General features: G+C 42.6%; 3 protein-coding genes and 1 pseudogene across 4 annotated transcripts; 3 read left to right on the top strand and 1 right to left on the bottom strand.

Annotated features, from left to right (window-relative positions):
* The first annotated feature begins 25,447 nt into the window (after positions 1 to 25,447).
* LOC123460783 (protein tyrosine phosphatase type IVA 2-like) lies at positions 25,448 to 26,317 on the top strand. The gene has a single exon (XM_045150096.1). It carries the CDS (start codon positions 25,622 to 25,624, stop codon positions 26,123 to 26,125), a length of 504 nt encoding a protein of 167 aa, XP_045006031.1. The 5' UTR covers positions 25,448 to 25,621; the 3' UTR covers positions 26,126 to 26,317.
* Positions 26,318 to 36,585: 10,268 nt separating this feature from the next.
* Positions 36,586 to 39,048, top strand: LOC101614974 (exostosin-1-like). The gene is given in 3 exon segments (XM_045150036.1): positions 36,586 to 36,993; positions 36,995 to 38,834; positions 38,836 to 39,048. Coding segments are annotated over 3 exon segments (2,217 nt in total). The 5' UTR covers positions 36,586 to 36,829.
* Positions 39,049 to 44,163: 5,115 nt separating this feature from the next.
* Positions 44,164 to 130,287, bottom strand: Ak4 (adenylate kinase 4). Of its 2 annotated transcripts, none has more exons than XM_045149405.1 (5): positions 130,083 to 130,287; positions 86,696 to 86,812; positions 59,974 to 60,146; positions 49,337 to 49,455; positions 44,164 to 45,366 (listed from the first exon to the last, which is right to left on the bottom strand). In XM_045149405.1, exons 1-5 carry the CDS (start codon positions 130,225 to 130,227, stop codon positions 45,252 to 45,254), a joined length of 669 nt encoding a protein of 222 aa, XP_045005340.1. In that variant the 5' UTR covers positions 130,228 to 130,287; the 3' UTR covers positions 44,164 to 45,251. The 2 variants fall into 2 exon arrangements, with proteins under 2 accessions (XP_045005340.1, XP_045005338.1); XM_045149403.1 differs by having other exon boundaries at positions 86,696 to 86,815; positions 130,083 to 130,286.
* On the top strand, positions 51,839 to 52,503 carry LOC101614687 (annotated as a pseudogene).
* Positions 130,288 to 144,179: the final 13,892 nt, after the last annotated feature.

The raw sequence follows: 144,179 nt of genomic DNA, 5'->3' as shown, positions 1-144,179 counted from the left end.
TCCCAGTAGGTGGCACAAGCATCTGCAGTTGGATTTCAGTGGCTGAGGCCCTGGCGTGCCAGCTCTCTTTCTCTGAAATAAATTTTTTTTTAAATGTTAAAAAGTCATTCATAAAGGTTATACTTCTTGGGCTGGGAAGATGGTTTAGTGGTTAAAGGTGCTTGCTTGCAAAACCTGATGACCAAGGTTCAGTTTCCCAGTACCCAAGTAAAGCCAGATGCCCAAAGTGGCACACGTATCTGGAAGTTTGTGTGCAGCAGCAAGTGGCCCTGGTGCACCCTTAGTCCCTCCTGCTCTCTTTCTCTCTCTCTCTGTTTGCATGTGTGTATTTATTCTTTTTCTCCCCTTACAGATAAATAAAAATATTCTTAAAAGGTTTTACTTCTTTTCTATGCATATGTGTGCACATGTTCATGTATATGTACATGCAAGTGGAGGCCAGAGCACAGCCTCTGTTGTTCCTCAGGAGTACCACCCATCTTTTGTTTTGTTTTGTTTTGTTTGTAGGTAGGGTCTCGCTCTGTCCAGGATGACCTGGAATTAACTCTGTAGTTTCAGGGTGGCCTTGAACTCATGGCGATCCTCCTATCTCTGCCTCCGGAGTGCTGGGATGAAAGGCATGCACCACCACACCCGGCTCCATCCATCTTTTTTTAAAAAATGTTTTTTTATTTAATTTTTTAAGAGAGAGAGGGGGGCACATAGAAAGAGAGAGAGAGAGAGAGAGTAAGAATGGGTGCATCAGGGCCTCCAGCCATTGCAAACTAACTCCACACACATGTGCCACCTTGTGCATCTGGCTTATATGGGTCCTGAGGAATTGAACCTGGGTCCTTTGGCTTTACAGAAAACTGCCTTAACTGCTAAGCCATCTCTGTAGCCCACCATCCACCTTTTTTTTTTTTTTTTTTTTTTGCCTGTGTATGTATATATGGTGTCCATGTTCATGTGTCTGGGCAGACGTGTGTGAGTGGGCGTGCGCTTGTATGTGCATGCATATAGAGTCCAGAGGTTAATGTCTTCCTTTTATTAACTGATGCAGACCCTCTCACTTGAATCTAGAGCTCTCTGACTCAGCTAGTCTAGCTAGTCAGCTTGCCTGGGGATAGCCTGTCTTTGCCTCCTGAGTACTAGAATTACAGATGGGCTCCTATGCCCAGCAAGCATTTACATGGGGCTTGGGATTCCAACTCTGGTCTTTATGCTTGTGCAGTGAGCACATTATTCACTGGTCCATCATCCTAGTGCCTGTCCGCCTTTTTTGAGATAGGTCTCTCATTAGCCTGGAGTCACCCTATTTAGATGTTAACAGACCAAAGTGGCAAGATAAAGATTATATCCATTTAACATATTACTAAATGGTGAAAACCTGGAAGCTTTTCAACTAAAATCAGGAACAAAATAAGGGTTTCCACTGTCCCCACTTTTATTTAATATAGTTCTGGAAGTCTTAGCCATAGCAATAAGGCAAGAGGCACACATAAAAGGGATACAAATTGGAAAGGAAGAGATCAAGTTATCATTATTTGCAGATGACATGATTCTATATATAAAGGACCCTAAAGACTCTACTAGCAAACTGTTAGAGCTGATCAAAACCTACAGCCATGTAGCAGGATACAAAATAAATACACAGAAGTCAGTAGCCTTCATGTATGCTAACAACAAACACACAGAGGATGAAATCAGAGAATCACTCTCATTCACAATTGCATCAAAGAAAAAAAAAAGAAAGTACCTTGGAATAAACATAACCAAGGAAATGAAGAATTTCTACAATGAGAACTTTAAAACACTCAAGCAAGAAATTGCAGAAGACACTAGAAAGTGGAGAAACATGCCCTGTTCCTGGATTGGAAGAATCAATATTGTGAAAATGGCAATCCTACCAAAAGCAATCTATACATTTAATGCAATCCCCATCAAAATTCCAAAGGCATTCTTCATGAAAATCAAAAAAACAATACAAAAATTCATTTGGAATCACAAAAACCTCGAATATCTAAAATAATACCGAGCAACAAAAATAAGACTCGTGGTATCACCATACCTGATTTTAACCTATACTACAGAGCCATTGTAACAAAAACAGTGTGGTATTGGCACAAAAGCAGACATGTAGATCAGTGGAACAGAATAGAGGACCCAGATGTAAGTCCAGGTAGCTATAGCCACCTGATATTCAATAAAAATGCTCAAAATACTCATTGGAGAAAAAACAGCCTCTTCAGCAAATGGTGCTGGGAAAACTGGATATATATCTGTAGAAGGATGAAAATAGATCCTTCTATCTCGCCATGCACAAGAATTAAGTCCAAATGGATTAAAGACTTTAATATCAGACCTGAAACTCTGAAACTGCTAGAGGAAAAAGTAGGGGAAACTCTTCAACATATTGGTCTTGGCAAAGACCTTCTGAATACAACCCCAATTGCTCAGGCAATAAAACCACAGAGTAATCACTGGGACCTCATGAAATTATAAGATTTTGCACTGCAAAGGACACTGTGAATAAAGCAAAGAGGCAACCTACAGCATGGGAAAAAATCTTCGCCAGCTATATATCTGATAGAGGATTAATATCTAGGATATACAAAGAACTTAAAAAGTTAACTAATAAGGACCGGGTGTGGTGGCGCACGCCTTTAATCCCAGCACTGGGAGGCAGAGGTAGGAGGATTGCTGTGAGTTCGAGGCCACCCTGAGACTACATAGTCTACATAGTGAATTCCAGGTCAGCCTGGGCTAGAGTGAGACCCTATCTCAAAAAACCAAAAAAAAAAAGTTAACTAATAAGGAATCAAACAAGCCAATCCAAAAATGGGCTTTGGAGCTAAATAGAGAATTCTAAAAGGAAGAAATACGAATGGCATATAAGCATCTAAAAAATGTTCTACGTCACTAGTCATCAGGGAAATGCAGATTAAAACTACATTGAGATTCCATCTCACTCCTGTCAGATTGGCTACCACCATGAAAACAAATGATCATAAATGCTGGCAGGGATGTGGAAAAAGAGGAACTCTTCTACACTGTTGGTGGGAATGCAATCTGGTCCAGCTATTGTGGAAATCAGTGTGGAGGTTCCTAAAACAGCTAAAGATTGATCTACCATATGACCCAGCTATAGCACTCCTAGGCATGTATCCTAAGGACTCATCTCATTTCCTTAGAAGTACATGCTCAACCATGTTTATTGCTGCTCAATTTATAATAGCAGGGAAATGGAACAAGCCTAGATGTCCCTCAACAGATGAGTGGATAATGAAGATGTGGCACATTTATACAATGGAGTTCTACTCAGTGGTAAAGAAAAATGAAGTTGTGAAATTTTCAGAAAGATGGATGGATCTGGAAAGGATTACACTATGTGACGTAACCCAGGCCCAGAAAGCCAAGCGCCGCATGTTCTCCCTCATATGTGGATCCTAGCTACAGATGATTGGGCTTCTGCATGAGAAGGAAAAATCTCAGTAGCAGAGATCAGGAAGTTAAAAAGGAGATATAAAGGGAAGAGAAAGGAAGGGAGGAGGGTACTTAATAGGTTGGAATTGTATATTTGTAAGCACAATATTTGAGATGGGGAGGAGATATGATGGAGAATGAAATTTCCAAGGGGAAAGTAGGGAGGAGGGAGAGTACTACCATAGGATATATTTTATAGTCATAGAAAATGTTAATAAAAGTTGAGAAAAAAATAAAAATAAAATAAAATAAAAATATATCCATTTACTTTCCTACTCCTTGACAGCTTTGGTGACAAACAAAAATTCTAGACAATCAAGTGCCAATGCCCTTCAGCTTCTGAAGAGTGGTAACAAAGGCCAGAGTCAGGAGCATTGGGAAAACAGAGACAACACAGAGCCTGGAGGCACACTGAACAGTCCAGATGGTGAAATGTGGATTAGAACCTCATTTGACAAGTTCATTTCTTGTTGATCATATCCACAGTGAGGAGGAAGTGACAGAGACCATCCCTGTTACCTTCAAACCTCTAGTTCAGGTGTGCAGCATTGTGGATGGGGTTCACACATGTCAGTCACCATCTGTTCCCATGCACATGATAGAATTGCAGTTTCTGCTTCACACTGCTTTCACCAGAAGCATGAACACTTAGATACCTTTCTAGACCTTTCTGGTATCTTTGCATACATGAATAACTGTGCAAAAGATATGGGGCCTGGTCTTGGTATTGCATACCTGTAGTTCCAGAATTTGTGAAGCTGATGCAGGAGGATCATGAGTCTGAGGCCAGCCTGAACTTTGTCTCAAAACACCATAAAAAGGGTATATCATAGAATTCTTAGAAATGTTAAACCAAATGCTTCCCTTACTGCAACTTTTCAATTATGACAGCTTGGTTCCTTTTTGCCCACTGCCACAAGGAAAGAAAGAAGGAGGAGGAACAAGCTGTGAGGGTCTTCCTCTGGCTTTGGTTTCCAGACTATAAAACCCTTGGGATAAAGGTGAATGTAGATACAGTCTTTAGAGAAAGAAACAAAACCAGTAGAGGATTTAAGGACAAAAGGGATCTGTAGTCATCACTTTTCCTACCCTTGACTTCCTTGGGAAATGAGGAGCCAGGTGGCTGAGGACTGTAGAGGGAGGGGCTGGAAAGGTATTATACTTAACATGGTAATAGACTTGACTTCCTGCAGAACATACAAAATGGCCACAGCTTGTTATATAACCATGATTCAGCACCCCTTATGCCAATGAAATTATTGTATGGAGTGTGACGGCACACATACTCTGTAACTGGAATATAAGCACTCTAACTGGAATAAAGTACTCCAGCCTGCTCTGCATTGCAACTGGTGTCTATGAATGCCTGCTCTACAAGCCTTCTTTCAGCTGGGCTCATGTCCTCCATGAATTCCCCTGGAGCCACTCTCTACAAATAGTATGGAAAAATACTATGGACACGCTGAAACAGGTCAGTAAATGGGCCACCTACCTGGACTTGGTACAGGTGATCCAGGAGGTGGGCATGTGGCAGATGAAATTTTGGCTGAATTAGAGGAGCCCAAATAAGGAGATGTTTACCTCTCAGATGAAGGATATGATTTTGGTGTCTCAGCCCCCTGGGGCATTTGCATTGCTTGCAACTTGGCTAGCTCCATACACTGACCAACCTGTTCATGTGGGCCATGGCACCAGCCCACCTGGGAGATGTTGAAATTTGGTGACAAGGCAAGCAGGTGCAGCCAACAAAACTGTGTGCCCCACAACCACAAAAGGGGAAGAAAAATGGGACACCAGTAACTAGTTTCCCCAAGGCATGGGAAGGTGAACAGACTAGTGACTTGTAGGCAGTTGTGATTCAACCTATTGGCCACTGGACTCAGTCAGACCAAATTGGATGGCCTGCCCTTGAATATGGTATTGGCCATATGGAAGAAATTGTCCCCAAACAGCAGTGTACCCCATTGCCCACATCTCTTCAAACACAAGGGATAAGTCTGACTATATCCCCAACTAGGGCGTTGGCCAAGGTGTCCACACTATGGGGAATTTGGACTACTGGAGGCTTCATGTGGAATTGACTATTTAGTCCCACAGATTGCCCAAAGGGTAGCAGTGCTTGTTGACACTGGCATGAATACTACCCTTATCTTTGAAAATCCTTCCAAGTTTAGCACCCTGGTAGTCAACATAAAAAAATAAGCAGGCGGGGGGACTTCCAGTTAAGATGGCAGCATAGGTACTGTGCCAAAGCAGCCTAGGGGAGAAAAAAGACCAAAAGAACTCGGAAAAATACACACTTTTACTAAAAAGTGAGGTGTATAGGAAATTGAAGCAGCAGCAGAGAAGTAGAAGAGATCCAGAGCATCCAGAGACTGCACAGGCCAGCAAAAGCAGCCCTGGCAGCTCCGCCAACCGCAGCAGCAGCACACCAGAAAGCCACTAGACTCAGCTCCAGCCACAGGAAAAGCCAGGTGCGGGAGCTTCTACACACACCAGAGCTCTCTGCAACTCAGGAAACGTGAAGGGAGAGCGGCAGTGAGCAACGGAGGAGCAGACCACGAGGTAGAAGAACACGTGGAGCAGCGAGAGATCCAGAGCAGCTGCGGCTCCCTCTCCTCCCCCACCGCCTGTGCCCAGCTCCAGCGAATAGAGCAGCGGTCCAGGACCCGGCCACACCAACTTGAGCCAACAGTGGGACCCAAGCAGGAGCAGAGTCCGGCAGCAATATCAGTGACTCCGGCACTGGTCACAGCGGCCCCAGCAGCGGCAGATCCAGTAGCGGCAGCAGCGGTACACCCAGCAGCAGCAGATTAAGAGGCAGCAGCAGCAGATCCACCAGCAGCAGCCTCAGTGGCAGCAGCAGCAGTGGGCCCAGCAGAGGCAGCTTCAGCAGCAGCGGCTACAGACCCAGCAGAGGCAGCTTTAGCAGCAGCAGTTCCAGCAGCACGGGTACTGGTCTGCAGGGCCACACTTGCCAGGCTCAGTTTGCCCCACAGGAAAAGCCAGTGTCCAGGTCCAGAAATCAGAACAGCATCCCGACAACTAAGGCAGCAACTTGACTGAGACCAAAATCATCCAAGGTAACTGGGATTGCACCAGCGAAGGGTCTCACTTGGTCACAAGCTGAATTGGATCCCTCAACAGAAGAGAAATCTTAACCACTTTGTTGACAGAGGATCTGGTTGTTATAATAACTACTCTGGCATACATACTTGGGGCTGTTTTTGATTGAATGTGTATAGTGTTTAGTTAACTTTTAGAATATACCTGTATTTTATTCCACTCAGCCTACTTGAATACTCCCATAAACAGGGAAACTCAACCCCTAGGAGCACCTCTGTAGATACTCTGAGAGTCATAAGAGCCACACGTAACACTTTAAGCTCCTACCCTGAAAATATATAACATCAAATCAATTGACACAGCTAAGAATACCCAGCTAGCTAGAAAATCCAAGCATTAATTTAATCCAAGATGCAAAAATATATACATTATAACACAAGAAACACTAAAAAGCAAGACAATATAAATCCACCTAAAAGTATTAATGAATCAGAAATGACCCCCATGAACGAGTTAGAGAAAATGTCTGAGAAAGATTTCAAAAGAATGATTGTAAATATGTTCAAAGAAGTCAGAGAACAAATCAAAGGAGCCAAAGAGGAACTCAAACAGGAAATCAAAGGAATCAAAGAAGACGCAGGACACCAATTTTATGAAATAAAGAAGGCAATACAAGACATAAATAAGGAAATAGAAATAATAAAGAAAAAGCAGTCAGAATTACTAGCAATGAAGAACACAGTTAATGAAATAAAAAACTCTGTAGAAAATCTCACCAGTAGAATGGATGAAGGAGAGGACAGAATATCTAAGCTAGGAGACCAGGTGGCAGATCTAATACAGTCCAACAAAGAGAAAGACAAATTTATAGAAAAGTATGAGTGGGAATTTCAAGATATTCAGGACACTATGAAAAGATCAAATATAAGAATTCAGGGCATAGTAGAAGGAGAAGAATTCCACTCCAAAGGCATAGTAGGCATCTTCAACAAATACATAGAAGAAAATTTCCCCAAACTGGGAAAGAGGTGCCAATACAGATACAGGAAGCATTTAGAACCCCAGCCAGACAAAACCTGAAAAGAACCTCTCCTTGCCATATTATAATCAAACTTCCAAATACACAAACCAAAGAAAAAACATTGAAAGCAGTTAGAGAGAAAAATCAAGTTACCTACAAAAGCAAGCCCATCAGGATTACAGCAAATTATTCAAAACAAAATTTTAAAAGCCAGAAGGGCTTGGAGTGATATATTCCAGGTTCTGAAAGATAACAACTGTCAACCAAGGTTACTTTATCCTGCAAACCTATCCATTCAAATACACGGACAAATAAGGACATTCCATGACAAAAGCAAGTCAAAGGAGTATTTGAAGACAAAACCAGCTCTACAGAAAATAGTTGATAGAATCCTCCATGCTGAAGAAAAGGAAAACACACATATAAGAAACCTAGAAAAAACAAGCAATACTCAAATACTAGCTAACACAAGAGAGCACAGGTATTACCAGAACCACACACACACACACAAAATGGCAAACATAAATACACACCTTTCAATAATATCTCTTAATATCAATGGCCTCAATGCCCCAACGAAAAGAAATAGGTTTGCAGACTGGGTTAAAAAGCAGGATCCTACAATTTGTTAACTGCAAGAAAATCACCTTTCTACAAAGGATGGACATTCTCTTAGGGTGCAAGGTTGGAAGACAGTGTTTCAAGAAAATGGGCCAAGAAAACAAGCAGGGGATGCTATCCTTATACTTATAAGGTAGACTTTAGTCCAATGTTAGTCAAGAAAGATAAGGAAGGTCACTTTATATTGATTAAGAGCACACTCCAACAGGAGGACATTACAACCCTAAATATTTATGCACCTAACATGGGGGCTCCAAAATTCATCAATAAAAACCACTATTAGAACTAAGGTCACTGACAACAGTAAACACAGTGGTAGTGGGTGATTTAAACACCCTACTCTTATCAATTGACAGGTCATCCGGGGAAAAAAATAAACAGAGAGGCATCTGGACTAAATAAGGTCATAAAAGGAATGGACCTAACAGATATATACATGAGATTTCATCCAATGGCTGCACAATATACATTCTTATCAGCAGCACATGGAGCATTCTCTAAAATAGACCATATATTCGGACATAAAGCAAATCTTAACAAATTCAGGAAAATTGAAATAATTCCTTGCATTCTATCTGACCACAATGGAATTAAACTACAAATCCGTGGCAAGAAAGACTATAGAACATACACAAAATCATGGAAACTAAACAATACACTACTAAATGAGGAATGGGTCAATGAAGAAATCAAAAAATTTATAGAGTCAAATGATAATGAGAACATAACATATCAAAATCTCTGGGACACTATAAAGGCAGTTCAAAGAGGTAAATTTATAGCCTTAAGTGCCTATATTAAGATATTAGAAAGGTCTCCAGTGAATGACCTAATGCTTCATCTGAAAGCCTTGGAAAAAGAAGAACAAGGCAAACCAAAAATCAGTAGGTGGGAAGAAATAATAAAGATTAGGGCAGATATTCATGAAATAGAAACAAACAAACAAAAAAAAACAATCCAAAGCATTAATGAAACAAAGAGTTGGTTCTTTGAAAGGATAAACAAGATTGATAAACCCTTAGCAAATCTAACCAAAAGAAAGAGAGAAGAGACACCAATTAATAAAATCAGAGATGAACAAGGTAACATCACAACAGATTCCAGAGAAATTCAAAAAATCACAGGGACATACTATAAAAGCATATACTTCACAAAGTATGAAAATCTGAAAGAAATGGATGTTTTCCTTGATCTATATGACCTACCTAAATTAAATCAAAATGTGATTAATCACTTAAATAGACCTATAACAAACATGGAGATCCGAACAGTTATCAATAATCTCCCAACTAAAAAAAGCCCAGGCCCAGGTGGATTCACTTCTGAATTTTACCAGACCTTTAAGGAAGAGCTAACACCAATGCTTCTTAAGCTTTTCTAGGAAATAGAAAAAGAAGGAATACTTACCAAACTCCTTCTATGAGGCCAGCATCACCCTGATACCAAAACCAGGCAAAGATAGAACAAAAAAAGAAAATTACAGACCAATCTCCCTCATGAACATACATGCAAAATTTCTTAACAAAATTTGGCAAACAGAATACAAGAGTATATCAAAAAGATCATTCACCCTGACCAAGTAGGCTATATCCCAGAGATGCAGAGATGGTTCAATATACGCAAATCTATAACTGTAATACTTTATATAAACGGGTTGTAGGACAAAAATCACATGATCATCTCATTGGACGCAGAGAAAGCATTTGACAAAATCCAACATCCTTTCATGATAAAAGTCCCACAGAGCCTGGGAATAGAAGGAACATATCTCAATATAATAAAAGCTATTTATGACAAGCCTACAGCCAACATATTACTAAATGGGGAAAAACTGGAAGCTTTTCCACTCAAATCAGGAACAAGACAAGGGTGTCCACTGTCCCCACTTTTATTTAATATAGTTCTGGAAGTCTTAGCCATAGCAATGAGGCAAGAGACACACATAAAAGGGAAACAAATTGGAAAGGAAGAGATCAAGTTATCATTATATGCAAATGACATGATTCTATACATAAAGGACCCTAAAGACTCTACTAGCAAACTGTTAGAGCTGATCCAAACCTACAGGCATGTTGCAGGATACAAAATAAATACACAGAAGTCAGTAGCCTTCATATATGCTAACAACAAACACACAGAGGATGAAATCAGAGAATCACTCCCATTCACAACTGCATCAAAAAAAAAAAAAAAAGAAAGTACCTTAGAATAAACCTAACCAAGGAAGTAAAGAATCTCTACAATGAGAACCTTAAAACACTCAAGCAAGAAATTTCAGAAGACACTAGAAAGTGGAGAAACATCCCCTGTTCCTGGATTGGAAGAATCAATATTGTGAAAATGGCAATCCTACCAAAAGCAATCTACACATTTAATGCAATACCTATCAAAATTCCAGGCTTTCTTCATGGAAATAGAAAAAACAATCCAAAAATTCATTTGGAATCACAAAAACCTCGAATATCTAAAATAATACTGAGCAACAAAAATAAGGCTCGTGGTATCACCATACCTGATTTTAACCTATACTACAGAGCCATAGTAACAAAAACAGCATGGTACTGGCACAAAAACAGACATGTAGATCAGTGGAACAGAATAGAGGACCCAGATGTAAGTCCAGGTAGCTATAGCCACCTGATATTTGATAAAAATGCCAAAAATACTCATTGGAGAAAAGACAGCCTGTTTAGCAAATGGTGTTGGGAAAACTGGATATATATCTGTAGAAGGATGAAAATAGATTCTTCTTTCTCGCCATGCACAAGAATTATGTCCAAATGGATTAAAGACCTTAACATCAGACCTGAAACTCTGAAACTGCTAGAGGAAAAAGTAGGGGAAACTCTTCAACATATTGGTATTGGCAAAGACTTTCTGAATACAACCCCAGTTGCTCAGGCAATAAAACCACAGATTAATCACTGGGACCTCATGAAATTAAAAAGATTTTGCACTGCTAAGGACATGGTGAAAAAAGCAAAGAGGCAACCTACAGAATGGGAAAAAATCTTCGCCAGCTATATATCTGATAGAGGATTAATATCTAGGACATATAAAGAATTCAAAAAGTTAAATAATAAGGAATCAAACAAGCCAATCAAAAAATGGACTATGGAGCTAAATAGAGCATTCTCAAAGGAAGAAATACGAATGGCATATAAGCATCTAAAAAAATGTTCTACGTCACTAGTCATCAGGGAAATGCAGATTAAAACTACATTGAGATTCCATCTCACTCCTGTTAGATTGGCCACCATCGTGAAAAGAATAAATCATAAATGTTGGCAGGGTTGTGGAAAAAGAGGAACCCTTCTACATTGCTGGTGGGAATGCAATCTTGTCCAGCTATTGTGGAAATCAGTGTGGAGGTTCCTAAAACAGCTAAAGATTGATCTACCATATGACCCAGCTGTAGCACTCCTAGGCATATATCCGAAGAAATCTCCTCATTTACTTAGAAGTACGTGCTCAACCATGTTTATTGCTGCTCAATTTATAATAGCAGGGAAATGGAACCAGCCTAGATGTCCCTCAACTGATGAGTGGATAATGAAGATGTGGCACATTTATACAATGGAGTTCTACTCAGTGGTAAAGAAAAATGAAGTTATGAAATTTGCAGAAAAATGGAGGGACCTGGAAAGGATTATACTAAGTGAGGTAACCCAGGCCCAGAATGCCAAGCACCACATGTTCTCTCTCATATGTTTAAAAGTTAACACTGTGAGAGGGGACTTTTGCCTTCATATAGGAAGTATGAAAATGGTAGCGCAGGGGCACACACACCATGCCCCAGTACAATGACTGCAGGCCTCCTGAGTAGTGACTATGAAGCAACATTGATTGGCAGGAGAACATACAGAGTTTGGGGCTACCATTCTGAAATGGAAGAAGCAGGTATTATCCAGTTGGCCTGTAGCCCATATCACTCCCTGATATTTCCTGTCTGGGAGCCTGATAGTTCCTGGAGAATGACTGGACTATTGAGAACTGAATAAAGCTGTCACTACACACCACAGTATGGACCATCATGAGCATCATGGACTGCTTGACCCATGAATTAGAAATGTACCATTACAATCCTGGACATATGAAATGAGCTCTGGAACCCATCTCTGCCTGGCAAGTAGACAATGTCAGTCCCCTGCCCTCTGTTACTGCTTTGAGATATCTCTTTATAGCAGTAGGCAAAACCACAGGATTAGGCTTTGCTAATCCAGTCATTACCCCTTCTCAGCCTACAACCATCTGGGCCTTACAGGAACTGGTGTTCCATTATCCGATGCCTATGGAGATCCAAAGAGACTGAGACTCGGCCTTTGATTGTCAGGACACCCAATCTTGGGCCAAGAAACAGGGCATCCAATGGATGATACTTATGCCCTATGAACCACAGGTGGCAGGTTTGATGGGGAGATTAAATGGTCTCCTGAAAATGAAACTACATGCTCTGGCACCCATAGGGCAAGATAGGCAGAAAATATTACCTATGGCAATACAGTTATTAAATGAAACCCCAGAAAGATGGAAGGAGTACCCTGGATAGGATGCTATTGGGTAGTATCTGTCAGGTCTTTTTGAAATCAACTGAGGAAGCTACTAGTCAGGTAAGACACAGCCAGTTAATATTATTAGTCCCTACAGCAATGAGTCTGGGTAAATGACTAACATGGATTGGGTGAGGGACTCAGGCCATATTACCTGTACTATGAGCAGTTTTATTAGCACCATGGGTAGGAGAGGCAGGACTAGACCATAATATATTCTTATTCCCTACATGACTGATATAAGTAGTTGCAGAATTACCAGTGATCAGTTCTGCTGTTCTAACACACAGTGTGGTGGTTCGTGCTGGGCTGACATCTACCCTACCCATACAAGGAGAGAAAGTATGGTATCATTGGCTGGACAAGCAACTATTACATCACAACACAAACAGGTGGCATGCATATTGCCTGTCAGCAAAGATTTACCTTTAATAGTATTCTTAACTACTCTCTCTTTCTGACCTAACTCTGTAGTCTCTTGGGATCACATTTTCACACAGGTCCACAATGTGACTTGATGCTAAATCTGTATGGAGCTGCCCCCCAATGTAGCAGGAGAACTACCATGGAATATAGCCCAGCAACTTCTGACAACTGGAATGCTTTGCAGTGATGGAAGGCGAATCATTCATCTGGTTTGGGATAAGACCAACAGAGGAGGCAGAGAAAAGTCCTCTTAAGGAATAATCATGACAATACCCTCACCATTTGTTGAACCATATGGTATACAACAGGTGGGGATGGATGGAAAGTCTATGTGTATGATTAGCAGACATGGTCCCCATGTGTATTGAGTAAAAACAAATATCTCAAGGGAAGATAGGCTGGATTCCCCACCACCATACTCAGTTATATATTCTAATACAGAATAGAAAAATCAGTGGTGGGATTGGCTGCTCATTTACAGGCACTGAACCCACTGACATTCTTCCCCAGGAAGATTTGGAAGTGGATAGGATGATATACTTGGGAACATCCATACACACCTGGAAAAATCCTAGCCACTCGCTCACCCTGGCTATATAGCTGGTATAACTTATTGCTGGCACCAAAGCCACCACCAAGCTGCTCATGCCAACTGGTGGTTGTTATTTTTTTAATCTAATGACTGTATTTGATCTCTGGGGCAGGTACAATAGCTGTAAAATTATAAGAAGAAGCCCTTGCCCAACATGTCCCAACCCTTGAACATAACCAGGCATGTACTTGATGCACTGTTAGGTAAGACTGCCCAGATGAGGAAGGTGGTGTTACAGCATAGGATGGGCCTCAGGCTTACTCATCACTGCCCTGTTACAGGCAGAATTCTGCATGTATATGCCATAGCATGCACAGGGATGGATGGATATGGAGAGTGATTCATAGCAGAGTCTTATGGAAGACCCCTTCATCCCTTGGTGGGCATCTTTAGGAGTTACCGGGCAGTGGACTCTCATAAGCTTACCTTTAGTTGCAGGTATCTTGGTATATTTCTGTTCTTTATATTGTTGCTGTGGTTCATGGGCACAAAGCTCTGTTCTCTGGGAAAAAGAGGGTATGCTTGCCAGGTGCCCCAAGCCTAGAGGTGGGATGTAGAGGCATATACCTAACATGGTAACAGGCTTGACTTCTAGCCGAGCATTAAAATGGTGGCAGCTTGTTAGATAACCATGATTCAGCACCTCTTATGCTGATGGGATCATTGTATGCAGTGGGCCTGTGTGTGCACTCCACATGTAAGCACTCCACGACAGGAATAAAGTGTTCTGCAGTGCAACTGTGTCTGTGAATGTCTGCTCCACAAACCTTCTTCCAGCTGGGCTCACCCCTCCCTGAATTCCCTGGAGCTGCCCACTCCTAACAGGGGCACAGCAGCCTGTGCTCTGCCTGAATCCTGAAAAGTTCCCAATAGGCAGTCTCCAACAATGGAGTACTCTGTAGGAATCAGGGGTAAAAAATAAATAAATTCTGGACCTGGATTTAGTGCTCCGAACAAGTGAGAAGAGTCACTGGACTGAAAGACCAGGGATACCAGTGTGGACTGACTGCCAAAAATAACATAAGAAGGTAGACATCTTGGCAAATGCCTGTGCTGACAGATGTATTCAGAAATTAAATGAAATCCAGGTACATGATGCACACCAGTAATCCCAGCAGTCAGGAGGACCATGAGCTCCAGGCTGGGAGAAGCTACAGAATAAAATACATTAGGTGGGTTGGCCACTGTTGCAGTCAGGTTCGCATTGCTGGCATAAATCACCTGATCAAGAGCAGCTTTTTGGGGAAAAGTGGGTTTATTTTGGCTTACAGACTCTAGGGGAAACTTCATGATAGCACAAAAACAATGGCATAAGCAGAGGGTGGACATCACCCCCTGGCCACATAAGGTAGAGAGTAGCAACAGGTGAGTGTGCCAAACACTGTCAAGGGGACACTGGCTATATACCCCTAACCCCTCCCCAAACAATACACTGCTTCCAGGAGATGTTAATTCCCAAATTTTCATCAGCTGGGAACCTAGTATTCAGAATACCTAAGTTTATAGGGAACACACGAATCAAACCAGCACATTCCACCCCTGGTCCCCATAAACTGATAACCACACATGATGTAAAATGCAATGCATTCATCCAACTTTAAAAGTCCCCCATAGCTTGTATCAACACTAATGATGCTCAAACATCCACATAATCTGAAGTCTTTTAACTGTGCCATAATACCAAAAAAAGTCCACCCAGAAAAAGACTTCCGGTTAAGATGGAGGCGTAGGTACCACGCCAAAGCAGCCTAGGGGGGAAAAAGACCAAAAAAACTCAGCAAAATACACACTTTAACTAAAAAGTGAGGTGTATAGGAAATTGAGGCGGCAGCGGAGAAGTGGAAGAGTTATAGAGCATCCAGAGCCTGCACAGGCGGAAAAGCGGCACGGCAGCTCGGCCAACCGCCACAGCCGCGGTGCAGCAGAAAGCCGCCAGACTCTCGGCTCGAGCCACAGGAAAAGCCAGGTGTGGGATTTTCCCCTCACACCGTGCTCTCCGCAACTCGGGAAACGTGAGGGGAGAGTGGCAGCGAGCAGCGGAGGAGAAGACCGCGAGGTAGAAGAACACGTGGATCAGCGAGAGATCCAGAGCAGCCGCGGCTCCCTCCCCTCCCCCAACGCCTGAACCCAGCTCTAGCGAACACAGCAGCGGCCCGGGACCCGGCCACGCCAACTTGGGCTGACAGCGGGACCCAAGCAGGAGCAGATTTCGGCAGCAACTTCAGCGGCTCCAGCACCGGTACCAGCGGCCCCAGCAGCAGCGGACCCAGGAGCAGCAGCGGCGGCAGATCCCGCAGCAGTGGCTTCGGGGGGAGCAGTGGCGGTGGACACGGCAGCGGCAGCTTCAGCAGCGGTGGTGGCTCCGGTGGTGGCAGCTACGGCAGCAGCAGAGGCAGCAGCAGCGACTCGGTTTGCCCCGTAGGAAAAGCAAGTGCCCAGCTCCAGAAATCAGAACAGCAGCCAGACGACCCAGGCAGCAACTTGACTGAGACCAAAATAACCCAAGGTAACTGGGATTGCACCAGGGAAGGGTCTCACTTGGTCACAAGCTGACTTGGATCCCTCAACAGACCAGAAATCTAAACCTCTTTGTTGATAGAGGATCTGGTCATTATAATAACTACTCTTGCATACATACTCGGGGCTGTTTTTGATTGAATGTGTACAGTGTTTAGTTAAATTTTAGAATCTACCTGTATTTTATTCCACTCAGCCTGCTTGAATACTCCTAAAGCAGGGAAACTCAACCCCTAAGAACATCTTTGTAGATACTCTGAGAGTCTTAAGAGCCACACCTAATACCTTAAGGTCCTACCCTGAAAATATATTACATCAAATCAATTGATACAGCTAAGAATACACAGCTAGCTAGAAAATCCAAGCATTAACTTAATCCAAGATGCAAAAATATATACATTATAACACAAGAAACACTAAAAAGCAAGACGATATAAATCCACCTAAAAGTATTAATGCATCAGAAATGTCCTCCAGTGAGAAAGAATTAGAGGAAATGCCTGAGAAAGAGTTCAAAAGAATAATTATAAATATGTTCAAAGAGGTCAAAGAACACATGAAAACAATCAAAGAAGAAATCAAAGAGGAAATCAAAGGAATCACAGAAGAGGCAGGACACCAATTTAATGAAATAAAAGAAGGCAATACAAGACATAAATAGGGCAATAGAAATAATAAAAAAAAAAACAGTCAGAATTACTAGCAATGAAGAACACAGTTAATGAAATAAAAAACTCTGTAGAAAATTTCACCAGTAGGATGGATGAGGGAGAGGACAGAATATCTAAGCTAGAAGACCAGGTGGCAGACCTAATGCAGTCCAACAAAGAGAAAGACAAACTTATAGAAAAGTATGAGTGGGAATTTCAAGATATTTGGGACACTATGAAAAGATCCAATATAAGAATTCAGGGCATAGTAGAAGGAGAAGAACTCCACTCCAGAGGCATAGTAGGCATCTTCAACAAAATCATAGAGGAAAATTTCCCCCAAATTGGGAAAGAGGTGCCAATACAGATACAGGAAGCCTTTAGAACCCCAGCCAGACAAAACCCAGAAAGAACCTCTCCTCACCATATTATAATCAAACTTCCAAACACACAAACCAAAGAAAAAATATTGAAAGCAGTTAGAGAGAAAAATCAAGTTACCTACAAAAGCAAGCCCATCAGGATTACAGCAGATTATTCAACACAAACTTTTAAAGCCAGAAGGGCTTGGAGTGATATATTCCAAGTTCTGAAAGATAACAACTGTCAACCAAGGTTACTTTATCCTGCAAAGTTATCCATTCAAATAGATGGAGAAATAAAGACATTCCATGACAAAAGCAGGTTAAAGGAGTATTTGAAGACAAAACCAGCTCTACAGAAAATACTTGATAGAATCCTCCATGCTGAACAAAAGGAAAAGCACACATATAAGGAACCTAGAAAAAACAAGCTATACTCAAATACCAGTTAACAGAAGAGAGCACAGGTAGAACCAGTAACACACACACACACACACACACACACACACACACACACACACAAATGGCAAACATAAATACACACCTTTCAATAATATCTCTTAATATCAACGGTCTCAATGCCCCATCGAAAAGACATAGATTTGCAGACTGGGTTAAAAAGCAGGATCCTACAATTTGTTGTCTCCAAGAAACTCACCTTTCTACAAAGGATAGACATTATCTTAGGGTGAAAGGTTGGAAGACGGTGTTTCAAGCAAATGGGCCTAGAAAACAAGCAGGGGTTGCTATCCTAATATCAGACAGGGTAGACTTTAGTCCGACGTTAGTCAAGAAAGATAAGGAAGGTCACTTTATATTGATTAAGAGCACACTCCAACAGGAGGACATTACAATCCTAAACATATATGCACCTAACATGGGGGCTCCCAAATTCGTCAAACAAACACTATTAGAACTAAGGTCACAGATAACACCAAACACAGTGGTGGTGGGTGACTTTAACACCCCACTCTCATCAATTGACAGGTCATCCAGGGAAAGAATAAACAGAGAGGCATCTGGACTAAATGAGGTCATAGAAGGAATGGACCTAACAGATATATCCAGGACATTTCATCCAAAGGCTGCAGAATATACATTCTTTTCAGCAGCACATGGAACATTCTCTAAAATAGACCATATATAGTAGGACACAAAGCAAATCTTAACAAATTCAGGAAAATTGAAATAATTCCTTGCATTCTATCTGACGACAATGGAAATAAACTACAAATCAGTAGCAAGAAAGGCTATAGAGCATACACAAAATCATGGAAACTAAACAATACACTACTAAATGATGAGTGGGTCAATGAAGAAATCAAAAAAAAATCAAAAAATTTATAGAGTCAAATGATAATGAGAACACAACATACCAAAATCTCTGGGACACAATGAAGGCAGTTCTAAGAGGTAAAATTATAGCCTTAAGTGCCTATATTAAGAAATTAGAAAGGTCGCAAGTAAACGACCTAATGCTTCACCTTAAAGCCTTGGAAAAAGAAGAACAAGGCAAACCAAAAATTAGTAGACGGGAAGAAATAATAAAGATTAGGGCAGAAATTAATGAGATAGAAACAAAAAGAACAATCCAAAGAATTAATGAAACAAAGAGTTGGTTCTTTGAAAGGATAAACAAGATTGATAAACCCTTAGCAAATCTGACCAAAAGAAAGAGAGAAGAGACACCAATTAATAAAATCAGAGATGAACAAGGTAACATCACAACAGATTCCAGAGAAATTCAAAAAATCATAGGGACATACTACAAAAGCATATACTCCACAAAGTATGAAAATCTGAAAGAAATGGATGATTTAGTTGATCTATATGACCTACCTAAATTAAATCAAAATGAGATTAATCACTTAAATAGACCTATAACAAACATGGAGATCCGAACAGTTATCAATAATCTCCCAACTAAAAAAAGCCCAGGCCCGGATGGATTCACTGCTGAATTTTACCAGACTTTTAAGGAAGAGCTAACACCAATGCTTCTTAAGCTTTTCCAGGAAATAGAAAAAGAAGGAATTCTACCAGACTCCTTCTATGAGGCCAGCATCACCCTGATACCAAAACCAGGCAAAGATAGAAAAAAAAAGAAAATTACAGACCAATCTCCCTCATGAACATAGATGCAAAAATTCTCAACAAAATATTGGCAAACAGAATACAAGAGTATATCAAAAAGATCATTCACCCTGACCAAGTAGGCTTTATCCCAGAGATGCAGGGATGGTTCAACATACGCAAATCTATAAATGTAATACATTACATAAACGGCTTGAAGGACAAAAATCACATGATCATCTCATTAGATGCAGAGAAAGCATTTGACAAAATCCAACATCCCTTCATGATAAAAGTCCTACAGAGACTGGGAATAGAAGGAACATATCTCAATATAATAAAGGCTATTTATGACAAGCCTACAGCCAACATATTACTAAATGGGGAAAAACTGGAAGCTTTTCCACTAAAATCAGGAACAAGACAAGGGTGTCCACTGTCCCCACTTCTATTTAATATAGTTTTGGAAGTCTTGGCCATAGCAATAAGGCAAGAGACACACATAAAAGGGATACAAATTGGAAAGGAAGAAATCAAGTTATCATTATTTGCAGATGACATGATTCTATACATAAAGGACCCTAAAGAGTCTACTAGCAAGCTGTTAGAGCTGATCAAAACCTACAGCAATGTAGCAGGATACAAAATAAATACACAGAAATCAGTAGCCTTCATATATGCTAACAACAAATACACAGAGGATGAAATCAGAGAATCACTCCCATTCACAATTGCATCAAAAAAAATAAAATACTTTGGAATAAACCTAACCAAGGAAGTAAAGAATCTATACAATGAGAACTTTAAAACACTCAAGCGAGAAATTGCAGAAGACACTAGAAAGTGGAGAAACATCCCTTGTTCCTGGATTGGAAGAATCAATATCGTGAAAATGTCAATCTTACCTAAAGCAATCTACACATTTAATGCAATCCCTATCAAAATTCCAAAGGCTTTCTTCATGGAAATAGAAAAAACAATCCAAAACTTCATTTGGAATCACAAAAAAACCTCGAATATCTAAAATAATACTGAGCAACAAAAAAGAGGCTGGTGGTATCACCATACCTGATTTTACCCTATACTACAGAGCCATAGTAACAAAAACAGCATGGTACTGGCACAAAAACAGACATGTAGATCAGTGGAACAGAATAGAGGACCCAGATGTAAGCCCAAGTAGCTATAGCCACCTGATATTCGATAAAAATGCCAAAAATACTCATTGGAGAAGAGACAGCCTCTTCAGCAAATGGTGCTTTGAAAACTGGATAAATATCTGCAGAAGGATGAAAATAGATTCTTCTCTCTCGCCATGCACAAGAATTAAGTCCAAATGGATTAAAGACCTTAACATCAGACCGGAAACTTTGAAACTGCTAGAGGAAAAAGTAGGGGAAACCCTTCAACATATTGGTCTTGGCAAAGACTTTCTGAATACAACCCCAATTGTTCAGGCAATAAAACCACAGATTAACCACTGGGACCTAATGAAATTACAAAGATTTTGCACCGCAAAGGACACAGTGAAAAAAGCAAAGAGGCAACCTACAGAATGGGAAAAAATCTTCGCCAGCTATATATCTGATAGAGGATTAATATCTAGGATATACAAAGAACTCAAAAAGTTAAATAATAAGGAATCAAACAAGCCAATCAAAAAATGGGCTATGGAGCTAAATAGAGAGTTCTCAAAGGAAGAAATACGAATGGCATATAAGCATCTTAAAAAATGTTCTACGTCACTAGTCATCAGGGAAATGCAGATTAAAACTACATTGAGATTCCATCTCACTCCTGTCAGATTGGCCACCATCATGAAAACAAATGATCATAAATGTTGGCGGGGATGTGGAAAAAAAGGAACCCTTCTGCACTGCTGGTGGGAATGCAATCTGGTCCAGCCATTGTGGAAAACAGTGTGGAGGTTCCTAAAGCAGCTAGAGATTGATCTACCATATGACCCAGCTATAGCGCTCCTAGGCATATATCCAAAGGACTCATCTCATTTCCTTAGAAGTACATGCTCAACCATGTTTATTGCTGCTCAATTTATAATAGCTGGGAAATGGAACCAGCCTAGATGTCCCTCAACAGATGAGTGGATAATGAAGATGTGGTACATTTATACAATGGAGTTCTACTCAGCGGTAAAGAAAAATGAAGTTATGAAATTTGCAGAAAAATGGATGGATCTGGAAAGTATTATAGTAAGTCAGGTAACCCAGGCCCAGAAAGCCAAGCGCCACATGTTCTCTCTCATATGTGGATCCTAGCTACAGATGACTGGGCTTCTGCGTGAGAATGAAAATACTTAGTAGCAGAGGCCAGTAAGTTGAAAAGGAGACATAAAGGGTGGAGAAAGGAAGGGAGGAGGCTACTTAATAGGTTGATATTGTATATATGTAATTACAATGATTGTAATGGGGAGGTAATATGATGGAGAATGGAATTTCAAACGGGAAAGTGTGGGGGTGGGGAAGGAGGGAATTACCATGGGATATATTTTATAATCATGGAAAATGTTAATAAAAATTAAAAAAAAAAAAAAAGTCCACCCAAAAAACCATAATGGCACAGAACAAACATTCACACTGCAAAAGATGACATTGGGCATAGTAAAGAAATATTCAACCAATACAAGATTTAAAGCAACCAGGGCAAACAGCAAGCTTTATAGCTCCAAGCCTAACAACTCTAGTCAATGACAAGTCTCCAAGTCCGATAATTTCAACCTGCAACAAGTCTCTGGAGTTCCAATTCTGCCACTACAGCTAGGCTGCTCACAGTGCTAGAAAACTTCACCTGGGGCCGGCAGCTTTCCATAGCAGCCGTCTCGTGGTCCCAGCATCTCCACTGTGTCTCCACTGCAACCCATGGTTCATCCTCACAGCTCCATCAGGTCTCCATGCAGGTATCCAGCAAACCTGCTTCACACTGGCTATGGCCGTTTCCAAAACACAAGACCGTGTTGCAATTTCAATGGCCCTCTCTTTCCTGCATTTCTTATATTCCATAATACCAGGTGAGGTGCCAGTTTGTTAATCCAGGGGGAATAAAACAGACTTTGAAGAACAGAACACTCCTTCAGCATTCAGGCTCTTTCAAAAGACTGCATTTTTTTCTGTTATCCCAGTATAGGTCAGCTGGCCCAATCTCAGTGGTTGTAATCTCTCATACAATTGCAGCTAAACGGGCAGAAATTTTGGCCCAAAGATTTCATTTTTTCTGTGCCATGTCCCTCTGCTCACATCAGTCTGTCTCTACACAAAGCAATGCTGCACAAGTTCTCAGGACATGAGCATGACAGCAAGCCTCTCACACAACCTGCTTCTACCCAGTCCAGGCGAAGGTCTTCCTCACCTTCACCAGCCAAACCTCACAGTCCATAGTTCATACTGCTTTCAGGTCTTTCAATTCTGTACTTACAGAACTGCAAGGTGTCTCCTAGGCCAAGGTTTCAAATCCTCCTACATTCCTCTTGAAAATCAACACCAAAAGGCCAAAGTCAACTGCCTAGCAGCCATTGCCCCACTCTTGGTACCAACATTACTGTTGCAGTCAGGTTCACATTGCTGGCAGTAATCACTCAACCAAGAGCAGCTATGGGGGAAAAGGGGGGTTATTTTGGCTTACAGACTCGAGGGGAAGCTCCATCATGGCAGGGAAAAACAATGGCATGAGCAGAGGATGGACATCACCCCCTGGCCAACATAAAGTAGACAACAGGAGAATGTGCCAAACACTGGAAAGGAGCAACTGGTTATAATACCTATAAGCCCACCCCCAACAACACACTGCCTCCAGGAGGTGTTAATTCCCAAATCACCATCAGCTGTAAACCTAGCCTTCAGAACACCCAAGTTTATGGGGGACACCTGAATCAAAGCACCACAACCACTATCCATAGTTTCCAGTTCCTTGGAATTGGAATAAAGAAATGAGAAAATCCAAGTATATTGAAATTGGACTTAGGACTGATACACTGGCAATTCAAAACATAAATTAGGGCTGGAGAGATGGGCTAAAGTGTTTGCCTGCAAAGCCTAATGACCCAGGTTTGATTCCCCAGTACCTATGTAAAGCCATGTAAACATCTGGAGTTCATTTGCAGCAGCAGGAGGCCCTGGTGTGCCCATTTTTTCTGTCTGTCTCTCTTCTCTCTATCCCTCTTCTAGCAAATAAATTAAAATAAAATTTAAAAAACATAAATTAGGGTCCTGGAGAGATGGCTTAGTAATTAAGGCACTTGCCTGCAAAGCCTAAGGACCCATGTTCTATTCTCCAGAACCCAGATGCACAAAGGTGAAGCAAACACAAGGTTGCATATGCCCACTAGGTGGTGCAAGTGTCTGGAGTTTGATTTCAGTGGCTGATGCCATGGTTCACCAATTGTATCTCTCTAAAAAAAAAAAAAAAAAAAAAAAAAAGGCGTGGTGGTACATGCCTTTAATCCCAGCACTGGGGAGGCAGAGGTATGAGAATCACTGTGAGTTCATTCAAAGCCACCCTGAGAACACATAGTGAATTCCAGGTCAGCCTGGGCTAGAGTAAAATCCTACCTCAGAAAAACAAAAATTAAAAAACTAAAAAAAAAAAAAAAAATGAGGGTTAGAGATGGCTTGGTAGTTAAGGCACTTGCTTATAATGTTTATGGCTTTTATATATTCATCTGATTCAATATTTTGGTTAAATATAACAAAACTACAAAAACAAGGTAAGTTGACAATGAATCATGTTTGAAACTAAGTCCTGCTTGCAACATTAATGCGGCATTGAGTGCTAAGATGAAGGTTCATTTAGGTCTGCCCCATTTCTCTCTAACTAGACTATTGGGACTCCTAGTTCACGTGGCCTGGTGAAAGGCCACTTGGTCTTTCTTTGGTGAGGTGTCCTTAGTGTATCAAGCCCACCAGTGTTCTTTTTCATTACTTGGCAACAACCTAATAAATACCACATGGTATTAACTGTATTAGAAATACAAATATAAACTCAAGCAATGAAACTGTGGAGCAGTGTTAATTATAAAATGCAAATTATCCAAAATATGCTGATATTAACTTGTTTTCTAGAATATAATTTAAATATAAACACAAAGTATACTCTTGTAAATAATTGTTAAGTGCCCTTTTAGGGGATAGACCTCTTTCTGTTCCTCATTTGAAAAATAAACTGTTTATCTATTCCTAATCATCAAAATAATGTTGAAAAATATAGTAAAATTCCACACTAAAGTTTGTACACAAACTGTTTATAGCAATATCACTCATAACCCCTACAAATAGAAATAGCTAAAGGATCTACTGATTAATGAATGATTAATTGAACTGTGGTATAAATATACCATGGGTGGTGGTGGTGGTGGCGGCGGCGGCGCGATCCGGCCAGGCTGTAACCGTCGTCCGCCCGCGAGCGGCGGGAGCGGCAGCGGCACCCGGCTCCGGCGCGAGACGACGCCAGCAGGCAGCGGCGGCAGCAGGGCCGGCGGCGGCAGGAGGAAAATACACAGTAGCGTGGGCCTCAGCAGGAGCAGCAAGACGGACTCGTGGACACGCGCCGTCGCCGTCGCCGTCGCCGCCGGGCCGGGCCGGGTGTCGCTGCCGCCGCCGCCGCCGCCGAGGTGACTGAGGAGAGAGGCGCCTTCCCTCGCTCCCGCCTCCGCCGGACTTCAATGCCCAGTTCGCAGCTCGCCAGCGTTTTTCGTTGGAATATACGTTGTACATTTATGGCGATTCTGAGCGTGAGGGCAGACTTCTGCCAGGCTCAGCACAGTGTTTTTGCTGACAAGTGAGCTTGGAGGTTCTATGTGCCATAATTATAATTAACATTGCCTTGAAGACTCTGGACACCAAGACTGGCCTCAGAAATAGTTGGCTTTTTTTTTTTATTGCAAGCATATTTCTTTTAATAACTCCAGTAAAATTAAGCATCAAGTAAAGAAAAGTGGAAAACAATCTACACTTTTAACTTGTCTCACTAGTGCCTAAATGTAGTAAAGGCTGCTTAAGTCTTGTATGTAGTTGGATTTTTTTTGCAGTCTGAAGGGATCCATCTGCAGACATTGAGGCCCAAGTGGATTCTAAATACTATCTTGAAGAGTGAAGCTTCCTAAAGAATAAACAAGTTGAGTAGAGAAAATAGTGATCGATAATAGGCATTTTAGTGGTCTTTTTAATGTTTTCTGCTGTGAAACATTTGAAGATTTATTGATTTTTAAAAAAATTTTTATTTTCCCCACTACACTCACACACGCACGCTCACACTTTTTATTTGCCATAATGAACCGTCCAGCCCCTGTGGAGATCTCTTATGAGAACATGCGTTTTCTGATAACTCACAACCCTACCAATGCTACTCTCAACAAGTTCACAGAGGAACTTAGGAAGTATGGAGTGACAACTGTGGTTCGAGTTTGTGATGCTACTTATGATAAAGCTCCAGTTGAAAAGGAAGGAATCCACGTTCTAGATTGGCCATTTGATGATGGAGCTCCACCCCCTAGTCAGATTGTAGATGATTGGCTGAACCTGTTAAAATCCAAATTTCGTGAAGAGCCAGGTTGCTGTGTTGCAGTGCATTGTGTTGCTGGCTTAGGAAGGGCTCCTGTGCTGGTTGCGCTTGCTTTGATTGAATGCGGAATGAAGTATGAAGATGCAGTTCAGTTTATAAGACAAAAAAGAAGGGGAGCATTCAATTCCAAACACCTGCTTTACTTGGAGAAATACCGACCTAAGATGCGATTACGCTTCAGAGATACCAATGGGCATTGCTGTGTTCAGTAGAACTATAAAGGAAGGCTTACTTGATTGTGGCATTTAGAGGGAACTCTTGGTACCTGGAAATGTGAATCTGAAATCTTACCTGTGTCATCAAAGTAGTGATGGATTCAGTACTCCTCAACTCCTAATGATTGGGGAAAAGCTAATGATAAATCCCTCTAAAACATGAATAAAATCTTTAAGAAAAGGAGAAAAAAAAATATATACCATATGTTGCAGTCCGGTTCGCATTGCTGGTAGAAATCACCCAACCAAGAGCAGTTTCTGGGAAAAAGAGATTTATTTTGGCTTACAGGCTCGAGGGGAAGCTCCACGATGGCAGGGGAAAACGATGGCATGAGCAGAGGGTGGACATCACCCCTGGCCAACAGAAGATGGACCACAGCAACAGGAGGGTGTGCCAAACACTGGCATGGGGAAACTGGCTATAAAGCCCTTAAGCCCGCCCCCAACAATACACTCCTTCCAGGAGGCATTAATTCCCAAATATCCATCAGCTGGGAACCTAGCATTCAGAATACCTAAGTTTATGGGGGACACCTGAATCAAACCACCACATTCTGCCCCTGGCCCCCATAAACTGATATCCATACATGATGTAAAATACAATGCATTCAGTCTGACTTTAAAAGTCCCCATAGTTTTTATCAATTCCAATGATGTTCATACATCCCCATAGTTCATGATCTTTTAACTGAGCCGAAATACCAAAAAATAACCTCAAAAAACCCATAATGGCACAGAATAAATACTCACACTGCAATAGATGGCATTGGGCATAGCAAAGAAACATTCAACCAATACAAGATTTAAAACAACCAGGGCAAATATCAAACTCTGTAGCTTCAAGTCCAGCAACTCTAGCCAGTGACAAATCTTCAAGTCCAATAATTCTAACAGCAACAAGTCTCTGGCATTCCAATTCCGCCCCTCCAGCTAGGCTACTCACAGTCCTGGGAAACTTCATCGGGGCCAGCAGCTCCTCGGCAGCCATCTCATGGTCCCGGCATCTCCACTGGGTCTCCACTGCAAGCCACGGTTCATCCTCATGGCCCCACAGGGTCTCTATGCAGGCAACCAGCAAACCCGCTTCACATTGCCCATGGCCATTTCCAAAACACAAGACCGTGTTGCAAACTCAATGACCCACTTTCCAGCATTTCTTATACTCCACAATACCAGGTAGGGTGCCAATTTGTTAATCCAGGGGGGATTAAAGCAGACTTTGAAGAACAGGACACTCCTTGAGCACTCAGACCCCTTCAAAACAGTTGACATTCTTCTTGTTGCCCCAGCGCAGGTCAGCTAGCCCAGTCTCAAAGGTTGTAAGCTCTCAGTTGCAGCTGAACGGGCAGCAGTTCACCCAAAGATTTTTCTTTCTGTGCCATATCCCTCTGCACACACCAGTTCATTTCTACGCAAAGCAACCCTGCACAACTTCTCAGACATGGGCACAAGAGCAAGCTTCTCACACAAACTGCTAGCCCAGTCCAGGCACAGCTCTTTCTCACCCTCATAAGCCAAACCTCACAGTCCATAGTTCTTACTACATTCAGGTCTTAGAGCTCAGACCAGAATAGTCCATTAAGCTGTACTTACAGCACTGCAAGGCATCTCTTAGGCCAAGGTTTCAACTGCTTCCACTTTCCTCTTGAAAATCAGCTCCAAAAGGCCAAAGCCACACAGTCAGGTGTCTAGCAGCAACCCCACTCCTTGGTACCACTTTACTGTTGCAGTCCGGTTCGCATTGCTGGTAGAAATCACCCAACCAAGAGCAGCTTCTGGGAAAAAGAGATTTATTTTGGCTTACAGGCTCGAGGGGAAGCTCCACGATGGCAGGGGAAAACGATGGCATGAGCAGAGGGTGGACATCACCCCCTGGCCAACAGAAGATGGACCACAGCAACAGGAGGGTGTGCCTAACACTGGCATGGGGAAACTGGCTATAAAGCCCTTAAGCCCGCCCCCAACAATACACTCCTTCCAGGAGGCATTAATTCCCAAATATCCATCAGCTGGGAACCTAGCATTCAGAATACCTAAGTTTATGGGGGACACCTGAATCAAACCACCACACCATATTATTTATAAATGAAAAGTGTGTCATGCAGCCCAGGCTGGTCTTGAACTTGCTGTGAGGATGACAGTGACCTTCTGATTCTCGTGCCTCCTTCTCGTCTTCTGAATGCTGGGATTGCATGTGTGCACTACCATGCCTAGGTTATGTAGTGCTGGGGATGGATCAAGTCCAGGGCTTTGTGCATGGTGGGCAAACAATCTGTCTACTGAGCTACAGCCATTTACTTAATGGCAAAAATGCCATTGTAGGGGCTGGGTGAACAGCTCAGTGGGTAAGAGCACTTCCTGGGCCAGCATGAAGACCTGAGCTCTGTCTCTAGCACACCCATGTAATAATCCATGCTTAGCCACACATGCCTATAACCCCAGCTCTGAGGGAGGTGGAAACAGAAGGATTTGTGAGGCTCATAGCCAGCCAATCTAGCCACAAAACCAAAAGCTCCAGACATTTTCTTGAGAGACTGTCTCGAGGAAATCTGGTGGGAGATAGACCTCTATCTGCACACTCACATGTAGGGTGGACAATACTGTATACTTGTCTGGGAGTAAGGAATTTCCTTGGATTCAGGTTTGTGATTAAAATTACAGTATTGGTAAGCCAAGATATTTGGTTGCCCAATGTGGTAGTTAGAATATATGGTTCCATAGACTCAGGTGTTTTATTAAAATTAAGCTTGTTATTTTTAAAGGTCACATGTGCTGGGCATGTTAGTGCATGCCTGTAATCTTAGCACTCAGGAGCAGAGATAGGAGGTTCTGAGTCCAGCCTGGCATACATTCTGAGTTCCAGGATAGACTGGGCTAAACAGTGAATTCTGGGCTGGAGAGATGGCTCAGCATTAAAGGTGCAAAGCCTGTTGGCCTGAGTTCAATTCCATGTAAAGTCAGATACACAAGTGATGTATGTATCTGAAATCTGCTTACAGTGGCCAAAGGCTCTGACATGCCTATTCTTTCTACCACCCAAGTAAAAAAAAAAAATAAATAAATAATAAAATAAAATTGAGCTTGCAACATGAGAGCCTAGAAGGCAAATCCCAGCTACAGGGTGGGCATGTCACTGGGGGTGAACCTTGGAGGCCAACTCTAGGGTGTGTTTGGGGGTGAATCTTAAGTCCATCCTTAAGACATGCGAAGAGAACAGTGTAAGCTCTGGTGGTTTGTGCTTGCGGCTGCTGGTGTTTGCTTGCTGCAGTCGTTTCTGCTTGGATCTATGGGATTAAGCAGATTTCTCTGCCATTCATGGAGTTTCTCCTGGATTTTATATGCCTGTGAAACAAAACAAAACAACAACAAAAAACCTCCCTCCCATAAGCTATGTCTGGTTGGATATTTGTCCCAGCAACAAACTGCTAACTGCAACCCCTGAGTCATGGTATCTGCAGCTTTCAAAAGTTTGGGCCAAAAGAGTAAAGAAAAGTAAATGTGGCAAGAAAAAGAGGAGGAAAAGGATGAAGAAGAGAAAGAAGAAATTAGTTACTATCTCAGCCACAGATATATTCTTTTAAATTTTGTGGAGATGAAAAGTCTAAATACTAACTTGGAGAGAAATTTTTTAAGTTTTAAAAAGTTTTGGGCTGGAGAGGTAGCTTAGCAGTTAAGGCACTAGCCTGCAAAGCCAAAGGACCCAGGTTCCATTTCCTAGGACCCACATAAGCCAGATGCACAAGGTGGTGCATGCATCTGGAGTTTGTTTGCAATGGCTGTAGGCCCTGTCATGCCCATTCTCTCTCTCTTTCTCTCTCTCTCTCTCTCTCTCTCTTTCCTCCTCCTTCTCTCTCTTGGTCTGTCTCAATCTTAAATAAATAATGAACAAACAAACAAATAAATACTAGTATTGATTGAGTTGTCTTGTTTTGTTTGTGGTACTAGGTACTGAATCCAGCTTATCTGCATGACTGGCAAGTGCTCCCCAACCGAGTTATCACCACCAAACCTTCATTTCAATTTTATCTTGAGACAAGATCTGACTAAGGTATATAAGCTAATCTCATATTCACTATGTAGTCCAGGCAGGTCTTGAACTTTCAGTCCTCCTGCATACACGTCCTAACCCTAGTAGCCAAGATTAATGGAGTGCACCACCATACCATCTTGTTTGTGCCTTTATTAATCTCTCAAAAACATGATTTATGGTTCCTGTATCTAGAAAAATATAATGTATGCATGTCTTAAAACTGTTCATCCCTTATGAGGAAACATAGCAAAAAGGAATATAATTTATGATACAAAAACAGAACAGACTCAAATTTCATCTTATTTGGGACATTTGTTTTACCCAATTAGTCAAATAACAAGGCTTTATTATTAGTTCATGGACTTGTAAAATTTGTATATGTTTTTTCAGGATAGAGAAAAGCTATTTATGGTAATGCTCTAAATAAACCAAAGTATTTGTAAATTCAAAAACATGCCAACACTTTTAAGTTTGGTGCTGGGCAGATTTTTGCATTGATACATAGATATTTACATTTGTCACAACCTCATTTTCGATGGTATAAGCTATGTGAAGTGTGCTTCTCCAACAGCCAGCAGTGGGGATGGTGAGAACTCGACAGCAAGCAGGGTGAATGGTATGAACTATATGAAGTGTACTTCTGTGAAAGCCAACAGTGTTGATGGTGTGAACTATATGAAGTGTGCTTCTTTGGCAGGCGGCAGTGTCGATGGTATGGACACATAAAGTGTTCTTTTTTGAAAGCCATCAGTGTGAGTGGTTTGAGTTGTGAAGTGTGCTTCTTCAACAGACTGCACTTTGGATGGTATGAAGTGTGTACTTTGGGGCCTTGATGCCACTTTCATGTTAGAATGTCCACCTTTGCTATCTTTCTGTTTGCATTTTCCTTATTTCACATATCTTCAGAACTTTTAGGTATGCTTATTGTATAGCTTTAGATTTTGTTTTAGAAGCCGCCCTGAAAAACTTTCTTCTTCAAATACTGATAGAGGTGATATACTTGGTCTTTTATATAGTTTCATTTTATGTTGATTGAATTTTTGCATTTATATATGTTTTACCTAGCTCCCTTTCAATTTGTCTTGACATTTAGAAAAGTTACTTCTATTAATACTCTGTTCTGTTGTTTCTAAGCTTCTTCTAATTGGTTTGCCAGTTGTAAATGATATACCTCTATTTCTACTTACCACCTACATAGCAATTGGTTGTTCTGCTCTCATTTCTCCTCTTTCTCCATTTTTTCTTTTTTGTAATTCTTATGAGAGAGAAGGTGAGAGAAAGACAGAGAGAGAAAATTGGCTCACCAGGGCCTCCAGCCACTGTATTGAAACTCCAGATGCATGCATCACCTTGTGTACATGTGCAACCTTGCACACTTGTGTCATCTTGTTCATCTGGCCTACAAGGGACCTGGAGAGTCTAACATGGGTTCTTAAGATTCACAGGCAAGTGCCTTAACCACTAAGCCATCTCTCTAGCCCTCTCCTACATTTTTCTATCATGTTATTTCTATTTTTAGACATGCATTCACATACCATTCCACTCCTCTATGACTACTTTCATTTTGATGTCTTTAATCCAATAAACGACACATATGCCAAAGCTCATTATCATTTATCTTGATGAGACTTTTCACAGGTTCAAAGTATACTTTTTTTTCTTTTTTTTTTTTTTTTTTTTTTGGTTTTTCGAGGTAGGGTCTCACTCTGGTCCAGGCTGACGTGGAATTAATTCTGTCATCTCAGGGTGGCCTTGAACTCATGGCAATCCTCCTACCTCTGCCTCCCAAGTGCTGGGATTAAAAGCGTGCGCCACCACGCCCAGCTGTACTTTTTTTTTTTCTTTTTTTGAGTTAGGGTTTCACTCTAGCCTAGGCTGACCTGGAATTCACTATGTAGCTTCAGGCTGGACTCTAACTCACAGCGATACTTCTACTCCAGCACTTGGGAGGCTGAAGTAGTTTTAAACCTATCATAAAATCTACTGGATTATGGATTTGACTGTTGATCTCAATTTATTGTTTTACCGGTGGCAAATTCAACTATAAATGCGACCGAGCTTCATCTTCTATAATATTATTTTCTTCCTGAGCTTTTCACCACCTTCTCATTTCATTTTAATCCCATGAGGAGCTGTCAATTTCCTTGTCTCTGGCTCTTTTATATATGCTATTGTATCTGCACTCTCTTACATACGCTACAAATTATGTCCTAGCATCATGGTCTCCTCTTTGTCAGATGTGGTCAGCTCTCATTCCCCATGCTTGCTCTGCTCCCACTTTTGCTCTGCATTCACTCTCTGACCTGTGGTTTTATTTCCACATCAGTCATTGCTTGCTAATTCTACCTGAATCATGTTAGAGTGTTATACTAGTTTCCTCTGCTTTGAGGTAGAGTCCTGGCTGTTTTATCAGCTGAATAATTTACATTCCCAATTTATTTCCTTTAAAAATAATTTTGTGCCGGGCATGGTGGTGCACGTCTTTAATCCCAACACTTGGGAAGCAGAGGTAGGAGTATCGCCATGAGTTCGAGGCCACCCTGAGACTACATAGTTAATTCCAGGTTAGCCTGGACCAGAGTGAGACCCTACCTTGTAAAACCAAAAATAATAATAATAATTTTGTGGGCTGGAGAGATGTTTAGCACTTAAGGCACTTGCCTGAGACGCCTAAGGACCCAGGTTTGATTCCCCAGGACCCACATAAGCCAGATGCACTAGGTGGCACATGCATCTGGAGTTTGTTTGTAGTGGCTGGAGGCCCTGGCGTGCCCATTCTCTCTCTCTTTCTCAAATAAATAAATAAAATTTTAAAATATTTATAAAAAATACATTTCTTGCTGGGTGTGGTTGACACATGCCTTTAATACCAGCACATAGGAGGCAGAGGTAGGTAGGAAGAGTGCCTTGAGTTCAAGGCCAGCCTGAGATTACAGAGTGAATTCCTAGTCAGTCTAGGCTAGAGTGAGACCCTACCTTGAAAACTCCCCCCCACCACAAAAACATTTCTTTTTTTTTTTAAGTTTTTTTTTATTTTTTTTTTTTGAGAACAACAGACACAGAGAGAAAGACAGATAGAGGGAGAGGGAGAGAATGGGCGCGCCAGGGTTTCCAGCCTCTGCAAAGGAACTCCAGACACGTGCGCCCCCTTGTGCATCTGGCTAACGTGGGACCTGGGGAACCGAGCCTCGAACCAGGGTCCTTAGGCTTCACAGGCAAGCGCTTAACCGCTAAGCCATCTCTCCAGCCCTACAAAAACATTTCTTGATAAACTGTTTTAAGTGTAGTATTAGGGAGAATTAAGTAATTAAGTATATCTTAGATTTCATGGAACCTGTTTTTCTGCAAATATTTTTATTTATAAGAGAGTGCATGCCAGGTCCTCTTGCTAGTGCAAACTCCAGATACATACTACTTTGTACATCTGGTTTTACATGGGTGTGGGTATTGGGAATTGAACCCTAGCCAAGCAGGCTTTGCAATCAAACATCTTTACCCACTGAACCATCTCCCCAGCGTGGGAACCTGTTTCTGTAGGTTTCTTTTCCCAAATAAATCCTGCCTAATTCTTCACTAAGGCTTTATACCTGGCTCTACTGATTACAGGTATTTACTTTCCCTCAAATAAGAGCTTGTAGTGTTCTATTTTCTGTTTTTGTTCATTCCTATTGTTTTTGGAATTTATGTTTGATTTTGTTTTTTTCGAGGCAGGGTTTCATTCTAGTTCAGGCTGACCTGGAATTCACTATGCAGTCTCAGGGTAGCCTTGAACTCACAGTGATCCTCCTACCTCTGCCTCCCAAGTGCTGGGATTATGGTTTTTGGAATTTTACAGGAAGATTCAGATTTAAGCAACTGTTTATCTTCAGAGTCACCACTGTCTAACCTAAATTTGTGGGCAAGACGTTCATGACACTACATAATAGGCATATTTTATTTACTTCATATTACAAAACAGAAATTTTTATACAAATAAAATAGAAAACATGGTTCTTTCAGGTCTCTAAGCAACTTCAGTTAGTCCCCCACCACTAACTGACCATGTTGGCGTAATAAAGGGCTCCATATTATGGCAGGTGAGATGATCAGTGGGGTGTTCTGCTATCTGTCTGCCCAGAGCCATTTGTCTAAGTTAGTCAGCATGGTTTAATGTAAAGATGACAATCAGTTGATCCAGAATGGTGATGACATTCAGGCAGCCTGGGAAAACCATAGCTGCTCTAGCTTTACCCTGCCTGGATTTGAACCACTTTTTATCCTTGACTACTTGTCAGGCATGGTGGTTTGGATCAGATGTCCCCTATAAACTCATGTGCTCTAAATGCTCAGTCCCCAGCAGGTAGCAATTTGGAAAGTGGAGCCTTGATGGAGGTGTGTTGTTGGGGGAAGACTTAGCAGTGTTATAGCCAGCTCCCTCTTGCCAGAGTTCAGCTCAGTCTCCTGCTGTTATTTCCACCTAATGTGGCAGAAATAATGTCCAGCCTTTGTTCATGTCATGCTTTCCCTGCCACCATAAATCTGTGTAACTCTCTGAGGTGGTTTGAGTTAGGTGTCCCCCATAAATTTAGGTGTTCTGAATGCAAGGTCCTCAGCTGGTAGCAATTTGGGAATTGCAGCCTCCTGGAGGTAGTGTATTGTTGGGGGTGGGATTATGGGTGTTATAGCCAGCTTTCTCTTGCCAGTGTTTGGCACAGTCTCCTGTTGCTATTGCCCACCAGATGTTGGCCAGGAGGTGATGTCCACCCCCATGCTCATGCCATCATTTCCCCCTGTCATCATAGAATGTCCCTCTGGAGTCTCGAAGCCAAAATAAACCTTTTTCTCCCAACAATGTGCTCTTGGTCAAGTGTTTTCTGACAGCAATGTAGATTTTATTGCAAGTTAAATTGGTACTGAGAAGTGGGATCATTACTGTTAGATGCATAACTGTATGTCTTTTGGCATTTTAGAGCTGATTTTTCAGAGGAATGTGGAAGGATTTGAAATTTTAGCCTAAGAGATGCGTTGCAATGTTTGCTGTAAGTATAGACTGATGGACCATTCTGGTCAGAGCTGAAAGACCTGAATGCAGTAAGAACTATGGACTGTGAGGTTTTGTTTATGAGGGTGAGAAAGGGCTTTGCCTGGACTGGGCTAGAAGCAGTTTGTGTGAGAGGCTTGCTGTTATGTCCATGTCTTGAGAACTTGTGCAGAATTGCATTGCATAGAAATGAATTGGTGTGAGCAGAGGGATATGGCACATTAAAAAATGAAATCTTAGCCAGGTGTGGTGGTACACGCCTTTAATCCCAGCACTCGGGAGGCAGAGGTAGGAGGATCACCATGAGTTTGAGGCCACCCTGAGATTACATAGTGAATTCCTGGTAAGCCTCGGCCAGAGTGAGACCCTACCTCAAAAAAAAAAAGAAATCTTTGGGCTATAACTTCTGCCTGTACAACTGCAATTGTGTGAGTGATTACAACCACTGAGATTGGGCCATCTGATCTGTATTGGGACAACAGGAAGAATGCCAGTCTTTTAAAAGGACCAGGGTGGGAGAGATGGCTTAGCAGTTAAGGCACATGCCTGCGAAGCCTAAGGACCCAGGTTCAATTCTCCAGGTCCCATGTAAGCCAGGTGCACATGGTGGCTCATGCATCTGGAGTTCATTTACAGTGGCTGGAGGCCCTGGCATGCCCATTCTCTCCTTCTCTGTCTCAAACAAACAAACAAATATTTTTTTAAAAAAGGACCTGAATGCTGAATGAGTGTCCCATTCTTCAAAGTCAGCTTTATTCCCCTCTGGGTTAACAAACTGGCAGTCCTCCTGGTACTATGGAGTTTACCAAATGCAAGAAAGAGGATCATTAAATTTGCAACAGTTTTGTGTTTTGGAAATGGTCATGGGCAGTATGAAGCAGGTTTGTTGGATTACCTGCTTGGAGTTCCTATAGAGCCATTAGGATGAACTGTGGGCTGCGGCAGAGACCCAATGGAGATGACAGGACTATGGGATGGCTGCCAAAGGACAGGGGCTGGCACTGGATTAAGTTTTCTAGTACTGTGAGCAGCCTAGCTGGAGGAGAGGAATTGGAACTCCAGAGACTGGTCATGGTTACAATTATCAGATTGGAGACTTGTCACTGACTAGTGTTGTTGGTCATGGAGCTACAGTTTGATGTGTGCTCTGCTTAAATCTTGTCCTGGTTGAGTATTTCTTTTCTATACCCAGGGCCGTCTTCTGCAGTGTGAAGATTCTGTGCCATTATGGGTTTTGGGGGGATCTTTTCTTTTCTTTTTTTGGTATTGTGGCTCAGTTGAAAGACTTATATTTGAATCTCGTTGAGATTGATGATAAAAACTATGGGGGGTCAGCGCTGTGTGTCGGGAATGGAATGTATTACAGTCTGCTGCTCGCTCGTCCTGGGTATGAACCCTTTGGCCCCGCTCGCTCTCTTCGCGTGCATCGTGCAACCCCGAAGATGAAAGACCGACGGGGAGAAAGTTAAAGAAATCACCCACATGCGCTGGATCAGTCCACGGCTTGGGGAAAGGCGTCCAGAGAAGGTGGGAGCGGAGAGTTTGAAGTCTTTACCGGCGGGAAGATGGCGGACTGGGGCTGAAAGTGTGGATTGGGAAACTTGGGTGATTCTTGTGTTTATTTACAATCCTCTTGACCCAGGCAGGACACATGCAGGCCAAAAAACGCTATTTCATCCTGCTCTCTGCCGGCTCTTGTCTCGCCCTTTTGTTTTATTTCGGAGGCGTGCAGTTTAGGGCATCGAGGAGCCACAGCCGGAGAGCAGAGCACAGTGGTCGCAATGGCTTGCACCAGCCCAGTCCGGATCATTTCTGGCCCCTTCTTCCCTTGGGATCCATTGGAGAACGAGGATTCCGGTGTGCACGTTTCCCCTCGGCAGAAGCGAGACGCCAACTCGAGCATCTACAAAGGCAAGAAGTGCCGCATGGAGTCCTGCTTCGATTTCACCCTTTGCAAGAAAAATGCCTTCAAGGTCTACGTCTACCCGCAGCAAAAGGGGGAGAAGATCGCTGAAAGTTACCAAAACATTCTAGCGGCCATCGAGGGCTCCAGGTTCTACACCTCGGACCCCAGCCAGGCGTGCCTCTTTGTCCTGAGTCTGGATACCTTAGATAGAGACCAGTTGTCACCTCAGTATGTGCACAACTTGAGATCCAAAGTGCAGAGTCTTCACTTGTGGAACAATGGTAGGAATCATTTAATTTTCAATTTATATTCCAGCACTTGGCCTGACTACACCAAGGACATGGGGTTTGACATCGGCCAGGCGATGTTGGCCAAGGCCAGCATCAGTACTGAAAACTTCCGACCCAACTTTGATGTTTCTATTCCCCTCTTTTCTAAGGAACACCCCAGGACAGGAGGAGAGAGGGGTTTTTTAAAGTTTAACACCATCCCTCCTCTCAGGAAGTACATGCTGGTGTTCAAAAGGAAGAGGTATCTGACAGGGATAGGGTCAGACACCAGGAATGCCTTATATCACGTTCATAATGGGGAGGACGTCTTGCTCCTCACCACCTGCAAGCAAGGTAAAGACTGGCAAAAGCACAAGGATTCTCGCTGTGGCAGAGTCAACACGGAGTACGAGAAGTATGATTATCAGGAAATGCTGCACAATGCCACTTTCTGTCTGGTTCCTTGTGGTTGCAGGCTTTGGTCCTTCAGATTTCTGGAGGCTTTGCAGACTGCCTGTGTTCCTGTGATGCTCAGCAATGGATGGGAGTTACCATTCTCTGAAGTGATTAACTGGAACCAAGCTGCCGTCATTGGCGACAACAGATTGTTATTACAGATCCCTTCTACAATCAGGTTTATTCATCAGGATAAAATCCTAGCACTTAGACAGCAGACACAGTTCTTGTGGGAGGCTTATTTTTCTTCAGTTGAGAAGATTGTATTAACTACACTAGAGATTATTCAGGACAGAATATTCAAGCACATATCACGTAACAGTTTAATATGGAACAAACATCCTGGAGGGTTGTTTGTCCTGCCACAGTATTCATCTTATCTGGGAGATTTTCCTTATTACTACGCTAATTTAGGTTTAAAGCCCCCTTCCAAATTCACTGCTGTCATCCACGCAGTGACCCCCCTGGTCTCTCAGTCCCAGCCAGTGTTGAAGCTTCTCGTGGCTGCAGCCAAGTCCCAGTACTGTGCCCAGATCACAGTTCTATGGAATTGTGACAAGCCCCTACCAGCCAAACACCGCTGGCTTGCCACTACTGTGCCTGTTATCGTCATTGAAGGAGAAAGCAAGGTGATGAGCAGCCGGTTTCTGCCCTATGACAACATCATCACAGATGCTGTGCTCAGCCTTGACGAGGACACTGTGCTTTCAACAACCGAGGTGGATTTTGCCTTCACCGTGTGGCAGAGCTTCTCCGAGAGGATTGTGGGGTACCCAGCACGTAGCCATTTCTAGGATAACTCCAAGGAGCGATGGGGGTACACATCCAAGTGGACAAACGACTACTCCATGGTGTTGACAGGGGCTGCTATTTACCACAAATACTATCACTACCTGTACTCCCATTACCTGCCAGCCAGCCTGAAAAATATGGTGGACCAACTGGCCAATTGTGAGGACATTCTCATGAATTTCCTGGTGTCTGCTGTGACAAAATTGCCTCCAATCAAAGTGACCCAGAAAAGAACAGTATAAGGAGACAATGATGGGACAGACTTCCCGGGCTTCTCATTGTGCCGACCCTGACCACTTCGCCCAGCGACACAGCTGCATGAATACGTTTGCCAGCTGGTTTGGCTACATGCTGCTGATCCACTCTCAGATGAGGCTTGACCCCGTTCTCTTTAAAGACCAGGTCTCAATTTTGAGGAAGAAATACCGAGACATCTAACGACTTTGAGGAACCCGGCCGAGTGGGGGAGGGGAGGCCAGAAGGGACTGGAGTCGAGCTGCTCTCTTCCCGGTGCAGATCTGCTCATCAGTGGAGCTAGGTTGTGCCAAGTATCCAAATGAACTTAGGTGAGCAAATGATGAAAGTGTTTTTCAATGGCCAATGAGAACTTGACTCCTGGCTCCTGGGACTGCACCAGACTGTTCCACTCACCTCACTGGCTTCTGTGTCCCAAGACTAGGATGTGTACAGTTTAATTATGGAACATTAAATAATTATTTTTGAAATGAAAAAAAAAAAAAACTATGGGGACTTTTAAGGTTGGATTTAATAGGGCTGGAGAGATGGCTGAACAGTTAATGTGCCTGTGAAGCTCAAGGACCCAAGTATCCCAGGGCCCTTGTAAACCAGATGCATAGGGTGGTCATGTGTCTAGAGTTCATTTGTAGTGGTTGGAGACCCTGATGTGCCCATTCCCTCCTCACCCCCAAATAAATGAAGTTGGATCGGATGCACTGTATTTTACATCATCTATGGTTATCAGTTTTATGGGGGTCAGGTTCAGGTGTCCCCCATAAACTTATGTGTTCTGAATGCTAGGTCCTCAGCTGGTGGCAATTTGGGAATTGAAGACTCCTTAGGCAGTGTATTATTGGGGGCAGGCCTATGGGTGTTACAGCCAGCTTTCTCTAGACAGTTATTGGCACACTTTCCTGTTGTTGTTGTCCTGATGTTGGCCAGGAGGTGGAATCCTCTACCATCTGCTTATGCCATCATTTTCCCCTGCCATCATGCCTCAAGTCTATAAGCCAAAATAAACCTTTTATTTCCCCAGGAGCTGCTCTTGGTCAGGTGTTTTCTGCCAGCAATGCAAACCTGACTGAACACCCACCCCTCAAAATTTTTATGTATTTGCAAGCAGAAAGAGGAGAGTGAGAGAGAATGGGGATGCCAAGGTCTGCAAATTCCAGATGCATGTGCTACTTTGTGTATTTGGCTTTACGTGGGTACTTGGGAATAGAGCTCGATTAGGTTTTGCAGGCAAGCATCTTAAGTGTTAAACCATCTCCCCAGCCCACTTCCTACCTTTTTTTAAAGCAGGGTCTCTGAACAGCGCCCCCCTTCCGCAGAGCTCCTGAATTTGGCTAGATTAGCTAGCCAGCAGGCCAAGAACTGATTCTCCTACCGCTGCCTGCCAGTGCTGAGATTATAGTGCACGCAACCCCAGCTGAAGAATTCAAACTCTACTCCTTGTGCTCATGCCACAGGAACCTCAACCACAGAGCCGTCTCTCAGGCCCACACTCACCTACTTTTTTGCTCTCAGTCATCCCTTGAGACCCAGCTGAAGAAACCCTGTGGCCCTGCCAGCCCCACTCCAGAGGAGAGGAATAGCCAGTCTCTCACAGCTTTGGTTCAGGTGTGGCACAATTAACTGACACCAGATCTCATTTCAATGGTCATGTGTGGAGCCAATGGAGCAGGGATGCAAAAATCCTCCCAAAATGAGGGTGTCTTGTTCATCAGACATCTACTGCATTGCCAACATATCCAGACCTCCTTTCCTTTCCTTCATAGGCTTGTTTTGCTTAGGCTCTTGCCAGTTGGCCCTGGCTAGGTTCAACTAACTGGAGGACCTGCCGAGGAGAGGAGCATGCAGAGACTAGGGCCTGTTCGTCTTTCAGGTTTCTTCTGTGTAAGCAGTATTTCTTCCATAGCCCCCTGCTCCCACCAGACTACCTTGTTGGAGCTTCTTTTTAAAAATTTGAGAGAGAGTGAGTTTTTGTGTGTGTGTGCATACTAAGGCCTCTAGATGCTGCAAATGAACTTCAGATGTGTGCTCTATTTTGTGCATCTGGCTTTATGTGGGTATTGGGGAACCAAACCTGGGTCATTAGCCTTAACTGCTTAACCATCTCTCCAACCCCCTGCTTCCACCAGACAACCCTGCCGGAGTTTCTGTTTCTGCTGAGTAATGCTAGAGGCTTGGAGTCCTATGCTATAGTTGACCTCCTAAACTGTATCTTACAAGCATGTGCCCTAGGGAAACTCTGCTCCTTTGAATGGCTTTAGAAAAGAAACCTTATATTGACACTGTGCTTCCTACAGAGAGGAATTCATGTTCATGCCAACACTGGGACCTGTCCTCTTTGGGCAATGCGTAGCCTCTCTCCCTCATGCACACACAACACAAATGATCCCACTGAGGGAACGTCCTGAAGTGTACAGATACTGACATTTATATTGGCAGGAATTGTGCAGATAAGGGATGGCATTTATAGACAATTTTAATGTTTCAACAGGAACAAGAAGCAGGTTTTCTTTAATAGCTGAAATATGGCTTCATGATTTCCCAGCACCTGGGACTTGTCCCTTCATCTGGAAACTGGGATGGGTCAGCTATTACAGACCACATTCTCACAGAGCACCATTACTGGCTTCTTCTGGACACCAAACAGACTGGAGAGTGGATAAGTGAAAGTAACTCATACTTCACACAGGAGTCCATGGACAAACTGCCTGTCTGTAGGTCAGATACAGCATGAACACACAGACGACACAGGGCCTCTGTAGACTAACTACCACCACAACCCCTGAAGGCTACTTCCTGTCTTGGCACCAGAGTACAGCAAGCAGAGTGCAGGTAGCAGCAACAGCAGATTTGCCTGCTTGTGAGATGGGGGTGCTCTCCAGGGAAAGGCACAAAAAAGGCCCTTTGTTATTTCCTGGTGAATCCCTATGATTACCTGAAAACATATGTTTAAATAAATGAGATTATTTCAGTTTAATATACAAGACAACAAGATAATTGAGATCTTGTTTGCACTGGTGTTGACAATTAATTAGACACATGAAGAACATACCAAGAGTGCAAATAATACATTTAGAAAGACACAGTCTGATTTAAGCTTGGGTTCTGGAAAACTAAATTTTATTTTTGAGTTTGCTCAGCATCTAAGATTATCCCATCACAACATTTTACATCACAAGGAAGCTAGCCAAATCTATGAGATCCCACTCACCCTTGGTCCCTCTTTCCTTTGTTCTCTACCAGAGAGGTGACTTGGGTGGCATTAGAGCTTATTTTGAGCTTGACTGGGGGCTAGGAGAGGTGCGGCAGATGAGATAGGAAATAAGTCTCCCCTAGTCAGTGCCATGACTGCTAGAAACAAAGCAGGAGGCAGGCAATGCTGTGAATCTGGCACTCAGAATTGGAATGTGTACTCTGGGCCCAGGAACAATGTTACAAGAGTCAAGAGTTACTGTATTTGGAGCTGAGCATGGTGGTGCACGCCTTTAATCCCAGGACTCAGAAGGCAGAGGTAGGAGGATGGCTGTGAGTTCTAGGCCACCCTGAAAATACAGAGTGAATTCCAGGTCAGCCTGTGCTAGGGTAAGACCCTACCTCAACCCCCCCCCCTCCACACACACACAAAAGAAGAGTTACTATATTTGGTGCTCAATCACCATTTCTTCATTTGCTAGCAAATGCTCCCCTAGCATTTACCTAAGCAGAGCAGGAAAGGCAGAGATCCTCATCCAGTCACCTCAGTGAAGTCTGAGATACTTGTTACGAAGCCAGAGCAGGCCTAAGTAGTTGAAGGCCCTAGGTTGCAAGATATATAGGCAACGCCCAGTAAAAGGCTTGAGGTCTGAGGCAAGAAAACCTGGGTCTGAGTCACTGGTAGCAGGAACCTGGTAAGATACTTTACATCCTGGATACACCTTCTTTGCTCATGAAACAAGGGGTACCATCTCCCTTAGCATGCTAATGACATTCACTGAGATGTTCATCAAGGTCTGAACAGGGCACATTTCACTTAGTAGGCCTTCAATAAAGGTACCTATCTTAAGCTTGTCATAGTCTTTGAGGAATAAACAGCAGTTTCCCAAGTCATAACCAGGTGGAGAAGGGGAAACAAAATGAGTGGAGAGCTGGGTATAATCACAGAATGTAAAGTCAGGCTGAAATGTTAGAACTCTTCTCAGTGTGTAAATGTGAAGAAACTGCATTGTTAGAAGGGAAAAACAAGATGCTCCTATAATTTTACTTCTGTCAAGATGTTTTCAAGGTAGCTTTATTTTCACAAAATCATTGAGAAAAACAGAAGAGTTTGTTGAAGAAAACCAGGAATAAATGAATGAATGAATGTATATAATTTAGGCCATTGGACACAAAAGCAACACAGTCCTTCAAAGGCCACCAATGGTGTTTATCCCTTGCTGGTCTTGACTGTGCTTGCAGGTACCCTGCCACAGAGCGAGCACGCTGAGGTGACCCGGCACTGGCTACAGTCCATGAAGCTGGACGAGGAGGGAAGGTGCAGAAAGAGTACCCAGGCAGCAATGTGGACAGTTCTCCTTCTTCTCTGTATAATTCTACAGGGAAGATGAAGAAATGAGACATTTTTCCACTTTGCAAAAGCACACACTCTTCTTTTGAACTATCCATTAATACCTTTAACTCTCTTCTGGGATATAGAAACAATGTGATGGCAATAGTATTCTAAATTGTGCGATTTGCCCCACATATGACTTGTTTTTCTGTATACTTGTTCCCCAGGAAGCCAGCTTTATCTACATGTCTGGGTTTCATCTGATCTCCACCCACAGTATCTAAATGCAATCTTCCAAAGCACTTTGCATCTGTAGCATGATTACTGACATTCAGACTGGAGCTGGTACATGCTATAGGAACTTAAGCAGCCAACAATCATGTTTTCTGTGACCAAGGAAGCCAAGGAACTTTCCCACCAAGGGACAAGCAGGACTCGAGAGTCTGAGCAGTATTGTAAAGAAGACAGCCTCCCTGGCAGAGAGAATATGCATGGCAGTGAATAAACCAGTATTCACAGATACTTGCAGGATCTGGATGATGTGTGGTGGTATCACTGAGGTGCTGAAAGAGCCCCTCCCCCACAGTGTGAAGAGTTACAGGAACTCACTGACAGAAATTAAGAATGCTCCTTCAGGACAGGCATGCTGCATAAGGAGGGATACAAATTTTTAAGGCAATAGGAAGAAATTCATTGTTCTTCCCAAGGATAGCAAGAATTATACAAGGTGGACACAAGTCTGGAACCAGGAAGACCTTTTCACAAATGATTTACTGATATGCAATAAATAATGAAATACTAGGATCTTTATTTCTGGACTTCATGGCCACCCATAGACTGTTTGGAAACAGAAGGAAAAAAAAAAAAAAGAAGATTTTGTCTTTCAGTCATGTACTCAGTGTAGGCACACCTAGTGTAGCAGTCTTTCCACTCCAGGCTCTGCTCCCTTCATTATCATCTGCTTGGGTTTCTCATGAGAGAAAAACACTTGTCAGCATTAATATCTAGCAGCATGTACAAAATTTAGCAATTCCATGTGCCTTTTTACTACTTCTATATATAAGACATGAATCTACTGTTGCCACACATTTCTAATTCCCAAAGACCTTTGGGGAATCTCTTTTTTTTTTTTCATAATAAAACATACAGAGTGGGCCCCAGAGTCAGAGCAGCTGTTTAAAGAAAGCCCATTAGCCCAGCTTAGGTCCTATGCTTGAAGGCAGTCACTCCAGTCCTCCAGCTCTCAATTCATAGGAAGAGGTTACAGGGATAAATGCAGTAACTATTAGTGTTACTAAATAGCAAGAAAGCAAACAAATATGACAAAATACAATCCACAAAAACCAGGATGTCTAAGAGGGACACATGATTCCTACTAGGAAAAAGAAATGTGGACACAATCACTGAAGAGAAGTAACCACTGAGTACAATTAGCATAAATTCAATTGTCACAAACAGACATGGCAGAGAACCAGGACAAAGCCAAGACCTTGAGTCCTTGGCATTCTTGGGCTTACCATATCAGTGCTGTGGTTCAACACCCTCTGGACAGTACGGAGAACCATAGATCCCCACCATGGCATGCAAGGGCAACAATAGCAACATTCCTGTCAACCCCCAGCTAGGGGTTAGGTTAGACACCATTGGAAATCCAGCCTGTACTAGTTTTGTCTGAAGGGCATAATACATGTGCAGAGTCCCCTTCTCCAGGGCAGAAGACAGCTTCTTCATGAACTCTTGTCTCCTCACTATAACCTTATAATTTAAACTAGGAAAAATACTGCAATCTCAGCTGGCTTCTGATTTGCACATTGCCCCAACACTACACACATGACTGAATGAATGACCATGTTTGCTTGGTTCCTCTGAGAGCAGCTCAGTATGCTTCTTTGGACTGAATAGGTGTAATCTTGTTTGAGAAAAGTGTGTAAACGTAAGGCCATATTTTGTTAGTTTCGGTCCCAGAAAACTGGTGGAGTACTCCTCGGCTCCTGAAAAACAGTCCAAATACAAAGGCATTTTAGATTTCTTTTCCACATGGCTTTGTTTGATTCAGGTGTCCCTCATAAACTTAGGAGTTCTGAATGCTAAGTTCCCAGCTGATAGAGATTTGGGAATTAATGCCTCCTGGAGGGGAGTGTATTGTTGGGGATGGGCTTAGGGGTATTACAGCCAGTTTCCCCATGCCAGTGTTTGGCACACTCTCCTGTTGCTATTGTCTACCTTATGTTGGCCAGGGGGTGATGTCCACCCTCTGCTCAAGCCATCGTTTCCCCCTGCCATCATGGAGCTTCCCCTCAAGTCTGTAAGGCAAAATCACCCTTTTTTTCCCCAAAGCTGCTTTTGTTCAGGTGATTTCTGCCAGCAATGCAAACCTGACTGCAACAGTAAAGTTGATGCCAGAGTAGGGTTGCTGCTAGACACCTGACTATGTGGCTTTGGCCTTTTGGAGCTAATTTTCAAGAGGAATGTAGAAGGATTTGAAATCTTGGCCTAAGAGACAACTTGCAGTGCTGTAAGTACAGTTTGATGGATTATTCTGGTCATAGCTGCAAGACCTGAATGTAAGAAAAATTATGGAATGTGAGGTTTGGCTTATAAGGGTGAGAAAGCTTTGCCTGGACTGGGCTAGAAGCAGTTTGTGTGAGAGGCTTGCTGTTAAACCCCATCTTGAGAATTTGTACAGGGTTGCATTGCATAGAAATGGACTGACATGAGCAGAGGGATAGGACACAGAAAGAAAAAAAGAAATTTGGGGGCCCAAACTTCTGCCATTCAGCTGCAATTATATGAGAGATTTCAACCTTTCGGATTGGGCCAGATGCCCTCTAATTGAGATGGCAGAAAGAATGCAGTCTTTTGGGACCTGAATGCTGAAGGAGGGTCCTGTTCTTCAAAGTCTGCTTTATCTCCCCCTCACCCGTCCCTATTAACAAATTGGCACCTCACCTGCTATTATGGACTATAAGAAATGCAGGAAAGAGAGGGTCATTGAATTTGTAACACAGTCTTGTGTTTTGGAAACCACCATGAGCAGTGTTGCAGTCAGGTTTGCATTGCTGGTAGAATCACCCAACCAAGAGCAGCTTGTGGGAAAAGAGGTTTATTTTGGCTTACAGGCTTGCAGGAAAGATCCATGATGGCAGGGAAAATGATGGCATGCACAGAGAGTGACATCACCCCCTGGCCAACATAAGGTGTACCATAGCAACAGGAGAGTGCCAAACACTGGCATGGGGAAACGGGCTATAACACCCATAAGCGTGCCCCCAACAATACACTCCCTCCAGGAGACATTAATTCCCCAATCTCCATCAACTGGGAACCTAGCATTCAGAACACCTAGGTTTATGGGGGATACCAGAGTCAAACCACTACAGGCAGTGTGTAGCAAGTTTGCTAGATTGGATTGTCTGCATGGAGACATGAAGGAGCCATGAGGATGGACTCTGTTGCAGTGAAGACCCAGTAGAAATGCCGAAATGCCAGCCCCACAGGAAGTTTTCCAGGACTGTGAGTAGCCTAGTTGGAGGGGCAGAATTGGAATTCCAGAGACTTGTCAGTGGTTAGTATTATTGGACTTAGAGACTTGTCATGTTGGGCTTGGGGCTACAAAGCCTGATGTTTGAGCTGGTTGTTTTAAATCTTCTATTGGTTGAATGTTTCTTTGATATGCCATCTTTTGCAGTGTGAGTGTTTATTCTGTGTCATTATGGGCTTTTGGGGGGGATTTTTTTTTTTTTTTTTTTGTATTATGACTCAGTTAAAAGACCATGGTTTAAAAAAAAAAAAAAAAGACCATGGTTTAGCTGGGCATGGTGGCACATGTCTTTAACCCCAGCACTTGGGAGACAGAGGTAGGAGGACTGCTGTGAGATTGAGGACACCCTGAGAAGACAGAGTGAATTCCAGGTCAGCCTGGGCTAGAGTAAGACCCACCCTACCTCGAGAAGAAAAAAAAAAAAAAAGGTTTATGGGGATATTTGAACATCATTAGGATTGATAAAAACTATGGGGACTCTTAAAATTGGACTGAATGCATTGTATTTTATATTATGTATGGATATCAGTTTATGGGATCCAGGGGTAGAATGTGGTCATTTGACTCAGGTGTCCCCATAAACTTAGGTGTTCTGAATACTAGGTTCGCAGCTGATGAAGATTTGGGAACTAAAGCCTCCTGGAGGCAGTGTATTGTTGGGGGCGGGCTTATGGCTATTATAGCCAGTTTCTCCTTTCCAGTGTTTGGCACACTCTCCTGTCTCTGTTGTCTGTCCCCCCTCTGTTCATGCCATCATTTTCCCTTGCCATCATGGAGCTTCCCCTTGAGTCTGTAAACCAAAATAAACCCTTTTTTCCCAAAAGCTGCTCTTGATTGGGTGATTTCTGCCAGAAATGCGGACCTGACTGCAACAAAGGCACTAGGACAGAAGAAGAGACACAGTGTAACGCAGGCACAACCTCCTGATACTCCAACAGCCCCCAGCTTACTCATATGAGTGAGTGCTTCCACTAGGTAGATTTGGCATGCTTACTATGATACTCTATGTGACCTTTCCTTTAAGAAGAATATACATCAGAGGCAATACCAAATTCTACTTTCCCAAAAATAAATCATGAGCTAGCACTTATATATAGAACACAGAGCACACTGTCATAAGACGGTCAGAAAGCTGGGGCTAACCTAAAGACAGGTTTATGCTCAAGAAAGTGCTGCTCTCTCTCACCTTTGGTTTCAGATGTTTCTTTTCACAGCTGTTGGTGACTACCTAACTAGAAGACCCAAGTGACTGCTGAGTGTTCAGCATTAAAGCTAAATGAGACATCTATAACAAAGCTGGCTAAATCGAGGATCACCAAGAGTTCAAGGTCACCTGAGACCACATAGTAAATTCCAAGTCAGCATGAGCTAGAACAAGACCCTACCTCGAATAAAACAAATAAAATTGCTAAATTGGAGTGAGAGAGTTCTAAGATGTCACAAGTCACTGGATTGACTGCTATCACCATATGGCTCTGTTTGGCTTGTGTGTTACTTAAAACTTCATATTTAATTAAGAATATTAAAACTATCAGGTATGGTGGCACATGCCTTTAATCCCAGTGCTTGGGAAGCAAAGGTAGGAGGATTGCTGTGAGTTCAAGGCCAACATAGTGAGTTCCAGGTTAACTGAGACTCCTCCAGCTGGATTTGTTTCTCCTGATCAAAAGTTCTTTGCCACAAGGCCTATGACCCCTGTGTGTTATTGGTTATGATTGGCCAGATCAGCCAAGGAGCTATCCATTAAAACACACACATACACACTTCATTCTTTCTTCTTTGACAGTGCTGGGGATTGCCACCAGAGCCTCATGCATGCTAACCGAGTGCTCTACCATTAAGTTACATCCTTAGCCCTAATGCATTTCTAATATCTGCTTGACCTTTTTAATTACTTGAATTTATAATCTCATTTATGGTTTTAAACTTTGTATTACTAAACTCCCTATAGACACATCCAAGCCCAATCTATTCAAGTCACTTATTTACAATGGAAGAATGTTAAAAATACAGTCTGTTAAGTGAGCCAATTAAACAGGAAAATGAAAGGGCTCAGGTGAAGCTCAATGGTGAGGCACTTGCCCATATGCACGAGGCCCTAGCTTTAGTCTCTAATACTGCCTGCCCCTACCACCTGAAAGAAAAAAAGAAAGAAAGAAAGAAAGCCAGCCAGCCTGGATAAAGTTATAAAGTTATACAGGCATAAGTAGGTTCATGTCCTTGTGCTTTCCCAGTTCCTGGATAAGCATACTAGACTTTCTATTTCATGTGCAATTTCAACATGTTATCCCCTTTTGGGGAGGCAATGGACCTTTACAGTTCATCTAGTCAGAAGAAACACTACTTCAGCCCAGTTCCCTTGCCAGCAGACACCATATTTTCTAGCATGTGCGCTGACATGAGCACAATGATGCACTCACTTGTACAGGTCAATAACTGGCTTGGCCGCATCTTTGTACCGTCTTAGCCTGGCAGCAACAGCTTCGGGTTTATCATCCTCTTTCTGGACTAGTGGCTCTCCAGTGATGTCATCAATTCCCTACAAACATCAGACAAGTCAGTTAGAATGGCCAACTACTGAGCTTTTCCAAAGTTAAAACTTTTCCTGTGTAAAACAGTCTTTACTCCGGGCATGGTGGCACACATCTTTAATCCCAGCACTTGGGAGGCAGAGGTAAGAGAATCACTGTTAGTCCAAGGCCAGCCTGGAACTACAGAGTGAGTTCCACCTCAGCCTCAGCTAGAGTGAGACCCTACCTTGAGAAAAAACCAAAACAAAAAAACACGTGTGTTCAATTTGGATTCTAACCACAGGACAAGTGGGCCTGACCTTCAGAGTACTGACCTTACTTCTTGAGAACACTTGATCTTAATATTAACCTCTCACAAAAATGTCCCAGGGCTACTGATAAACTGCTTTCCATTCAGGCTAAGTCCTTGGACACCTTTCCCATCAACATACCTTTCTCACTGACCTTCTAAATATTCCTCAAATTGCCATGCTTCCTAAAATCTGAGCAGTTAATATGTCTTATTAAAGAATGAAATTATATGATGGAGAATGGAATTTCAAAGGGGAAAGTCGGGGGGGGGGAGGGAATTACCATGGGATATTTTTTTTATAATCATGGAAAATGCTAATAAAAATTAAAAAAAAAGGAAGAAAAAAATGAAATTGTTCATTCTTGGTATTTTATAATGGCCTCAAGAAGCATCTTCACTTACATATGCAAAGTGGACACATCAGAATTTTGCCTCCATGTCCACAGCTCTTCTCACCAGGACAGGGTCACAGGAAAGCAGGCTAGGGCTACTCAAATGGATAATCAGAAACCTGCTATAACTTTGAAAATACTAAATATCCCATTGCTACTCAGGGACTTGGGGATAATGGATGGGAAGGACATATCGTTCTGACAAGATTCCACAGTTATCGGAGATGGAAGGAGGCGCTACATTACCTCCATTCCTTCCCCTGGTCTTCATTTCATGGATGGCTGCAATGTTCTGAGTTTATCTCAAAGCACCAATAAGCATGGCACAGCTTCCAAGAGCAGCAGAATGACACTAGGATGGACATGGCCACTCTCCTGGGGAGCTGTCCCAGTGGCTGGTAGGGTCAGCCGACTATTGTCTGAGGAAGGAGCACTGCAACTGAATGTGTTCTCTTAGGAGAAATGGGCTTTAGAAAGGAGCACTCTAGTGAAGCTTTGCAGATTCTGTAAAACATGTTCTACCAGCAAATACTGACAAAGCCAAGATGTAAAGCATTTGTGATAGGCTTCCATTTCACTGTCTGTGTTCTCTGAACTCCCTTTTTATTTCCTACCATCTTAGTTCCCTGCTGTTACTTCCTGAGCCACTTCAGTGGTTTAGTGCCACATCCCTATAGATCCAGCTATGCAGAAGTCTGGGGCCAGCCTGGCCAAAAAATATAGGAAGCTAGGCCTCTAGAATGAATAAGTATGAATGAATGAATGAATGAACAAAAACAGGGGCCTAATAAAAGGAACTACATTTATTTAAGAAATTTTCCAAAGGAAACTAGTAATTAATGCAAGTGAACAAACCTTGAAAGGACATTACTGACACACTGACAGAATGTCCTAACACAAGACAGGTGTAGGGAAGTCCTTGAAGTAAGTTCTATAATAATTACTGTCTCTATCTACATTCAAGTATAACCAACTTTTCCATGAAGATTTTATCCAGCAAGACACTATACCACTCTGTCCACTGTATTATGAATAACTTCAATCTGGTTTCATCATGGAATCAGATAAAGGATTTAACAGAAAGATTAACTGGAGAAAATCTGAAACAGGCATGGCGATAGACACCTGTAATGCCTCAGCACTGAAGAGGCCAAGGACTGAGTTCGAGACCAGCCTGGGCAAGGGAAGAGGAGGGGAAAGGGAAGATAAAGGCAAGCAGGAAATGCAAAAGGAAAAAGGAGATTATCAGGGACTGGAGGTATACATCACTGGGAACCGATCCTCAGTAGTGAAGAGGGGTAGGAGGAACTATAATGACATTTCATCCTTTTTACTAACTCTATATTCTAAGATGATGTGGACATTCTACAATTTATTTAACCAGACCCTACAGATGAAGATTCATTTTTGTTTATTGTTTCGATTATCACAAACACTGAAATAAGCATCATCATTTCTATAGGCTATTTTCTCAATGGTGAGTTGAATTAAGATTAAAACTTGGGTGCCGGGCATGGTGGCACACATCTTTAATCCCAGCACTCGGGAGGCAGAGGTAGGAGGATCACCGTGAGTTCAAGGCCACCCTGAGACTACATAGTTAATTCCAGGTCAGCCTGGACCAGGGTGAGACCCTACCTCGAAAAACCGAAAAAAAAAAAAAAAGATTAAAAAAAAAGATTAAAACTTGGGAGCCAGCACCGAGCAATGAGCATCTCTCGGGACAACTGGCACAAGCGCCGCAAGACAAGGGCAAGAGAAAGCCCTACCACGAGAAGGGGAAGTGTGAGCTGGGTCGTCCTGCTGCCAACACTGAGACTGGCCCATGTCACAGACACACAGTCCGTGTTTGAGGAGGCAATAAGAAGTACTGGGTCCTGAGACTGGATGTGGGGAACTCCTCCTGGGGCTCTGAGTACTCACAAAACGAGGATAATTGATGTCGTCTACAATGCATCCAACAATGAGCTGGTCCGCACCAAGACCCTGGTGAAGAACTGCGTTATGCTCACTGACAGCACACCGTCCGGACAGTGGTGTGTACCAGTCCCACTACACACTGCCCCGGGGCCACAAGAAGGGGGGCCAAGCTGACTCCTGAGGATGAAAAGATTTTTAACAAAAAATGATCAAAGAAAATTCAAAAGAAATACAATGAAAGGAAAAAGAATGCCAAATCAGCCCTCTTCTAGAGGAACAGTTTCAGCAGGGCAAGCTTCTGGCCTGCATTGCATCAAGACCTGGCCAGTGTGGCAGAGCAAATGGCTATGTGCTAGAGGGCAAGGAGCTGGAGTTCTGTCTGAGGAAGATCAAAGCCTGGAAAGGGAAATAAAACCATCCTTAGTCCATGTAATAAAGGTGTTTATTGTTTATGTTTAAAAAAAGAAAAAGAAAAAACTTGAGCTGGGGAATGGCTCAGTAGCTAAAAATGCTTGCTTACAAAGCCAGTTGGCCTGGGTTGAATTTCTAAGCACTCAAAATAAGCCAAAGTGATGCATGTATCTGTGATCCCAACAAGCCTATGACAATGGGAGGTGGAGCCAGGAGAATTTGAAGTTTGTGGGCCAGCTAGTCTGGCAGTTCCTTTGCAGCAGCAAAAGACCATGTCTCAAAGAAGGTAGAGCACAGACACCTCAAAGTTGTCCTGTAGCCTCGATATACAAACTGTGGCTTGTATGCTCACACAGAGGTAATTAAAAGTTGCATGGAGTTAGAGATGGCTCAGCAGTTAGAAGCACTTGTTTGCAAAGCCCGATGGCCTGATGTTGTTAAGTTCAATTCCCCAGTACCCACCTAAGGTGGCGCATGCATCTGGAATTCATTTGCAGCGCAGGAAGCCCTGGCATGGCCATATACACCACTATCTGTTTCTCTGTCTCTTAAATAAATACATTATTAATTTTAAAAAATAAGATATTTTAGTTCTTTTAGATGTTCACTACTTATGTGGCTTTAAAATGAAGGCTATTAATATTTTATCAAACAAAAGTGAGAGGGCCATTTTTCCCTGATTCAAATCAGCAATGTTTCATATTGTTAAATTTTTCATGTGCAATGAATCCAAAATGACATTCTATTTTTTTACTTAAATTTTATTTTTTTAAATATTTATTTAAAAGACAGAGAAACAGAGAGAAAGAAGAAGACAAAGAGAGAGAATGAGTATGGGTCTACTACCACCATTGTAAACACATATGTGCCACACGGAAGCACCTTTAACTGCTGAGCCATCTCTACAGCTCTTATTTTTTATTTTTTTTATTTTTTGGTTTTTAGAGGTAGAGTCTTGCTCTAGCCCAGGCTGACCTGGAATTTACTATGCAGTCTCAGGCTAGTCTTGAACTCATGGCAATCCTACCCCTGCCTCTCAAGTGTTGGGATGAAAGGCATGTGCCACTATGCCCAGCCAGCCTCTTTAAAAAAAGATCATATATATATATTTGCAAGGGGAGAAAGAATGGATATGCCAGGGCCTCCTGCCACTGCAAACCAACTCCAAATACATGTGCCCTTTGTGCATCTGGCTATCTGTGCATACTGGGGAATCTAACCCAGACTGTCAGGATTTGCAAGCAAACACCTTTAACTGCTGAGCCATCTCTCCAGTCCCCAATTTCTCTTTTTTGATTAATACTGAATTTACACAATTTTGGTGTATTTTTTAGCACATAAGTCAGGGCAGGAATTAATGAAATAGGACCCAACAAAAAAATTCAAAGCATTTCCACTAAATCAGGAATAAGACAAGGGTGTCTACTCTCTCCACTTATTCAATGTAGTACTGGAAGTCTTAGCTATAGCAATAAGGAAAGAGAAGCAAATGAGCCAGGCGTGGTGGTGCATCCCTTTAATCCCAGCACTCAGGAAGCAGAGGTAGGAGGATCGCCGAGAGACTACATAGTGAATTCCAGGTCAGCCTGAGCCAGAGTGAGACCCTACCTCAAAAACAAAAACAAAAACAAAAAAAAAAAAAAAAAAGAGAAGAGAGAGAGAGAAGCAAATGAAGGGGAACAACTAGAAAATGAAAAAAAATATTGTTATTTGCAGATAATGTGATTCTATACATAAGAGACCCTCAAGACTCCAGCAGAAAATTATTATACGATAAGCACTTTCAGCAAAGTGGCAGGGCATAAAATCAGTAGCTCCTTACTATTCTAATAACAAGTGTGCTAAGGATGAAATAAAACACTCTCACTTACAATTGCCTCAAAGAAATTTAAAATGCCTTAGAATAAACCTAGCCAACAAGTGAAATGCCTCTACAATGAAAATTTTAAAACACTCAAAGGTGAAAGGGAACACAACAAGAAATGGAAAAACATCCCATGCTTATGGATTCAAAGAATCAATATTGTGAAGATATTTATATTACCAAAAGCACTCTATAGATTTAATGCAATCCCAATCAAAGTTCCAATACCAATCTTCACTGAAACAGAAAAGCAATCTAAAATCCATTTGGAAGTGCAAAAGATCTAGGATAGCCAAAGAAATCCTGAATAACAAAAATAAGACTGGCAGTATCATTGTATCTGATTTTAAGATATATTACAAAGCATGGTAACAAAAAACATCATGGTACCAAAACAAAGATATGTAGATCAATGGAACAGAACAGAGGATCCAGATTGAATCCATGCAGCTACATCCATCTGATTTTTGACAAAAATCCCAAAAGTACTCATTGAAGAAATGACAGCCTCTTTAGCATGGTGCTAGAAAAACTGTGTGTGAGTTTCCTTCTCTCTCTCCATGCACAAGAATCAAATCCAGGGGTGGAAGAGATAGCTCAGCATTTAAAGATGCAGCAATGAAAGCCAGATGCACAAAGTGGCACATGCATCTGGAGTTCATTTGCAGTGGCAAGAAGCCCTGGTATGCTCGCACTTGCTCAATGGCCCGCCCTTCCTCCTCTCTAATAAATAAAAACATTAAAAAAATAAAAATAAAAAGAGGTCCCCCCCCCCCCCCCGCCCCGGCGCTCCCGGGGGCTCACTGCGCGCCTCGGGCGCTTCGCAGCCGGTCTCCTCCCCTCTCCACGCCACCCCGGCGGAGGGGGCACCGCAGCGCCGCGTCCAGCGCCCTCCGGGGGACCCTCGGCCACCCCCGGCGCGGCTGCTCCTGCCCGAGCCACCTCGCAGCCCGCCGGCCGCACGCGTCCTCCCCGGAGCCGGGCCTAGGGCGGGCGGGCTGGGCTCGGCCGAGGACCCATGGCCGCGGCCGGCTGGCAGGACGGCTCTGGCCAGGAGAAGTACCGGCTGGTGGTGGTGGGCGGTGGCAGCGTGGGCAAGTCTGCGCTCACCATCCAGTTCATCCAGTCCTATTTTGTAACGGATTATGATCCAACCATTGAAGACTCCTACACAAAGCAATGTGTGATAGACGGCCGAGCAGCCCGGCTGGACAGTCACACAGGAAGGACAGCAGCTAGCGCGGCAGCTCAAAGTCACATACATGGAGGCGTCAGCAAAGATCAGGATGAATGTAGATCAAGCTTTCCATGAACTTGTCCGGGTTATAAGGAAATTTCAAGAGCAAGAATGTCCTCCTTCACCAGAACCAGCTCGGAAAGAGAAAGACAAGAAAGGCTGCCACTGTGTCATTTTCTGAAAGTCACCTGAGCACCAGCTGCCAGCTGCCAGGAAGCCCTTGTCCCGTCTCCTGTGCTTTATGTCACGTGGTACCTTGCTAGCCTTAGACCAATGATCACCGTGTCAGCCTTACACCAAGAAGCTGGCTAATTCTTTCTGTGGAGCTAATGCAATGGTCCTTTCCAAACTGGTAACGGAAACACTAAGGCTGCTTCAGAGATTGTCTGGTTCTTTTAAATTACATGTCTTCATCACAAGACACAGCCTTCTCTTAAGGGCTTACATTTTAATAGGGACGAAGCAGCTTTGGAACCTAAGAAAGCTGTTTGCTAAGCTGAAGTCATAGTTGTGAAGTAATTTTTAACTTCTGGAATCATTGCCTACTGTTACTCTAAGTAGAAACATAGGGATTTTTTCTTTTTAAATGTGAATTTTGCCTATCTTTAAAACTTTTGATGTCAACTTTTTGTTAACCTTAAATACACTGAACAGAATCTACAAAAGTGAGACATCTCAGACCTTTTTTGATGCTACGACTTTTGTTTTCCCGTGGCCAAAATACCAAAATGCCCGTTGTACTTTGGATTAAAAACTGCTTGTCAAGTCTTGTTGTTAAGCCTCCTTTTGAAGATGATAATTCTGGACCTCGGTGTTTCAGTGAACTTGGTTTCTTAGTTTAACTATATTTCACAGTGATGCTAAGGATAAGAATGAATAATTCCTGTCTGTCTTTCTCTTCAAGTATTTCTGGTTAAGGGATTCAAAACAAACTAAAACAGTTTTTGTTTGATGTAATATAAAATATGGAATTGATCTTTCCAGAGTCAGATGATTAATGTTTTGCTATATACTTTTATACGTTATTTTCTTATCAAACTAGTTAACAAGTATTTTTATATGTTTGTAAGCAAATATGCTTTCACAGTATACCTTGTGTATATGTAAAGATAAGTATTTAATTCTCACTGTTCACTTTTAACTGACAGAAAAGAAAAGAGAAAGTGGAAACTACAAAAACAATAAAAATAAATAAAAATAAAAAGAATCAGGGCCAGGCGTGGTGGCGCATGCCTTTAATCCCAGCCTGGACTAGTGTGAGACCCTACCTCAAAAACCAGAGGGGTTAAAAAAAAAAGAATCAGGGCTGGAGAGATGGCTTAGCGGTTAAATGCTTGCATGTGAAGCCTAAGGACCCCAGTTTGAGGCTCAATTCCCCAGGACCTGAAACTACTAGAGGAAAAGGTTGGGAAAGTACTTCAACATATAGGACTTTCTGAATAGAACTCCAGTCACTCAGGAAATAAGGCCACTAATCAACCAATGTGATCACATGAAATTAAACAGGTTTTGCACATTGAAGGACCCTTTTAATGAAGCAGCCTACAGAATGAAAGAAAACCATTGTCAGCTACACATCTGACAGAGGATTAATATTTAAGATATAAGATGAACTCAAAAAACTAGATAATAGGGCTGGATAAATGGCTTAGTAGTTAAGGCACTTGCCTGCAAAGCATAACAAACTAGGTTCAATTCCCTAAAGCCAGATGCACAAAGAGGTGCATGCATCTGAAGTTTGCAGTGGCTACAGGCCCTGGCATACCCATTCTGTCTGTCTCTCTTCTCTGTTATCTCTCTCTGCTTGCAGATAAATAGAAAAAATAATAATAACAAATCCAACAACCCAATCAAAAGTGGGCTTAAAAACTTAATAAAGGGCTGGAGAGATGGCTTAATGGTTAAGGCACTTGCCTGCAAAGCCAAAGGACCTCGATTCGATTCCCCAGGACCCACGTAAGCCATATGCACAAGACGGCACATGCGTCTGTAGTTCATTTGCAATGGCTAAAGGCCCTGGTGTGCCCATTCTCATTCTCTCTCTCTCTCTCAATAAACAAACAAACAAGCAATTAAAAAAGAGTCAGGGGCAGGAGAGATGGCTTACTGGTTAAGGCACTTGCCTGCAAAGCCAAAGGACCCAGGTTCAATTACCCAAACCCACATAAGCCAGATGAACAAGAGGGCACATGTACCTGGAGTTTGTCTGCAGTGGCTAGAGGCCCTGATGCACCCATTCTCTCTCTCTCTCTCTCTCTCTCTCTCTCTTTATTTGTCTCATTCTTTCTCTCATTCTCAAATAAATAATTGTTTTTTTGTGTGTTTTTTTTTTTAAGTCAGTAGGAGAGACCAAGAGACTAGAAAGGAGGCACATAAGTAGAGGAGCAGAATGCTGGGGTGTGAAGGTCTAAATGGGGCCAGGGGAAGGAGTTGCCAAACTAAACATGTCAGGAATAAGCCATATGGTGGTACACACCTTTAATCCCAGCACATAGGAGGCAGAGGTATGAGGATTACTATGAGTGAGTTCAAGGCCAGCCTGAGATTACACAATGAATTCCAGGCCAGCCTGGGCTAGAGTGAAACCCTAACTCAAGAACAAAAAAAAAAAAAAAAAAAAAAAAAGGGGCTGGAGAGATGGCTTAGTGGTTAAGGTGTTTGCCTGTGAAGCCAAAGGACCCAGGTTCAATTCCCAGGACCCACATAAGAAGCCAGATGCACAATAGGCACATGAGTCTGAAGTTCATTTGCAGTGGCTGGAGGCCCTTGCATGCCCATTCTCTATTTGTCTCTCTTATATCTCTGTCTGCTTGCAAGTGAATAAAATAAAATAATAAAAATATTAAAAAAAAAAAAACAGGGTTAGAGAGATGGAATGGTTAAGGCGCTTGCCTGCGGAGCCTAAGAACCCAGGTTTGATTCTCCAGGTCCCATAAAAGCCAGATGCACATGGTGGTGCCTGTGTCTGGAGTTAGTTTGTAGTGGCTAGAGGCACTGACATGCCCATTCTCTCAAAAAAAAAAAAAACAAAAAAAAACAGGCTGGAGAGATGGAAGAAGTCATCAGTAGCCTTAACCAGCGCTGGTTCCTACAAGCTACACAACTAACAGCCTGACAAGATGTGCCACTAGTGCAATAGTGGCATGTCAAATGGGGGAGGGGATAACCAGCTACTCTTTGATTGGATCTGAGGACCCTCCACAGGAGGAAATTCATACCTAATGAAAACCTAGTCAAAAGCCTATGGGTGGAAAGGTCATAAGCCCGAGGGGTAAGCTACTACTGTTGTTTGGCTAAACAGATATTTTTCCCACCAAGCTGCCTCTAAATATTTATGTTTATGCCCATATATTAGTGCTCCTTTCTCTTTTTGGTTAGAAGAGCTTCTCGTTTTCAGATGGTGGTCACCATCAGAAAGACTCTAAAGTGCTGAGAAGTGCATTGCAGTGTTAATCACTGAGATATTTCTAATACACCCTCCTAAGTTCAAGGAACATTACAGAAGAGTTAGCAGGAAGAATGTTAAGAGCCAGAGGATGGAGAGAAATATTCTAGAACACTGTCTTCCAGACACAAAGTGGTGGTTGCTTTCATGACCACACAGCAGCTATTGCTATCTGTACAAAATCTGGGCATAGTGGCACATGCCTTTAGTTCCAGAACTCATGAGGTAGAGACAGAAGGATCGCCTTGAGTTAAGAGGCCACCCTGAGACTACATAGTGAATTCCAGGTCAGACTAGGCTAGGGACCCTACCTCGAAAAACCAAAACCTGCATCATAACGTTGAGCTCAATGTGTTATCATGGATGATGGAAGAGAGGGGGGAAAAAATCAATGGACGAAGGACTAGCTGTAAGGAAGAAGGGGTCCAGTGTAATAGGACGGGTGAGGGACAACAAAAGAAAGGAATGGGAGGGGATTATGATCAAAATGTATCATGCATATGTATTAAAATTGTCACTAAAATTGTAAAAGGGCTATTAATAGTTTATGAGGCTATACATGGTAGCACACACCTTTAATCCCAGAACTTGGGAGGCAGAGGTAGGAGGCTCACTGGGAGTACAAGGCCACCCTGAGACGACATAGTGAATTCCAGGTCAGCCTGGGCTAGAGTGAGACCCTACCTCAAAAAACAAACAAACAAAAAAGTTTATGAAAGAAAAATGTGAGGATCATTTTTCAGCTATGTTGCATCTTGTTCAATTTTTCAAAGTCTAATGGATCCCAAACAACATCCTAGTTTTGACTCAGATTCCCTTCTTGGTTACTAATGAATTTAAACTATGTTTATGTGCTTTTGAACCATGCAGATTAGTTTTCTAAATAGCCTACTTACATCCTCTACTCACTTTTCACCTGAAAATGTCTGCCTCTTTCCAAAAGCACTTTGTATATGTACTCTTACCTGCACCTGAGGTGGATTGAAGTCCAGGTTATACACCCTCCCACTAGAAGGGTGAATCCAACGTCGGCTGAGGCGATCTTTCAGTGTTTCAAATGGAATGTTCAAACTGATCACTAGATCCAGATCACAAATTCTGTCCAGGGCTTCAGCCTGTACTAATGTCCTTGGAAAGCCTAAGCATCAAAACATATGAAGTATCAACTATAAGTCATCACCCAGTGAGTTCTTGAAAAACTTTCAGTGACAGAATAATCAAACTAAGAATTTATATCTACCTCTGTAAATTCAAAAGTGTTTTTTCTATTAAGAGTAGTGTCTGTACTTGGATTAAGGTAAGGCATCATGTGAGTAAAGGAGAGTGTGCATTGAGCTAAAACCACTAACCTGGCCTGGATGCCCATCCCAGCTTTTTGCCTAACTCGGGTAAGCCACACCATTTTTCCTCTTCTATTAAAAGACAAGATCCTATCAGAATCCTTTTAGCTCTTTAATGTGTGAGTATGCTATTCTTAGATTACCAAAATAATTATAATGGCATCCTTGAAAGCTCTTTTTACCTGCATCAGCACTTTTAAGCAAGGTAGGCAATTTAATGTCCAGCATGGTGGCTATACCAAACATTTCCATATTGTTTACCTGAAATATGCCAAGACTGTATTCCCACATGCCTAGAATTCCAACACTTGAGAGGCTGAGGCAAGATCATGAGCTCCAGGCAAGTTTGGGCAACGTAGCAAGCCTCAAAAAGCAAAACATCACTGTGTACCTTAAATATATATACAATTTTGAAATTTAAAAAAAACTAAAGTCTGATTTCAAAATGTGCTACGTCCACGGCGACCTCGCCTGTGTAGCAAGCAGAGATGCTTCTGCACTGGAAGAGAGCTGAGGACAGAGGGCCAGCACTCTTTGGAGGGATGCCCCCGGTGACCCCTTGGCAGTCAGTTACTGTAATGGTTCCTGCTGCCCATGAAGTCACGACGACCTAATTGCTGGCGCCAATGAGCTGTTTCTGCCTTCTGTTTCTTTCCTGCTTTCTTCTGGTTGTTTGTCAAAGAACAGCTAGTTTCTACGCTACGCTTACTATTAATCATGCACGCAATCAGAGTACAAAAAACAATTTGAGTATTGAATGTGCCCCTCCTATGATTAGGACAATGGAGGAAATGTATAACTCTACTAGGAATAAAAAATTAACTCTAGGACAGTTTTTAGATGGTGTAGAGTAGAAACAGCTTATGATGTTTTAGAACAATACTGATCCTGAGAAAGTGAAAGTAGAAATGTTAATCGGTAATGTTCATAAGAAACATGACAATTCTACAGAAAAGGAGTTACAAAACTTAGACATTTCCACCAGAATGCTTCCTGGGGGTTATGTTCAGTACTTGATCAAGGGCTGATATTAGACTCCCAGAGCTGGGAACTACCTAGATCCACTCCCCTATGAGGGAGGATATGATGAATTCGGTAATAGATGAATGAATTATGAAGGAAAAAGGAGGCTATGGCATTCTCTTCCATTTATGAAATGCTTAGCAAGGACACGTAAGCCTTGGTGCTTATACTCTAGACAAGAAAGAAAAGAATTCCTGGAAAACATTAAACCAGCCTTAAAATATTGGTGGTCTTTTGGATAGAAACACTTTTATAATGAATATGAGGATTATATAAATAATCTAATAAGTGGAAAGAGATGGCTCTCTGCTCGGTTTATAAAAAATAAATAACCTATTGTTCACCTTACATCCCTTACCCCAAGCTTCTATTCATGTAAAGCTGTGGTCAATGATGTAAGACGTCCTTCTTAAAAAATGGGTACATTCCTGCCTGATAAATATTACATGTATGCTTACAATAAAACAATACTTAAGATTGTTTAGATTAATGATTTCTGAGATCACTTGTTGGCTTGCTAAGTTTCCTTGTTCAATCTGTATAAAACCTTCATAAAACCTTCAGTAAATTGCAGCAGCATATTCAACTTAGAGTGTGTCTGTCTGTCATTTCCTCGCCGAATCCCGAGTTCTCCTTGAGCCTTCGCCCTTGTTCTCCCTCGGTCCTGATCTCCCCGAGAGTCAGTCCGCGGCAAAAATGAACTACTTGGATGGCGCAAAGTGTATAAATTCATCTTTCTTGAACAAAATATAAATCTGGGCTCATGAACATCACTTCTTCAAACTCCCAGTAAAGTGTGCCATGAGCCTGCTCAGTCTTGTTCTCACACACTCACACAGCGCAGTACTCACTCAAAACTCACAGGTTTGACCTGTTTCCAATGGAATTCAAGGCTTGACTGGGATGGTACCAAAATAGTACCTTTCACCCTAAATAAATCATTCCAGTTGTTTGCTTAGGCAAAAACCTTTGTGTAGCTAAAAATCACTATTTTTATTAAAGATCCTTACATGCTAGATAATGATAGTAGAGAAGCAGATGAACAGAACATACAGTAAGATATCCAACATCTAGAACAGAAATTTTTTTATTTTTTATTTTTTGGTTTTTCGAGGTAGGGTCTCACTCTAGCTCAGGCTGACCTGGAATTCACTATGGAGTCTCAGGGTGGCCTCGAACTCTCGGTGATCCTCCTACCTCTGCCTCCCAAGTGCTGGGATTAAAGGCATGCGCCACCACGCCCAGCTAGAACAGAAATTTTTAATATTTTATTTTTATCTATTTATTTGAGAGACAGAAAGGCATATAGAGACAGAGAGAGAATGGCTGCATCAGGGCCTCCAGCCAGACGCATGGACCACCTTCTGTATCTGACTCATGTGGGCACTGGGGAATACTGCTAAGCCATTCCTCCAGCCCTAGAACAGAAACTTTTAAGTCATTTCACATACAGACACCAGCTCAAGGGTGATAAGAGACAGTAATGAGAGGAAAAGCGGGATAGGATCACAATACATAACATACAGGTATGAGTGTCAAAAATAAAATAAAATAAAGACACCACAGCCCATCTCCAACTCTTTCACCACTAGAAGTGGCAGTGTCAATTTAAAGTAGGTCTTGGTGGTCATGAAAAAGCTGGAAGAACTCCTTTCTCTAGTGTCAAAATCACAAAACGTGCTGAGCCCCGCACAGAGCAGCTGCCATCAGAGTGCTTGGTAGGCTGCATGTGACAAGTGCCCACGAGCGAAGGCCGCCTCCCACCCTGCTGCAGACAGCGGCTGCCGGCCTGACGCGTGGCGCTCTCTCCAGCCGCCAGTCACCTATACCAAGTGCCCTTCAGCCGACTCTCAGGTTCTGTTTCTTGGAAAGCCTGCTCAAACTTCTATTACAATTTTCTTTTTTTGTAAACTTTTACTTATAGGACATATTTAATAGGAAATATAATATACTGGTGATGCTATGTGTAAGTGTACATAATCTGTATGTTTGGAAAGGAGACCTTAAGAAACCTGAGTTCTAAGCACAGTGTAAATGGCTAGTTTGTGTAGGTGGTAGGAGCATATACTGGCCTGCAACTCAACTGTTTCTGCTCTTTGGAGTCCTCTAGAGAAGCCAAAGTGATTGCATACAAGACTATAGAAATGTCTCAAGTTAAAGGCACTTGCTTGCAAAGCCTGACAGCCCAAGTTTCAATTCCCAAATAGTGACATAAAGCCAGATACACAAAGTAGCATTTCCATCTGGAGTTCATTTGCAGTGGCTGGGGGCCCTGGAGTGCCCATTCTGTCTGTCTGCCTCTCTGGCTTTCTCCAAATAATAATTAATTTTTAAAAGAACAATTGTATACAAAGTAAGCTGAACTCACTATGGGAGACTTCCTATCTTTTATGGGGTTCTTGCACACACCTGCTGTTAGGTGAGTGCTATTTTTATGGTGGCACACTGGTTCTGAAGACAGTGCAACAGGTCTCTAGCACTGAATGCCATGTGTCAACCCAGGCTGTCTCACTGCTGAGTAGTGAGAAAGCAAATTCTCAACAGTCTTTCTCAGACATACCTGGATCTAATCTCCACAGCAGGCAACTTGCAGGACGGCTTGGAACCCCACATCCTACGTGGCTTCTGGGAATTGCTTATGCCAGGCAGAGACATGCCAACTTCTTTACGTGCGTGCAAGCACAAGCTGCACATTCTACACACGTAGGTAGCTTCTGTTCACACAGCGGTGACTATGAAGGCATATGACCTGGAGTATGCCACTAGGGACAGCAGTCCCACATGGGGATACAGACCCAGGGGTAAACTTCCTGAGAGCCTAGCAGTGCCACTGGCTCACTTTCAGGCCGATTTCTTGACCTCTCTTTGTCTGTAAACTGGGGACGATCATACCCAATCCAAAAGTGGGTTTTAAGAAATGCAAATCCAAGAGCAGTGGCTGGCACTGGGTCAAGCTTCAAGGAGAGGGAGAGTTACAATGGACAGAAAGCCAATGTGGGAGAAAATGAAAGCAATATGGGAACAGAAGTTTTAAAAAGGCAAAAATAAATAAATAAATAAAAGAGCAGAGGGCTTAGAATGGAGCTTGCTGGTAGAGCACTTGCCTAACATGCCTGAGGGCGTGAGTACAAGCTGCAGCAGAAGATGGAAGGAGTGAGGAAGGAGTGAGAAAAGGGGGGACAAGACTAATGAATAGTGGATTGGCTGGATGGCGGGGTATGGGGTATGGGCATGCCTTTAATCCCAGCACTTAGGAGAGAGATGGGAGGACCACTGTGAGTGGGAGGTAGCCGGGGACTAGGTTGGGAGCTTTTACAGAAGTAGACAGAGGCCCTGCAGAGTCAAATTAACACCAAAATTGAACAACTGGCGGAGAATTCTGACAGAGAAGGTGGAGAAAGAAATAAGGATTCCAGGGGTACTATGAGGAAAAGAATCAATGATAGAAACAGAAGTGGGTGTGGAACAGTAAGGCATGACTTGACTTTTGGATCATGACTAAGCATCACAGAGACAAAACATAAAAACCATAAAAATAACAAAGTCAGTTAGAAGTGATAGGCCTTAAAAGAGTCATTTCAGAGTAAGTTTGGTGTCCTAAACTCTGAAGTGGTCACAGAGACCCTGGGAATAGGCTAGGTTACCCCCACCACATACACGAAGGGAGTTTGAGCTATTGTTACAGATCTTTGATATTATGGGCCTTGGAGGATGACTGTCATTTTGTTATATAAGCAAGGGCTCCAAAAGTGGGTCACAATGTTGATCTGTCTTAAAGATTAGTGTCAGACACAAAATGGCCTGGATATCCAAGACCTCAGAGTATCTGACACTACCTACACAAGACCATCATAATGGGAAGACAAGATTATGACATCAAAATAAAAGAGAGACTGATTGAGAGGGGGTGGGGATATGATGGAGAGTGGACTTTCAAAGGAGAAAGTGAGGGGGGGGGGAGAAAGGGAATTACCATGATATTGTTTATAATTATGGAAGTTGTCAATAAAAAAAAATTTTTTTAAATAGTGAAAAAAAAAAAAAGATTAGTGTCAGAAAAGGTGTGGTCAGGTTTGTACTTTGGACTATTTGTGGCCCAGCCACTCTCTGGCTACATGGGTTGCTACATGTGCATGTGAGTACAAAACCCCACTGAGATCTGTCAATCAAGAATGCCTCCACAGGGACTTCTGGTTAAGATGGCAGCTTACATACCATGCCAAACCAGCCTAAGAGGGAAAAAGACCAAAAAAACTCAGCAAAATACACACTTTTACTAAAAAGTGAGGTGTATAGGCAATAGAAACGGCAGTGGAGAAGTAGAAGAGATCCAGACCCCGCACAGGCCGGCAAAAGCGGCAGCGGCAGCGCACTGGAAAGCCGCCAGGCTCGGCTCCAGCCGCAGGAAAAGCCAGGTGCGGGATTTTCCACTCACACCGGCGCACTCCGCAACTCAGGAACCGTGAAGGGAGAGCAGCAGTGAACAACGGAGCAGACCACGAGGTAGAAGAACACCTGGAACAGTGAGAGAACCAGAGCAGCTGCGGCTCCCTCCCCTCCCCCACCACCTGTGCCCAGCTCCAGCAAACAGAGCAGTGGTCCCGGGACCCGGCCACGCCAACTTGAGCGAACAGCGGGACCCAAGCAGGAGCAGCGTCCCACAGCAACATCAGCGGCTCCGGCACCAGCAGCAGCGGCCCCAGCAGTGGCAGATCCAGTAGCAGCAGCTTCAGAGGCAGCAGTCGCAGATCCAGCAGCAGCAGCAGAGGATCCAGCAGTGGCAGCAGCATCAGCAGTGGTGGACCCAGCAGTAGGGGTGCCGATCTGCAAGGCCACAGTTGCCAGGCTTGGTTTGCCCCGCAGGTAAAGCCAGTGCCCAGCTCCAGAAATCAGAACAGCAGCCCAACAACCCAGCCAGCGATTTGACTGAGACCAAAATCATCCAAAAAGGTAACTGGGATTGATTGTACCAGGGAAGGGTCTCACTTGGTCACAAGCTGAATTGGATCCCTCAACAGACCAGAAATCTTAACCTCTTTGTTGATAGAGGATCTGGTCCTTATAATAACTACTCTGGCATACATAATTGGAGCTGTTTTTGATTGAATGGGTACAATGTTCAGTTAACTTTTAGAATCTACCTGTATTTTATCCCACTCAGCCTACTTGAATACTCCCATAACAGGGAAACTCAACCCCTAGGAACACCTTTGTAGATACTCTGAGAGCCTTAAGAGCCACACCTAACACGTTAAGCTCCTATCCTAAAGACATATAACATCAAACAATTGATACAGCTAAGAATACCTAGGTAGCTAGAAAATCCAAGCATTAACTTAATCCAAGATGCAAAAATATATACATTATAAAACAAGAAACAATAAAAAGCAAGATGATATAAATCCACCTAAAAGTATTAATGCATCAGAAATGACCTCCAGTGAGAACGAGTTAGAGGAAATGCCTGAGAAAGATTTCAAAAGAATGATTGTAAATATGTTCAAAGAAGACAGAGAACAAATCAAAGGGCTCAGTGAGGAACTCAAAGAGGAAATCAAAGAAATCAAAGACGACGCAGGACACCAATTTCATGAAATAAAGAAGGCAATACAAGACATAAATAAGGAAATAGAAATAATAAAGAAAAACCAAGCAGAATTACTACCAATGAAGAACACAGTTAATGAAATAAAAAACTCTGTAGAAAATCTCACCAATAGAATGGATGAAGGAGAGGACAGAATATCTAAGCTAGAAGACCAGGTGGCAGATCTAATACAGTCCAACAAAGAGAAAGACAAATTTATAGAAAAGTATGAGTGGGAATTTCAAGATATTCAGGACACTATGAAAAGATCAAATATAAGAATTCAGGGCATAGTAGAAGGAGAAGAATTCCACTCCAAAGGCATAGTAGGCGTTTTCAACAAATACATAGAAGAAAATTTCCCCCAAACTGGGAAAGAGGTGCCAATGCAGATACAGGAAGCCTTTAGAACCCCAGCCAGACAAAAACTGGAAAGAACCTCTCCTCGTCATATTATAATCAAACTACCAAACACACAAACCAAAGAAAAAATATTGAAAGCAGTTAGAGAGAAAAATCAAGTTATCTAAAAAGGCAAGCCCATCAGGATTACAGCACATTATTCAACACAAAGTTTAAAAGCCAGAGGGCTTGGAGTGATGTATTCCAAGTTCTGAAAGATAACAACTGTCAACCAAGGTTACTTTATCCTGCAAACCTATCCATTCAAATAGATGGAGAAATAAGGACATTCCATGACAAAAGCAGGTTAAAGGAGTATTTGAAGACAAAACCAGCTCTACAGAAAATACTTGATAGAATCCCTCATGCTGAAAAAAGGAAAAGCACACATATAAGGAACCTGGAAAAAACAAGCAATACTCAAATACCAGTTAACACAAGAAAGCGAAGGTAGAACTGGAACCACAAAAAAAAAAAAAATGGCAAACATAAATACACACCTTTCAATAATATCTCTTAATATCATCGGCCTCAATGCCCCAACGAAAAGACATAGGTTTGCAGACTGGGTTAAAAAGCAGGATCCTACAATTTGTTGTCTCTAAGAAACTCACCTTTCTACAAAGGATAGACATTATCTTAGGGTGAAAGGTTGGAAGATGGTGTTTCAAGCAAATGGGCCTAGAAAACAAGCAAGGGTTGCTATCCTAATATCTGACAAGGTAGACTTTAGTCCAACATTGGTCAAGAAAGATAAGGAAGGTCACTTTATATTGATTAAGGGCACACTCCAACAGGAGGACATTACAATCTTAACCATATATGCACCTAACTTGGGGGCTCCCAAATTTGTCAAACAAACACAATTAGAACTAAGGTCACAGATAACACCAAACACAGTGGTGGTGGGTGACTTTAACACCCCACTCTCATCAATTGACAGGCCATCCCAGAAAAAAATAAACAGAGAGGCATCTGGACTAAATGAGGTCAAGAAGGAATGGACCTAACAGATATATACAGGATATTTCATACAAATATTGCAGAATATATTCTTTTCAGCAGCACATGGAGCATTCTCTAAAATAGACCATATGTTGGGACACAAAGCAAATCTTAGCAAATTCAGGAAAATTGAAATAATTCCTTGCATTCTCTCTGACCACAATGGAATTAAACTACAAATCAGTAGCAAGAAAGGCTATAGAGCATACACAAAAATGGAAACTAAACAATACACTACTAAATGATGAATGGGTCAATGAAGAAATCAAGAAGGAAATCAAAAAATTTATAGAGTCAAACGATAATGAGAACACAACATACCAAAATCTCTGGAGCTGGGCGTGGTGGCACACGCCTTTAATCCCAGCACTCGGGAGGCAGAGGTAGGAGGATTGCCATGAGTTCAAGGCCACCCTGAGACTAGAGTTAATTCCAGGTCAGCCTGGACCAGAGTGAGACCCTACCTTGAAAAACCAAAAAAAAAAAAAAAAAAAAAAAAAAATCTCTGGGACAAAATGAAGGCAGTTCAAAGAGGTAAATTTATAGCCTTAAGTGCCTATATTAAGAAATTAGAAAGGTCGCAAGTGAACGACTTAATGCTTCACATTAAAGCCTTGGAAAAAGAAGAGCAAAATAAAAGAGAGACTAATGGAGAGAGGGAGGGGATATGATGGAGTGTGGATTTGTGAAGAGTGAAAGTGGGATAGGGGAGGGCTTATAATGGTTTATTGTCTGTAAGTATGGAAGCTGTCAATAAAAAAAGTTTAGAAAATTAAAAAATAAAAGAATGCCTCCACAACTGGCATGAGACATTCATAGACTGGAGGAAATAAATGTAGGCAGTTTGCTTTCTAATGTATCTATTAACATTTGATATCCTGGACCAAGATCCCTTAAAAGATATATCCTTGAAACTGAATGAGACTCAGTCCCCTGGTACACTGAATTGTTAGAATATTGTCTTGTGAGAGGAATCCCTAATGACAGGATTAAATGTGATTCAGGGAAACCTTGGGATAGAAAACCCACTCTCTAAGTAAAATAACCCTTTCTGGAACCCAACACGAAGCAAATAATGAGGCCCTGAATTAAATACTCAGCACCTGACATGTGTATGCACATGTACACATTCAGAGAAAGAGAGAGGGCTGACCAGGCTATTACTCTTTACACTGATGACCCAAACGAGACTGTGACACTCCAGCATGACACATCCTACTGAACAAGGTGGTTGGCAACCCCTATGAGAACTAAGAATGCCTTCAGGGTTAAGCAGTGTTCATTCTTGAGGTGTTCAGGACATAGTGCGATGCCTTATAGACAGATGCCAGTTAACCAGATGCACACACAAACTTGATCAACAGATGTAAGCATTTAAAATGTTTCAAAACAGAATTACACAGCTGGGTTTGGTGGGACACACTTTTAATCCCAGCTGATGTCTTGTCCTGGCCTTTTTTTCATTCTGTTTTTAGTACCATTATTGTTCCTTTATGTTTTACAAAGTAGAAAGAGCTATCTTCTGGAGCTGGGCAAGGTGGTGCATCCCTTTAATCTTAGCATTCAATGGGCATAGGTAGGAGGATTGCTGTGAGGCCAGCCTGGGCTAGAGTGAAGACACTACCTGGAAAACTTAAAAAATGAAAAGAGAGAGAAGCTGGATATGGTAGTGCATGCCTTTAATCCCAACACTTGGGAGGTAGAGGTAGTAGGATTGCTGTGATTTCAAGCCCAGTCTATATAGTGAATTCCAGGTCAGCCTGGGCTAGAGCAAGACCCTACCTTGAAGAACCAAAATTAAAGAGAGAAGGAATGAATTACACGTATTTTCTTTAAAAAGATACCAAAATAAAAGATGGACTGGGACTGGAGAGATGGCTTAGCAGCTAAGGCACTTGCCTTCAAACCTTAATGACTTGAGTTTGATTCTCCAGTACCCACAAAGTGGGTACAGCCAGATGCACAAAGTAATGCATGCATCTGGAGTTCATTTGCAGTGGCTAAAGGCCCTAGCATGGCCATTTTCTCTTTCCCTTCCTCCTTGCAAATAAATAAATAAAAGTATTAAAAAACTAGTTAAAAAGAAGGAGTTTAGCAAAGAAAGATAAGGGAGGGGACAAAGGAGAGTGGTTGGAGGGGAGTATGGTCATTATGGTTGGGGATTATTGTGTATATGTATGGATCTTATCAATAAAATGTTTTTACAAATCTCTAGGGAGAGAATTATAGCTGGAAGAGCTGGCTTGTGCCTATGATACTAACACTCAAGAGGAAGGGGAAAAAAAGAGAAAGGGGGGAGAGAAGGAGAGGTGGAGGGAAGAAAAGGAGAAGGGAAGGAGAGAGATGCTAGTCTCCCAAGTAGCCAATTCCAACTAAGTATCTATTCCAGTAATTACCACTGAGCAGAAATGCAGGTAGCTAAAGTGAAGATCACATTAAGCACAAGTGCCTGATTTCTCCCTTTGGTACTTGGCATGATTTATCAGAAATACACTTTCTGTCTCATTCTTCCTTACCAAGCTGTCCTTACCCCTCCCCCTTGTCCTTTAACTGGAAAAGCTGTTGTCTGTCACTCTAGGTGGAAAGCTGAAACTTCTTTGACTCTTTCAGCTGCACCACTACTCACAGGACCAGCAGGTAGGTTCGCAGACCCCAGATTCACAGGCACAGAGATGCTGCTAAAGCCCTCACTGGTGTGTTCACATAGGGCTGGCCCCTGGCACCTGATTCACCCCAGCCATAGTAAGAGCTTGAAGGAGAGCAATGAAAGCAGTCATGCCATCGCAACTGCTGAGCTGGGCAATGGAAGCCACATGTCTACTTTTCTGACTTGGAGAGTATTCACTCACAGGGAGGGCCACAGTCACATTCTGCTTTGTGGAAAGAAGTGGACACTTCCGAAGAACAGCAGCCCATATCTGGCTGGCTTTTAACACCTGGTTAAAAGGCCAGGCCCGCCAAGCATGGTGGTGTGGTGCACACCTTTAATCTCAACCCTTGGGAAGCACGAGTGCAAGGCCACCGTAAGACTACATACTGAATTCCAGGTCAGCCTGAGCTACTGTGAGACCCTACCTCAAAAAAAAAAAAAAAGCCATACCATGGGTTGGAGGGAGACATGCTCAGTGGTTAAGGTGCTTGCTTGCAATGCCTGACAGTCTGGGTTCAATTCCCTAGTACCCACAAAAAGCCAGATGCCCAAAATGGCACATATGTCTGGAGTTTCTTTGCCACGGCAGAAAGTCCTGGTAATGCCCATACTTACTGTCTCTGTTTTTTTCTCTCTCAAATTAAAAAAATAATCCCAGCACTCGGGAGCCAGAGATAGGAGAATTGCCATGAGTTCAAGGTCACCCTGAGATGACAGAGTTAATTCCAGGTCAGCCTGGGCCAGAGTGAGACCCTACTTCGAAAAACCAAAAAAAAAAAAAAAGTATCTAAAAAATAAGGCCAGGCCACATCAGCCCCTTCCCGTTTTTTTCTCTCTCAAATTAAAAAAAAAAAAAAAAAAGTATCTAAAAAATAAGGCCAGGCCACATTAGCTCCTTCCCACCTCCATTAAAGTCTATAGCCAAGAAGGGTGCTTTTGACCACTCAACTATTCCTAGCTGTAGGGAACCAAGAGCTAGGTTACAAATCGCAGCTATTGCTCCTACCATTAATCATTTGGGTCAGGCTGCAGCTGGAAGCAGGTGGCATTTACCAGCCTCTGTTAGAGAGGAAATTCAAACTGTTCACAGCAGCTTAGAAAGCCAAAAGGAACCATGCCTGCTTTATATAAGCCTCTTCTCTGTCCTGTCTTATGTCACCCTACCTGCTTAGTTAAAGGCTGTTTGTGCAGGCTCTGACCTCTATATCCCCTCTCAAGCAGCTTCCATCAGTGTCATACAGTGAGGCAGCACATGACACTGTGTTCCAGATGCCGATGAAGGAGCAGGTGAAAGTGCCACACTCTGCACTGATCAGTAAGCAGCAGATTGATAAGTGGAAGATGCTCCAAAACAAAACAAAACAAACAAAACAAAAAAAACTTTCAAAACCAAAGATGTGGGCTAGGAAAGACATCAGTGGATAAACACTTGGCTGCTCAACTGGGGGCCTGAACTTGGATCCCTAGACCCCCAGGTAAAAAGCCAAAAGCTGTGGAAGACTTCTATATTCCCATTGTACCCCTGACCTGACAAGGAGGGAGGCAGAGACAGGAGAAATGCCCAGAAGCTTATGAAAGGAATGGTGAGCAACCACCAGAGAAGGCGGGAGGGAGGGGAGAAGGAAAGGGAAAAGAGGAGAAAAATAAAATAAAATTTTAGGTCAAGTGTTAATCAAAACGTCTCTCTCAGGACTAGAAGGATGGGCTAGCAGTTAGGGTACTTCCTGTGAGGCCTAAGGACTCAGATTCCATTCCCCAGGACCCACATAAGCCAGATGCACAAAGTAGTGTATATGTCTGGAGTTCATTTGCAGTGGCTGGAAGACCAGGCACACCCATTCTTATACATTCATTCAAATTCTCTCTGCAATAAATAAGTAAATAAAATATTTTTTTAAATGGCTCTTTTCATATTCCCATTGAACAGGTCGTTTCCTATGTAATTCAACCAATGTTGCTAGTCCCCTTGAAGGTTAACGTGTACCTTGATGAAGTTCTTGATTCTCTCTCAGCATGTTATTTAACTGGAAATCAAGTATATGTCTACAAATTATTTCACTTGAGAATATTCAGATACTTTGTGACTACATTAGAAAGTAGACTCATAGGTGGGCATGGTGGCACATGCCTTTAATCCCAGCAGCTGGGGGGCAGAGGTAGGAGGATCATATGAGTTGGAGGCTACCTTGAGACTACATAGTGAATTCTAGATCAGTCTGGGCTAGAGTGAAACCCTACCTCAAAAAAAAAAAGAGGACTTCCAGTTAAGATGGCGGTGTAGGTACCAGGGCCAAAGCAGCTTAGGGGGTAAAAAAAAAAAGACCAAAAAAACTCAGCAAAATACACACTTTTACTAAAAAGTAAGGTGTATAGGAAATTGAAGTGGCAGTGGAGAAGTAGAAGAGATCCAGAGCATCCAGAGCCCGCACTGGCCGGCAAAGAGGCCCCGGCAGCTCTGCCAACCGCGGCGGCAGTGATGCACCAGAAAGCCGCCAGACTGGGCTCCAGCTGCAGGAAAAGCCAGGTGCGGGAGCTTCCACTCACACCGGCACTCTCCGCAACTCAGGAAAGTGAAGCGAGAGCGGCAGTGAGCAACGGAGGAGCAGACCGCGAGGTAGAAGAACACGTGGAGCAGCGAGAGAACCGGAGCAGCTGAGGCTCCCTCCCCTCCCCCACCGCCTGAGCCCAGCTCCAGCAAACAGAGTAGCATCCCGGGACCCAGCCACGCCAACTTGGGCCGACAGCAGGACGCAAGCAGGAGCAGAGTTCAGCAGCAACATCAGCGGCTCAGACACCGGTAACAGCGGCCCCAGCAGCAGTAGACCCACTAGCGGCAGCAGCGTGAGACCCAGCAGCAGCAGACCCAGGAGCGGCATCAGCGGCAGATCCTACAGCAGCAGCTTCAGTGGCAGCAGCGGCAGTGGACCCAGCAGCAGCAGCTTCAACAGCAGTGGCAGCTACAGCAGCAGCAGCAAAGGCAGCAGCAGCGATGGGGCCAGCAGCACAGCTTCAGTGGCAGGGGTGGCTCCAGCAGTGGCAGCTACAGCAGCAGCAGTTCCAGCAGCGGGGGTGCTGATCTGCAGGGCCACACTTGCCAGGCTCGGGTTGCCCCACAGGAAAAGCCAGTGCCCAGCTCCAGAAAGCAGAACAGTAGCCCGACAACCCAGGCAGCAACTTGACTGAGACCAAAATCATCCAAGGTAACTGGGATTGCACCAGGGAAGGGTCTCACTTGGTCGCAAGCTGACTTGGATCCCTCAACACACAAGAAATCTTAACCTCTTTGTTGATAGAGGATCTGTTAGTTATAATAACTACACTTGCATGCATACTTGGGGCTGTTTTTGATTGAATGTTTACAGTGTTTAGTTAAATTTTAGAATCTACCTGTATTTTATCCCACTCAGCCTACTTGAACACTCCCATAGCAGGGAAACTCAACCCCTAGGAATACCTTTGCAGTTACTCTGAGAGTCTTAAGAGCCACACCTAACACCTTAAGCTCCTACCTGAAAATATATAACATCAAATCAAGTGATACAGCTAAGAATACCCAGCTAGCTAGAAAATCCAAGCTTTAACTTAATCCAAAATGCAAAAATATATACATTATAACACAAAAAACACTAAAAAGCAAGATGATATAAATCCACCTAAAAGTATTAATGCATCAGAAATGTCCTCCGGTGAGAAAGAGTTAGAAGAAATGCCTGAGAAAGAGTTCAAAAGAATGATTGTAAATATGTTCAAAGAGGTCAAAAAACAAATCAAAAGAATCAAAGAAGAAATCAAAGAGGAAATCAAAGGAATCAAAGAAGATGCAGGACACCAATTTCATGAAATAAAGAAGGCAATACAAGACATAAATAAGGAAATAGAAATAATAAAGAAAAACCAGTCAGAATTAACAGCAATGAAGAACACAGTTAATGAAATAAAAAACTCTGTAGAAAATCTCACCAGTAGAATGGATGAAGGAGAGGACAGAATATCTAAGCTAGAAGACCAGGTGGCAGATCTAATACAGTCCAACAAAGAGAAAGACAAACTTATAGAAAAGTATGAGTGGGAATTTCAAGATATTCAGGACACTATGAAAAGATCAAATATAAGAATTCAGGGCATAGTAGAAGGAGAAGAATTCCACTCCAAAGGCATAGTAGGCGTCTTCAACAAAATCATAGAAGAAAATTTCCCTAAATTGGAAAAGAGGAGCCAATGCAGATACAGGAAGCCTTTAGAACCCCAGCCAGACAAAACCTGGAAAAAACCTCTCCTCGCCATACTATAATCAAACTTCCAAACACAAAAACCAAAGAAAAAGTATTGAAAGCAGTTAGAGAGAAAAATCAAGTTACCTAAAAAGGCAAGCCCATCAGGATTACAGCAGATTATTCAACACAAACATTTAAAGCCAGAAGGGCTTGGAGTGATATATTCCAAGTTCTGAAAGATAACAACTGTCAACCAAGGATACTTTATCCTGCAAAGTTATCCATTCAAATAGACGGAGAAATAAGGACATTCCATGACAAAAGTAGGTTAAAGGAGTATTTGAAGACAAAACCAGCTCTACAGAAAATACTTGATAGAATCCTCCATGCTGAAGAAAAGGAAAAGCACACATATAAGGAACCTAGAAAAAAAACAAGCAATATTAAAATAATACTTAACACAAGAGAGCAAAGGTAGAACCAGAACCAAAAAAATAAATAAATAAATAAATAAAGACAAACATAAATACACACCTTTCAATAATATCTCTTAATATCAACGGCCTCAATGCCTCAAACAAAAGACATAGGTTTGCAGACTGGGTTAAAAAGCAGGATCCTACAATTTGTTGTCTCCAAGAAACTCACCTTTCTACAAAGGATAGACATTATCTTAGGGTGAAAGGTTGGAAGACGGTGTTTCAAGCAAATGGGCCTAGAAAACAAGCAGGGGTTGCTATCCTAGTATCTGACAAGGTAGACGTCAGTCCAACGTTAGTCAACAAAGATAAGGAAGGTCACATTATATTGATTAAGGGCACACTCCAACAGGAGGACATTACAATCCAAAACATATATGCACGTAACATGGGGGCTCCCAAATTCATCAAACAAACACTATTAGAACTAAGGTCACAGATAATACCAAACACAGTGGTGGTGGGTGACTTTAACACCCCACTCTTATCAATTGACAGGTCATCCCAAAAAAATAAACAGAGAGGCATTTGGACTAAATGAGGTCATAGAAGGAATGGACCTAACAGATATATCCAGGACATTTCATCCAAAGGCTGTAGAATATACATTCTTTTCAGCAGCACATGGAACATTCTCTAAAATAGACCATATATTGGGACACAAAACAAATCTTAACAAATTCAGGAAAATTGAAATAATTCCTTGCATTCTATCTGACCACAGTGGAATTAAACTACAAATCAGTAGCAAGAAAGGCTATATATAGAGCATACACAAAATCATGGAAACTAAACAATACACTACTAAATGATGAATGGGTCAATGAAGAAATCAAGAAGGAAATCAAAAAATTTATAGAGTCAAACGATAATGAGAACACAACATATCAAAATCTCTGGGACACAATGAAGGCAGTTCTAAGAGGTAAATTTATAGCCTTAAGTGCCTAAATTAAGAAATTAGAAAGGTCGCAAGTAATGTTTCACCTTAAAGTCTTGGAAAAAGAAGAACAAGGCAAACCAAAAGTCAGTAGACGGGAAGAAATAATAAAGATTAGGGCAGAAATTCATGAAATAGAAACAAAAAAAAAACCAATCCAAAGCATTAATGAAACAAAGAGTTGGTTCTTTGAAAGGATAAACAAGATTGATAAACCCTTAGCAAATCTGACCAAAAGAAAGAGAGAAGAGACACAAATTAATAAAATCAGAGATGAACACGGTAACATCACAAAAGATTCCAGAGAAATTCAAAAAATCATAGGGACCTACTATAAAACCATATACTCCACAAAGTATGAAAATCTGAAAGAAATGGATGAGTTCCTTGATTTATATGACCTACCTAAGTTAAATCAAAATGAGATTAATCACTTAAATAGACCTATAACAAACATGGAGATCTGAACAGTTATCAATAATCTCCCAACTAAAAAAAGCCCAGGCCAAGATGGATTCACTGCTGAATTTTACCAGACCTTTAAGGAAGAGCTAACACCATTGCTTCTTAAGCTTTTCCAGGAAACAGAAAAAGAACGAATTCTACCAAACTCCTCCTATGAGGCCAGCATCACCCTGATACCAAAACCAGGCAAAGATAGAAAAAAAAAGAAAATTACAGACCAATCTCCCTCATGAACATACATGCGAAAATTCTCAACAATATATTGGCAAACAGAATACAAGAGTATATCAAAAAGATCATTCACCGTGACCAAGTAGGCTTTACCCCAGAGATGCAGGGATGGTTCAACATACACAAATCTATAAATGTAATACATCATATAAATGGGTTGAAGGACAAAAATCACATGATCATCTCATTAGATGCAGAGAAAGCATTTGACAAAATCCAACATCCCTTCATGATAAAAGTCCTACAGAGACTGGGAAGAGAAGGAACATATCTCAATGTAATAAAGGCTATTTATGACAAGCCTACAGCCAACATATTACTAAATGGGGAAAAACTGGAAGCTTTTCCACTAAAATCAGGAACAAGACAAGGGTGTCCACTGTCCCCACTTTTATTTAATATAGTTCTGGAAGTCTTGGCCATAGCAATAAGGCAAGAGACACACATAAAAGGGATACAAATTGGAAGGAAGAGATCAAGTTATCATCATTTGCAGATGACATGATTCTATACATAAAGGACCCTAAAGACTGTACTAGCAAACTGTTAGAGCTGATCAATACCTATAGACATGTAGCAGGAAACAAAATAAATACACAGATATCAGTAGCCTTCATATATGCTAACAACGCACTGAAGATGAAATCAGAGAATCACTCCCATTCACAATTGCATCAAAAAAAATAAAGTATATTGGAATAAACCTAACCAAGGAAGATTGTCTACAATGAGAACTTTAAAACACTCATGCGAGAAATTGCAGAAGACACTAGAAAGTGGAAAAACATCCCTTGTTCTTGGATTGGAAGAATCACTATTGTGAAAATGGCAATCTTACCTAAAGCAATCTACACATTTAATGCAATCCCTATCAAAATTCCAGGCTTTCTTCATGGAAATAAAAAAACAATCCAAAAATTCATTTGGAATCACAAAAAACCTCGAATATCTAAAATAATACTCAGCAACAAAAATAAGGCTGGTGGTATCACCATACCTGATTTCAACCTATACTACAGAGCTATAGTAACAAAAACAGCATGGTACTGGCACAAAAACAGACATGTAGATCAGTGGAACAGAATAGAGGACCCAGATGTAAGCCCAAGTAGCTATAGCCACCTGATATTTGATAAAAATGCCAAAAATACTCATTGGAGAAAAGATAGCCTCTTCAGCAAATGGTGTTGGGAAAACTGGATATATATCTGCAGAAGGATGAAAATAGATTCTTCTCTCTGGCCATGCACAAGAATTAAGTCCAAATGGATTAAAGATCTTAACATCAGACCTAAAATTCTGAAACTGCTAGAGGAAAAAGTAGGGGAAACTCTTCAACATATTGGTCTTGGCAAAGATTTTCTGAATACAACCCCCGTTGCTCAGGCAATAAAACCACAGATTAATCATTGGGACCTCATGAAATTAAAAAGATTTTGCACTGCAAAGGACACAGTGAAAAAAGCAAAGAGGCAACCTACAGAATGGGAAAAAATCTTCGCCAGCTATATATCTGATAGAGGATTAATATCTAGGATATACAAAGAACTCAAAAAGTTAAATAATAAGGAATCAAATAAGCCAATCGAAAAATGGGCTATGGGACTGGAGAGATGGCTTAGCGGTTAAGTGCTTGTCTATGAAGCCTAAGGACCCCGGTTCGAGGCTCGGTTCCCCAGGTCCCACATTAGCCGGATGCGCAAGGGGGCGCACGCGTCTGGAGTTCATTTGCCATGGCTGGAAGCCCTGGCACACCCATCCTCTCTCTCTCCCTCTATCTGTCTTTCTCCCTGTGTCTGTCACTCTCAAATAAATAAATAAAAAATGAACAAAAAAATATTAAAAAAAATTCTTTAAAATATAAAGAAAATGGGCTATGGAGCTAAATAGAGCATTCACAAAGGAAGAAATACGAATGGCATATAAGCATCCAAAAAAATGTTCTACATCACTAGTCATCAGGGAAATGCAGATTAAAACTACATTCAGATTCCATCTCACTCCTGTTAGAATGGCCACCATCATGAAAACAAATGATCAGAAATGTTGGCGGGGATGTAGAAAAACAGGAACCCTTCTACACTGCTGGTGGGAATGCAGTCTGGTCCAGCCATTGTGGAAAACAGTGTGGAGGTTCCTAAAACAGCTAAAGATTGAGCTACCATATGACCCAGCTATAGCACTCCTAGGCATATATCCTAAGGACTCATCTCATTTTCTTAGAATTATGTGCTCAACTATGTTCATTGCTGCTCAATTTATAATAGCTGGGAAATGGAACAAGCCTAGATGTCCCTCAACTGATGAGTGGATAATGAAGATGTGGCACATCTATACAATGGAGTTCTACTCAGAAGTAAAGAAAAATGAAGTTATGAAATTTGCAGAAAAATGGATGGACCTGGAAAGGATTATACTAAGTGAGGTAACCCAGGCCCAGAAAGCCAAGCGCCACATGTTCTCTCTCATATGTGGATCCTAGCTACAGATTATTGGGCTTCTGCGTGAGAAGGAAAATACTTGGTAACAGAGGCCAGTAAGTTAAAAAGGAGATATAAAGGGAAGAGAAAGGAAGGTAGGAGGGTACTTAATAGGTTGATATTGTATATATGTAAGTACAATGATTGAGATGGGGAGGTTATATGATGGAGAATGGAATTTTAAAGGGGAAAGTGTCAGGGGGGGAGGGAGGGAATTACCATGGGATATTTTTTTATAATCATGGAAAATGTTAATAAAAATTTAAAAATTAAAAAAAAGAGAAAAAAGAAAAAGTAAACCATAGATCTAAGGTTTTATAATTATTGTCCCAAGTTGCTACAAGTTTTCAAATCTTTAAAACAAAGTAAAAGATGCACCCACCTAGGAAACACTGTCCTGGCTACATTGCTACAGCACTTGTTTAAATCAACAAAAATCCAACAAGATACTGATTCTTCAGGAAAACAAAACATATGTTAAAGAGACAAAAGAGACTTCCAGCATAGGAACCATGCCAAAGCAGCCTGGGGAGAAAAAGCAAAAAAAATATATATATATATATATATATATATATATATATATATATATATATGTATATTTATATAAAATATAAAAAATATATATGTATATTTATATAAAAGTATATATGTATATATATGTATATATATTTTATACACACACACACACACACACACACACTTCTACTACAAAGTGAAGTGTATAAAAAATTACCAATGGGGGCTGGAGAGATGGCTTAGCGGTTAAGCGCTTGCCTGTGAAGCCTAAGGACCCCAGTTCGAGGCTCGGTTCCCCAGGTCCCACGTTAGCCAGATGCATAAGGGGGCGCGCGCGTCTGGAGTTCCTTTGCAGTGGCTGGAGGCCCTGGCGCGCCCATTCTTTCTCTCTCCCTCTATCTGTCTTTATGTGTTTGTCGCTCTCAAATTAAATTTAAAAAAAATTACCAATGGCAGCAGAGAATTACTTAGAGCCAACAATGTGCAGACAGGAATAAATTAAGAGTATGGTCCAATCTGGTCAGGTGTGCCTTGAAATCAATGTATATCCACGATATTCTTCAATTCCCTATCTTCCTCCCAACTGTTGGGATTACACGTGCGAACATTCTCAGAAAACTGCAGTTTACTATACAGACCTGTTTTCTGTTCTTCTAAGAAACATAATGGTTTCATCATGGAAAACACAATCATTTCTCAGCATGTAGGTATCAAATGAGTAAAGCTTTGGATTGGATTGTGTTAGATGTTGAATTCAAAAACTGCTATTTGAGTTGCTGACTTGAGTTTGGCATTGGATTAGGACAGAATTTCCAGTGATTTCTGAAATGGCCCTAAACATTCTTGTGCCACTATGTACTACACAGCTATACAAAGAAGTGCTCTCAGGACTAATGATCACAAAACCAAAGTATCCATTAACTCTGAAAACTACTGACCTCCTGCAATGTCAATATTCAGCCAAGATGTAATTCTCAGTAGTAGGCAACTTTGCTTTTGGCTTAATAAGTGATAAAATTATTTGTATACTGAAAACTATTTTAACAATTATCCCCCCCCACACACACACAAATGCCCTTTTGTCTTTCCTGCAGTGGGAGCAGCTCTCCTATCTTTGCCCCTCACCCCTGAAAACACACCTTCTCTGTCTCCACACCCTCATGGTCAGAAGCAATCCTCAGCTACTGAGCTAAACACAGAGGGCAGCCTTGGCAGCTTGCCAGTCCCATATCAACTGACCTTATCTGCTCCTCACTGCAGCTTCCAAACCAGTGCCTTTTCAAGGGACATGGACACAGCTGCAAGTTCATGGGGCTTGGCTGTCACACAGTGTGGAGCTCTGTGGCCGGCGTTGGGGGTGTGTTGGAAGCCGCATCCATGACTGTGCCAGGAAACCTGCTGTGCAGCAACAACTCCTCTCTTCATGACTGACCCTCTGAGGAGCCACGGGGCTCTTCTGCCTGACAGTGGCCTTTCTTGTCCTCCCCACCATGTCAAAGAGCCCTCTACCCATACCTTCCAGAGCTCTTTCTCCCATGTCTCATCTGTCCTGTGGCACCTTTTCCTATACTTCCACAGGGCTTAACAGAGAAAATAATAATAATAATAATAAAAATAGATTTCTTAACCAGTAAATGTTTGACATGTATACCCTTTTTATAAACTTACATACCCAGGGTTGTGTAAAATTTTCTTGGGCAAGAAGGTATTGTCAGTGGAAAAAGTTTATAAAGTCCTGGTCTGAAATTATCTTTCCCTCTAAATAAAAGCTTAAATTATATGCCTCTTATAAAATCTAAAATGTAAGGCTGCTTTCCATGAAATATAATGCTGACTTTGATATGGACTATGTGTGTCCCCCAAAGGCTCATGTACCAAGGACTTGAGAGGGGTACAATTAGGGTGACTGGACCCCTGAAGGTGAAAAGCACAGGAAAGTTTGCACTTGCTAGAAATCAAAGATGATCTGACTTCTTATAGCTTGCCTAGTACCCCAGACCTATTTTTCCACAAGCAGTCAGGACCCCACTTGGGAGGAAGATTTTTCACAGGATTTAAACATTGTAGTTGGTCAAGTTCAGCCCCTGGCACTTGGTGCCAGAGCTAACCTCTTTCTGAAACAGCCCCTAGACCTAACCAACCAGCTCTCTCTCTGGTTCATCTGAGCAGGAAGACAGCCCACCTCCATTAGGTGATAACTACCTTTGCAAGGGTAGGGCAGGCCCTCTGACTACTTGGGAACATACAGCTGTGGGGTTTTCCCTGGCTGGGGCATGGCCTAGGTCCTGGCCCAGCTCTTACTCTCCTCATGGGTTCTTCATCTCCTCCAGCTCCCCACAGGGCAGGAGCTCCTTGAACTTGCTCTTTTCTTTCCATGATCTTTTCCCCGGGACCTTCACATGGGATCCCTAGCCACATGGGTGCCTTTCCTTGGCTCTGTACTTCCCTCAATAAATATAATTTAATAATTATCCTTCTCAGTTTTCTTTCTTTCTTTTTTTTTTTTTTTTTTTTTTTGGTTTTTCAAGTTAAGGTCTCACTCTAGCCCAGGCTGACCTGAGATTCACTATGGAGTCTCAGGGTGGCCTTGAACTCATGGTAATCCTCCTACCTCTGCCTCCTGAGTGTTGGAATTAAAGGTGTGCACCACCACACCCGGCTCAGTTTTCTTTTTTATTCAATTCTTTGACTAAAATGGGAAACAAACCTAGAGCTTGGGGTCCAAGGACTTTCCTGGATCCTTAGCACCTCATTACAGTTTGGTCTCCAGTGTGGCAATGGAAGAAGCCTTTTTTTTTCTCACTCTATCCCAGGCTGACCTTGCACTCTCAGTGATCCTTCAACCTCTGCTTAAAGATGTGCATCATCAACCAGCCAGGCTCTTTTTTGTTGTTGATTTTCTGTTGTTGTTTTTTAAGGTAGTGTCTTGCTCTAGCCCAGGCTGGCCTGTAATTCACCTTATAGTCTCAGGGTGGCCTTGAACTCACTGCGATCCTCTGCCTCCCCAAGTGCTGGGATTAAAGGTGTGCGCCACCACACCCTGCTCTGTTGTTGATGATGTTTTTTGAGGCAGGATCTCCCTAGAGCCCAGGCTGACCTGGAACATGAGGAAACCTTTTTTTCTTTTTTTGGTTTTTCAAGGTAGGGTCTCACTCTAGCCCAGGGTGACCTGGAATTCACTATGGAGTCTCAGGGTGGCCTCGAACTCATGGCAATCCTCCTACCTCTGCCTCCTGAGTGCTGGGATTAAAAGCGTGCACCACCATGCCTGGCTGACTGAGGAAACTTTTAAGAGGTAAAACCTAGTGGCAAGTCACAGGAGTGGTGGTCTGCCCTATAAGGGACTAATGTGGTGGTTTTGGGCCCCAGCCTCTCAAGAGGGAGTTGCTCCTTTACTTGAAGATAGCTACCACCACAGTGGCTTCTTGAGTCACGTGGTGATATCTATCTCTCCCTGTGCTTTTATACCAACATATATGCAGCCAAGGGGCCCTCACCATGCTCTTGGACCGAAATGAGTTTGAGCTTCTTCCTTTACAAGTTACTTAGCTTAGGTTATTTTGTTACAGCAATGAAAACTGAATGGGGAACCAAATGTATTTTGAAAGCCCAGCACAATGACTTCTGACTGGGTGCTAAAACAGAAGAACTGCCATGAGTTCAAGGCCACCCTGTACTACAGAGCAAGACCTTGTCTCAAAAGGGAAAAAGTGTTTCTACTTTTTTTTTTAATTTATTTTTGTTTATTTGACAGAGAGAAAGAGGGAGAAAGAAAGGAAGAGAGAGAGAGAGAGAGAATGGGCACGCCAAGGCCTCCAGCCACTGCAAACAAACTCCAGACACGTGTGTCCCCTTGTGAATCTGGCTTACATGGTCCTGTGGAATTGAACCTGGGTCCTTTGGCTTTGCAGACAAATGTCTTAACTGCTAAGCCATCCCTCCAGCCCCAGTGTTTCTACTTTTTAACATGGACAGAGCTGGCCAAGCCAGACAGAGCACTTACCACTTCCCCATCCCACCTGGCTTACAGCTACTGTACCCGCTGCCAGCAGAAAGCCTCTCCACAGCTGTACTGAGCAAAGTGAGTCATCTGTCATCCAGAACCCCTTCCGTGCCCAGCCTCTACACAGTCATCACCTTAGCGCATCGGCAAGCACGTCCTCCACGAAGCACTGCAGCACAGGGAGTCTAACACTGAACATAGGAACCAGGAGTCCTTATGTCTGCAATCCAAATGGACTGATGCCAGAGCTTGACAGAGAAATCACAACTGCAAGTGAGCAGATGGGTTTTCAAGGAGAAAGATGCAAACTAGCTCAGTTGGAAGACTGACGCACTTCCCTAAAACAGGCTTGTGATATAAAATGACTTCAGCTATTCTCCCAAAAGCAAGCATTTTAAAGAGATATATAAACATTTCCATAAATGATTCACTTTTCAACCCTCATGCCTGAATATTTCTAAAACTATTTTTGAACTTAACAGTTTATGTAGTCACACTCAGAAAATTCAGAACCTGTACACCAGTCACAGCTAATCGTGACAGTCTCACGGCACTTAATCTGCCACTCGTCTAAGCACTGAACATAGACTCATTGCATCCTTACAAACTCTTTCCTCAGTCATGTGCCATGAGGAATAAGATGCACGTGGAGGTAAGGTGACTGTGCAAGGCTCTACAGCAGGAAGAGGTAAGAACAAGGACTGAAGATAAGTGGTCTGGCACCAGGACCCATGCTCATACTCCCAATTACTGCTCACACTCCCAATTACTACACCAGCCACCTTTCTAGATGAATTTAACACAGGTATGATCATTCAGCACAGCTTATTAAGTTCACTAAAATTATACAAATTCATCTTACAAAATGACACTGACCCTATGCACCCTCCCCCAAATTCATCTCTCCTATCCTCTGTTCTTCCACCTGAGGACTATCCACCTACTCACTTCTTTCATAAAATCATTCCGTGGCTGGAGAGATGGCTTAGCGGTTAAGGTGCTTTGCCTGCGAAACCTAAGGACTCAGGTTTGATCTCCCAGAATCCTCCTAAGCCATACACACACACAAGGTGACACATGCACAAGGTTACACACGCACATAAGGTGGTGCATGCATCTGGAGTTTGATTACAGTGGCTAGAGGCCCTGACATGCCAATTCTCTCCCTCTCTTCCTCTCTCTCTTATAAAAAAATAAAAATGGGGCTGGAGATATGGTACTAGTGTCTGTAGTTCGATTACAGGGGCTAGAGGCCCTAGCATACCAATTCTCTCTCTCTCATAAAAAAAGGCCAGTCTGGTCCTGGTGTGCCCATACTCTCTCAAAATAAAACAATGAAATTAATGATAAATAAATAATAATATAAAATTTTTTAAAAAAAGGCCAGTCTGTTGAGCTTGCCTCAAAAAATAAAAAATGAAAATAAATTATTTTAGTACTTCCTCACATCAAAACAATAGGAATTTTCTCCTGAATATCCTTGGGAAACCATAAATTTATATTATCTTAGTGTGCATAGCTAATTGCACATCTTTATACAGCTGACTCCTTATATGTGATATTAGCACCTTAAAAAAGTAATGTCTTACTATTTCCAGAAAAGGCCGAAAAGCCGAAATAGGGCTGGAAAGATGGCCTAGTGATAAAAGGCAGTTGCTTGCAAAGCCTGATGGCCTGATTCAATTCCCCAGATGCACAAAGTGATTCATGTGTCTAGAGTTTACAGTGGCAGGAGGCTCTAGTACACCTATTCTCATTCTTATTCTCTCTCTCATAAATAAATATATTTTAAAAGCTGAAATAAACATAATTGCAGGTATATCCTTAAGTAGAAATGCAGAAGAAAATAGCTAGATCTAAGTATACTCAAAGCCTTTGTTTATTTTTAATTTCAAGACATGATCTCACTCCCAGTGGCCTGGAACTCACTATGTAGCTCAGGCTTGACTGAGACTTGCAGCAATCCTCCTGCCTCAGTACTCTCAAGTACTGTGACCACAGGCATTACCACACTCAAGGCTATACATTTTATAACTACCACCTACATACTGAATATACAATTTCCAGATCTTCTATCTCTACTGATCTGCCAGCTGAAAACTGAGTATTTACAGTTGTATACTTTATCAGCCTCAGGAATGAAAAAGCCTCTAGCTCAAGGTCAGTTATATGCAGTATGACTTTGCTGTGGAAACTAGAGAGCCTGAGGCAATACTAGCCACTCAGTCAGCATTTCTATGGTGATAGCCAGCAGGCAGGAAACTAAGATACCTCACCACAGGGTTTCCAGGTTGACAAGAACAAAGGTACAAGGCTCTTTCTGGAAGTCCAGCTTGTTCATCATCCACTCACCGTCTAGTAGCCAGTGTTCACTGCTCCGGATTTCCAGCTCTGCCATCATTAGGCGAGTGATTACATGATCTGGAACCAAAAGTCCTTTCTCTAGGTACTGCTTTGCCACATCACCAACTTCTGTTAAAGAAAAAGAGACACTCAAAAGAAAGTCTTAAGATGGGTGTAGTGATACAAGCTTCTAATTCTAGCACTCAAGAGGATCACTGAAAGTTTGAGGCCAGTGTGGCTACATAGCAAGACCTCACCTGCTGGTGAAAGTAGGGGAAAGCTTTACTTACACACTCTTGACTAACAGCAAGAAGCACTGGAGGTGAACCACAGCCTGGGGACTGAGCCTCCAACAGTGTGTGGTGGAAGAACAGGTCATCAGCCACAGTGCAGTGAGACTTGAGAGCCTCAGGAGCGGCCATTGCCAGAAAGACCCAAGGGAAAGGGTACCAACCACTGGGCTTCAAAACTGCACCCTGCAGCACTGAGGCTGAGGCAAGAGGATCGTGAGCTTGAGGTCAGGCTACAAAGCAAGACCCTGTCTCCAAAAAGTTAAAAAGATAAAATAAAAAGAATGTTGCATAACACAACAATCAGGTTATTTCTTTTATGAGCCCTTAGCCTCAACATCAGCAGATGGCACCCGATGACACAGCTGTAAATGCCACTTGGCACTATAAGCCGACTGCCAAGTTCATTAAAAAGGATGTGAGTTTAAAAACCACTTCAAAGAAAAGCTGTTTCTACATTAATTTAAACAGTGTGCCACATGTACAAGCTACCAGTTGAGTTCAGCAGACAAATTATCAGGTTAAATCCTCTGTTCTACACTGCCATGAGTATCTTCTATCTCTATTTGCCCATATGGGCATTTCCTATAAATGTCATCACATACATGTGGTCTTTTGTTTCTGGTTTCTTTCACTTAGTATGGTATTTTCCAAGTTTAAAGCTCTCCGATGCTGAACTAGTATCTATACCTCACTTCTTTTTATGATTAATATTCATTACATGTACATTTATATATAAATAAATAATATATTTATGTTTGTTTTTATAATTTTAAGTAATAAAGTTCTATCACATACGTATTACAGTTTTAAAAATATATTAATTAGTTAATGAACATTTTATCAATTCTAATTTCTCTTTTTTCAGGAGTGCTGAGGTTTAAACTCAGGGCCTTACAAATGCCACACAAGTACTCCACCAGAGTACCCCAGCAACATTTCTCCTTTTCGTTTGTCATGAATAATGCTGTGGTGGACATTCGTGTATAAATTTGGTATGAATACGTTTTCAGATCCCTTGGGCAGGATCTGTGTGGTGTCCACATCTCTTAATAAACAATCACTGGAACACAAGGAGGAACTTCCAAGCTCTCTGTGGCCCTGTATTTCAATGGCCTGTTCAGTACCACAGCCCTGGTCCTATTCCCATCCATCCACAAAAGTTTAATAAGGTGGATACACACCACACACACATCTTCTGAGGTGTACAAATAATAAGCTCTTTTCTAGAACTCTAGAAGTTACCTCCCCTAGCTAGTAAAGTTCAATGAGGAGGACAGGCAGGCAAGTAGATCAATGCAGTTATCTTTGGTGCCTGACAGATAACTGAATGCCATACAAACACTTGGTGCATGTCTGAACGAACACTGACGATTGAGAAAACATTTAGTTTAACAAGGACAGAGATATTACTTCACAGGGTACAGTGGTGCACAGCTATAGCACAGCCCTCAGAAGGCTGACATGGGAGGATAGTGAGCCCCAGGCCAGACTGGGCTACAAAGGGAGACAATGTCTCACAGGAGGAGGAAGAGAAGAGGAAAGAAAAATGGGGAAAGTGCCATTATTCTGAAGTCACATATTGCCCAATCTTCCCAAAAAGCTCTTGTTCAAAGGAGACAAGGCAAACCAAGTGTGACTAGGAGCAGTTGGAGACTTCAGTCTGGTGGATCTGCTGTTGTTTCTTAGAGCTGGGGATGAGCCCAGAGCCTCACACATGCCAGGCAAGAGCATATATATCACACCCCAAGCCATCAGGCCCAATTCTTTCGCATTTTTAAACCTATAGAAGGCCGGAGAGATGACTTAATGGTTAAGGCACTCGTCTGTAAAGCCAAAGGGCTCAGGTTCAATTCTCCAGTACCCTTGAACAGCCAGATGCACAAAGTGGCACATGCATCTTAAGTTCATTTGCAGCAGGTAGATATCCTTCCATGCCTATTCTGTCTCTCTTCTCTCTCTCTCTCTCTGCTTGTAAAAAAAATATTTTTTAAAAACCTATAGAGATTACTCAACAAGTTGAGATGTGGGAATGAGGTTCACCAGGATCACAAACTGCAGAGGCTTGAGGCACCTGAGGGACTTCGAACAGCAACAGGTGAAGAGCACACAGAAAAGACATGGGGCTTGGGCTGGAGAGATGGCGTAGCGGTTAAGCGCTTGCCTGTGAAGCCTAAGGACCCTGGTTCGAGGCTCGGTTCCCCAGGTCCCATGTTAGCCAGATGCACAAGGGGGCGCACGCGTCTGGAGTTCGTTTGCAGAGGCTGGAAGCCCTGGCGCGCCCATTCTCTCTCTCTCCCTCTACCTGTCTTTCTCTCTGTGTCTGTCGCTCTCAAATAAAAAAAAAAAAAAAAAAAAAAAAAGACATGGGGCTAGACAAGGGCTGATTTTGAAGAGTGTTTATAGCAGTTTTAGCAATGCTACTCCCACAGCAAAGACCGGAGGCTTCAAGTGCGGGGACTGGTGTGAATGGGAAGTGTGGGGCCCTTCACAATTTCACAGCAGAACTAAATGTAGCGTGATGTATCATATGCAGGCCACAGGATAAGACAATGTAACAATGCAATAGGGATGGCATGACAGAAGCAAGATGAAGGTCTGAACGAAAGCAGAGGGATGGGAAGGAGTCTCTACCTGTCCCCTGAGAGAAGAGTACCTGGGCTTGATCCAAGTCTAGCTTAAAGTAACCCTGTGGAAGACTTCCAGAGCCATCTCACTCCGGTACAGAATCTAGAAGTGTCAAGTGCAGCATGCTTTCTGAGACACTTCTGGCGGCCTTGGCTCCCTCTAGAGGAGGAAGGGCAGCACGCCCACTTCTCTCCACCTCCACTCAAGACCCAGAGTCAAAAGCCAAAACCCAGCAAACAGACATGGTGATGGAAAACATATAGCACCTTGTCACAAGACAGAGGCTGTCCTGAAAGCTAGCCTGTTTGCTCTTGCCAGGTCAGGTGAAGAAAAGGCATGGCTCTAAACTGCTGAGGCCAGAATGCATGGATGAAGCACAGAGCTAATTCCAATGGCCCAGGGGTACACAAAAGAAGACTTCACACACACACACACACACACACACACACACACACACACACACCCCTCATGGGAGGAGAGGAAGGGGAAGAGAAAACTGATAAGGAAAAAAGGAAGGGCTAGAGAGAGATTTTTTAGTAAAGTGCTGCTTGTCTTGAAAACATGAGGGCATGAGTTCAACCTCCAGAACCCACATTAAAACAAAAAGTCAAGTTAGAAAGAAGGGATTTAGAGGAGGGGGAATCTGAGAGGGAAAAAATAGGGGATAGGTAGGAGGGGACTGTGATCATGGTATATTGTATGGAGTTTGTAAAACAAAATTTTTTTTTTTAAGTGAAGCATGTAATTCCAGTGCTTGCGGAGAGACAGGTAGATAGAGTCTTTGGGCTCGCTAGCCAGTCAGTCTAGCTTACTTGGTGAGTTCTAAGCCAATGAGAGACCCTATCTCAAAGATAGTGATTCAGGGAGGCTGAGTAGTTAAAGACATGGAAAGCCTGCTGATCTGGGTTCATTTCCCCAGGACCACATAAAGCCAGATATAAAGCATGTCTGTGAGCCCAGTGCACCTAAGACAATGGAAGGCAAAGGTAGAAGAATCAGGGGCTCTTTCTTTGCAGCAGCAAGAGACGGTGTCTCAACACCTCCACATTCAGGCCATAGCATGTATGTGCCCATGCACACACAGAGAAATAAGTACATTTTAAAGCACAAATAATTTTAAAATATTTTCTTTATTTATAAGCAGGGGGTAGGGAAGAGAGAGTGGGTGCACCAGGGTCCCAGGCCTCCAGCCATTGCAAATGAACTCCATTCGCATGTGCCACTGTGCATCAGGCTTTACATAGTGTTGCAGTCAGTTTAATATTGCTGGTAGAAATCACCCAACCAAGAGCAGCTTCTGGGAAAAAGAGGTTTATTTTGGCTTACAGGCTTGAGGGGAAGCTCCACGATGGCAGGAGAAAATGATGGCATGAGCAGATGGTGGACATCACCCTCTGGCCAACATAAGGTGGACAATAGCAACAGGGGAGTGTGCCAAACACTGGCAAGGGGAAACTGGCTATAACACCCATAAGTCTGGCCCCAACAACACACTGCCTCCAAGAGGCTTTAATTTCCAATTGCCATCCGTTGGGGAGACTAGCATTCAGAATACCTTAGTTTATGGGGGACACCTGAATCAAACCATCACACATGGGTACTGGGAATCAAACTTGGGTCATTAGGCTTTACAGACAAACAAGTGCCTGAACTGCTGAGCCATCTCTCCAGGCCCAGAAAAATAATTTTGAAGGATGGATAGTATTTCCTGAGGGACACTCAAGGTTGTGCTCTGGCCTACACACACCCACATGAATACACAAGCATGTATACTCATAAACACACATGTGTACACATAGAAAAAGTAGAATAGAGAAAGTGTTGGGGTATAAAATAGTAACCTTATGTGCATGTTATCATTTCCAATATTGAACATATTAGAAAATACATTTTGCAACACAACATTAATAGTTACTATTAAGTATATATTCAAATGTATATAATCTTGGTAATCTTAAAAAACACATTTTTTGTTTCTAACAAGGTCAGATCATATACAATAGTCTTTTCAAAATAATTTTATTATTTGCAGAGAGAGAGAGATAATGAATGAAGCAATCCATATAGTAATGCTTTCTTTAAATGCTGTTACTATTTATTTTGGTTTATTTGAGGTAAGACATCTACCACAGGCTGACCTGGGATTCACTCTGTAGTCTCAGGATGGCCTTAAATTCAGAGATCCTCATATCTCAGCCTCCTGAGTGCTGGATTTAAATGCTATCTTATATTCTAATTCCCTAACAAGACTTGAGTAACTGAGGAGAAGAGATTACTGAATTAAGCCAAGCAGTTTGTCACTTGTGTGTATGACACTAAGTGATACTGCCAGTCAACTAACTTGTGCAGAAATATCACTACTGTAGATTGCACTTGGACAGCAAGCCTGAGCTCTTAGTGAGAAAGGATTGGTCTATATAAGCAGCTGCTTTCTCCTGGAGCTATCCAACATTCTTAAACACCCACAAAACATTTGAGTCAACTCAAAGAATGTCAGTTAAAATTAAATTAATATTAAGGAAACAACTTACCAATGTACCACTTTCAAATTAATATGCAGTTGCCAAGTGAGGGTTACATTATGCTCAAAAACCAAACACCAGCTGGCACATATTATCCCTTTTTCTGGGTGTTCATGTTACATTGATAAGTGTTACCCTGAGTTTTCTAATAAATCCCAAGCAACAGGGACTTGTAAGCTTTTTCTAAAGACAAAAATAGATTTATAAAGTAACTTTTAAAACTTTGAAACTCTAAAGACCTTAATCTTATTCATTTGTGTTTCTTTGGGCACCAAAACACTTAAAATCTCACATGCTTCAATACCTTCCCCATTGCCCTGTAGACTTAGGCAACAATTATCATATCATCTGAATCTCTCATTGATCTTGCTGGTTGACTAGGGGAGGGACACAAGTTCCCACTCCTCCCAGAGAAGCCATTGCAGTAATGGCTGCTGGAAGAGAGGTGAATCCTCTTCAGTGGCATACCCACTGGTAAGCTGCCCATCCTCCAACAAATAACTCTTCACCCAGGTTTGTGCAAGCAACCCTAATTAACTCAGTAGGACACACACACACAAAGGCATTAAAGCTGGAAAGGGATTAGTTGGAAAGAGTTTATCAGGAGTGGGAGGGAGAGATTAGAAGGTAATGGGGTAGAAGTTTTTTGTTTGTTTGTTTTGAGGTAGGGTCTCCAGGCTGACCTGGAATGCGCTATGTAGTCTCAGGGTGGCCTCGAACTGACAGCAATCCTCCTTTGCATCCCAAGTGCTGGGATGAGTGCACATGTTCCCATCCTGGGCCAAGAAAATAATTCTGAAATAGGACTAATATATTTTTTCTGAGGTGTGAAATTCCAATAGCTTCATGATTTATTTGGTCTGAGAAACGAGGGTTCTGGGTGCTGGAGAGATAGCAAAGCAGTTAAGGCACTTGCCTGCAATGCCTAACTACCTGATTTTGATTTTCCCAGTACGCTTGTAAAACCAGGTGCATGAAGTGATGCATGCAACTGGAGTAAGTTTGCAGTGGGTAGGGGCCCTGGTACACCCATTCTCATATTTATTTCCCCCCTTGCTGCAAATAAGTAAAATATTTTAAATTTTAAAAAAAGGAGGATTCTGCACTATTCATTCATTGTATCAATAGGAAGGATCAAATGATCTGTGGGTGGGCTGGGAACCCCTAGTTTCCCCAGATCATCAGGCATGCACAGCAAGTGCTCTTACCCACTACCCTCTCCCCAGCCCAAACACTGGCTATTATCATCAAGAAATAAAAGCCAGGGCTAGAGAGAGGGCTTAGGGTTAAGGCTCTTCCCTACAAAGCCTAAGAATCCATGTTCAACTCTCCAGGTCCCACATAAGTCAGATGCACAATGTGACCCTAAGACATAAGGTAGCACATGCACACAATATGACACATGCGTCTGGAGTTCAATTACAGTGGCTATAGCCCTTGGAGTGCCAATTCTCTGTGACTCTCACATAAAAAGGGGGTTGCTGGCCACGCACAGTGGCACATGCCTTTAATCCCAACATTTGGGAAGCAGAGGTAGGAGGATTGCCATGAGTTCAAGGCTACCCAGAGACTACTGAGTGAATTCCATGTCAGTCTGGGCTAGAGCAAGACTCTACCTTGAAAAACAAAATGAAAAAGGGGGTGGAAAGATGGCTTAGTGGTTAAGGCATTTCCCTGCAAGACCAAAGGACCCAGGTTCAATTCTCCAGAACCCACATAAGACAGATGCACAAGGTGGCACATGTATCTGGAGTTCGTTTGCAGCAGCTTTTTTTTTTTCGAGGTAGGGTCTCACTCTAGCCCAAGCCCAGGCTGACCTGGAATTCACTATGGAGTCTCAGGGTGGCCTCAAACTCACGGCGATCCTCCTACCTCTGCCTCCTGAGTGCTGGGATTAAAGGCGTGTGCCACCACGCCCGGCAGCAGCTGAAGGCCTTGGTATGCCTATTCTCTGCTTCTCTCTCTCTCAAATAAATTTCAAAAAAATTCTTTAAAAGAAATAAAAGCCAGATATGGAGACAGAGGCATATGCCACCATGCCTGGCTAAGAAAAACAAACTGAATGAACACAAGCACAGAAAAAGGTGGCCAACACTGACAGTCCTTCAGGAGATACAAACCAAAGCCACAACTGAGGGTCACAACACCACCACAATTGGCCACACAAAAGCCCAAGGTTGGCAATGTAAAGTGGAAACCTCCTTTACTGCTGGTAAGAATGTCAACTGGTGCTATTTTGGAGACATGTCTGCAAAACCACATTCAGGAGACAAAGGCAGGATGACTACAAAAAAGAAGCAAGCCTATCCTACATAACACTTCTCAAACAACAAACAGGCTGGAAAGGGCAAAGAGATGGCTTGGTGATTAAATATGCTTACTTGAAAAGCCTGTCTGCCCTGTTTCAATTCCTCAGGACCCATGTAAGCCTGATGCACAGGAGGCACATGCATCTGGAGTTTGTTTGCAGTGTCTAGAGACCCTGGCGTGCTCATTCTCTTTTTTCTCTATCTGCCTCTTGTTATCTCTCCCTCAAATAAGTAAATATTTAAAAAAAAAAAAAAAAAAGAATACAGCCAGGCCAAGCATGACACATGCTTTTAATCCCAAGACTCAGAAGGCAGAGATAGGAGGATCGCTGTGAGTTCGAATCCAGCCTGAGACTACAGAGTGAATTACAGATCAGCCAGGGCCAGAGTGAGACCTCAAAAAAATAAAAGTGAAACCAACCAAACAAACACTTCAAGGGCTAATGGTATAGCTCAGTAATAGAACATCACAGGGGGAAAAAATACTTTTGCTGGATATGATGGTGCATGCCTTTACCTTGGTAGGCAGAGGTAGGAGGATCATTATGAGTTCAAGGCCAGCCTGAGACTAGAGTGAATTCCAGGTCAGACTGAGCTAGATCAAGACCCTACTTTGGAGGAAAAACAAAAAACCTTTCATGTTAGGCATGATGACATATAAGCCTAACAGTCCGTGAGAAGCTGAGGCAGGAGTCTAAGGCCAGCCTGGAGTCATATGGTAGACCATCCACATGTCAAAAACAATCATTTCTCCTTACATCCTGGAGCTCAATGCTCCAACTTAAAAGCAAACAGCCCACTGACACCTTGATCTCCCTGCCTTCAGAACTGTAGGAAGGAGCCTGGCATGGGGCACACACCTAAAACCCCAACACTCAAGAGAATGAGGAAAGACCTCAAGTCTGTAGCTAATCTGGGCTACATAGCAAAACCCTGTTTCTAACCACTCCACATCAAAAAGCTGTAAAATAAATTTCTGTTATTTTAAACTACCCAGTTGAAACATTTTGCTATAGCAGCATAAGCAGATTAGGACACACTGTTTCAGAACATGTTTTTAGGGCTAGAGAGATGGCTTAGTTGTTCAGGCGCTTGCCTGCAAAGCCTAAGGACCCAGGTTTGATTACCCAGAACCACGTAAGCCAGATGCACATGGTGGCACATGTGTCTGGAGTTTGCAGTGGCTAGAGGCCCTGGCGTGCCCATTCTTATTCTCTCTCTCTCTCTCTCATAAATAAGCAATAAAAATATTAAAAAAAAAAAAATAACATGTTTTTATCCAGGTCTAGTCACCTGCCTGTACCTGATAGCCTAAGAAGGATCTGTGAGAGTTCAAGGCCAGTCTTGGCCACTCAGTGAGCCTGGGTTGTATAGCAAGACCCTCTATCAAGCACTGAAGGCAGAAAGATCATAAGTGTGATGTCAGATTGGCCTATATGAGACTCCATCTCAAAAAAAAAAAACAGCATTTGTGAAACATGACATGAGTGCTGCACTGGTCCCTTCTGCATCCTGAAGAAGGCATGATACTGGTTTAAAAGCCAGCTCCTCTCTCCAAATAGTGGTCTGACCTAGGGGAAGTTATTCAACCTGAGGCCATTTGCATAGTTTTACTCCTGGATCGTTGCTTGTTTGAGGGAAGGTCTCACTCTAGTCCAGGCTGGGATCACAGACATGCCTGGCTACTCACTTTTAAATTCTATAATTAGAACTGCTCTGTGGATAAGTATATAGATTAGAACTCACAAGCACATGTGAGCCAGTCCAGCACATGGCAGATGCTACACTCACTGCAACCTGTTAGGACAAGCCCCAATAACGACAAAGTGCCAGGGTCCCTGGTTAATGCTGCCAGGAACAAAGTGCTGAAGCCTAGGAGATAGTTAATTACTAGCTTCTTCAGAACTTGCTGAATGGAGATAACTTTGCTTTATTTCAACAGTAGCGGTCTAAGTAAGGGATACCTGTTGCCAGACCTGCTGTTAAATCCTGGGACTTGAAGGTGAGACTGTTAAAATATAACATCTAAATTGGACTTTATGAAGCTGTACAAATGAGACCTTTTGTACTGTGTCTGTGAGGCCAAATAGGACTAAATGTCAGTGCAGGGGGTGAGGAAAGGAAAGAATAACCCTAACAAGCCTCTACTACCTACTTATGAGGAGCTGGAGAGATGACTCAGCAGTTAAAAGTCATTGCTTACAAAGCTTGCTGACCTGGGTTCAATTCCCCAGTACCTCCACAAAGCTAGATACACAAGGTGGTGCATGCATCTGGAGACTGTTTGCCCTCTGTCTCTCTCTCAAACAGGTAAACAAAAATTTTAGAAGTAAATAAATAGGTTGTACTGACTTGTATCTATTTCTGTCTGTGATATTTAAATGCCATCATTGTTTATCTATTTATTTATTTTTGGTTTCTTGAGGTAGGGCGGGCCTCACTCTAGCCCAGGCTGACCTGGAATTCACTCAGGGTGGCCTTGAACTCATGGCGATCCTCCTGCCTCTGCCTCCCAAGTGCTGGGATTAAAGGTGGCAGCTCGGACTGCTGAAAGAAACCTCAACGATTTAAGGAAAGAAAATGCTCACAACAGACAAAAATTAACTGACACAGAGTTAACTTTTAGAAAAAGATCCTTACACACTTGATGTTCCAAATACAGGATTTGGCAGAGAGCATTCCCCATATGGTCTCTCACCATTGGGTCAACCTTCGTCTGAAACGAGAGCTTTTCTCTCCCCTCCAACAAAGTTGGAGGGTCCACCCAGACTCTCACCTTTGCTTCTAGGGGGAGAAGGAAGAGGTTCAAGAGGCCCAGAAAATCCTCTGGACCATCAGATTAGTAATGAAAGAGGAGACACAAGTTATGATAGATTATCTGATCCTCACAGAGCACTTTCTGACACTGGGTCCCTGTCACCGCCATGGGATCAGGACCACAGGATGATGGTCCCTCCACCAGGTCAACTATATCCTGATCCAGGTCTTCCTCACAAAAGGCAAGATAGATTTTATTCTAACTCTGATAGACTCTGTGGACCAGCAGAACTCAGAGGTTTTAATATGCCTTCTTTGGGTAAAGTGGATGGGCCAGTGTCTTCAGAAATAGAATCCAATAGAAATGATACCAAAGATGATCTTGGTAATTCAAATGTGCCTGATTTATCTCAGCCTGCTGAACAGGAAGCTCCTGGCCCTAGCTCTGTTCCTCCACCTTTTCCTCCACTTCAAGATCCATTTTTTCCAATGGATCCTAGAAGCCAGTTCATGAGAAGAGGGCCTCCTTTTCCTCCACCTCCCCCAGGAAACATGTATGGGGTTTCTCGAGATTATTTTCCACCAAGAGATTTTCCTGGCCCACCAATTCCTCCATTCCAAATGAGAAGTGTCAATCCACCAAGGGGCTTTCCACATTACCTTCCCCCAAGAGCTGGATTCTTCCCTCCTCCCCCACCCCCAAATTCTGAAAGAAGAAATGAGTTTCCTTCAGAGTCAATGCCGCCTTCAAATGCATCTGCAGCTGAACCTTCAGAACCACAAGAAACTTGACAAGATTTTTTGATCTCTCTTCAAAAGTGATTTTGACTTATCTGTTATTTTCAGTTTAAGTAACTGCTGTTACTTAAGTGATTATACTTTTGCTCAAATTGAAGCTTAATGGAATTATAATTCTCAGGATAGTATTTTGTAAATAAAGCTTATTTAAATATAAAAAAAAGAAGTAAGTAAATAGATAAAACGTGGTTTACTAAGGAAAATACATGTTTAATGCTCTGACCCACAGTGAACGCTTATTAAAATTTTAAAAGGTGGGGCTGGAGAGATGGCTCAGTGATTAAGGCACTTGTCTGCAAAGCCTAAGGACCCAGGGTCTATTCCCTAGTACCCACACAAAGCCAGGCACACAAGGTGGCACATGCATCTGTAGTTCATTTGCAGTGGCTGGAGGCCCTAACATGCCTGTATTCATTCATAAATGTATTCTTTCTCTCACTCTCAAATAAATAAGTAATTTTTTTTTAATTACAAGGAAAATGAAATTTCCAGGCTGGAGAGATAGATGGTTTAGGGGTTAAGGCACTTGCCTGCAAAGCCTAAGGACCCAGGTTCTACTCCCTAGAACCCATGTAAGCCAGATACACATGGTAGCACATGCATCTGGAGTTTGTTTGCAGTGGCTAGAAGCCCTGGCATGGCTATTCTCTCTAATAACAAATAAATACAATTTAAAAAGAAAGAAAGAAAGGTATTTCCAAGTTTGTAAATCTTCACAGAGAGCAATACAGAGTATACTAACATAATTTACGTGAGGGGGCTGGAAAGATGGCTCAACAGCTAAAGGTACCTTCTTTTTTTGTTTGTTTTGTTTTGTTTTTCAAGATAAGGTCTCACTCTAGCCCAGGCTGACCTGGAATTCACTACATAGTCTCAGTTATACTCCTACCTCTGCCTGGGATTAAAAACATGTGCCACTGTGCCCAGCTACCTCTTTAAAACATGTTTTATTTGAGGGAGAGGAAGAGACAGAGAGACAGAGAGAGAGAAAGAGAAAGAATGGGCACACCAAGGCCTCCAGCCACTGCAGAGAACTCCAGACACATGTGCTACCTTGTGCATCTGGCTTTATGTGGGTACTAGGGAATTGAACTTGGATTCTTGGCTTTGCAGGCAAGAACCTTAACTGCTAAACCATCTCTCCAGCCCTAAAGGCACTTTCATGCAAAGCCTGCTGGACCAGGTTCAATTCTCAAGCTACCCATGTAAGCTGGACACAGAAAATAGTGCAAGCATCTGGTGTTTGCTTACAGGGGCAAGAGGCCTTGGTGTGCCCAATGAACAAACATAAATACACATACACCCCCACCCCACGCACAATTTTTTTAAATCATTTATTTAGTAGGTTTTTAAGGGAATAGGTAACTCAATGTGCCCTTCACAATTTACTCATAATCAACTTACTAGCTTCACTATTATTCACCATCCCTTGAATGCTAGAAAGGTTGAAAATTCCTACAACAGGGTCCACTGTTTCTGTGTGCATCTCCAAGCTTCATAAACTAGGAAATACTATTTTTGTGTATCTAAAAGCATTAGGAATGGGGGCTGGAAGGAGTGACGTGAAGCAACAAATACCACTTTTCCCTCACCTGGGGTACTGGAGCTGGATGCTGAGGCTGGGTAGGTGCTGGGGTGTGTGTTGGGGCTGGGTGCTGAGGCTAGGTGGATACTGCAAATGGGTTGAGGTTGAGTGCTAGGGCTGAAGGTGAGTGCTGAGGCTAGGAGATACTGGGGCTGGGGTTGAGTGCTAGGGCTGGGTACTGGGGCTGAGGCTAAGAGCTAGGGCTGGGTACTAGGGCTGAGTACTAGAGCTGGGTACTGGGGCTGGCGCTGAGAGCTACAGCTGGGTTCTGAGGCTGGATGCTAGGCCTGGGGTGTAGCTCAGTAGGCCTGGGGTGTAGCTCAGTGGCAGGACTCTTGGTTTTGCATGTGCAGGACACCAAAGTAACAAAATAAATCTTTCCTTCCCGAGCATAATCACAGACAAATGGAGATGAAAGTGCAAACATAAGGTATGCCATGATTGCCAATGGACAACTACAACTCTAGAGGAAGGAGGGTCCTGGTACACTGTGGCAATGACCCCCACCTCCTTACCAGAAAGTTGGTGTCATGTGTCAAAGTCAGCTGAAGAATATGCAGAGCAGCTATCATTTTCCACTCCCTCAATTAACCCTGACAAGTTTGAACAGGTAACTGGTACTGGGTGACAACTCACGTAAGGCATCACACGAAGAGCAAGCTGTCTCTTCTCTATCATGCTGAAACCTGAGAATTGAAATTATCATAGGGGGCTGGAAGGATGGCTTAGTGGTTAAGGTAACTGCCTACAAAATCTAAGGACCCAGTTTGACTCTCCAGATTCCACATAAGCCAGATGCACAAAGACTGGGCAAGCACAAGACTGCACATGCCCACTAGGTGGCACAAACATCTGGAATTCTATTGTAGTGGCTGAGGCCCTGGCCTGCCAATTCTCTTTGTCTGCCTCTCTGTTTCTCTCTAAAGTAAAAAATAAGAATAGAAAGGGGACTTCCAGATAAGATGGCAGCGTAGGAACCACGCCAAAGCAGCATAGGGGGGATAAAAGACCAAAAAAACTCAGCAAAATACACACTTTTACTAAAAAGTGAGGTGTGTAGGAAATTGAAGCAGCAGCAGAGAAGTAGAAGAGATCCAGAGCATCCAGAGCCCGCACAGGCCAGCAAAAGCGGCCCCGGCAGCTCCACCAACCGCAGCAGTGGCAGGAAAGCAGAAAGCCGCCAGGCTCAGCTAGAGCTACAGGAAAAGCCAGGTGCGGGAGCTTCCACTCACACCGGCACACTCCGCAGCTCAGGAAATGTGAAGGCAGAGCGGCAGTGAGCAATGGAGGAGCAGCCCACAAGGTAGAACACGTGGAACAGTGAAAGAACCAGAACAGCTGCGGCTCCCTCCCCGACCCCACCACCTGTGCCCAGCTCCAGCAAGCAGAGCAGCAGACCCGGGACCAGCCATGCCAACTTGAGTGAACAGCAGGACCCAAGCAGGAGCAGAGTCGGGCAGTAACATCAGCAGCTCCAGCACCGGTAACAGCGGCCCCAGCAGCAACAGACCCAGTAGCAGCAGCAGTGGCAGACCTAGCAGCAGCAGCAGCTTCAGTGGCAGCAGCAGCGGTGGACCCAGCAGCAGCACCTTCAGCAGCAGTGGTGGCTCCAGCAACAGAGGCAGCAGCAGCAGCAGACCCAACAGCAGCAGCTTCAGCAGCAGCAGCAGACACAGACCCAGCAGAAGCAGCTTTAGAAGCAGCAGTTCCAGCACCAGGTGTGCTGTTCTGCAGGGCCACAGTTGCCAGGCCCGGTTTGCCCCACAGGAAAAGCCAGTGCCCAGCTCCAGACATCAGATCAGCAGCCCAACGACCCAGACAGCAACTTAACAATTTGTTGACTCCAAGAAACTCACCTTTATCCTAATGTCTGACAAGGTATACTTTAGTCCAACATTAGTCAAGAAAGATAAGGAAGGTCACTTTATATTGATGAAGGGCACACTCCAACAGGAGGGCATTATAATCCTAAACAAATATGCACCAAACATGGGGGCTCCCGAATTCATCAAACAAACACTATTAGAACTAAGGTCATAGATAACATCAAACACAGTGGTGGTGGGTAACTTTAATACCCCACTCTCATCAATTGACAGGTCATCTCAGGAAAAAATAAACAGAGAGGCATCTGGACTAAATGAGGTCATAGAAGGAATGGACCTAACAGATATATACAGGACATTTCATCCAAAGGATGCAGAATATACATTCTTTTCAGCAGCACATGGATCATTCTCTAAAATAGACCATAGATTAGGACACAAAGCAAATCTTAACAAATTCAGGAAAATTGAAATAATTCCTTGCATTCTATCTGACGACAATAGAAACAAACTACATATCAGTAGCAAGAAAGGCTATAGAGCATACACAAAAGAAACTAAACAATACACTACTAAATGATGAATGGGTCAATGAAGAAATCAAGAAGGAAATCAAAAAATTTATAGAGTCAAAAGATAATGAGAACACAACAAGTCAAAATCTGTGGGACACAATGAAGGCAGTTCTAAGAGGTAAATTTATAGCCTTAAGTGCCTAAATTAAGAAATTAGAAAGGTTGCAAGTAAACGACCTAATGTTTCACCTTAAAGCCTTGGAAAAAGAAGAGCAAGGCAAACCAAAAATCAGTAGGCAGGAAGAAATAATAAAGGTTAGGGCAGAAATTAATGAAATGGAAACAAAACAACAATCCAAAGAATTAATGAAACAAAGAGTTGGTTCTTTGAAAGGATAAACAAGATTGATAAACCCTTAGCAAATCTGACCAAAAGAAAGAGAGAAGAGACACCAATTAATAAAATCAGAGATGAACAAGATAACATCACAACAGATCACAGAGAAATTCAAAAAATCATAGGGACATACTATAAAAGCATATACTCCACAAAGTATGAAAATCTGAAGGAATGGATGATTTCCTTGATTTATATGACCTACCTAAATTAAATCAAAATGAGATTAATCACTTAAATAGACCTATAACAAACATGGAGATCCGAACAGTTATCAATAATCTCCCAACTAAAAAAAGCCCAGGCCCAGATGGATTCACCACTGAATTTTACCAGACAATTAAGGAAGAGCTAACATCATTGCTTCTTAAGCTTTTCCAGAAAATAGAAAAAGAAGAAATTCTACCAAACTCCTCCTATGAGGCCAGCATCACCCTGATACCAAAACCAGGCAAAGATAGAACAAAAAAAGAAAATTACAGACCAATCTCCTTCATGAACATAGCTGCAAAAATTCTCAACAAAATATTGGCAAACAGAATACAAGAGTGTATCAATAAGATCATTCACCCTGACCAAGTAAGCTTTATCCCAGAGATGCAGGGATGGTTCAATATACGCAAATCTATAAATGTCATACATTATATAAATGGTTTGAAGGACAAAAATCACATGATCATCTCATTGGACACAGAGAAAGCATTTGACAAAATCCAACATCCTTTCATGATAAAAGTCCTACAGAGATTGGGAATAGAAGGAACATATCTCAATATAATAAAAGCTATTTATGACAAGCCTACAACCCACATACTAATAAAGGGAAAAACTGGAAGCTTTTCCACTCAAATCAGGAACAAGACAAGGGTGTCCACTGTCCCCACTTTTATTTAATATAGTGTTGGAAGACTTAGCCATAGCAATAAGGCAAGAGACACACATAAAAGGGATACAAATTGGAAAGGAAGAGATCAAGTTATCATTATTTGCAGATCACATGATTCTATACATAAAGACCCCTAAAAACTCTACTAGCAAACTGTTAGAGCTGATCAAAACCTACAACCATGTAGCAGGATACAAAATAAATACACAGAAATCAGTAGCCTTCATATATGCTAACAACAAACACACAGAGGATGAAATCAGAGAATCACTCCCATTCACAATTACAACAAGAAAAAAATAAAGTACTTTGGAATAAACCTAATCAAGGAAGTAAAGAATCTCTACAATGAGAACTTTAAAACACTCAAGCAAGAAATTGCAGAAGACACTAGAAAGTGGAGAGACATCCCTTGTTCCTGGATTGGAAGATTCAATATTGTGAAAATGGCAATCTTACCTAAAGCAATCTACACATTTAATGCAATCCCTATCAAAATTTCAAAAGCATCCTTCATGGAAATAGAAAAAACAATCCAACAATTCATTTGGAATCACAAAAAACCTCGAATATCTAAAAAAATACTGAGCAACAAAAATAAGGCTGGTGGTATCACCATACCTGATTTTAACCTATACTACAGAGCTATAGTAACAAAAACAGCATGGTACCGGCACAAAAACAGACATGTAGATCAGTGGAACAGAATAGTGGACCCAGATGTAAGCCCAAGTAGCTATAGCCACCTGATATTCGATAAAAATGCCAAAAATACTCATTGGAGAAGAGACAGCCTCTTCAGCAAATGGTGTTGGGAAAACTGGATATATATCTGCAGTAGGATGAAAATAGATTCTTCTCTCTGGCCATGCACAAGAATTAAGTCCAAATGGATCAAAGACCTTAACATCAGACCTGAAACTCTGAAACTGCTAGAGGAAAAAGTAGGGGAAACCCTTCAACATATTGGTCTTGGCAAAGACTTTCTGACTACAACCCCAATTGCTTAGGCAATAAAACCGCAGATTAATCACTGGGACCTCATGAAATTACAAAGATTTTGCACTGCAAAGGACACAGTGAAAAAAGCAAAGAGGCAACCTACAGACTGGGGAAAAATCTTCACCACCTATATATCTGATAGAGGATTAATATCTAGGATATACAAAGAATTCAAAAAGTTATATAATAAGGAATCAAAGCAGCCAATCAAAAAATGGGCTATGGAGCTAAATAGAGCATTCTCAAAGGAAGAAATACGAATGGCATATAAGCATCTAAAAAAATGTTCTACGTCACTAGTCATCAGGGAAATTCAGATTAAAACTACAATGAGATTCCATCTCACTCCTGTCAGATTGGCCACCATCATGAAAAAAAAAATGATCATAAATGTTGGCAGGGATGTGGAAAAAAAGGAACCCTTCTACACTGCTGGTGGGAATGCAATGTGGTCCAGCCACTGTGGAAATCAGTGTGGAGGTTCCTAAAACAGCTAAAGATTGATCTACCATATGACCCAACTATAGCACTCCTAGGCATATATCCAAAAGACTCATCTCATTTCCTTAGAAGTACGTGCTCAACCATGTTTATTGCTGCTCAATTTATAATAGCTGGGAAATGGAACCAGCCTAGATGTCCCTCAACTGATGAGTGGATAATGAAGATCTGGCACATTTATACAATGGAGTTCTACTCAGTGGTAAAGAAAAATGAAGTTATGAAATTTGCAGAAAAATGGATGGACCTGGAAAGGATTATACTAAGAGAGGTAACCCAAGCTCAGAAAGCCAAATGCCACATGTTCTCTCTCATATGTGGATCCTAGCTACAGATGATTGGGCTTCTGCGTGAGAATGAAAATACTTAGATTTGGGTACTTAATAGGTTGTTATTGTATATATGTAAGTACAATGTTTGAGATGGGGAGTTATCATGATGGAGAATGGAATTTCAAAGGGGAAAGTATGGGGGGCGGGAGGAAATTACCATGGGATATTTTTTTATAATCATGGAAAATGCTAATAAAAATTTAAAAAAAAGAAAAATAAATAAATAAATAAAAACAACAAAAAGGAATTTTTAAAAAATTTATCTTAGGGAGTATATCTGTTCTTCCCTTTATTACATGTATGTGTTAACATAATTTTTCAAGATATATATATATATATATACACATACATATATGTATATATATATATACATACATATATATATATATATATATATATATATATATATATATATATATATATATATATATGGTCTCACTCTAGCTCAGGATGACCTCGAATTCACTGTGTAGTCTCAGGGTGGCCTCAAACTCATGGCCATCCTACCTCTGCCTCCCTAGTGCTGGGATTAAAGGCATGTGCCACCATGCCTAGCTTCATTTTTCAACTTTTAAGTGCAGAAATTTCCATCATACTTAAAAGCTGAATGAATGGTACAATGACCCCATATGTATTCACCACCTGTTCAATAATTATAAAGATTTTTAAATTTTTGTTTATTTTTATTTATTTATTTGAAAGTGACATACAGAGTGAAAGAGGCAGATAGAGAATGGGCGCAACAGGGCCTCCAGTCACTACAATTTAACTCCAAACCCTTGCTCCCCCTTGTGCATCTGGCTAATGTGGGTCCTGGTGAATCTAGCCTTGTACTGGGGTCCTTAGGCTTCACAGACAAGTGCTTAACCACTCAGCCATCTCTCCAGCCCTAATTATAAAGATTTTTCTGGGTGTGGTTGACATTCATCTTTACCCTAGCACTCAGGAAGCTGAGGTAGAAGGATTGCCATAAGTTCAGGGCCAGACTGGGCTACAGTGAGACCTTGTTTTTTTTTGGGTTTTTTTTTTTTTTTTTTTTTTGGTTTTTTGAAGTAGGGTCTCACTCTGGTCCAGGCTGACCTGGAATTAACTCTGTCATCTCAGGGTGGCCTTGAACTCATGGCGATCCTCCTACCTCTGCCTCCAGAGTGCTGGGATTAAAGGCGTGTGCCACCACACCTGGCTGAGGCCTTGTTTTAAAAAAAAAGGAAAAAAAAAAAAAACCGGAAGGAAGCCAGGTATGGTGGTGCATGCTTTTAAATCCCAGCACTTGGGAAGCAGAGGTAGGAGGATCACCATGAGTTCGAGGACAGCCTGAGATTACAGAGTGAATTCCAGGTCAGCCTGGGCTAGAGTAAAACCCTACCTCGAAAAACCAAAAAATAAAATAACTAAATAAATAACCAGAAGAAAGGGTTAGAGAGACAGTTCAGCAGTTAAAGGCATTTGCTTATAAATCCTGATGACCTGCATTCAAGTCTCCAGTATTTACGTAAAGCCAGATACAAAAAGTACACATGCACCTGGAGTTTGTTCACAGTGGCAAGAAGTCCAGCATGACAATTCCTTCTCTCTCTCTGCCTGCAAATAAATAAATGAAAAAAAAAAAGAAAAAGAATTAAAAAAAAAAAAAAAAGAAACACACCTGAACATGAATGGTGGCACACACCTTCTAGTTACAGCACTCAGGAGGCTGAGTTAGGAGGATCACCATGAATTCAAGGCCAGCCTGGGGCTACAGAGGTAGTTCCAGGACAGTCTGGGCTAGAGTAAGACTCTACCTCAAAAAAAAAAAAAAAGGTATGGGAAGCTGGAGATCCAGCTTTGCAGTTAAGATGCTTGCAGCAAAGCCAAAGGACTCAGGTTCAATTCCCCAGTACCCAGTACCTATATCAAGCCAGATGCACAGAGTTCACTTACAGGGGCTGAAGGCCCTGGCACAGTCATTATCTGTCCCCCTCAAATAAATGAATAACTAAAATATTTTTTAAAAAAATTAATCACCCCCTCTGAAAACTGTTCCCAGTGGCAAGAGGATTTGCTGCAAGTCTGGCTAACAATGTGAATTACAAGCTAGAATGAGCTACACAGAGAGATGCTGTCTCAAAAAACAACAGAACTGGAGAGGCTGCTGAGGTTAAGATGCTGGCCTGCAAAGCCAAGACCCAGGTTCAATTCCCCAGGACTCATGTAAGCCAGATAGATGCACAAGGTGGTGAATGCCTCTTGAGTTCATTTAAGAAAAAAGCAAACAACAACAACAAAAATAACAGTGTTCCCTAATCCCAGCTTCTCCTCCTCCACACTGGGCACCTCTTCCATGTCCACTGGAGCCAGGATGCTTCTCTTGCAGCTACAATTGCTTCACCTTTTTCTCAATGCCTGCTTCTCCTAATAGATGGAGTAGCTCCTTCAGAAAGCAGACTCTGTCTCACTGCTTGTCATCTTATAAGCCAGCACTGACTGGCTCTTAAACAGTGTAAGACATAATTCCCAGGAGATTCAGCTATGCTAGAAGACTGACTATAAATAACCACAATTCCCATTAACCTGGCAGGTCTATAAGTACAACCTGAACATCCCTGAGAAGCATTCCAGAAGACCTTCCCAGGGCCCATGAGCTCTCCCTTCAACTACTTATCTATGCAAGGTCAGATGTCAAACACTGTAACAGATGACTCAAAAAGCATCAGTCGGGCTGCAGAGAGATGGCTTAGCAGTTAAGCGCTTGCCTGTGATGCCTAAGGACCCTGGTTCGAGGCTTGATTCCCCAGCACCCACGTTAGCCAGATGCACAAGGTGACACATGTATCTGGAGTTCATTTGCAGTGGCTGGAAGCCTGGCACACCCATTCTCTCTCTTTCTCTCTCTCTGCCTCCTTCTCTCTCTCTGTCACTTTCAAATAAATAAGTAAAAATAAACAAAAAAAATTTAAAAAGCATCAATCATAAAATATTTATGGAAATTAAGAAACTCATATGCAAATAGGGATGAAGTATAAGGGGGAAAAAAAAAACTCTGGGATTTGGGGAGATGGCTCAGTTAAAGGCACTTGCTCCACAAGCATGAGGATCCAGGTTCCATGCGAGCACCCATGTAAAAACTATGCCTGTGAACACAGTACTAAAGATGCAGAGACAGAAGGACTGTGAAGTTCCCTGGTCAGCCAGTCTAGCAGAAAAATTGGCAGGCTCCCATTTCAATAAGATACTGCCTCAGCACTTGATTACCTACCAGAGGTTAATGGTAAGACTCTCCTGCTGAAGACACCATACACTGTCAGCACAGAGCATGGAGAGACCAGGTTGGAATCCAGAGGAGAGCCAGTCCCCAGACAAGTAGCCCATCTACTGCTGGAAGGCGCTGCATGAGCTACCAGGGGAAAGTGGCCAATATCTGTCCAAGCAACTCAATGTCTAAGTGACTTAGAAGCAAACAACCTGACATTGATGCTCACACAAGTGCAATAGTGGCACACAGCCATGCTGGCTAACCAACTGCTCTTGGATTGGCTAGCAGATCTGCTCAGTGAAAAGGAACCATATCTGAAACTGGGAAACAATTTCAGAATCATATCCAGATAATGATTCTGGTTTTCATTGTCAAATTCTCACTAGCCTTAGACTATAAGAGGGTCTACACCCTTTTAATACTCTCTAAATTAATAATGGTTATCCTATTTAGCCAGTGATGACTTCACTCTCCATTGGAGAATCTGCTTCTTTTTTTCAGACGTGAGCTGGACCTGAGGAGATAAACTACCTAGTGCACTCCATCTTGGCCCCAGCTAAAACCACAGAGGAATTGCGGAAATGCACAAGAATGCTGCTTTCTTAGTGAATCTTATATCAGCATGGGGGTGAAGGAGATAGACAATGAGGACACTCAATACCTACCAAACCAGAGATCCAGAGACTCCGAAGGGCCCATAACTGAAGTAGACTTAAATGCTCCCAGCATGGCTCAGGGAATTTTGCAGAAGAGGGGGCAGAAAGATTGTTAGAGCCACAAGTTGGGACATTTTACACAGAGACATTGCCTCTCCCCCTCCATAATGCATGACCCACAATCCCCATGGGGTTGATCTGCATCCCCAATGAGGAAGGCCTCTTCAGAAAAGGGGCAGGGAAGAGGGAAATGATGGTACTAACATGTGATGCTTACATACTAAATTCGAAAAAAAAAAAAAAAGATACTGTCTCAGGGTTGCAGAGATGGCTTAGCAATTAAGACATTTGCTTGCAAAGCCTAAGGACCCAGGTTTGATTTCCCAGGACCCACATAAAGCCAGATGCACAAGGTGGCACATGCATCTGGAGTTTGTCTACAGTGGCTGATGAGGCCCTGTAATGCCCATATTCTTTCTCTCTCCCTCTCTCCCTCTCTCTCTCTCTCTCTCTCTCTCTCTCTCTCTCTCTCTTAAATAAATAGTAAATAAATAGAAAGGTATTGTCTCAAAGAGGTTAAGATGGAAAACAACCATACAGGAGGATACGCACATGCAACCAAGAAACTGAGGTTACAGATGACTAGTGAACCATGACAAGTGAATGCAATGAGCAATACTAAACTGAATACTGGAACAGAAAATAAGAATATTAGTGGAAGAGGCTGGAGAGATGGCTTAGTGGTTAAGTGCTTGCCTGTGAAGCCTGAGGACCTTGGTTCGAGGTTTGATTCCCCAGTACCCATGTAAGCCAGATGCACAAGGTGACACATGTATCTGGAGTTTGTTTGCAGTGGCTGGAGGCCCTGGTGCACCCATTCTTTCTCTCTGTGTTGTTCTTAAATAAATAAATAAATAAAATTTATTTATTTATTTATATATTTATATATTTATTTAGTGGAAGGATGGAAGGGATGGAAGGCAATAAAATAATACCTGTAACCTAGCTAAGCTAATTATGCCAATGCTAATTTTATTGAGCTATTAAGTTATGAAAATAACCTATGGGAACAATTTAAGCAACATATAGGGGTTGGAGAGATGTCACTGGTTTGGGTGCTTGCCTGCAAAGCTTAATGACAAGGGACTCAATTCCTCAGTACCCAAGTACAACAGGATGCAAAGTGGTACATACATCTGGAATTTGCTTGAAGCAGCTAAGTTCTGGTATGGCCATTCCCTTTCTCTGGTTGATAATAATTAAATGTATGTATTATATAACAGGCTAGAGGTGCAGCTTAGTGATAAGACTGTTCACATAGTGTGTAAAAGGTCCTGGGGTGGATCCCTAACACCTCACCCAACCACAAAAGAAAGAGTCATTACTATACATTACATACATGCTATAGATATATGCACAGGAAACGGTAGAAAGTACTTTCTAAAGGAGGAGTGGAAGAGCCAAAGGTTCAATATGGGAGGGAAACTTTCCACTGTGCTCCTAGGTTTGAAAATGTAAAAAGTAAAAATCAGTTGGGTGTGGTGGCTCACGCCTTTAATCCCAGCACTCAGGAGGCAGAAGTATGGATGACGGCTACAAATTCAAGGCTACTGTGAGACTACATAGTGAATTCCAGGTCAGCCTGGGCTAGAGTAAGACCCTACCTTGAAAAATCAAAATAAATAAATAATAAAATAAAAATGGGGCTGAGGTGATGGCTCAGCAGGTAAGATGCTTGCCTACAAAGCCTAACAACCTGGGTTCAATTCCCCAGTACTCACACAAAGCCAGAGGCACAAAGAGGCATATGCAGCATGCATATGGAATTCACTTGCAGCATTTGGGGAGCCCTAGTGTGTCCATTCTCTCTCTCCCCCGTTACCCCTTCTCTCTGTCTTCTCACTACTTGTAAATAAATAAATGAAAATAGTTTGAAAAGATAAAAATGATCCATTGTGGTGGCACACACCTGTAATTCCATCGCTTGGGAAGCAAAGGTAAGCAGACTACTGTGAGTTCAAGGTCAGCCTGGAGTAGAAACCCTACATTGAAAAACCCAAAAAATAAAATAAAATAAAATAAAAATGGGTCAGGCATGGTGGTTCATGCATTTAATCCCAGCACTTGGGAAGCAGAGGTATGAGGATGGCTGTGAGTTTGAAGCCAGCCTAAGACTACATAGTGAATTCCAAAAGCATAAAATAAAATGGAACACCACATTATATTGGACTAGTACACAGGCATTAAGCTTATGTTAAGGAACAGTATTTAACGCTAGGCATAAGGGTCCATGTCTACAATTTCAGCTCTTGGGAGATGAAGGCAGGAGGATCATGAGTTCAAGGTTAGTCTGCTACATGAAAAATTAATCCCCATGTTCAGCTGAGTGACGTAATTCATGTCTGTAATCCTAACACATGGGAAACTGAGGCAGGTGATCATGGTCAGCCTAGGTTACATGAGACTGTCTCAAAAAACAAATGTAAGTCGGGTGTGGAGACACATGCCTTTAATCCCAGCATTTGGGAGGCAGAAGTAGGAGAATCGCCATAAGTTTGAGGCCACCCTGAGACTACATAGTGAATTCCAGGTCAGCCTGGGCTACAGCGAGACTCTACCTTGAAAAACCAAAATAATAATAATAAAATAAAAATAAACACATTTTGTCATAACTGTTTGTATTTTTTTAATCTGCAATATCTGAGAATCTTGTTTCAGGGATCAAATAGTGATATTAAAAAGGTCACACTGGGGCTGGAGAGAGAGCAGTTCTAGCACTTGCCGGTGAAGCAGAGGGCTTTTGCCTAAGCCAGCGGCAAAGTCGCACATGCGCACTAGGTGGCGCACGCGTCTTGACCAGTTCTCCCCCACCCCCACACTCCCAGTCTCCCTCTGTCACATTAAAAAAAAAAAAAAAAAAAGGCCAGTCTGTTCAGCTTACTCAAAAAAAAAAAAAAAAAAAAGGTCATACTGTTCTATACTTGATCTAAGATCTCAAGTGTGGGAAAACGGAAATTTCCATTTGGAAGCATCTGTCCAAGAACAAACCTGTTTCTGCTCTTCATTATTATTAACTGCAGCTCCTGCAGGGGGATACAGATGGGACCAGCATTTCAAATTCAGGCTATGCGCTGAGCCTCTCCAAAAAGATGACTGCGTTCAAAGGTCTCAAGGCTTTTGGGTACTTATTAAGTATAAATGTGAGACTTATGTAAGAGTGACATCTTCTCAGAATTGGACAGGGGGGTGGAGAGACCTGAGAATCAGAGTTCAAAACTGCATCTGCGTCAACTTTAAATGGTTAACCTTTCGTAGATCATCCAGGGCCTCCCTCTGCTCATTCCAAGATTTCTAGAATAGGCTCTGTTCTACTTTCCCTCCCAACTTGGTGGAATCCAGAATGTAGCCAAGCCAAGCAAGGATCAGACCAACTTTAAGGCTTCTTATATCTAGAGAACTCACTCCACCTTGGCTTATTTACTACCGGTTAGGTTTTTTTGTTTTTTCATGTGATTTGGAGAGCACCATTTGTAGCCTCAGTAAGGCAACCCAGCTTAGCCATGTGCACATCTGAATCTATGCACGATTATTTTTTTCTGATTTATTTTTATTTACTGATTTATGAGATATGGGGGGAGGAAAGAGAAAATGGATGCATCGGGGCCGGAACTCCAGGCGCATGCACCACCATGTGCAGCATGATTATTTTGTTGTTGTTGCTTTTTGATTTTTCAAGGTAGGGTCTCCTTCTGGCTCAGGCTGACCTGGAATTCAGTATGTAGTCTCAGGGTGGCCTCAAACTTTCAGCAATCCTTGGATTAAAGGCGTGTGCCACCACGCCTGGCTCAGCATGATTATTTTTTAAGAGTGGCTTTTTCCTTTTTTTTTTTTTTGTAAAAAAAATATGTTTGTTTATTTGAGAGAAAGAGGCAGGGGTAGGGGGCAAGGCAGGGCCTCCAGCCACTGCAAACAAACTCCAGACGCATGTGCCACCTTGTGCATCTGGCTTACATGGGTACTGGGGAATCAAACCTGGGTCCTTAGGCTTCACAGACATGCACCTTAACCACTAAGTCATCTACCCAGCCCAGTAGTGGCTTTTTCTGATCAAAATTATGCCATATATGGGGCTTAAGAGCTGGCTCAGCAGTTAAGGCACTGGACTTTTTTAAAAATATGTTTTTATTTATTTGCAAGCAGAGAGAGAAGAGAGACAGACAGAATGAGAGTGCCAGGGCCTGCAGGCACTGCAAAGGAATTCCAGATGCATGTGCCACTTTGTGCACCTGACTTTACATGGGTATTGGGGAATCAAAGTCAGGTCCTTAGGCTCTGAAGGCAAGTGCCTTAACGACTGAGCCATGTCTCCAGCCCAAGACACTTGACTTTTTTAATTTTTATTTTAGATAGAGAGAGGGGGAGGGGAAGGAATTGGTGCACCAGGGCCTCAGTCACTACAATTGAACTCCAGACGCTAGCGCCACCTAGTGAGCATGTGACCTTGTGCTTACCTCACCTCTGTGCGTCTGGCTTATGTGGGATCTAGAGAGTAGAACATGGGTCCTTAGGCTTTGCAGGCAAGCACCTTAACTGCTAAGTCATCTCTCCAGCTCAGCACTTAACTTTTAACCATTTTTAGCCACTGACCCATCTCCTCAAGTCCTCTACTTTTATTTTCTACATGGCATAATTTATTAAATTTGTTTATTTATTTGCAAACAGAGAGATTGAGAGAGACAGGGAGAGAGAATGGGCATGACAGGGCCTCCAGCTGCTGCAGCTGGCTTTACATGGGTATTGAGGAATCAAACCCAAGTCATTAGGCTTTGCAGGCAAGTACTTTAACTGCTGAGCCATCTTTGTATCTCCCCAATTTTTTTTTTTTTAAGAAAAAGTTGAGAGCACATGAGCACCAGCAACTTATGGGTGGGTTGCTCCCGGGCGTTTGACGGCACTCCGGGCTGGAATCCGTAGCTTGAGAGCGGCGGAACCAGAAGTGGCTGCGTTTTGGAGTTCACCCCATTGGTTCCAGGCGCCTTTCTTGTTCTAACTTGTGCAGATGGGTTTGTGGATTTTGTGCTGGGGGAGCGGGCCGTGGGGCAGGGAAGCACATTCACGTCAATGTGCAGCTGAACATAGGAAATTTGTTTATCATTTTTATTTATTTATTTATTTGAGAGCGACAGACAGAGAAAGAGGGAGGGAGGGAAGGAGGGGGAGGGAGGGAGAGAGAGAGAGAGAGAGGAGAGAACGGGCGTGTCAGAGCCTCCAGCCACTGCAAACGAACTCCAGACGTGGGTGCCCCTTGTGCATCTGGCTAACGTGGGTCCTGGGGAATTGAGCCTTGAACTGGGGCCCTTAGGCTTCACAGGCAAGCGCTTAACCACTAAGCCATCTCTCCAGCCCTTAAGATAGGAAGTTTGAAAGGGAAGAGGGAACAGAAGAGCTACAAAGCTGTCATAGAAGATCCAGCGCTGAAGTTTTCAAGGTTGTTCCAAGAGACATGCTCCAACCTCTGTTACATGTCAGGTTTTTGCCCAAGGGAACTCTCTGTCATTGCCAGTAAGAACATCTTACAAGGTCTTTAGTACCACGTGGAACTGGAATGAATGGCTGGAACTACCTGTGAAATACCCTGACCTGCCCAGGAATGCCCCGGTGGCCCTGACCATATGGCATTTATATGGACCAGAAAGATCAGTGCCCATGGGAGGGACAACTGTCTCCCTGTTTGGAAGATACAGCTCACCAAGACTCAGGGGCAAGGACACATGGTGCAAGTAGACTGGGTAGATAAACTGACATTTCAAGAGAAAGAAATGATCAGTGACAGCAAAAAACGAAGTTCTAATTGCATGTACTTGAAGATTGAGTCTCCCTGTATCAAGTGTGATGATAAAGAATACAGTATTATTTACTGTGGAAAGGAGCCATTGTCATTCAGAGATGTGGCCATATACTTTTCCCAGAGGAGTGGGAATGCCTAGACCGCGCTCAGAAGGCCTTGTACCGGATGTGATGTTGGAGAACTGCAGCAGCCTGGTTTCTGTGGGTGTGATTGTGGGTAAACCAGACCTGGTCACCTGTCTAGAGCATAATAAAGATCTGCGGAATGTGGAGAGAGAGGAGACAGAAGCCAAACAGCCAGAGAAAAGTTCATGTGCAAAAAACTTGGATCCCGCTGGGCATGGTGGTGCACGCCTTTAATCCCAGCACTCAGGAGGCAGAGGTAGGAGGATTGCCGTGAGTTCAAGGCCATCCTGAGACTACAAAGTTAATTCCAGGTCAGCCTGGACCAGAGTGAGACCCTACCTCGAAAAAGAAAAAAAAAAAACAAACTTGGATCCCTGTTCAGAGTTTAATGTCCAAGAACATATCAGTATTCAAAAGAAACCTTATGAAGATTGTAAGAAATCTTTAAATGTACATTTTGGCTTAAGTCAAAACCACAGACCTCTCACAGGGAAGAAACAACTCTGAGGTAAAGACTGTAATGAATATTTTGCTTACTCTCCCAATATCCCTTTACACCAAACAATCACTAGAGATGCAAAGCCAAAAAAAAAAACAAAAAAAAAAACAAGCAGTACAAAACCTATTTAAATACTTGCTCAGATTTCACTGGACAATTGAGAATTCAGAATGAAGAAAAACCCTACAAATGCACAAAATGTGGTAGGTCCTTTAAGATGTCTTTATGCCTTAATAACCATTACAAAATCCATGCTGGAGAGAAACCTTTCAAATGTAGGGAATGTAACAAATTCTTTACCTGGTTCTCAAGTCTAATAAGACATCAGAGAATTCATACTGGAGTGAAACTTTTCAAATGCAAGGACTGTGTGACAAATCTTTTAATCTGTTCTCAAACCTTAGAACACATCTAAAAATTCATACTGGAGAGAAATCTTTCAAATGCAAGGAATATGACAATGCTTTACCCAGTTCTCTCATCTAATCACACATCAGAACATTCATACTGGAGAGAAGCCTTTTCAATGCCAGCAATGTGAAAAGTCCTTTACGCATGTATCACATCTTAGAACACACCAGAAAATTCATAACGGAGAAAAACCTTCCAAGTGTAAGGACTGTGGCAAATCCTTTACATCTTAGAACACATAGGAGAATTCATACTGATGAGAAACCCTACAGATGTAAAGAATGTGGGAAATCCTCTTCTCATTGTTCATACCATAGAATACATGAGAGAACACATACTGGAGAGAAACCTTTCAAATGTAAGGAATGTGAAAAATCCTTCTACCAGTTATGACATCTTAGATCCCATCAGAAAACTGATACTGGAGAGAAAGCTTTCAAATGTAAGGAATGTGATAAATTATTTACCCATTATTCATCATTGAGAAGACATCACATAATTCACACTGAAGAGAAACCCTACAGCTGTAAAGCATGTGATAAATCCTTTAACAGGTTGTCAAATCTTCACACACATCAGAAAATCCATACTGAAGAGAAAAACAACACAGTAAATTCTCTCTGAATTAAGATTGCACACAGCTATTTTAAAAATCAAGAATACGAGGACTGGAGAGATAATGTAGTAGTTAAGGCACTTGCCTACAGAGACTAAGGACCCAGGTTCAATTGCTCAGTAACACATAAGCCAGATGCACAAGGCAGTGCATGTGTCTAGAGTTCATTTGCAGTGTTTAGACCCCCTGGCATGTCCTTTCTCACTAAAATAAATAAATGAATCTAAATCAAGAATGTGAAAAAATATTTAAGCAGATATGTCACATGTTAATTTGAATGATGATGTAGGAAAAAATTTCTGCGAATGCCAAAAGGTGGATAAGCATTTAATCAACTTCAATTCTAACTAACAATAAGAAATTCATACCAGAATGAAGATAATAACCATTCTAGATATTTTGCAAAGCCAGACTATTAGAAAGAACAAAACCAAAAATGATATTTTAATTATTTGTATGTTATTGAACATAATATCACTATTAAGGTAGACATAATAATTTCTCTAGAAACATTTTAAATTATCAGCATTGTAGGTTTTTAAAGACAAATGGTACAAGATATATTTGAGAGAAACAATCTTTTCAATGCTGTTGACTTGCATCTGACTTAGTCAAGTATACTGTATCTTAAAATGATTTTAAATATGTCTATTTTCATTTCATTTCAGACAAGAAATGTTATATATAATTTATTTAAAAAAAGAAAAAAAATCTGACTTGCGGTTAAGATGGCGGGGTAGGTACCACGCCAAAGCAGCCTAGGGGGGAGAAAAGACAGAAAAAAAACTCAGCAAAATACACACTTTTACTAAAAAGTGAGGTGTATAGGAAATTGAAGCAGCAGCAGAGAAGTAGAAGTGATCCAGAGCATCCAGAGCTGCATGGGCCGCCAAACGTGGCAGCGGCGGCGCATCAGAAAGCCGCCAGGCTCGGCTCCAGCTGCAGGAAAAGCCAGGTGCGGGGAGCTTCAACTCACACCGCGCTCTCCGCAACTCGAGAAACGTGAAGGGAAAGCGGCAGTGAGCAATGGAGGAGCAGACCACGAGGTAGAACACGTGGAACAGTGAGAGAACCAGAACAGCTGCGGCTCCCTCCCCTCCCCCACCGCCTGAACCCAGCTCCAGCGAACTGAGCAGCGGTCCCTGACCTGGACACGCCAACTTGAGCCGAAAGCGGGACCCAAGCAGGAGCAGAGTCTGGCAGCAACATCAGCGGCTCCAGCACTGGTAACAGCGGCCCCAGCAGCGGCAGACCCAACAGCAGCAGCTTCAGAGGCAGCAGCAGCAGCCTCAGTGGCAGCAGCGGCAGTAGACCCAGCAGCAGCATCTTTAGCTGCTGACAGACCCAGCAGAGACACCTTTAGCAGCAGCAGTTCCAGCAACAGATGTGCTGATCTGCAGGGCCACAGTTGCCAGGCTCGGTTTGCCCCACAGGAAAAGCCAGTGCCCAGCTCCAGAAAGCAGAACAGCAGTCCAGCAACCCAGCCACCCTACTTGACTGAGACCAAAATCATCCAAGGTAACTGGGATTGCACTAGAGAGGGTCTTACTTGGTCACAAGCTGACTTGGATCCCTCAACAGACCAGAAATCTTAACCTCTATGTTGATAGAGGATTTGGTTGTTATAACCACTCTGGCATACATACTTGGGGCTGTTTTTGATTGAATGTTTACAGTGTTTAGTTAACATTTAGAATCTACCTGTATTTTATTCCACTCAGCCTACTTGAATACTCCCGTAGCAGGGAAACTCAACCCCTAGGAGCACCTCTGTAGATACTCTGAGAGTCTTAAGAGCCACACCTAACATGTTAAGCTCCTACCCTGAAAATATATAACATCAAATCAATTGATACAGCTAAGAATACCCGGCTAGCTAGAAAATCCAAGTATTAACTTAATCCAAGATGCAAAAATATATACATTATAACACAAGAAACACTAAAAAGCAAGACGATATAAATCCACCTAAAAGTATTAATGCATCAGAAATGACCTCCAGTGAGAACAAGTTAGAGGAAATGCCTAAGAAAGAGTTCAAAAGAATGATTGTAAATATCTTCAAAGAAGTCAGAGAACAAATCAAAGGAGTCAAAGAGGAAATCAAAGGAATCAAAGACGACGCAGGACACCAATTTAATGAAATAAAGAAGGAAATACAAGACATAAATAAGGAAATAGAAATAATAAAGAAAAACCAGTTAGAATTAATAGCAATGAAGAACACAGTTAATGAAATAAAAAACTGTAGAAAATCTCACCAGTAGAATGGATGAAGGAGAAGACAGAATATCTAAGCTAGAAGACCAGGTGGCAGATCTAATACAGTCCAACAAAGAGAAAGACAAACTTATAGAAAAGTATGAGTGGGAATTTCAAGATATTTGGGACACTATGAAAAGATCAAATATAAGAATTCAGTAAAAAAAAAAAAAATAAAAAAAATAAAAAAAAAAAAAGAATTCAGGACAGACTTGCCAAGTCTATGGCTGGCAACCTGGAAGCTTCCCCTTGAAGCATGAGCCTCCTCTCCGGCAGCCACCCATGCTGCGCTGGCCGCTGGCTGAGGGCCCTGCGCCCGGAGACCCCTGCAGCAGCGGCGCAGCCTCAAGATCTGCGGTGCCCAGAGCCCCGGCGCCCCCTGCAGTGGATCGTGGCTGACCATGTCAGTGCGACATTTTGCAACCTGCCGCTTCCCATCACCTCCCCCTCCACCACCATTTCGGATACTGGGCAGGAACTCATTTTGTGGTATCCACTGATTTCTGAGAAAGATAGGAGATCTTGGATTTCCCCACCCCAGCGCACCAAGCCCGGTGACCACCTGTCCTTGACACAGTGATCTTTCTCCCATGACCCTGCGGTGCCTGGAGCTCTCCGGGAATAGCGCAGAGCGAACGCGGAGGAGCCACTGGGGGACCGCCGGCTCCACGGAGGAGCCCTCCCAAGGCAGCGCGTCTGGCCAAGGCCCTGTGCCAGCTCGGACAGACAGGATGGTACTGGGGAAGTATGACTGTTAATGAAGCTAAAGAAAAATTAAAAGAGGCGCCCAAATGAACTTTCTTGATTAGAGATAGTTCACACTCAGACTACCTACTAACAATATCTGTTAAGACGTCAGCTGGACCGACTAATCTGCGCATTGAGTACCAGGATGGGAAGTTCAGATTGGATTCTATCATATGTGTCAAGTCCAAGCTGAAGCAGTTTAACAGTGTGGTTCATTTGATTGACAACTATGTTCAGATGTGCAAGGATAAGCGGACGGGCCCTGAAGCCCCCCTGAAGGGGACTGTTCACCTCTATCTGACCAAACCACTCTATACGTCAGCACCTTCTCTGCAGCATTTCTGTCGACTCACCATTAACAAATGTACCGGTACCATCTGGCGACTGCCTTTACCAACAAGACTAAAAGATTACTTGAAAGAATATAAATTCCAGGTACAAATGTATCTCTCTCTGTTTTTTTTTTTTTAAAGCAATGCCTCATATAGAATATGTCTGAATGCAGCTATGTAAAAGAGAACCAAAACTGAGTGACTGCCCAGGCTGGATAACTGCGCAGGATTTGTTCTCAGAACAGCTGGACCCACGCTAATGTAAAGGTGTGAAGAGGTAGCTAGGTATTACAAAGTTCCCCTAGATAATTTTCAGCTGAGTGATGCTTCCTTTCCTATGCTGGACCAAGTCCAGGCAATCCTTTTTAATTAAAAAATAAAATATCCCAAGTCAAGAGGAGGGAGCCTTGCTATCAGAATGCCTTGCCTTTCTGAATTTCCTTTGCACTGGGTCAAAGGTCCAAGGACTCTAGAAGAGAAAGGTTCCACTCTCAGTACTGAAGAATGGCAGGAACCAGACTGGCCCAGGCTCAACTCCTGCCTGGAGATCAGTCTATTTTAGGACATTTTATATATTTGCGTTTTGACGTATTTAGGAGTTTTGTTAAACAGACCATGCTTGTATTTATCCCTATTTTATGCAATAACCTAATCAACGACCCCCCCAACAAAAAGCAACCATGAAATCCTGTATTTGTCTTTTCACTATATGTGTAAACTCTCCTGTGAATGAGTACTGTAGTAACCCACTTCAAGGGAGCCTTAGTTCAGAAACATTTCAAACTGGTACAAATGGAAAAGAGACTCTTTCCTCTTAAGGCTAGTTAAAGACAAGAATGCCATGCTACACAGGTGCAATTCAATTCTTGATAATAAAACCAACATAGATAATAGACACTTGATTCTTGGAAGTAGCATGTCCCAACTTGTGGCCACTGGTGTTTGGCAATAGCTTTAGAAATTTTCAAGTTGTCCTTGAATTATCTCACTGTGGACAGTTCTCTCCCTTCTACCATGTAGAATACTTCTACTTAATTTTCTTCCAAATATAGGGGGATACTTGCCTGATTTTTTCAAAGTGTTTATTTACTGCTGTTACTATTTAATTAGAATGTATTAAATAAAAACAACCCTGACTTAAAAAAAAGAATTCAGGGCATAGTAGAAGAAGAATTCCACTCCAAAGGCATAGTAGGCGTCTTCAACAAATACATACAAGAAGATTTCCCCCAAATTGGAAAAGAGGTGCCAATGCAGATACAGGAAGCCTTTAGAACCCCAGCCAGACAAAACCTGGAAAGAACCTCTCCTTGCCGTATTATAATCAAACTTCCAAACACACACACCAAAGAAAAAATATTGAAAGCAGTTAGAGAGAACAATCAAGTTACCTACAAAAGCAAGCCCATCAGGATTACAGCAGATTATTCAAAACAAACTTTTAAAGCCAGAAGGGCTTGGAGTGATATATTCCAAGTTCTGAAAGATAACAACTGTCAACCAAGGTTACTTTATCCTGCAAAGTTATCCATTCAAATAGATGGAGAAATAAAGACATTCCATGACAAAAGCAGGTTAAAGGAGTATTTGAAGACAAAACCAGCTCTACAGAAAATACTTGATAGAATCCTCCATGCTGAACAAAAGGATAAGCACACATATAAGGAACCTAGAAAAAACAAGCTATACTCAAATACCAGTTAACAGAAGAGAGCACAGGTAGAACCAGAAACACACACACACAAAAAAATGGCAAACATAAATACACACCTTTCAATAATATCTCTTAATATTAACGGTCTCAATGCCCCAACGAAAAGACATAGATTTGCAGACTGGGTTAAAAAGCAGGATCCTACAATTTGTTGTCTCCAAGAAACTCACCTTTCTACAAAGGATAGACATTATCTTAGGGTGAAAGGTTGGAAGACGGTGTTTCAAGCAAATGGGCCTAGAAAACAAGCAGGGGTTGCTATCCTAATATCAGACAGGGTAGACATTTCATCCAAAGGCTGCAGAATATACATTCTTTTCAGCAGCACATGGAACATTCTCTACAATAGACCATATATTAGGACACAAAGCAAATCTTAACAAATTCAGGAAAATTGAAATAATTCCTTGCATTCTATCTGACCACAATGGAATTAAACTACAAATCAGTAGCAAGAAAGGCTATAGAGCATACACAAAATCATGGAAACTAAACAATACACTACTAAATGATGAGTGGGTCAATGAAGAAATCAAAAAGGAAATCAAAAAATTTATAGAGTCAAATGATAATGAGAACACAACATACCAAAATCTCTGGGACACAATGAAGGCAGTTCTAAGAGGTAAATTTATAGCCTTAAGTGCCTATATTAAGAAATTAGAAAAGTCGCAAGTAAACGACCTAATGTTTCACCTTAAAGCCTTGGAAAAAGAAGAACAAGGCAAACCAAAAATCAGTAGACGGGAAGAAATAATAAAGATTAGGGCAGAAATTAATGTACCTAAAGCAATCTACACATTTAATGCAATCCCTATCAAAATTCCAAAGGCTTTCTTCATGGAAATAGAAAAAACAATCCAAAAATTCATTTGGAATCACAAAAAACCTCGGATATCTAAAATAATACAGAGCAACAAAAAAGAGGCTGGTGGTATCACCATACCTGATTTTAACCTATACTACAGAGCCATAGTAACAAAAATAGCATGGTACTGGCACAAAAACAGACATGTAAATCAGTGGAACAGAATAGAGGACCCAGATGTAAGCCCAAGTGGCTACCTGATATTCGATAAAAATGCCAAAAATACTCATTGGAGAAGAGACAGCCTCTTCAGCAAATGGTGTTTTGAAAACTGGATATATATCTGCAGAAGGATGAAAATAGATTCTTCTCTCTGGCCATACACAAGAATTAAGTCCAAATGGATCAAAGACCTTAACATCAGACCTGAAACTCTGAAACTGCTAGAGGAAAAAGTAGGGGAAACCCTTCAACATATTGGTCTTGGGAAAGACTTTCTGAATACAACCCCAATTGCTCAGGCAATAAAACCACAGATTAACCACTGGGACCTAATGAAATTACAAAGATTTTGCACCGCAAAGGACACAGTGAAAAAAGCAAAGAGGCAACCTACAGAATGGGAAAAAACCTTCGCCAGCTATATATCTGATAGAGGATTAATATCTAGGATATACAAAGAACTCAAAAAGTTAAATAATAAGGAATCAAACAAGCCAATCAAAAAATGGGCTATGGAGCTAAATAGAGAGTTCTCAAAGGAAGAAATACGAATGGCATATAGCATCTAAAAAAATGTTCTACGTCACTAGTCATCAGGGAAATGCAGATTAAAACTACATTGAGATTCCATCTCACTCCTGTTAGATTGGCCACCATCATGAAAAGAATAAATCATAAATGTTGGCAGGGTGGTGGAAAAAGAGGAACCCTTCTACATTGCTGGTGGGAATGCAATCTTGTCCAGCTATTGTGGAAATCAGTGTGGAGGTTCCTAAAACAGCTAAAGATTGATCTACCATATGACCCAGCTATAGCACTCCTAGGCATATATCCGAAGGAATCTCCTCATTTCCTTAGAAGTACGTGCTCAACCATGTTTATTGCTGCTCAATTTATAATAGCAGGGAAATGGAACCAGCCTAGATGTCCCTCAACTGATGAGTGGATAATGAAGATGTGGCACATTTATACAATGGAGTTCTACTCAGCAGTAAAGAAAAATGAAGTTATGAAATTTGCAGAAAAATGGATGGATCTGGAAAGGATTATACTAAGTGAGGTAACCTAGGCCCAGAAAGCCAAGCGCCACATGTTTTCTCTCATAGGTGGATCCTAGCTACAGATGATTGTGCTTCTGCATGAGAATGAGAATACTTATACTTATACTTATACATATATATATATATATAAAAGAAATATATATATATATATATATAAAAGAAATATATATATATATAAAAGAAATATATATATATATATATATATATATATATGAAATACTAAAAAAAAAAAAAAGAAAAGAAAAGAGGGTGGAGTGATGTCTTAGCAGTTAAGTGCTTGCCTGTGAAGCCTAAGGACCCCAGTTCAAGGCTCAATCCCTAGGACCTACATTAGCCAGATGCACAAGGGGGCATATGTGCCTGGAGTTCGTTTGCAGTGGCTAGAAGTCCTGGCATACCTACTCTCTCCCTCTTCCTCTCTCCCTCCTTCCCTCCCTCCCTCTCCCTCTCTCCCTCCTTCACTCTCTCTTTTGCTCTCAAATAAATAAAAATTTTTTTTAAATTATAAAAAGAAACGAAAAAGCAGAAATAAGTCAAATCACTCTTTTTTAAAAAATATTTTATTTGGGCTGGAGAGATGGCTTAGTGGTTAAGCGCTTGCCTGTGAAGCCTATGGACCCCGGTTCGAGGCTTGGTTCCCCAGGTCCCACGTGAGCCAGATGCACAAGGGGGCGCACGCATCTGGAGTTCGTTTGCAGTGGCTGGAAGCCCTGGCGCGCCCATTCTCTCTCTCTCCCTCTATCTGTCTTTCTCTCTGTGTCTGTTGCTCTCAAATAAATAAATAAAAAATGAACAACAAAAAAATTTAAAAAAAAATATTTTATTTATTTATTTGACAGAGAAAGAGTTGAATTTTGAATTTTCCTCCCACTAAGATGTACTGTGAACGTTTTCCTGTTTTTTGTTTCTCTGTTTTTTTTTAAATCTATTTATTTTCAAATGTAGAGAGATAATGAGAGATAGAGGAAGGGAGGGAGAAAGAGAATGGGTGCACCAGGGCCTAAAGCTTGGCTCATTAGGCTTTGCAGGCAGACTCCTTAACTACTGAGCCATCTCTGCAGCCCGCCCTTTTTTGAGACAGGATCTTTTCAAATATAGCCCAGGTTGCCCTTGAACTCATGATTGTCCTGCCGCAGCCTCTCAAGGAGCGGGTGTATAGGCTTGTATTAGGCCAACCTGGGCTGCATGAGACTCTGTTTCAAAAACAGTACTCAATAATTTAAAGAAAAAAAAAAAACAGTACTCGGCAGATATATTTTTTATATTTATTTTTTATTTATCTGAGGGGGGTGCAGAGAGAGAGAGAGAATGTGCAAGCCAGAGCCTCCAGCCACTGCAAACAACCTCCAAATGCATGTACCCCCTTGTGCATGTGGGTTACATGAGTCCTGAGGAACCGAACAAAGGTCCTTTGGCTTTGCAGGCAAGCACCTTAACCACTTAGCCATCTCTCCAGCTCAGACATCTTATTTTTTTTTTTTGAGAGGGTGGGGCAGATAGACAGAATAGGTGCACAAGGGACTCTAGCCACTGCAAATGAACTCCAGACAAATGTGCCACTTTGTGCATCTGACTTACATGGGTACCGGAGAATGATATTTGGGTCCTTAGACTTTACAGGCAATTGCCTTAACAGCAAACCCATCTCTCCAGCCACATCAGCGGATATCTTTGAGTACCTATTCTATCCCTATTCATAAGAAGTGCCCACAAAAAAAGGTCACACGGGCTGGAGAGATGGCGTAGTGGTTAAGCACGCTTGCCTGTGAAGCCTAAGGACCCCGGTTCGAGGCTTGGTTCCCCAGGTCCCACGTTAGCCAGATGCACAAGGGGGCGCACGCATCTGGAGTTCGTTTGCAGAGGCTGGAGGCCCTGGCGCGCCCATTCTCTCTCTCTCCCTCTACCTGTCTTTCTCTCTGTGTCTGTCGCTCTCAAATAAAAAAATAATAAAAAAAATAATAAAGGTCACAGTACTTGTGAAAGCACTAGAACAGCATTAGAGGTGAGATTTATATTATGAAGTGGTGATGAGTTAACAATTTGAGTTCTGGTAGTTGTCCTAAATTATGTGATTAAGAAGGCCTTTACAGGAGTTTGAATGATCTGATTCATACCACACAGAAGGAATGAGAACATGATGACTTAGAAGCAGTGTTCTAGGTAGAGTCCTAGGATGAGATCATGCAGTGTGAAGAACTTGAAGAAAGGAGCCTACGGCAGAGGGATGTATTCACATCACAGACATGAGCAAATGCCAGATCCAATAGAGCCTTGAGGAACCTACTGAAGGTGGATTTTATTCTGAAGGCACTATGAAGCCACTGAAGGGTTTTAAATAGTACAGTAACATGAAGGAATTATTTTCTAAAAGGTGATTTTTCTTTTTGCACACTGTGTGGAGAAGCGACTCCAGGTGAATAAGAGTAAGTGGTATCAGGGAGCCCAGTGTGAATGGAGGATGGACTGTGTTGTGAACTGGGCCAAGGTAAAGGGAAATACCAAAAGTACCAGAGACCAGGGGAAGGGAGATCACAGCACCCAGCACCAGCAACCAGAGCAGTGATCCAGCAACCCAGCCAGCCTACTTGAACTCACAGTGCACCAAAGTGGGACCCAAACAGGAGCACAGCATAACTGAGACCAAAATCAAGCCAAAAGGTAACTAGGATTACACCAGATCAGTACCCACCAAATAAACTTGGTATATAGGCCTGAACTGGAAGTACTAATTGCACCTTCCATATCAGGATGAGTTATATGTTAAATCTGCTGGATGGTCGGATTTGCCACTCTTAAATAAGCTATATATTTGGGCTTGTTATTTGTTGCTTCTTGAATTATAGTGGCTTTGCTTCCTCTTCTGTTGTACATTAGGGAAGGGTATCACTTAGTCACAAGCTGACTTGGAACTCATTCACAATTGCATCAAAAAAATAAATAAAAGCCAGGTGTGGTGGTGCACACCTTTAATCCCAGCACTCAGGAGGCAGAGGTAGGAAGATCACCATGAGTTCGAGGCCACCCTGAGATTACCTAGTGAATTCCAAGTCAGCCTGGGCTAGAGTGAGACCCTACTTTGAAAAACCAAAAAAATTTTAAAAAGTACCTTGGAATAAGTTGAACCAAGGAAGTGAAGGATCTCTACAATGAAAACTTTAAAACTATCAAGTGAAAAATTGCAGAAGACCCTAGGAAATAGAAAGCATCCCTTGTTCCTGGATCAGAAGAATTAGTATTGTGAAAATGGCAATCTTAACAAAAGCAATCTACACATTTAATGCAATCCCCATCAAAATTCCAATGGGGGGGCTGGAGAGATGGCTTAGCGGTTAAGTGCTTGCCTGTGAAGCCTAAGAACTCGATTCCCCAGGACCCACATTACCAGATGCACAAAGTAGCACATGCATCTGGAGTTCATTTGCAGTGGCTAGAGGCCCTGGTGCACCTATTCTGTCTCTCTCTCTCTGTCTCCCACTCCTTCTCCCTCTAAAATAAATAAAAACATTTTTTAAAAATTAAAAAAAAAAACAGCTGGAGAAATGGCTTAGCAAATAAGGCACTTTCCTGCAAAGCCTAAGGAACCATGTTCAGCTCCAGGTCCCACATAAGCCAGACACACAAGGTGACACAAGCACACAAGGTGACACATGTGCACAAGGTCTGGAGTTTAATTACAGTGGTTGGAGGCCCTGGTGTGCCAACACGCCAATTCTCTCTCTCTCTCATTTGAATAAATAAGGGGGGGGGAGTCTATTGGGCTTGCCTCAAAAAATGGAAAAGGGAGCCAAGTGTGATGGTCATTCCTTTAATCACCGAAGCCAGACGGCTGAGGCAGGAATTTCAGTGAGTTCAAGGGTAACCTGGAACTGCAGAGGAAGTTCCAGATATAGAGCAAATCCTGCCTCAAAGCCAGGTGTGGTGGCACACGCCTTTAATCCCAACACTCAGGTGGCAGAGGTAGGAGGATCACCATGAATTCAAGGCCACCCTGAGAATAGAGAGTGAATTCCAGGTCAGTCTGGGCTAGAGTGAGACCCTACCTCGAAAAACCAAAACCAAAAATAAATAAATAACCAGAAGGAAGGGTTAGAGAGATGGCTCAACAGTTAAAGCACTTGCTTGTAAATTCTGATACCAATACCAGGCAAAGATAGAACAAAAGAAGAAAATTACAGACTAATCTCCCTCATGAACATAGATGCAAAAATTTTCAACAAAATATTGGCAAACAAAATACAAGAATATATCAGAAAGATCATTCACCCCTAGTAGGCTTTATCCCAGAAATGCAGGGATGGTTCAACATACGCAAATCGACAAATGTAATACATTATATAAATGGACTGAAGGACAAAAATCACATGATCATCTCATTAGATGCAGAGAAAGCATTTTTCCCTTTTTATTTACTTATTTTTTATTTTTTTGGAAAAGAGGATGCGAGATGGCTCAGCAGATAAAGGTGATTGCTTGCAAAGCCTGCTGGTTTGGTTTCCCTTCCTTGATACCCATGAAAAGCTGGACACAAAGTGGACATGCATCTGGGGTTCGTTTGCAAAAATAGCCAAAAGGCCCTAGTGGGACAAAAATTTAAAAAAAAAATCTTTTTAATAAATAACTTGGGCCAGGCATGGTGGCACACACCTTTAATCCCAGCACTTGGGAAGCGGAGGTAGAAGGATGATCATGAGTTCAAGGCCACCGTGAGGCTACATAGTGAATTTCAGGTCAACCTGGGCTAGAGCAAGACTCTACCACGAAAAACCAAAATAAATGTAAGGACCACTAGCCCTGGGATGGACAGTATGAGGCCCTCCAAGCGGCCAAGTCAAATGAGAAAGTCAGGAAGTGGGCAAATGTCATGCTAGCTTTTCTCATCCCTCACCACTTCCATCTCCTCATGTGGAGCTCAATGTACACCCAAGCCCTCAGGCTGCGCCATTCCAAAATCTGAAGGAGTAATGGGCATTTGAATGAGGTGTTTAAAAAAAAAAAACCTACATCTAGGGATGAGGCTCCCTTGCCTAACATTCACAAAGCCCTGTGTTCAGCACGGGGGGGGGGGGGGGGAGGCGGGGGGGGGGGAGGTAATGTCATGTAACACCAGCCACTGAGGAAGGAGGATCACAAGTCCAAGTCCAAGGCCAGGGCAGAGAAACCCTGTCACAAAATTGGTTGGGGGTAGCTCGGTGAGGTGTGTGTGGTGGAGCGGTGGCACTCAAGGCAACCGGTCATTGAAAATGCAATCTAGTTGGAGGTAGTAGTGCACATCTTTAATCCCCCCACTTGGGAGGCAGAGGTAGGAAGATCGAGGTGAGTCCAGCCTGGGGCTACAGAGTAAGTTCCAGGTCAACCTCAGCTACAGTGAGACGCAGCCTCTTAAAACAAAACAAACAAACAAACAAACAAACAAAATGCAACCTTGTTCACAAACCACTTTCACTTGCGACATAGGGCACTCATCCTGAAGAGTCACAAATAAAGACTTGCTTTTACAACCTGTTTAAGAGGTTGCTGAGCTGCCTGGGACATGCTCCAAGTAATTTCCCTGGGTGCTCCAACTCAGCCTTCCACCCACCTGTTCGCACTAACAGGAGCTTTTGAAATTCAGATTCCTGGACAATTAACCCATAACGAGCGCCTACGACACCGTACAAGAACGAGTAAAGGACCCGATAAGACACTAACTCGTTTTCATGGGAGAGTTGGTGATTACAAACATCTGCATGCCAAGAAGGGCATGCGTCCCGCAGCACCACCACAACTCTCTTGCCTTTTAATGATAAACCATTTGAAACTGGTGTAAAAGCGAAGTGGTAGGAGAGAGGAGAGGAACTTGTCAGAGTAAGGGACGAGGTGCCCCAACTTCCCCGCGCCTGCCCAGAGAGACGTTCCCAAGGAGCCAGTTCCATTTCCATTTTGAAGCTGACTTCAAAACGCAATTATTAGAACGAGTCTCTCTAGTCTCCCATCAGACAAACCCCAGCTGGGGGAGGAAGGAGTGATGGGGGACAGACAATATGCCTTGGACCTCCGCACGGACACAACGGCCTTTTCCAGCCACGCAGCGGCTCTGCCACGGCGTCCCCGCGCGTCACCGGGCGCGATTCTCACAGGTGGCTGCCCGGGGATCCCGCTGGGGACCGGGACGCGCGGTTCCGTGAGACCGTGGCAGGACGGAGGGACAGAGGGGCTCCGCCTGCAGGAAGCTGCGTGCGAGCAGGCTGGGGGCTCCGCAGACCGGCTCGCTCGCTCGGCCAGGTGCTGGGGGTTCTCCCCCGGGCGCGCCGGGCACCTCCCCGCCTACGCCCCGCCAGCCTCGGTCTCCGCCCCGGCGCGGTCCAGCCGCGCGGGCGCCGAGCACCGGCTGCATGCGCCGCGGCACGTACGAGCCACCCGACCACGCGGGCGCGGCGGGGCGGGGGCAGGGCGCCGGCGCCCAGGCGACCCGAGCCCGCGGCCGTGCCCTGCGACTGGATCCCCCCGCTGTCCCGCCCCGGCCCGCAGCCCCTCACCCGTGTTGGCCTTGAGGTTCTCCCGCAAGAAGTGGCCGCTGGAGAGATGCTGGAGGCCGAAGTTGTGGGCGATCCTCTGGCACACGGTGCCCTTGCCCGAGCCGGGCGGCCCGAGGATGACCGCGCGCAGGAGTTTGGAAGCCATGGCCCACGAACTTCTCCCGGCCTCCGCTCGGCGCCTGGACGCGCGATGACTCGCCCGCCGCCCCTGCCCCGGGAAGGAGAGACCTTTAAGCCAACCCCGCCCGGCCCCGCCCTCCGCCACCTTCGCGCCCCGGCCGCGTCTTGGGGGAGCGCCAGGGCCCCCGCCCCCGAAATTGGCCGGGGTCAGAGGTCGGCCGGGCCCTCCCGCCAGCGCGCGCCCCGCAGCCGCTCATCCCTGCCGCCGGAGACTCGGGCCGGGGCGGCTCTGCGCGCTGGGCGGCCTGGAGCCCCCGCCGGTGGGCAGTGCGGAGGCCGCATCCCGAGCGGCCCCGCCCGCGCGCAGCCCCCCGCTCGCCCCCTCCCCCGGCCCCGGCCCGGGGCGAAGCCCGCTCGCTCGGTCCCGGGGTTCTGGGAGCACGCACGTCGGCCAGGGGGACGGGACTCCAGCCCGCGTCCCGCTGGGCCGCGCAGCCTCCGAACCCCCGCCGGCCGCTCCTTACGTAAGCCGGGAGCCCGGCTCCGCGCGACCGCCGCCGCGCCCCCTCCTCTCCGCTCCCGGCCCACGTGCCCCGGCGACCCGCCGACCGCTGCGGGGGCGCCGGCTGGCGGAGACGTCGCGGGGAAAGGAAACCTCCCGGGGACCCGGTCGGCGGTGGAGAGGAAGGAAAATCACAACTTGTTGAGCGCCTGCTCTGCGTCCGTTCGAGGTTATGTGATTCCATTATGCAACCTTTCCACGTACACTTGGGAAAGGAGGCTTGAAACGAAGCCTCATTAATTTGTTCATTCATACATTAAACCTACACGGTAGTGCCTCTAATCTCAGCACTCTAGAGGTTAAGGCAAGGGGATCATTAACAATGTGCTATGTAGCAAGATCTTGTCCCAAAAAAAGGAAGTGGGGAGGGAGTGGTGAGCCCTTATTACATGCCAGACAATTTTAGGCGTCTGGGATAGAACCTTAACAGGCACTTGAATCCCCTCCACGCTAGTTACATTTAAGCAGGAGTTTTGAACCCTGGCTCTTAAAACAGTTCCCTGGGGAAGAGAGAGGACAGGGATGTGGTTCACTTGTGCTCAGAACCTTATAATTCCAGGACGTGTGTGACCAGGGTGTGTTACTCGCCTCCCTACACACTCCAACTCACCAAGTCCAGTAGGCTGTCTCTTTTCCCTATCCCCCACATATTCCCAGCCCACACTCTTCCCCCTCCTGCCCCCTTTGCTTTTTGTCTTGTTTCTGAGATAAGGCTTTGTATGTAGCCCAGGCTGGTTTTGAACTAAAGATCTTCTGACCTCCGTTCCTATTGTTGGGATTAGAGGAGTGAGCCACAATCCTGATGCATAGTCTCTTAATTCTGTTTCACTTTACACACAGCCCTCAATTTCCCGCCCCAAGTAGTACCATAATCACCTGTAAGTCGCCATCTCGTGTACCTTTTTCCTATGCAGTCGCTGGAAATACTGCTAAAGTAAAAATCCATTTCTGTTATTTTCCCACTGCAAGAAAAAGTACAAAATCTCGCAGAGATATGCCTCCTCCACAGACATGGCATGATATGCCTTTGCATCCTACCTTCCCTCCACTGGCTGCCTGCTTTCCAGAGAGGGTGAAGTAACTGACAGTACGGACACCATGGAGAAGAGCCTGCTCTAAATTCCTGACTGTTCTGTATTGGAGAGCAAGCGACAGAGCCAGATACAGTATCATGCCAACCCAGTTCCTCTTCTGTTGCTTCTCCACACACAGAATTGGCAAGACAGCACACTCAGGTCAACAACCCCTGTGCCAACATTTGTTCCATAGACTCATCTGCTAAAATATCTCAGTGTTCAGTAGACCTTATTCTGAGCTCCTTCAGCCAGCCTTTCAGAAGGAAACAGAGAAGGAGCTGGGCGTGTTAAATCTTCCTCTCCTTCCTGCCATATGCTGTGTAAAATATCATTGATAATTCTTTGCAGAGGTTGAAAGACAGGAGTATGCAACCGAATCACCTTGGAAAGCTTATTAAAACATTGCTCAGCAGTTAAGGCACTTGCTTGCAAAGCCTGATGATCTGAGACTGATTCCCCAGTTCCCACATAAAGTGGGATGCACAAGGTTAATCCCAGCCCTCAGGAGGCAAAAGTAGGAGGATCTCCATGAGTTCAAGGTCACCCTGAGACTACATAGTGAATTCCAGGTAAGCCTGAGCTAGAGTGAGAGTCTACCTCGAAAACCAAAAATAAAAAAGTGGGGTGCACAGAGTGACACAAGCAGCTGGAGCTCATTTGCAGCAGGTAGAGGCCGCGGTGTGTGCTCATATTCATACTCTCTCTCTGCTTGCAAATAATAAAAATAAACTTTAAAATATTTTAAAACATGTTGCACTGGGCATGGTGGCATACACCTTTAATTCCCAGCACTTGGGAGGAAAAGGTAGGAGGATCACCTTGAGTTAGAGGGCTTCCTGAGACTTCATAGTGAATTCCAGGTCAGCCTGGACTACAATGAAATCCTACCTCAAGAAACTAATAGAAATACCAAAAAATAATAAATATAAAAATACTGCTAGGCTGGTCAGGTGGAGCATGTGCCTGTAGTCCCAGTGTTGGAAGCCCAGGAGACCAACCTGGGAAATGTAGCAAGATACTGTTTCAAACAGGGACCTTTAACCATAGAACCATCTGATCGGCCCCATAAGGTACCATTTCAAGAACCAAAAGAAGCCAGGCATGGTGGCACACACCTTGAATTCCAGCACTCGGGAGGCAGAGGTTGGAGGATCACCGTGAGTCCAAGGCCACCCTGAGACTACATAGTGGATTCCAGGTCAACCTTGACTAGAGTAAGACCCCCCCCCACAAAAAAAAGAACTGTGAGCCCCACCTGCACTCTGAAGTAGATTTTAGTATATCCACAAGGTTTCTATATTCTATACTAAGAATTAGTTCTGTAAATTTCCACAGAAAATAAGGCTTTCAGCAACACACTAAATGACCCACAGTCCACCTTGCCCTGTCATCTGGTTCTTTTGTCTACCTTTGAAATGTCTTTATCAACACCAGGATGAAGTGTCATGAATCACAGGAAGCTACCCACATGGTCCTAGGACATTGTGCTTTGAGAAGCTTTCATTATGAAACAAAATAATTTGACACAGGTAAGCACATGACAGAAATTCAGTCAAGATTGCAACATAGCATGTTACAAAAGAGTCCTCAGTGGACCACTGAATGCATAGCCACCTGGAGGGGCCCTCATCTCAGCTGCTAATGTGGGAATGTAAAAGAGGAAGAAACTAGGGTTTAGGTTCAAACACAGGACCAACTGTGTAAGTCTCTTAACCTCTGTGAACCTTAGTTGACTTATCTCTAAAAGGAAGGTGACACCCACTTCAAAGGCTTATAGTTGTCTTAAATGAGACCATATATATAAAGGACATAGCACAGTGCTGGGCATACTGTTAGTATTCAATTAGAAACATCATTAGAGACTTGGGAGGCTGAGGTCGGAAGATCACAGTGAGTTTCAAAGCCAACCTGGAGCCGGGCGTGGTGGCGCACACCTTTAATCCTAGCATTTGGGAAGCAGAGGTAGGAGGATCGCTGTTAGTTCGAGGCCACTCTGAGACTACATAGTGAATTCCAGGTGAGCTTGGGCTAGAGCAAGACCTTACCTTGAAAAACAAGCGAAAAAAGAAGGAGGAGGGGGATGAGAAAAAGAAGAAAAAGAAAGAAAGAAAGAAAGAAAGAAAGAAAGAAAGAAAGAAAGAAAGAAAGAAAGAAAGAAAGAAAGAAAGAAGAAAGAAAGAAAGACCCATTGGGAGAAAGGTAAAAAAAAATAGGATAGTTGATGTAGCTCAGTGGTAGAGTGCTTGCCCAACATGCCTGAGGCCCTAGGTTCCACAGTACTGAAAAAATAAATCTATAAAGCATACCATCATCACCTTTATTGACCATTAATTGTTTGGCCTCTCTGAGTTCAGTTCCTCGATTGTGAGGAAAATGGGACATGCACTAACAGTAGCTCACAAGCTCTCCCTGGTGCTTGGAGCACCTTCTCCATGAGTGAGTGCTTCCTCTTACTGCATATGCTCCTGGAAATCTTCCTGGTGTTTTTTTTTTTTGCCTAAGGTTTCAAATCCACTTGTAACATTTCTCACAGTGTGCAAATCCTCACACAATAGTGTATGTGCCTGTCTTCTCTATAGCATGGTAAATGAATTCCAGGCTTTCTATACTCAAAAAAAGGAGCTAAGGGTGGTGGCACACACCTTTAATCCTAGCACTCAGGAGGCAGACGTAGGAGTATCACTAAATTCAAGGCAAGCCTGGAACTACAGAGTGAGTTCCGGCTCAACCTGGACTGCAGTGAAACCTTACCTTGAAAAAACAAAAGCAAACACAAAAAGATGACCCTTCATCTGGAATATGTAATCTGTTTGTGCTGGCACATCTTCTCATTCACTTGGCATCACCTGTGCTGCCTCTACATCACTTGTGTGCATGATGAACTTGTGTGCATGATGGGCTTTTTGAGTCTCATTGTGTAGCCCAGGCAATTCGGAATCCTGGCTCAGCTGAATGCTGGAATTATAGACATGCTGTCATGTTCAGATCCTCCAACATATTGTTTTGTTTTGTTTTCCAAGGCAGGGTGTCACTCTAGCCCAGGCTGACCTGGAACACTCTCTGTACTCAGATTGGCTTCATACGCATGGTGATCCTCCTAGCTCAGCCTCTCGAGTGCTGGGATTAAAGATATGAGCTACCACGGCCACCCATCCTTCATCAGATTCATTTTTAAAATTTTTATTTATACGTTTTGAGAGAGAGGCAGATAGAGACAATGAGCATTCCAGGGCATCCAGCCACTGCAAACAAGCTCCAGATGCATGTACCCCTTGTGCATCTGGTATGTGGGTACTAGGGTATTGAACCTGGGTCCTTAGTCTTCACAGGCAGGTACCTTAACCACTAAGCAATCTCTCTAGCCCCCTTCATCATATTCTTCTAAGTTTGTAAAGACTGTAGCTTCTTTCTCCATTTTTACAAATGGGAACCTAAGGTGAGAGGTAGGGTTAACAAAGCTGGTTAATCTTCATTTTAAGTGTGTGTGTGTGTGTCTTTTGATCTCTTGCTGCTACCTGTCCAGCTTAATATAGATGTCTAGGGAATTAAATGGGGGCTAGCAGGCCCTAGCAAGCAAAGGCCATCTCCCCAGCCCCCAGAAGACACACAGTTTAGGACAGAACATAACATGGAGAATATTGACCAAAAGTTGGTGAAAAACTAGTTGGTGAATGAAAAGAGCTGGGTGTGATGGCACACACCTTTAATCTCAGCACTCTGAAGGCAGAAATAGCAGGATCATTGTGAGTTTCAGGACACTCTAAGATTGCAAAATGAATTCCAGGTCAGCCTGGGCTAGAGCAAGACCCTACCTAAAAGAAAAAAAAGGCAGGGGCTGGAGAGGTTGCCTAGTGGTTAAGGCACTTCCCTACAAAGTCTAAGGACCCAGGTTCTATTCCCCAGGACCCACATAAACCAGATTCACATGGTAGTGCATGTGTCTGGAGATCATTTGCAGTGGCTAAAGGCCCCAGGTGCACCCATTTTCTCTCTCTCTCTCTCTCTCTCTCTCTCTCTCTCTCTCTCCCTCTCCCCACCCCTCTCTCTCCTCTCTCTCTCTCATAAATTAAAGGACTGGAGGATGGCTCAGCAGTTAAGGTGCTTGTTTGCAAAGATTAATGACCTGAGGTTTGATTTCCTAGTACCCAAATAAAATCAGATGCATAAAGTGGTGCATGCATCTAGAGTTTGTTTATAATAGTACTATGCCTTAGCATGCCCATATTCTCTCTGTATGTCTCTATTTGCAGATAAATAAATAAAAATATTTAAACTTTAAAAAAGCCAGGCATGGTGGAGCATACCTTTAATCCCAGCAGTTGGGAGGCAGAGGTAGGAGGATCACTGAGTTGAAGGCTACCCTGAGACTCCATAGTGAATTCCAGGTCAGCCTTGACTAGAACAAGACACTACTTTGAAAAAACAAAAACAAAAATACAGCAGAGGGGCTGGACAGTTGACTCAGTGCTTAAATTGCTTGCTTGAAAAGCCTAATGGTAGGGGTTCAATTCCCCAGTACCCAAGTAAAACCAGATAAAAAGTGTCACATGTATCTGGAGTTCATTTGCAATGGCAAGAGGCTTTGGCATGCCCATCCTCCCTCCCTGCCCCCCCCCCATCTCTCTCCTTCTTTCTCTAGTCTCAAATAAATAAAAAAGTTTTGGTTTTTTTTTGATAGGTGGAAATCAGGGGCTGTCCAGGAAGTGAGAAAGGTTGTATTAGGAGAAGAAGAAATGGTGGCATCTATATAAAAATATCAGCTCTGCTGTACCACCATGCCTGGCTTTTTTTTTTCTGAATTATTTTTATTTATGTATTTATTAGAGACAGACAGAGAGGGAAAGAATGGGCATGCCAAGGCCTCTAGCTACTGCAAACAAACTCCAGATGCATGCTCTACCATGTGCATCTGGTTTACATGGGACCTGTAGAGTTGAACCTGGGTCCTTAGGCTTTGCAGGCAAGTACCTTAAGCGCTAAGTTATGTCTCCAGCCCCATGCCTAGCTTTTTTTTTTTTTATTTATTTGAGAGAGGGAGAGAGAAAGGGTGTGGCAGGGCCTCTAGCCACTGCAAATGAACTCCAACTTCGTGTTGCATCTGGCTTTATGTGAGTACTGGGGAAGTGAACTTGGTCCTTTGGCTTTGTAGGCAAACACCTTAACCACTAAGCCATCTCTCCAACCCTTATTTTAATATTTTTTATTGGATCTGGAGAGATGGCTCAGTAGTTAACAAGGCATTTGGTAAAGCCTGACAGCCTGAGTTCAATTCCCCAGTACTGACATAAAGCTAGATATGCAAAGTGGCACATCTGTCTCTAGCTCATTTGCAGTAGCAGGAGGCCCTAGTGTGCCCATTCTCTCACTCTAATAAGTAAAAATATTTTAAAAAATAAAACATCTTTACTTGCTTGCAATGGTGGCACTTGCCTTTAGTCCCAGCACTCTAGAGGCTAAGGTAGGAGAATTACTGTGAGTTTGAGGCCAGCGTGGGGCTACAGAGTGAGATGTAGGTCAGCCTGGGCTAGAGTGAGACTCTGCCTCCAAAAAAAAAATAAATGTATCTATTTACACTGTGTGTGTGTCCTCAGGACCCCTTGTCACTGAGACTCCATAGTGAATTGCAGGTCAGCCTTGACTAGAACAAGACACTACCTTGAAAAACCAAAAACAATAATACAGAATTCCAGATGCATGCGACTGTTTTTTTTTGTTTTTGTTTTTGTTTTTGTTTTTGTTTTTCTGAGCTAGGTCTCCATCTAGCCCAAGCTGACCTGGAACTCACTCTGTACTCTCAGGCTGGCCTCAATTTTTTTTAATGTATTTTAAAATTTTATTTAATTATTTATTTATTTGAGATAGAGAGAGGGAAAGAGGCAGATATATAGAGAGAATGGGCATGCCAGGGCTTCCAGCCACTGCAAATGAACTCTAGATGCATGTGCTACCATGTGCATCTGGCTTACATGGGTCCTGGAGCATCAAACCTGGATCCTTTGGCTTTGCAGGCAAGCACCTTAACCACTATGCCATCTCTCCAGCTCTTTTACAAATATTTCTATTTATTATTTGAGAGAGTATGAGTGCACCAGGGCCTCCAGCTGCTGTAAATGAACTTCAGACACATGTGCCACCTTGTGCATCTGGCTTATGTGGGTCTTAGAGAATTGAACCTGGGTCCTTTAGCTTTGCAGGCAAACACCCTAACCGCTAAGCCATCCCTCAGCCCCCTTTTTTTTTTTGAGGCAGGGTCTTACTCTAGCCCAAGCTGACCTGGAATTCACTATGTAGTCACAGGGTCACCTCGAACTCATGGTGATGATCCTACCTCTGCCTCCCGAATGCTGTATTTTATTTTTGCAGTACTAAAAACTGAACCAAGGGCCTCATGCATGCTAAGAAAGTGCTCTACACTTGAAATCACTGGCCTTTTCTTTTTAAAATAGACCTCACTATGTACTACAGGCTGACCATGCAGTCCTCCTGCCTTAGTTTCCCAAGTAAATGGGATTACAGTAGATTTGTTATTAGTCCTTCAGCTACTACCAAACTTAAGATGCTTGGAATGCTCTTATAAAATTATGCCATGCCAGACAAATTTATTCCATTACCAGGACTATTTTCTGAGGACTCTCAGGAATCATATGATTTTTTTTTTTAACATCTACCACTGAAACTTTTATTTGTGCCAAGTATTTGAGTTACTCAGCCTGCTGAAAGGAGTATAGCAGTGTGTCTTTTGTTGCTCCTACCTTTGAAAGGTTTATGGATAAGTATAGCATATAAAGAACTTTCCCTAATGGAATAAATAATAAGATTACTATAGCATGTACTAGACCTCATAATGTACTTTGAATCCCTAAGGGCTCTTATATGATACAGAATGAGATCCAATGTTTATTTTTTGTTTTATTGTTTTGAAAGTTTCACTATGTAGCCCAAGCTTGCCTTGAACCAAAAATCTTGCTACCTTCTCCTCACTAGTGCTGGGATTACAGGTTGGCCACCACACCCGGTTGAAAGTTACATTCTTTTGCAATGTGGGAGCTAGGAAATAACTGGAAAATAACTGATTAATTAATTTGAAATTCTTTTCAGTCACTTCTGTGCAAAAATTAAAGCTGAGGGTCCTGGGCTGGAGGGATAGTTTAGCAGTTAAGGCATTTACTTGAAAAGCCAAAGGACCCAGATTCAATTCCCCAGGACCCATGTTAGCCAGATGCACAAGGGGGTGCATGCATCTGGAGTTCGTTGGCAGTGGCTGGAAGCCCTGGCACAGCCATTCTCTCTCCCTCTTTCTCTGTCAAATAAATAAATTTATTAATTAAAATAAAATAACATCTAAAAAGCTTAAGGTCCTTCCTTACCATACCAATAGGAATTGGCTTATATAGCCCTAGGACAGAGACTGGCTAAGCAACTACCCACTTAGGAAACAACAAGCTAGCTAAGCCAATAAGAAAAGAGTTTTTCTTCCCAGGTATGGACTCAGTCATCAAGGACATCACCACCTGCTGTCAGGCCTGCCAACAGACAAATGCCTCCTCTGGTAAGGTACCACCAATGGGGGTAAGAGAGTGGGAGACAGAGCCTGGTAGATAATGGGAAGTTGATTTCACCAAGGTTAAGCCAGATCAGTATGGATCTAGATATTTACTTGTTGAAGTTGATACCTTTTCAGGATGGGTGGAAGCTTTACCGATCTGACACAGCCCAAATAGTGACTAAGGGACTGTTCGAGGAGATAATTCCACCCGCCCCCCACAATGGCTTGTGCCTCAGGATAAGATCATAGTGAGTGGGTCTGCCTTTGTGTCACATCACTAGAGAATTAACCTAGCTGTGGGGGATTAATTGGAAATTACATTGTGCCTTAGATCCCCAAAATTCAGGACAGGTAGAAAGGATGAATCAGACCTTGAAGGAGACTTTAACTAAATTAACCCTAGAGACCAGTGAAGGATGGGTGGGACTCCTTTCCTTCCGCCCTGTTAAGGGCCAGGTGTACCCTTAGGTAAAAGGAATTACTCCATTTAAAATTATGTATGGAACCTCTCCCCCCATCCTGCCCAGGATGGGTCTTGAACAGATAACTGACTTTACTAGTGAAAGACTCCTTTCTATCCAACTCTTACAAAGAGTCCAGGAGTCCATTGTTCCAGCAATCAAGGCTGCTTTTCAGACACACCCTGTTTGCCCCCACCCATTTCAGCTCAGCTACGGAGTTCCATCAAGAGACACCTATTAGGACATTAGAACAAGCAGGCCTATGTGTGGCTTTAGGTAAAACTTGTTGCTTTTGTGCCAGTAAGTCAGGAATAATCTGAAATACATTGGCTTTAGTTAGAGACAATCTCAAAGAAAAATAACTTTAGAGACAAGCCACTAGTAATTGGTTTCAGCCTATGTTCAGTTGATCTCCATGGCTAACTTCCCTTGTCTCTTCTACTGCTGCCCCCTGTTCTTAGGCCTTACCATAGGACCATGCATTATTAATGCTCTAAGTAGATATACAAAGAATAGAATAAATTCTATTAAACTCATGGTATTGTGGACACAATACACCTCCTTAGATGAAAACACCCTAGACACTTTTATTTACAAGTCAAAAATTTGACTTAGTGTCATATCAGATGGGGAAATGGAAAATGGAATGTGAAAGGAAGGGGATGATCCCTTTATGCAATGCAGCTGTTTACTGTTGCCTAAGGAATGGGATGATCTCTCTGTGCAATGTACCATGACCTCCCTGTATCTCTTTGTTTCTAAATATCTTTGTGATTACATCTCATAGGATGTTTCTTGCCTAAGTTCCACCTGTGTGACCTATGTAACCTTGTGACTTCTTGTAATAGCTCCCCCGCCCCCTCAGATTTAACAGTATGCAGCTTTGAGGGTTTAACTCTTGATCCTGTTTTTACTATAAACATCATGTGGTTATTTCCAATAAAAGCTGACACTCCCAATAGATCAGGGTTGCATCTTGAGATCCTGAACTCTGAGATGCAGACCCAGTGCACCAGCTTTCTTCTTTTCCTTTCTTTCTACCCAATAACCCCCCCCCAACCACACACACGCAAAAGAAATTGGATTGTATGGAAAATTTAGCTCTCTCCCTCTAATCTTGATTTCTCAGAAAATCAGATGAGCAATTCATCTTGGAGACAAGAAACTTTATTTAGCTTGAGCCGCTCCAGTTTGATTATTTTGCCTATTCTGTAAAGGGCCTGGGATGTTAGAACCAGAATGTCTCCATTTTTGGACTCTGCCATTTCATTGTAACTCTCTTATTTCCCAAGAGTGATCCAAACCACCCCTTCCAATTATCATGTTCTTGGAATGACCTAGACCACACATCCATTATCACCTTCCTGGAATGATCTAGACCACTCATCCCCACTATCACTTTCCAGAAATGGTCCAAACCACTATCATTTCCCAGAAGTGGCTCAATCCCTGATACATGGTGGACTACCATGCAACCAAAGAAATCCAATGATCCCACATTCCCATAAGCAGCCCCTAATCTGTAAGAGAAGTGGTTTCTGATCTGCCTGGTCAGAGCTCTTTTCAGGTTTTCTCCAATAAATTCTGTCTTAGTTGTTGAGTCTTACTTGCTTTTCTCCTAACATGGAACAAACATATTCAAGACAGTGGCCTTCTGCAATTTTTATTCAACATGAATATGAGTTATTACTTTCTAGATTTGCCAAAAGACAGACTTTAAATTTAGACTATAATAAATTTCAACAGAGAGACAACTTGACTTCTTTTGGATAATGAAGATATCTTAAGTCACTATGTCTCCTAAGACACTTGTGGTTTAAAAAAAAGTTTTTTTCTTTTCCAAAAAAAAGTCTTTTGGGGATAGAGAGATATTTCAGCAGTTAAAGCGCTTGTTTGCAAAGCCTGACAACCTGGGTTCAATTCTCCAGTACCCATATAAAATCACATGCACAGTGGTGCCTGAATCCATTGTAAGATGCCATGGGGCCCCATACTTTCTCTGTGCTTGCAAATAAATTTTTTAAAAGAGAAAAGAAGCTTTTTTTTTTTTTCAAGGCAGGGTATTACTCTAGCCCAGGCTGAGCTGGAACTCACTAGGTAACCCCTGGCTGACCTTGAACTCACAGCAATCCTCCTACCTCAGTGTCTCAAGTGTTGGAATTAAAACCATGTGCCACACCCACCCAAATAATAAGAAAATCTTAGTCCTTCAACTATGATAAGTAAAAATTGTAACTTCTGGGGTGATGAGAAGGCTCAGCAGCAAAGTGCTTGCTGCACAAGTGTGAGAGCCTCAATTTGGTTACCCAGAATTCACATAAAACCTGACCTTCTGGCTAGGGAGTTGGCTTAGTGGTTAAGGCACCTGCCTGCAAAGCCTAAGGACCCAGGTTCAATTCCTCAGTACCCCCATAAATCACATGCGCAAAGTGACACACACATCTGGAGTTCATGTGTAGTAGCTAGAGGTTCTGATGAACCCATTCTGTCTGTACTTCCTTCCCTCTCTAATAAAAAAAAAAAATTACAAACTAAAAAAGTCGGGGGTGGTGACAAACACCTTTAATCCCAGCAATTGGGAGGCTGAGGTAGGAGGATTGCCGTGAGTTGTTCAAGGCCACCCTGAGATTATAGAGTGAATTCCAGGCCAGCCTGGGCTAGAGCAAGACCCTACCTTGAAAAACCACACACACACACAAGAAAAAAAAAAAAAACCCTGACTTTCTATGGTTACATGGGAGATGAAGACATCTTTGGACCTTTGGAAACTCGCTGGAAGACAAGGACCAACACCTGAGTTGTCCTCACACCTCCACATGCATGCTGTGGCACATGGGCACACACACACACACACACACACACACACACACACACACAAAGATTTAAAAATGTAACATTTAGCTGGGTGTGGTGGTGTATACTTTAATCCCAGCACTCAAAAGGCAGATTTAGGAGGATTACTGTGAGTTGGAGGCTAGCCTGGAACTACAGACTGAGTTCCAGGTCATCCTGGGCTAGAGTAAGACTCTACCTCATGGGGAAAAAATGTAACATTTAATTTTTTATAAGGTTTATTTTTAGGATTGGGGAAGTCTTCTCACTTCATAGAGTGCTTATGTAGAGCTGGTTTTGTCTTCAAATACTCCTTTAACCTGCTTTTGTCATGGAATGTCTTTATTTCTCCATCTATTTGAATGGATAACTTTGCAGGATAAAGTAACCTTGGTTGACAGTTGTTATCTTTCAGAACTTGGAATATATCACTCCAAGCCCTTCTGGCTTTAAAAGTTTGTGTTGAATAATCTGCTGTAATCCTGATGGGCTTGCTTTTGTAAGTAACTTGATTTTTCTCTCTAACTGCTTTCAATAATTTTTCTTTGGTTTGTGTGTTTGGAAGTTTGATTATAATATGGCGAGGGGAGGTTCTTTCTGGGTTTTGTCTGGCTGGGGTTCTAAAGGCTTCCTGTATCTGTATTGGCACCTCTTTCCCAATTTGGGGGAAATTTTCCTCTATGATTTTGTTGAAGATGCCTACTGTGCCTCTGGAGTGGAGTTCTTCTCCTTCTACTATGCCCTGAATTCTTATATTGGATCTTTTCATAGTGTCCCGAATATCTTGAAATTCCCACTCATACTTTTCTATAAGTTTGTCTTTCTCTTTGTTGGACTGCATTAGGTCTGCCACCTGGTCTTCTAGCTTAGATATTCTGTCCTCTCCCTCATCCATCCTACTGATGAGATTTTCTACAGAGTTTTTTATTTCATTACTGTTCTCATTGCTAGTAATTCTGACTGGTTTTTCTTTATTATTTCTATTTCTCTATTTATGTCTTGTATTGCCTTCTTCATTTCATTAAATTGGTGTCCTGCCTCTTCTTTGATTCCTTTGATTTCCTCTTTGATTTCTTCCTTGATTGTTTTCATGTGTTCTTTGACCTCTTTGAACATATTTATAATTATTCTTTTGAACTCTTTCTCAGGCATTTCCTCTAACTCTTTCTCTCTGGAGGACATTTCTGATGCATTAATACTTTTAGGTGGATTTATATCGTCTTGCTTTTTAGAGTTTCTTGTGTTATAATGTATATATTTTTGCATCTTGGATTAAGTTAATGCTTAGATTTTCTAGCTAGCTGTGTATTCTTAGCTGTATCAATTGATTTGATGTAATATATTTTCAGGGTAGGACCTTAAGGTATTAGGTGTGGCTCTTAAGACTCTCAGAGTATCTACAAAGATGTTCTTAGGGGTTGAGTTTCCCTGCTATAGGAGTATTCAAGCAGGCTGAGTGGAATAAAATACAGGTAGATTCTAAAATTTAACTTAACACTG

This window comes from Jaculus jaculus, chromosome 5 (assembly GCF_020740685.1).
Source record: "Jaculus jaculus isolate mJacJac1 chromosome 5, mJacJac1.mat.Y.cur, whole genome shotgun sequence".
Taxonomy (NCBI): Eukaryota; Metazoa; Chordata; class Mammalia; order Rodentia; family Dipodidae; genus Jaculus; species Jaculus jaculus.
Note: the sequence above shows the minus strand (reverse complement) of the source record. Positions and strands in the feature narration are given on the sequence as shown.

Coding starts and splice junctions, on each gene's coding strand:
- LOC123460783 (XM_045150096.1), top strand. CDS start 25,622: ATGAACCGTCCAGCCCCTGTGGAGATCTCTTATGAGAACATGCGTTTT.
- Ak4 (XM_045149403.1), bottom strand. CDS start 130,227: ATGGCTTCCAAACTCCTGCGCGCGGTCATCCTCGGGCCGCCCGGCTCG. Junction 86,816..130,082: donor GAACCTCAAGGCCAACACGG/GTGAGGGGCTGC, acceptor TTTCTTTAACAG/AAGTTGGTGATGTGGCAAAG. Junction 49,456..59,973: donor TCAATCCACCTCAGGTGCAG/GTAAGAGTACAT, acceptor TGATGTTTGTAG/GGAATTGATGACATCACTGG.